Below are 139,145 nucleotides of genomic sequence, written 5' to 3' on the forward strand. Positions count from 1 at the left end.
TTCTAGTAGCCAGCCACTCACATCATGTCTCGTAGCAAGCAAGTAAGCAACTCCCCACGGGGTCAAACTAAATTCTCCTTTGCGTACTTTCACGGTGCTTCAATGGGGTCCGTAGCTGCTACTATCACCCACATTTATGATTTATATGTGTAACGTAACCTCTTTGACTCTTGTTCATCAGAAGACCCATTCATCTTCGTCACAGTGGTCATTTCTAGTGCCAAATTATGAATCCCCTAATCTATGGCGGTTCTCTTTTAATATAATTTCATTCATTTTACTGATATATTTTTTGCATCACAAAGAACACAAAGAGAATAGTACAAGACTTACCTGTTTTAATCAATCAAAAAATAAATTAATTAATCCGTAGGATTTACTTTTTATGGCTTGGATTCAATTGGGATCTATGGCATGGCACCTCATCGATCAAATTACTAATATATTTGTTTATCAATAGAACAAAAGAATACTTAAGATATTTTAGTAAATATAAGAACTGATTCAATTTAAAAGAATAAAGATAATTGTATGCATAACTATGTGAATAAAATTGATTTAACCTTAAAAAAGAGAAAGAAACATATCCATCACTCCACGCTAAAGAGACGTGGGATTGCTTCCGTGGTGGGTAAGCGTCCGCTATTAATTATCCTTCCTTTTAAGAAAGCAAAGCATCCCCTTATCAACTTTGTTTCTTTCTGAGGAAGTCTTTTGCTGGTCGGAGAATACCTCCTCCTCCTCCTCCTCCTCCTATAGTCCTATATATATATATATCTTAAACATTGTGTATATAATACCAACATTTATTCAAGAATCTCTCAAGCTTATTCTAATCACCACCACTGTTGACAAACTCTTTACTTTGGCTCCTACTGAGCAGCAGCTACTTCTCACATTGCTGGCCGTTCATGTCTTACTTGTATAATTTTGTATGCTGACGGGGACTTAAATGAAAATTAGCTTCAATGAACTTGAAAATGTCGAAAAAAGAAGAAGAGATAAATTAAAATGTTGACTTGCCAGCATTATTACTGTTGATATATATATATAGTAGAAGATAAGAGTGTTGTCACAACTCAAGGCAATAGTATAATGATAAAATAATTCCATATATAATATTTATCTAGTAGGAAAAATATCTGAGATATTAACGGGTCGGGTCCCATGATCCCATCCCTTCCATCTCATGGCCGTCCTCTCGTTTCGGAAGGCTGAAAGCCACGTGATGCGCCTCTGAGAACCTTCGTCCACACGTAGAGGAATGGATTTGAGACGTGTCGATGATGGAAGCTGCACGGTTTAGAACAGCAAGCATACGGTGGCTTCAACTTGTGCGTTGCCAAGTGGCCGTAGATCGACTGCATCACCATCCGAGAGTGCAGGAAATTCTTACCTCTACGTATGCCTGGCAGCCTGATTACCGTCAAAAACGGTTACAGGCAAATTCACATTTTCACACTTTTAAGAAGAAAAAGCTATATTTTCTAAGTGTTTTTTTCCTCGATTTACGCCTAATTTTTTTATTATTTTTAATTCGATCCAAGCATTTTAACCTTTTATTTTGGGATTTGATTTTTTAAAATAGATTTTTTTTATAAATAACACCCTATATTTTATTTATTTTGTGATTCATATCTGGTTTTCTAAGAATTTTATGTAACTCGACCTCTCATTTTCTCTAATAATTCTCGTTTAATACCTTGACGTTATTTTGACTAATTAACATCGACCAAGCTACTAAAATATCTTCCAAAATTCTCTCTCATTTTTTTTTATATGTCCACCATCTTTTTCACCTATCTCCTTCACCATCATCGTTGTTACTACCGTTGCCGTCATTACCACTATCTTTCCTCGTTTCCCCCCTAACTCCTCCTCCTCCTTCTCCTCCTTCTTCTTCTGAAAATAGAAAAAGAGGATGAAGAAGATATCGGTAATTTAGGTAATATCGGGGTGTTAAATAAGAATTACAGAGAAAAATGAGGGGTCGTATAACAAATCGTCAATGACAAATATGAATCACGAAATAAATAAAATATAGGGTGTGATTTGTAAAAGCCCTTTCTAAAATAACCTATTACAGTTTTATTGTGAAGAAAAAGGAGAGCGAGAAAAATATGGCATCCGATAGAAATCTTCCAAGTAATCCGATGCAAGAAATTCCTGCCTACGTTTCTACAGACAATCTCCTTCTCCTAGAGAGCGTCAAACGCTACAATCGAGATAGAGCGCTTCCGCCAATTCCTGTGATCGCCTCGTCCATCTTTTACTTTTTCTTTTCTTTTAAATAATTTATTTATTCAGTCATATCTCTCGAGCTCTCTATATACCTGTCGATATTTTTTCAAATCCCAACGACGAGAGAGAACGCTCGAAAGCTCTTCTTAATCACCCACTGCCTCACCTCCATTTCCTTGACCGATCTCCTCGCTTGCTCAATCTGGTATTCTCTTTCGAATATTTTCCAAATTTTTTTCAGTCTCAATTCGCGGTTTCCCTGCTCGATTCAGTGATGCAAATTGGGTACGATTTGTTTGCAGGTTGGTGTATGATTTAGGAACATGAGCAACACCGTGGGACATTGCTTGCCCCAGCGAGCTCTTTGCCGGCCTTGTGCTGTGGGGAATCCGAATAGTAGATCACACCAGGGGAGCTCTCCGAGTTTGCTGTGTGGGATTCCGACTGCGTCGAAGGCAGAGCACGGTTTCCTTGGGAGCAAGCTGAGTTCGTCGACGACGAAATCCTTGAATCAAAGGCGTAGAGCCGTTTCCATGGTTCCTTGTGCTGTTTTGGCGCCAGATCGTTCTTCCGAGGTGATACAATACGCCCCACACCTGTTTGATACTTTAACCGTGACGGTAGCTTGTAGCAGTATTTCTAAAATTAGAATCTTAATCTCGTTTCAAACGATCACATATAAAAGGTATCAGTTTTTACTTGAAAATTCTCTGAAGATCTTGAAATAAATCATGAACCAAGGGATGATAGGCGTTTTCATCATGTGATGGTTTGCGCACTCTTCTGGGTAGGCACTTCTTTGCCCCCCCGCCCCCCTACTTCTCGTGCTACTGTAACTGTTGGATGACAAATGCACGCCACAGGAGCTATCACGCGCTAGAACAAGATGATGGCTTTTTCAACGTTATAGATCAATGATGCAGGAACCAGCAATCGAACATAGTTTATGATGTTCATTGTGCCTATCAAATTCAATTGGTCAAAACTGTAAACGTGCAGTACAGGCATCCTTCTTGTGGATTATTTTGATGTTCTCTCAGTATTTTGTTTCTAGTGTACCTCTGTTGATTTGCCATGCCTTGATCAACACAGGGGCATAAGTGATTAGACTGTTTTTGCTTTTTGCCTCATTCATAGATTAGTATCGTGATGTTTGTTATAGAAGCACTTTAATTCTATTATACCAGAATACGAATGCCATGATGCAATTTAGGAATTCGTTTTTCTTATTTTAATATCCTTCTATATTAAATCCTCGAAAATTTTGACCTGTGGATTTGAACTCACATTCCAAGTTTCTTCTCAGTATAATTTCCTTTTGTCAGCTCTCCAATCCAGGACAGTAGTTGGTGTTTATATTCAAGTTTGAAATCATATCCTAGTATTCTTTTTTTTTTCTTCCTTTCCTTATGTACCTCTCTGTTTATTACCAGAAATCTGCCTCAGCATCTTCTTCCCTCTACATTAGCCTGTCCTTTTTGTCCTTTTTCATCCTTAAACCAGTTCTTTGGTTCTTCCTTGGGATATATTGATCCACTAGGTTTCAATTCTTGCACAGGCTTCAATAACCACCTGAGAGTCCATGCCCCTCAATCACTAGCAAAATGGCTATGTTATTCTTTTGCCACTATATATCTTATGCACTTAAGAATTTTATGATAATTTCGTTGTATAATCTAAGAGTTCTACTGTGTCTTGCATTTTTATCTAGCAGTTGACAAATTAACCACCCTTTTTCAAACCAAGGGAGCCCTGCTGTACTACCTGGATGAACTTTGACGGACAATGCACTGAGAAATGGTGCTCTGTAACCTGATCAAGATCATGATTAGAAAGCTCTTCTTTTCTTGATAGTGGTTGAGTGAGGACTTTCATGTAGGATTTGAAAGGTGCTCTGTAAATAAAACTGTAGAGCTATGCTACTTTGGTTGTTGAACTTTTTAATCATCTCTACTTATAAAATATTATGTACACCTAAAGGATTAAAAAGAAAAATGGATTTAGTTCTCACATGAAAAAGAAATTTGTGACATTTCACATAGAGAGTTTTGTTGATTTCTTCAAAATTACAATTAGATTTTCGCTTGATGCTAACATGTAATCAAAATATTCATGAGAAAGAATCAAGCACTATAAAAATGAATGAGCTGGTTTCCTGCAGCCATCTGCATCCATGCTGGTTTTATATCCAAAATGCTTAAGATGACTGTTTCCTAACTCTTCCTTTATGGTGCAGCTTATGGGAAAATTTGAGCTGGACTCAAGTTCTGTACTTCAGGTAGTGCACTTGTAAATGCAAAATAGTTTGATTCAATAGAGAAACAACCACTTTTACTAACCGAATTCTCATATCTATAACTGAACAGGTTGCCGTTACTGCCCCATCTCAGGGTTCTCCTGCGCAGATTGACCTTCTAGTTACCAATAGCAGTAGCTCTCTAGTTCTCCATTGGGGTGCCATTTGTCCAAGAAAAGAGTAAGGCTAGCTGCTAGTGCTGGAATTTTCTTTGTGGGTTTGTACACATGACCTTTGGCTTTGGTTCTTTTCTTCTGTCTTTTACTACTGTTCCTTCTTTACAGGGACTGGTTGCTTCCTTCAAGTAGACCAGATGGAACAAGAACATATAAAAACAAGGCTCTACAGACACCCTTTATAAAAGTAAGTTCTATCAAATGAAATACTCCAGTCTATGCTAAGAAAATTCATCTGCCATCTCCTGAAGAACTCTAGTCTGATTATTTTTCACTTCACATGTTAGTTTCTTTTTTCATCCTTTCATCTGAACAGAAACTATTTCATAACTATGCAGTCTGGTTCCAACTCTTTGCTGAAAATAGAGATTGATGATCCTGAGATACAAGCAGTTGAGTTTCTAATAGTTGACGAGGCACGAAATAAATGGTAAGCAGTGCTCAAAGTATCAGCTGCCTATTATTGTTTTATAGAGAGGACAAATATATTTATATATCTACATATGTGTGTGTGTGTGTGTGGTTGTAATCTGGTTTCCTTTTACTTTCAACAGGTTCAAAAATAATGGCAAGAATTTCCAAGTTCAGCTATCAGGAAGCAGCAAGGAGAATCAAAATGTTTCAGGAAATGCGAATTCTAATGCTACAGTACCAGAAGATCTTGTGCAGATCCAAGCATATCTTAGGTGGGAAAGAAACGGAAAACAAATGTATGCACCTGATCAGGAGAAGGCAAGATCTGCTCTCTGTTTGCTGACAATATGATAATATTAAACATAGTTTGCTGCCTATTTAATATAAGAAGCAACACCAAAAAGGCCCTGCATGGAAGCATCTGCATCATGAAGCTGTTTATAGATGTTCAATTCATTCGTATTGTTTTTTGGATTTGGCGAATTTGTCTAATGTGTTACATACACACACATCCGTAGCTCCAGTCACCAATATTAAACACTAAATACTAATGATATACTTTATATAGTGTTGGCATTTGATGCATGGAACCAGACACACATATAGAATATAAATAAGGCTAGGGCTTCACATCCATGGTGTGAGATTGGTTCATCCTCAATCCCTGATTGATAGCTCATCACCACCTTTCAGTAAGACCATATATAAATCCCTTATTTTATGCCTTGATCTTGAAAATGCAGCCTTGTAGTGATAGCTCCATCGTAATTGTGATCCAGTTTTGCTCCTGTGACATGATTTTGGCTCAAAACTGGATACATTGCAATGCACTGCAATGGGTAATCCTTGTTATTGTGGATATCTCTTTGGTATGGCTGTTTTTCAAGTCTTTTATCAGGTTATTTTAGATTAATTGCATGACCAGTAAGATTCAGTTTTCCTACCAAACTTTTGTTTTCAGTTTTCTCTTGCCTAAAAAACTGGCCAGCAACTTGACAATGGTTCTTAAGGGTTGATGTCAATCCTTCTAGCTTAAATTATTTTGGTGTTATCTAGACAAGAAAATTATAGGAAGGAAATGAGAGAGGGGATACGTGATAAATTTAGTAGTTTAAATATTTTATATATTTGTGTTAATTCACCAACTATTCTAAAACTTAAATTATTAGATAATGATAATTTTAATATTTTATATTCTAATATTGTCCCTCACTTCTAGGGTTTGAGATATTTTGATAGACTTAAAAAGTGGACTTGACTTAAGTATGAGCTGTTATATTTTACATAATAGAAAGATTTATAAGAATTTGAATTCAGGACCTCTTCTTCTTGTATTATGTTAATTCATTAACTACTCTAAAAACTTAAGCTGTAAGAGAATAATAATTTTTATATTTTATATTCTAATAATTTGATAGGCAAATAAAAGATTAATTTCTTAAGGTAATTTTGCATTCATGTTTGATTAACTGTCTTCCAAAGACTATGTTGGCCTCCAAGTCCTGAATCTAACTAGATAGTTAGCCAGATTATTTCTCCTTTACTTGTTATCTTGACATTTTTTTAAACACCTTTCAAATGAACCTTTTGCTTCCCATTTCTTATACATAGTTGCCTTTCTTGATAAAAAGTAACTATATTTTCATTCTTTGTAGCTATCAACCATATCGGCTATTCTACATCTCTTAATTTTCATTATGCTGGTGAATTCACCAGGAAGTTTTTAGAGTGCCTTATGTAAGAAGCAGATTTGGTTGATCTGGTCTAAGGCACACTTCGTAAATTGTGAACAAAGGCTTTTCTCTACATTTAACAGAATGAGTTTGGTTTTTCATAATTCCAGTTTAGATATTCAATATCATCTTTCACTGGAAATATTTAATAAGATGGCAAGCCATGACATCTTTCAGGAGGAGTATGAAGCTGCAAGGGCTGAATTGCTAGAGGAAATTAACAGGGGTGCTTCTGTGGAGCAGCTGCGAGCAAGGCTGACAAAAAAGCCTGAGGCTAAAGAGAGTAGAACTAAGAAGTCTGCTACTGTTGAAAGTGAAATTCCAGAGGACCTCGTGCAAGTGCAGGCATATGTACGATGGGAAAAAGCTGGAAAACCAAACTATCCTCCAGAAAAGCAACTTGTAATGCTCTATGCTCCTATATCTCACCAATTCTCAAGATATTTTGTTTATTTAACTAGTTATGCTGGAGCGAATGACTAATACATCCGTCTATCAACATAAAAAACGTCCACTCGACAAAATCTTGAAATCTCTTTGGTTTCATGTTGAACAGATAGAGTTTGAGGAAGCACGGAAAGAGCTGCAACTTGAGGTAGAGAAAGGAACTTCTATCGTGGACCTAAGGAAAAAAATCTTGAAAGGAAACATACAGAGTAAAGTCTCCAAACAGCTGAAGACTAAGAAGTATTTTTCTGTGGAAAGAATACAGCGCAAAGAAAGGGATATCATGCACCTCCTTAATAAACATGCTCCACAAACCGTAGAAGAGAAAGTGTATGTCTCACCAAAATCCCCGACAGTGCTTGAGCTCTTCTCAAAGGCTATAGAGGAGCAGGAAGGTTCTATCATTCTCAAAAAGGAACTCTTTAAACTAGATGACAAAGGGCTTCTGGTTAGGGATCTTAATTCCGAACATCATTCTTCAATACTTTGTTACTCATATTTCTTAATTATTGACATTGTATGCATACCAATTCTTTCCTGGTTTGAAGGTAACTGTCGTCAGTGCTTTTGGTAAGACAAAAGTTCATTTTGCCACAACTCATAATGGGCCACTTATTCTTCACTGGTCACTATCAGGAAAAGCTAGAGAATGGAAGGTAAAATTGTGGTTTAAATTTTACCTTTCATGTTTAGTACCTATTCTCTAGGCTACTCACAGAATCACGGCACTGTAACTTGTGCCAAATCCCCTTTTTGTTCACAAGGTAATTGTTGATCATTCAGGTACCTCCTCCAGATACAGTGCCTTCAGGTTCAACATTACTAGAAAAGGCATGTGAGACGCCATTTATTGAGGCTTCCTTAGCAGGCTTAGTTTATCAGGTATGGATACCTTTCTGAATCCATTTATTAACCAAAAATGATATCTGCATTTTACAGAGGACAGCTAATCAGTTCAAGATCTTTTAGTCGAGACTGTTATTGACATGTTGCAGAAAATTTTCTTAAATGCCATATTTCTAGTTTATTCCTGAGGTCTTTCCATAACAAATATTATTCTCAAATGCAGAGTATTGAGATAGAACTTGATGGAGGGAATTACAAGGGATTGCCCTTTGTTCTTCGCTCTAATGAAATATGGATCAATTTTAACGGCTCCGACTTTTTCATTGATTTCAGTAGTGAAACTAAAGAGAGTAGAAAGGTAGACATTTCTTTTGTCTTTTTGTGGGTTCATTAAGATACTATTTCACATGATTGATAATCTAGATCTTTTTCTGACAATGAATTTTCATTTTTTTTTCCAATAAAAGGATGCTGGGGATGGTAGGGGCACTGCAAAAGCTTTGCTGGATAAGATAGCAGAATTGGAGACTGAGGCTCAGAGATCTCTTATGCACAGGTCTAACAATTCACACTTGCCTTGGTTTAATTTAATTCTGTTATATAGTTTTCAACTGATGGTATGAATTTTTCGTTTCTTAAGCTACATAGGCTTTTTTATCATTATGTATTTTGATTTGTTGCAACTATACAAAATACTTATTAATAACAGATAAATTATAAATGTAAGGAACCTCATGCTAAAAGAATAATTCTAAACATAAAACTATCATGTAGGTTTTAATACATATATTTAAACGAAAAATAAAAAATTAACATGTTGAAGATCCAAAAATATTTCTAAATATTTTATTTTTTAAAAAAAAATATTATAAATACATATCAGTAGCACACAGAGGCGTGCCATGCTACCATCGGCATGGCATGGCATGTGCCACTAATACGACCATCATTGCTCATAACACAAGGATGGCGAAGCTTTCCAAAGGAACCTGACATGTCTGACAATGACCCAAAGCCGCCGACCAATGCACTTTGCCAACAAGCTGCAAATATGAAAATAGGGCTACACTATTCTCTACTCTATTAAATTGAAAGTAAATGCAGGAGATGGAAGAGGATTTATGAGTGAGTTGAGAGGTGGACTACGATTGCTCTAGTGACACCCTAACAGTTGAATCCAACAAATACTTTGGCAAGGTATGGAGGGAGGAGAAGAAAAGGAAGAAGAGGGTAATGATGGCGTGGTAAGGAGGAGTAGGGCTAGAGTTTATAAAGAGAAGAATTCTTAGGGTTAGGCCAATGGATGGTGGATCGGAGTTGTTACGAAAAGAAGAGAAGAATAGGAAGAAGGCATGTGCAACGCATTTGACCCTTCCTCTAATTTTCTTTTTCTGGATATTACACAGTTATACCTGTTCTTATTGATAAGACAGCAGTTAAATTGATTAGTTCTCCCACTTTCTTTTTCAGTGTTCGATGATGAAATTCTTTAGTATTATTAGGCATCATGAAACTGCTTAGTCTTCAAATGTTTATAAGTCAGGAACCTTGTGATACCAAAATTTTATTAGATAGAATAGATCAAAGTCTCATTTTTCACAGAATTTTGTCTTACAATTAGATATTTCTGTTCAGTTAAGCTTGAATATAATCCTTGTCAAAGTGATGTTGGTTCAAGAAGTTTCTCTTTACACTGTCCAAAATTTACATAAGAAGGTTCTAACTTGATTGCTATGGTTTTGTAATCATTATGCTTGGAAACAAAAATTATGGGTTAATGTGTGACTGAATCTTCTTAGGGAGAGTCAGTGTCAAGGGAGAACTACATATGCTACTCCAACATTTTTTTGCTCTGCATAATTACGTCCATCTTTCTAGTAATAATTGATTATTCTTTTGTTTTCAGATTCAACATTGTGGCAGATCTAGCTGAGGAGGCCAAAGATGCTGGTCAATTAGGTCTTGCTGGACTTCTTGTTTGGTTGAGATTCATGTCCACAAGACAACTTACATGGAACAAGAACTATAATGTCAAGCCACGGTAATTTCTTGCTCACATCTTGTTTAAAATTTAAAATTAATAAAGAAATTTACATTACTCTTCCTTAGAATGGCTAGATTAAATTCTCTCTGTGAAAAAAACTTGAAAACTTTAAACTTTGAACAAATGGTGCAGAAGGAAAAGACTAACATGTATGTGCAACTAAACCAAGTACTACAAATAGACCTGGCCTGAACGATCCCTAATTTATAGGTTTTTTAAAAACTTCTAAAGAGCATGAACTTGGTCCAAGAATTATGAAATTACGGATCAGAACCTCCTGATTTAAATGGCGGTGATTTCCATTCAACATAATCCAATAGCAAGCAACTGTGCGGCATGATATTTCTTCTCTCTATATCTTTTGGAGATAATCAGAAATTCGTTACTTCTGCTGATATAGTTTCTGAAAAAGCCTTTTTTGGTTGATCATATACTGTATTTTTTATATCTAAAACTACAATTTCACAATTGCAGTGAGATCAGTAAAGCTCAAGATAGGCTAACGGACCAGCTTCAGAATATGTACAAAACCTGTCCCCAGTACAGAGAGACTCTAAGGATGATCATGTCCACTGTTGGTCGTGGAGGTGAAGGCGATGTTGGTCAACGTATTCGTGATGAGATCTTAGTAATCCAGGTATGCATCATTAATCGATAGATCATCTATTTATGATGATATGATCTTATGCAGTTGATCTATGATGAGAAAAAGGAAAAGCTGGTCCATGACTTGGCTGTGCTAGATGCATCATCAGTAGTTTTTTGTTATGACAGAGAAACAATGAGTGCAAAGGTGGAATGATGGAAGAATGGCACCAGAAGCTACATAATAACACGAGCCCAGATGATGTAGTAATCTGTCAGGTACTTGATGTGTGGGCTCTTGAATGTTTAAACCCTTTTTTCTATCTATCAGATTCTCTGACCATGATTTCTATTTTCAGGCACTTATTGATTATATTAAAAGTGATTTTGATATTAATGTTTACTGGGATACATTGAAGACAAATGGGATAACAAAAGAACGTTTATTAAGTTATGATCGGGCCATCCATTCAGAACCAAAATTCAATCACAATCAGAAAGAGAGTCTGCTGCGTGATCTTGGACACTACATGAGGACTCTCAAGGTCAGTACTCAGTACGTTATGCCATTATCTTTCTTCAAATATACTTATAGAGAACACTACTTTCTTGTGGAAGAAAATTGCTGGTGTAAAGTAACTTATAGAGAACGACATAAATACTAGTCCTAAAATTATCTGGATAAAATTTGTCCTCTTATCATGCGTAAGCATTGTCAAATTTCTTGATGTATCTAACCTTTCTCAGGAAAGCTATTGCAATGTGAAGTGCTCTGTGTCATTTTAGACCTCCTTTTGTTATCGACGTGAAATTAAATTCTATTTGCTGGACGTGAACAAATTCATTAGAAAATAGGACATTAGCATATGATGTGAATTATTGTCAGAATATGATGACTTAGTTGCATATGAAACTTATAAACAAGTGAACATCGATAAGATTGGAAGTAATTTTTCTTTTAATTGGTGTCACATGTGTAGAACTGTAGATATTTTTACTAGATGCAAATTATTGAAAACCATGTAACTTGCAACTGTTTGTTCTATTGGCTTGCATTCGCTAGAATTATATCTGCTTCTTGATATGTAAATGCCTTTCTTTTCCTGTTTTATTTTGGAAAATATTTTTTCAGTCCTACTGAAATCCCGATAATGATCTACCTTCAGGCAGTCCACTCAGGTGCAGACCTAGAATCTTCTATTGCAACCTGTATGGGATACAGAGCTGAGGTACTTTCTCTTCAATTTGCATTTTACATAGTCTTATTGATGAATGCTAAATGAAACTTCTATCTACAGGGTCAAGGCTTCATGGTCGGTGTTCAGATAAATCCTGTGAAGGGTTTGCCATCTGGGTTTCATGTAATTAGCTTTAATATCATTTTCAGAAAATTAACTAACCAGTGGTTTCTTATACTGAGAGCTCTTTTGACACAAATATTTGATTGTTTGAATAGAACTTGCTGGAATTTGTACTGGAGCACGTGGAAGATAAAAAGGTGGAACCTCTTCTTGAGGTGGGTGCCTCATTACTCAGTTATTCTCCAACATCTATGGCATCTATTTTATTAATGTGGTGACTTTTTCTCAATTGCTTTTACTAGAAACTGAGTGCCATCATGAAGGATAATATATCTCTTAACCTCCCAATAGTATACATATTTTCAATCTTTAAGCAAGTGAAATAATGACTATTACAACTGTGACCTTGAAGGGCTTGCTGGAGGCACGAGCTGAACTTCGACCATTGTTACTTAACTCCCATGAACGCTTGAAGGATATTATCTTTCTGGATATTGCTCTTGATTCTACTGTCCGGACAGCAATAGAGAGAGGATATGAGGAACTGAACAGTGCTGAACCTGAGGTCTATACATCTATATATTTTAATTCCTTCCTGTTGGCATCTTAGTCCGTTATCATCTTTTTTTTTCTCTGTGTTTCTTTACTTGGGCTGGATTATAGACTCATTTTCTTGCATTTTATGCCAGAAAAAAATGTACTTCATCACTCTAGTTCTTGAAAATCTTGCACTCTCTATGGATGACAATGAGGATCTCATATACTGCTTAAAGGTACTATTTCATCTAGTTTTCATTTTACTCTTCATTTAGAAATTAATAGTAAAACTAGTCTCCGCTGTGAGCATTTACAGTCCGTTTGTGGCTGATTTATTCTTGACTCAAAGAATGAGTTGTTCTGGAACTGGTTCTCTGGTTTCTGAAATCTTTTTAAGAAATTATATCATCAGAAAATCTTTTAAATGTCATACTTCCAATGAAGCTCTAATTTTCCACAATTATTCATAGTAAAAGCATCTGGACAAAATTTTATATAGTTAAACTTGTATAACCTGATATTGAATGTATTATAAGTTCAAATCCTCCATCTTCAAGTGAAAGCATGATCAATATGAACAATCTAATTATGAGCTATGAATCAGCTGTTTTATGCACTACACTTTGTAGTACTTTAGATTGTCTCTACTTGCATGGATCACTCTATAACTTAGAGTGCAAAAAATGTGTATCTTAAATTAATAATGGCCGTGTTGGTCGGCACTCCCCATGTCGATAATGACATGGCCCCTGGCACAAGGTATGCCAGTGGCACATCTCTGTGCCAAGTTGTGCCGACCGATACGAGCATGAGGTTTAAAACACATTTTATTGATCTGAAATAAATCTACTAGAGTAGTAAATTTAAAATATTTTATAATTTCTTTTTTTATCATGTGACAAATATAATACGTCATGTGGAGCCCATTTTTTTTTAACAATTTTTGTTTTCAATCATATTATAGAGTTCAATTATTAATATTAGTTTTTATGAATATGTTCAATCATATTATGTGATTGAATAATATATCTATTTGACCATTCCTATATTTTTAAGAAAAGAATGTCATTTATAAAAATAATCTAAAGAGAAAAAACTCTATTGTAGGATTTAATACTATATTTAAATCAAGAATTAAAGATTAACATGCCGAAGACCCAAAAACATCTTAAATACCCTAAAAGATAAAATATTTTAAGGTTTGCCAATACATGCTAGTGGCACGCAGGGGCATGCTGGTTGGCATGCCTCATGCCTTCGACACAACAATCGTTGTCTTGAATATTAATCATGATGATCACTCTAATGAATTGTGAATTGTCAATTGCCATTAGATTTTTTGGTAATATGATAATATCATATCAATTAGGAGTTATGACATTTTTTGGCATCTGAATAGGGTTTGCTCATTCCTATCCTTCTGGTCTAGAAATGATTGACTCTATCTGGATGTTGTTTCTGAAGGGATGGAATCATGCACTAGAGATGTCCAAGAGAAAAGATGACCAGTGGGCATTATATGCAAAAGCATTTCTTGATCGAACACGACTTGCACTCGCAAGCAAGGGAGAACAGTACCATCATATTCTGCAACCTTCAGCTGAATACCTTGGCTCATTACTTGGAGTTGATCAATGGGCAGTACGTACTATCTTTTCATATTTGGCTCAGCTAGATAATTGCATTAATAAATTCTGTCCTGCAGGTAAACATATTTACAGAAGAAATTATTCGTAGTGGATCAGCTGCTTCTTTGTCTACACTTCTTAATCGACTTGATCCCACTCTCCGAAAAGTGGCACATCTGGGAAGGTTTGTCAATCCTTCCATTTTTTACTGCATCTAATGACACATGATCTACATGCCATATAGGTGATTGTAGAAAGACATCCTCAGATGGCATAATCCATGTTCTGACCTGGGTTTCATTCACTGAGCAGTTGGCAGGTTATAAGTCCTGTCGAAGTAGCTGGCTATGTCGTAGTTATCGATGAACTACTATCTGTCCAGAACATATCTTATGACCGACCAACTGTTCTGGTGGCAAAAAGTGTCAAGGGGGAGGAAGAAATACCAGATGGCACAGTTGCTGTGCTTACACCTGATATGCCGGATGTTTTATCTCATGTCTCTGTGAGAGCAAGAAACAGCAAGGTTATTTTTGGTTCACATCATTAAATGAAGTTACTGAATTTTGATGTTACTTCTAATGAATTTATCTTTTGGAATATATTTCAATGTCTTAATATGTTTTTTTTCCCTATGTAAGGTATGCTTCGCAACATGTTTTGACACTAACATTCTGTCTGAATTTCAAGCAAATGAAGGGAAGCTATTTCGCCTAAAACCCACTTCTGCAGATATTGTATATAGGTAAAATCTTATCTCCTAAACTTGTATATCCCATCAAGAACTAATCCTTTTCCTACTACCAAAAGGCATCTATACATCTTTACTATTATCACTTTCACTTTCCTAACATCATTCTGATTGAAGCAACTCTGGTTATATATTTATGGTTTATTTGATTATTCATGGTTTCCTGGTTTTCTCTCTTTAGGGTGATAGAGGAAAGCGAACTGTCAGGTTCGAGTTCTTTAAACATTACAGATGATCAATCTTCACCGGCTGTAAATTTAGTCAAGAAGCAGTTTATTGGCAGATATGCCATATCAGCTGAGGAATTCACCAGTGAAATGGTTTGTAACCTAACATGCATTTAGCATATTCATGGACCACGTTTGAGTTTTTCCAGTATTATTTTGGTTTACTATTTTTCTCAACTGTAATATAGAATGATAAGAGCTTGTTGCTCATTAGAAGGAACCAAAATTTTGTTCCCTTTGCAAATAAAGTTAATAATTCCTAATGTTTAGCTAGGTTGCATGTTACCTCTATGCCCCGCAGTAATGATTCCTCATTTTTCTGTACTAACAGGTTGGGGCTAAATCACGGAATATATCATTTCTGAAAGGAAAAGTGCCTCAATGGGTTGGGATTCCGACCTCAATTGCACTACCATTTGGCGTATTTGAGAAGGTTCTATCTGATGATGTAAACCAGGTGGGTCTCCTTTCTCATTTTCATGGTTGCTTTGTGTTATAGATATTGATATCTAAGAAAGAAAACTCATGGAGATTCTATCTCGCTCTATGCTTCTCTGGTTTCTATGCTTCAAGTAGACGCGGATTTGTTGCTTAAGAGTTGGAGTAAGTTACTCTGATCATGCACAGGAAAGTGTTTTGTGCGGTATTCGTAATATGACCACTTATGTGTGGAAAGGATGGGGCAGGCAGCTAACTAACATTCTCATTAAAATTTAGACATTCATATGGATTCTTTCATAAGTATCTATTTATGTTTATATGCATAGCATATACATGTTTAAAGTAAGCATACAAAAATATGAGTCTTTAGAATAGCCAAGCATAAGTGGGTGATTTTCATATCATAATATTCTTTTCTGATTAGCTATATGAGTTATGTATAGTAGGAGAAATCACTTTTCTTGTATGTGTAGAGGAAATGTCTGAAGACCGAAGCATCGCGAGGGTTTAATTTGGTGAACATGCCCAGATGCTGTGTCCTTAGCACGAAGCTTTCTAAGGACAAAGATTGCCAGGCCTTGACATGTTATGCATGCATAATATCTGCTAGTATGCATGTGTAAAATAACTAGTGTAGTATCACACATTTTAATAAGCAGCTCCATTGCCTATACAATCCTTGATCAACAGGGTAGGAGGTAGGTGCCTCTCTTATGTCGTCAGCTATCATAGCAGATAAGTAAGTGACCTGTTTATGACCTAAGCAGTGCAGCATGATATAATAGATAGGTCGTTTATTATGTGTAGTTCTTAACTTCCTGATCTATAATCACATACTTTCTGATCTATAATCTTGAACATTCTTATTTGTTCAAAATTCAAGCACCAAGATTGTGTCATTGCTGGGAACGTTTAAAGATATAAAAAATATCCTATAAGTTGTGTGTTTTCTGTGTAGTTCTGTTTTTTTTAGTTACATGCTCATAAGTTAGTAATTTGGAACTTTTTGATGCACTTAATTGAAATTATCTACTCCTGTTTAATGTTCTTTGGTGTGGTTGCCTTTTGAAACACTAAATTATTCAGTTTTTTGCATTATCCAGAGTTGGTTCGATATCTCTGAACGTTGTGTTGTGTGCATTGATGTGAATAATTAGAATGATCTAGTGATTAGTAGCTTCTCTTGTATGTCTATACTTAATTCTTTCAGTAGTATCTTATGGTAAGAAGTATGAATGAGTAATGATATCAGCTGGTTTTACTAGGCGATACTACTGTCAGCTTGATTTACATTTTAGCTTAGCTCATGTTAAAAGGTCCACAAATCTGAGATGACGCTGATCTTGTTGCTCTATGATGCTTTTCCTTTCTCTTTTAATTCTCAGGAAGTAGCTAGCAACCTACAGATGTTGAAGAAAAGGCTAACGCAGGGAGAATTTAGTGCTCTTGGTGAAATAAGAAAAACAGTTCTTCAATTAGCACCTCCAAGTCCGTTGGTAAGAATATCAAAATTCTAGCATAAAAGCTTACTATGATGCAGATTGAAAAAAATAAGCATAGATTATATGCACCTTGAAAAATTATTCTACAAGGTTGGCTCTCTGAGTTTCTGCTTGTTGGCCAGAAAGTTTTCATCCTTCTAAATCCAACAAAATTTTGTGATAACTGTTTTCTAGAATCCACCCTGAATGTTATGGAATGCTAGCAAAATATTATTCTATTTCTTGTAATTTGCTCTCAAATTCATTCTAATATTTGAAGTTTGAACATTTGAAGCAGGTATCCTAGGTTCTTTATATGGATAAGCTTCTCATAAAAAGGTAGTAAAATGTCATGAATTCTGCAGTCGTACTCTCTGAGTACATCTGTACTTTATAACTAAATGGGATGATCATTAGTGATGTTTGTTGTAACTTTCCAGGTGGCCAAAATTGTTTAGATTGCTCCCATAAGTTGAAAACTCAAGGCCGTCCAGATGATCGTTCTTTCCAAATTTTTTGATATTTATATATCAAATAATAGGTCTCAATGTCGTATATTCCTTTTGGGTACTTTAAACTTCAGAGTAATAGGTTTTGACTTAGTTATATTTTCTTACGATCAAGTAAGTCCTCTAAAATTTTGTCCTTGCCATCCTTTGAGGACTTTCAAGTCTCTTCAATCAAATCTAATCTTCTTTATCATCAAAACATGATGATTGTGATTGTAGCAGTTTCAAGTATAGTTGAAGGCTGGAGCTCTATAGAAATTCAAGGTCTTGCATACATAGATGATTTTTTTCATCATTATGTAGTGGCTGATTTTCAGACCAACTGGTCCAAAACCCTTTATATATTTCACCACATATGAAAGAAATATTAAATTTCAAATCATACTAATGTGAGAAATCTGTCAATTTCACCTTTGTATACTTCAATCTCTTTCTTGGATATCTGATGGAAATCTTCCTGCTCTTCTTTGTATAGCATACAAATACTGACAGAATACAAGCTCTGATCTCATTAAATTTATTTGTTATATGCTGTTGTGTTAAGTCAACCAACATTTGGAGACAAAGTGGAGCAAAAGGAAAACAATAAAAGAGTTAGGAAATCTACATTTTCCAACAAGGGGCACAATTGACCTCTGACAACTAACTTTGGAAATTGTTGTGAAGTTGTGAGATATCCAATAGACATTATTATTTTTTTAAGGATGATGACAGCTAATGTATATCTTAAGATGCCCTTAGTTGTGACCTTGTCATGTGCCAAATTTATCATGGCAGAATAGACCCTACTAGTGAGTTGACTGCTTTACTTTGCCTCGTCCATTCTGAAGTTGCACCGTAACTTTCCATCCTGTAGCTTCTTTTAGTTTATATAATTCATCATGTATTTCAGAGGTACAATTTATAAGATGATTAGTCTTTTCCGGTAACCTGATATATGAGGCACTCAATAAATGGTATTTCAGGTAGAAGAGTTGAAGGAAAAAATGCATGGTGCTGGAATGCCATGGCCTGGTGATGAAGGTGAATCTCGGTGGGAACAAGCATGGATGGCAATTAAAAAGGTGAGAAATCCAGTCTGTATTGTAAAAACAGTCCATGCTTTCTTTGAAAGGCTATGCCAAATTTCAATGAAAGGTAAGGACAAGTTGCACCATAGATTAGATGGAAGTTCTATTTCTTTCATTTATGGATGTAGGTATGTTTTCTTAAAGCTGGCTTTTCATTTACGGACTGATACTTCTCTTTAATTTGTATTGCCTTTCTTAACATCAGAAGCTAGCTGCACAGGTCTAGGCCACTTTGCCAGTCTTAGGGGACTTCCAGTTCTAATATTTGTATATGATTAATCTTTCCTCTCATTCATTTGATCTATGTCATAAATCTGATAGGTTAAATCAATATTTTAAAAAAAAATAACATCATCTCGGATCACTTTATCTTACAGTATTAGCATGAGAGAAAGCAAATGTTTTTTATAAAATCTTAAAGCCTCCTTCCATTTTATTCTTCATGTTAAGCAGATTCATCTTTTTTTGTAAGAATAACTTAGGATAAGCCTAGTTATAGACATTTTTAAAAGTAACTGAATAAGCCCAGTTAAATTTCATTATGGTCATGAAAGAAGATTAATGTTGTAAAGACAAAAGTACAGAAAAACAGGAGTTAAGTAGATACACATTATCTTCTTTATCATATCTCAGTCATCTATGATTTCAGTCTTCTGATCAACAGTCTCGTTGTGATGGAGACTTCAGGAGCCATTAGCACTTAGTTCTAATTGAGACATTTCCATGAAGGTATGGGCTTCAAAATGGAACGAGAGAGCATACTTCAGCACCCGTAAAGTAAAGTTGGATCATGACTATCTTTGCATGGCTGTCCTGGTCCAAGAAATTATAAATGCAGATTATGCATTTGTGATCCATACTACTAACCCATCAACTGGAGACGCATCAGAGATATATGCTGAGGTATGGTTTTGGAAATAGAAGCTACTCCTACACTGTTTCTTCACTATCAGATATTTATTCATTTCCATCTCACGTGCAGGTGGTGAAAGGACTGGGAGAGACACTAGTGGGAGCCTACCCAGGTCGTGCCTTAAGCTTCATCTGTAAGAAGAACGATCTAAACTCTCCAAAGGTAAGGCATCATCCTTTGCCAACAATTGCAAGCATGTCATGGAAGAACATCTTTCCATATGTAAGAAGTGAGCTCTTTCCATCCCTTTTACAGGTCTTGGGTTACCCAAGTAAACCAATTGGCTTGTTCATAAGAAGATCAATCATCTTCAGATCTGATTCTAATGGTGAAGATTTGGAAGGTTATGCTGGAGCTGGACTCTACGACAGGTCAGTGCTCCTTTTTAAGATGACCCAACCTTCAAGTGTAACTAATCATGCAATGTTCCAGAAAATATATAGTATTTAGGAAAATAACTATATGTGCTCAAATTGATGGTGTTTATGTTTCTAATCAAATTACAGCGTGCCCATGGATGAGGAAGAAAAGGTGGTTCTCGATTACACGTCTGATCGCCTGATCACCGATGGCAGTTTCCGCAACTCAATCCTCTCCAGCATTGCTCAGGCTGGGAGTGCCATTGAGGAGCTCTATGGCTCCCCGCAGGACATTGAAGGAGTGGTAAGGGATGGAAAGATTTTTGTCGTCCAAACGAGACCGCAGATGTGATTTATTCATTGTAGAACGTTTTGTAGCTGAGCAGCATTGCTTCACTCCAAAGGTACTGCTGCTCATGCTGAAATTTTCACTTTTCTCCCTCTTTTGCCTTCCACACTTGCTCTGTAAAAGTTCTGGATCCATAAAGGCGAACTATCAAGGATACTATGTATTATAGTCGCTTATACATAAATAAACCACTTATGTAAGGCCTACAATATAACTAAATATTATTTAAGGTACCTAAAGTTCAATAAGAAAAGGAAATTTTTTCTTCTGTTGTCAATGATTTATGCATTTATCTCCTTGTCATGCATGCAACCTTCCCTTGTGCAAATATCTTTTGTGCCTTTGTTCTATACCCTCTTACATCAACTGCATGACCATTTACTGGTCCGCCCACATCGATGTTGAAGACTCCAACAAGGAAAACAAATTCCATACTTTCCAAAATCTCTACAGGGATATTTTGTAGTTCATTTCACTGTAAACCTTATATTTTCACTGCTTCTAATCTAAAGTCCTATGTTCCATTAAATTATAGAAAACGCCCTAAGCGAGCTTTATACAAGGCTAATTCCAAAGTCCACCACAGTGGAAGATACATGGGAGCTGAGGCAAGTTAAAAAATTTAAGAAGACATTGTGTAAAGACAGTGGGTAATTTGTACAAACACAACACATGCACGTTTTTAGACGACCACCCCGCAGTTCTTTTTTTTTTTCTCTTGGTATTGTAAGCCATTTTTTTTCATAAAATATGTATTATTATGTCACTTTTTGCTTCTGAAAGACGCGAGCAATAATAAATATTTGCTCCCACTCTCACATATATTTACTTACGCAATACATAAAATAACTACGAACTATAAAGGAATAATTACTGTGAAATAGAAGAGTAATAATTGTATATGTATCATATAGTTATTGTAATTTTCTCTTTAGTCTGTGGAAAAAGAAGATGAACTTTTTAATTAATACGACCTCGAGCCAAGCCAGCCCGAGCTACTCTAGCTTAACCCCGTGACGACGGTAAAAAAGGCTAAGCCAACGGCGGGGAGTGCCTCGGCGACCCCCTATCGCCGACCGGCCACAGGAGGAGGGAGCAGCTTCAACTCAATAAAGTCTAATAAAAATCAGTGGCTGTAAGTAGAGGAAGGAAGAGGATGGAATGGAGGCCAATATGGATTTGGCGCTGGATATGGGAGAGATGGCACAGTACACAGTGGCAAGGCAAGGGTAGTAACTCTAGGAGAAAGTGGTGGGGGGTCTATCACAGCTCACGAGGGACTACGACGGAGGAGCTCGAAGCCCCAAGTACTCGCCAATGCCGCAGGCATGATATACCCTCAAGCTCTTCGACCATGAAGGTCGTCGGCCAGAAAATTGGCGACGGCAGGGGAGAGATTGAAAAGTTACATATCTCGCCCCAAAGAAAAAAAATCAACCAAAGCGGAGGAGCGAGGTCTCATCGGCAAAGGGAAGGATAGCAAACATCATTAGTTCCATTCAGGGCCACGATGAAAACAAAGAGAGATAATTAAGGGAGAGCTCGATAGAGAGGGAGGTGCTCCTCAAATTTATTATCAAATAAGGTCTAATTTACTATATAGTCTTAATCAATGATGGTTGTGCCACAGACACGGACCATGTCGGCGCACGGCACGTGCCGTGACACTTGCCAGCAGAGGATGAGAAGAAAAAAAACGAGATACTTACCTTCGTCGTCGCCGACCGCCACTCGCCACTCACCTGCCATTGCCGTTTGTCGATCGGCGACGGCGATGGTGATTGACAACGGATACCTCAACGGTGAGCGACGGAACTCTTAGGAGTGGTGCAGTGCGGCACCTCTCGTGCCATGTGCCGATACGCCGCCAGCACGGCCATCCATAGTCTTAATAAAAATACTGATCTAAAATACTGAACTGAGCAACATTTTATATATATAAATCTCTTTAACTTAATCTTTTAATAGTTAAAAAAATATTATCTGACCATAAAAACGTCCAACTGGTTAGCATTTAAAAAAAAGCTGAATTAGACCTTAATTTGTAATAAGTTTGATGGACAATTCATTTTGGTTATAAAAAAAAAAAAGGAGGGTCTAAATTGGTCGAAAACTCGTTCATGCTATTTAAGAGTGCCAAGTAAGAAATTCCTGAAACCCTCCCTGCAGAGGATGTAGTCCCAGGCTTTGGACCCCACCAGGAAATATCCTATAAAAAAATAACACTTTCTAAAGCAACGTGCAAATATCTTCTTTCATCCCATCCACAACGAAGAGTAGAAACTAGAAAGGCAATGAGCAACAACAATACGAAACCACTGAGAAAGAAAAGAACAGAAAAAATGATAGACTGCAGCACCTCCTCTTCTATCCATCTCTCACTCCTGAAACCTCCAAGAACTCATCCAAACCACTTGACCACCGCATGGAAGCCAGGACCAAAGTGAGCACCAATCGATCCACTACCTAGTAATCTGGATTTCCTCTTTGTAGTTTCTCTCTTATTCTCTGATCTTATTTTAACTGGTCTTTCTTTCCTTCCTTCCTTTCTCTGTTTACTAGATTGAGACAGATACCAAGTAGCATCATAAGATGCTGCAGTTCCAAAGCTGGGAAGGAAGCAGCAGGGCCTAAAGATTACTATCAAGTGCTTGGGGTGTCAATTGACTCCTCTACTCAGGAGATCAAGGAGGCTTATAGGAGATTACAGAAGCAACACCATCCTGATATTGCTGGCCATAGGGTCCACTCCTTTCTTTCACTCTATTCTTAATTTTGTTTAAGGAAATAAGGGAAATTTATAATAAACAATCACTCTAATGGTTGCCTTCACTATCATTCATACCATTCTATATGGATATTTATGATTCGAACTCCCCCCTGTATTTTGTTTTTAATGTCTCAAACAACTTTGGCGTTAGTTTTCTTACGGGATAGATCTTTTATTATTCTGACTCCCTGTATTTTTCTTGCCGGATAGATACTATCTAGATGAATTATATTAACTATAGGTGCAAAAATGGACTTAATATTCTTGAGTAAGCTTTTTCACATTAAGGTAAAAGTAAAAAATTTGCATCACTTATTGTGGGCCTGATGTTGTTTTAAACCAGATGAATCTTCTTTTGTTCTTATTTTACTGAGTAGAAGTAGGCATTTGTTTAATATATTTCTCACAAAGTACAAACATCAAATATGTGGCTCTACTGATTGAAATATGTGTATGTAAAGGAAAAAAAGAAAAAGAAAAAAGATTAAGTGTTGCACTTTTTTAATGGTGTTTCATATATCAAAGGGTCATGAATTCACTCTTCTGCTGAATGAGGCATACCGTGCTTTAACGAAAGAGGATAGGAGAAGAAATTATAATGGTGCAAATGCCAAGAGGAGAAGAGGATTTGAAAGCAATTATTCCGGGAATGGTTATAGCTCATGGAATGGACCAGTGAGATCCCAAGCTCTCTTTGTAGACGAGAATAAATGCATAGGTGAAGCATCAAACACCAAGCTATAACCATCCTCTCTCTTAGATGCTATTCAGCTTATCATTCCATCCTCATGGGATAGCATGGCAATCCTCGCAGGTTGCAGGGAGTGTGTGCACCACGCAGGGGAGACATTTGTGATGGATGAAGCTCTAGGATGTGCACGTATCAAGGTTCAATTCGGCGACTCCGAGAAGAAGATCGAGGTTAGAATAACACAAGCATAGGTCTTATATTTCCCTCCCTTATGTTCATTTGTTTTTCTTGCATAGTTGCATTATTGTCTTAATGGAAAAGAAAAAAAAATGGTGGCTCAATTAAGATTTTATGCCTTACATTTTCGACATGCTATCTCGAGTCTTATATTTCATGTTATCCACTTATTTTTGTTAAAACTTAAACTAACAACAACTAGAAGAGTGGAAACAAAGCAATCGTTATGAAAATTATTGCTTTGCAATAATCCTCAAAGATAAGAGTGATACATAACATCCATACTTGTTATGTTTTGCTGGGAACTAGTGCGAGATTGTTTAAGTTATGATGTATATACATAACATCTTACATTTTTGGATCAACTGGTTATGTGATAAGAGATTATTTTTATGGCAGGTGTCCATTGATTCATGCCCTGTGAACTGCATCCATTGGGTGGAGAGTGAAGAATTGCCGCTGCTCGAGTTTCTCATACGACCGCAGCCGAAGGAGGCTCATGGTGTGTTTGGAGGAGGATGGGAGAGGCCTAATGATGTATTTGCAGCTGCAAAATCCTTCAGCAAGCAATTGAAACAGCAGCAGGAACAACATGAGGACCCCATAAGTATACTTCTCTCTCTCTCGGTGACCATCATCAGTTCAGAATATAATTAAGAGTCTTAGTGCAGATCATATAGAGGCCTATTTAGCTAAGATTCACATCTTAATTTGTTGTTGGTGGTGTAGGTGAAGCAGATATGGAAGCAGAGACACCAGCTCAAGCTGAAGCACGACATCGTGCTGGATTGAGGCTGCAGTGGCAACGACTGTTCGAAATTTGGGACTGGTTGAGAGATTTAAATCAAAAGAGAGTAACTTGAGGGCATTCAAAGAATAGCAGTGATAACATATTTAACTAGACAAGAAGGATATATCACCTACACTCCCGTATCAAATAGTTTCTACTCTGTTAATCGTATCATATATCAAAGGAAAAAAGTAACCAGGCCATAATATCATGCTTTGTTATACATGAAAGGATGGAGCATTGTGTCAAGAAAAAAACAAAATCTTCACATTTCACTTGAAAATAATATCCTGTTCTCCTCAGGGAGTGAATCATAACTAATCACTTTTTCAAAGTCAAATATGAGATCTCGGAAGGAAAAAAAAAAGCATCAGATTCCTGCATTATTGAATCGTGTAATCTTTCAAAAATGACAACCTACCACAATTTAATGTTTCGTTTCATAGCAAATCAGTTGGCTGAACACCAAATTACCCAACTTTTGCAGTATGACTTCATAAAAATAGAACAAAAAATCAGAAATAAGTTGAACAGTACATAATTTCCAGTGGAATCCATCACGTACAATAAGACAGCTGATTAGTCCAGAATAATCATGTTCTACCTAATTATTTGAAGGTGGTGGAAAACCTCATTTTTATCGGTAGCAACAAAGCAAAACAGGTAAATCTGAACAAGAGCGACAGCTCTAGTTTTCCTTATATTCAAAAAAAAAAGAAGAAGAAAAAGAACCAATAGGGCCAGACTACACATTCAACACTTTGAGCTTCTTCTCTTTTGTGAATGCGTCCCACTCAATTTCTTTGCGGGCTGCTCCATCATAAACAACATGCTTTGGAAGCTTTTTCTTGTATGAAACCAAAGTTCCTCCATCTACCACAGCCTTACCGACAGCAGTGGCCTGGTACCCATCACCAAAATTTATGCCTGCTGAAGGGCTCATTTCACTAACTAGCCGTTTCATGTACCTGGAAAGAGAAATAATTGATTTCTTCAGCCAGGTGTAACAAAAATATTGTACGAGGGGAGAAAGAAACTAAAATTTTGAAATAAGAAATTTCTGCAATGTCTTTACAAGCATAGTCATTTCACATTGGAAGGGTAAAAGATAGCATATTTACTTTCAAAAAATGTAAGCAACTTATACCATTCTGGCAGCAGATAATGGAGCCAAACAATATTAACATAAAAAACTTCTGCATACCATTAGCACCTTAAAATGTAGTTACATAGTTTGTTTGAACTTTTAAGGGAAAAGAAGAAACAACTTATTTAGTTATAATTATGACTGCAAAATATAAATGAACGGTAAATAGTTCCTAATAACTTGCGAGATCTATGAACTCAATGAAGAAGAGAAGATTCATTCTCTGAATGGAGAAGCTTAAAATAAAAGCATGTCTGGTCTATTCAGAACCTCACATTAAAAGAACTAAAATAGATTCAAATAATTCCTTAGCTCATGCTAGAGAACAACTGAAGTGAATATCTCTATTGTGTATATTTCTAAACAATCAAGAGATTCAAAACAAGGAATAGAATGATGTACCAATTTCACTTAAGAAATGGCATAGCAAAAGAAAAGTCAGTAGCTATTGTGTTGATGATATATTTGATCTGGATAAAGAAAGAAAACACACATTACAAGGACAGGAAAAAAGATATTCAGATCATGGTTTGAATGAAGTCAGATGGAAACAATGAAACATCAGTATAAAGGGGACAGTAGCAATCAGCTTTAATCAACTCAAGGAATCTAGTAATTCCTGATTTCCTGAATAAGTTACGATATTAGCTGTGTGTACCTTCATAAACTATTTGTCTATTCAGCACTTACACAGTACAAAATTTACATTTCCTAGGTAATAATCAGGAATTATGAATGTAATTTGTAAACCAGATAGCTCTTTGGACCACAATAAGAGGTTCATCTTAAAAGCATAAAATAATAAAAGAGAAAGCAGATTTGGTTCAAGATGGCCCTGCTTCAGTAGAACTTATAGTCACTATAGTGAGACACAATCAAATTATCCACTAACAAAATCATAAGTTGACCCGACTCTCCAACACTACCTCATGAATAAATTATTCTAAAACTTTCTCATTAAAAGACATGCAGCAAGGAGTTAAGTGATAACACTGATGCCAAACAGAACAGACAATGCCCAATGGGATGACTAAAAGAGAAAATTTTTGCAGTATCAAGATTGTGTCTCAAACAGACTGACAGAAATGAGTGTTGATTGACCACCAAGAATGTGCATAAGGTGAAAACAATCAACCCATGAGTGATAGTATCTAAATGTTCCGAATTCCCTTTCCAAAGGGTTAACATATACTCAGGCAACACAATGCATTGGCATGTATTGACTAATATGCAATGCCAACTAGACATTGCAGCCACAAAAGACAACTTGGAACCTTCCTCCTCTAGGAGGTATTGCTTTGCATTGGTTTCATATGTAATTACTTAAGATATATGGATCAAACAAGTCTCATTCCCTGTCTGGCTGTGGTATATAACATGTTGCTTACTGAAATAATCTCAGAATTTTCCCCTGGGAAGAAATTCAGTCTGCAGCAGAGTCTTCTAAAAGATTAGTAAAAAAGATAGGAACCTTAAGAAGTTTGTTAAATTATCCTGTTCATACTTCTTGTCTCTGATATGTATTGTTCATGTTTGAGTTAAGAAAAGAAGCCAACAGGAAAGGAAAAAATAAAATAAATCAGATGAAGTACAAATATAAAACATTCTTTTGACTTCCTTGAGCCAATTTCATGCACATAAGTGTACTACTCGAGTCCATACACAGATACAAGTATACAACACAGGTGCCAACTGTGTAACTAAACAAAACAACAATTTTAAGTAATATTTATATACCTTCTTACTAGATCCAATATCAAGAACTATCAACTTTTAATCTTAAAGATAGAAAATTTTCTTTTGACTAGTAAAATATAAAGGTCAAGAAAGAATTAATGCTAGAAAATGGAAAAGTATAGAGAGAAGGATAATATATTCAACAGCCTTAAAATTGTAAGTTTCTAATAGAACTTAATTTTTCCTGCTAGAGACAGTAGAGATGGTTAACGCACAAGAATGTCATCTATCTCTCTATACAGTGCCTCTAATATAGACAGAGGAGAACATGAGAAAGCAAGATGGTTGGATGGACACAAGTATAAGGAAACTAAATGCAGAACAAATAAGTGCAATAATATATAGACAAGCCACTAGGGTTATGCCCCTTCATAATCGTGTCCATATGTATCTCTTCAACAGTGGCAAAAAGAATGGGTGTCATTCTGTCAAGAAAACAGATATTCAACAGCCTACCAATATCTAAAGCAAAGGCTGTAGAACGAATTGGACAAACAAAGAACTCGATTTGGGAAGATCAATTGGAAGCACTAAAAAGTTGAAGGGTAATAAACATGTTAGAAACAAGACATTTTCTCTTAAAACCCAGCTATATAAAAAAAAAACAAAAGAATCGTGATCCTAAAGATTAAGATCTTCAAATACATAAGCAGAAAAGGAAGCGGCAGTTTTACATTAACAGTTTGAAAGCCATATTCAGGGGGTGATAAATGGTCAAACTAACTCTTTTATTGGCCATCATAAGATCATAACTCAAACTAACTTATACCTTGTGCTCAAGATACAGAATACGACTACATAGACTGTCCAAAATGTGGTATCCGATATTCCATCGAACATATCATATCCATAGCTAATCAGGAATAATATAATTAGCTGACTGACTAAATACCTGAGTAATAGGATGGAACTCAATAAAATTGAGAAAAGAAGTGCAGACAGATGTAGAAATTGTTAAGAGGAGATATACAACAAGAAACTTGCATAATACTTTTAGATGACAAGAAGTCTTGATCTTCCTTGACAAGACAGTGCTCAACACAGATTTTTTTCCTCTTTTTTTTGGAGGGGTCATAAATCAATCTATAAACCTAAAGAACATACCTAAGGCCTTCAACTTTAGAAAATTGCCAAACTGATCATAAACGGACAACTGGATCTAGCAATAGAAAAGTTTACCTGAACCTTTAGTTTAAAATAATTGCCATTCTATTACAAATAAGATCAAGTGTCCTCTAGATTTGCCTCCGGAAAAAGATAGAGAAAATACCATGTCTTTGTGTAGCTTTCAGGAACAACTATATCCCCACCAAGGGCCTTCAATTCTTCAATTATTTCAGGAGTACCAGGTTTGTCTTCAATTATGCTAATAGTTTGAAGTTTCCTCTCCTTTGCCAATTCGACAACAAGCTTCCCAATATCACTATCTCCACAGTTCTGCACCAGCGTTTGACCTTTCAAAAAAACCATGTTATTTCAAATTTAATGCAGTTGCACATATCTGCAAGCTGCAAGAGTGTGTCTACCATAGTAATCCTTCACGCATATTAAAAGGAAAAGAATTGATCCTTCATGCACCATTCAGAGATTACTAGGAGGACATGAGTTTTAGCGTGCTAAATGGATCTCTTGATCCTAAGTAAAAGCTAGACAAAGAACGATCTAAAAGTCACAAAATTTATATTGGCAGTACAGATAGGAAGAAGAGACAAAGTAGTTGCACATAATGTGCATAAGAAGTCCTCCTCCCATATGTTGTCATGACCAAGTTGACTACATTGACCAGAGATCAATCATTCACGACCATAACTACTTCTCAAAGAAAAATAATTGGGTTTAGTCCCGAATCCCATCCCACAAATCACGTAGAGAAGAAACAATCGTCTCAAATGACTGGTTAAAATTCCCTTATTATCGAGATACCCAGATATGAGATAAGATGAGATGCTAATCAGATTTAAACCAGGATCTAAATGAATTGAATAAAGCAGTGATTTTTAAGGTGAAAAATGTGGGAAATGTAGGTAAAGATTGTCCAAGTTCCTCTCTACTCACTTTGCGACTAATCAAGATGTGAAGCGACACACGAGTAATAAAACTAGCTGCACAGATGTTGAATACGGCCCTTTCGCGAGGATTTCCAAAACTTTGAAGAGATTTGCGTAGAACGCACGAAAATAACACTTACACCAAGACCAACTAAGAGACCGGGACTCGAATCTTGCTCTTAAAGAGTCAAAGTAAGGGATCCGGGAATACCTTGCTTGAGGGAGAGAGAGTCGAGGAGGGAAGCGACGGATCTCCTCAAAGAAGAAGGATCGGAGGTGGAGAATGCCCTGATCCCATTCGACCAGAGATTAGGGTTGCGGTGGCAAAGTAGAAGACCTCTCCGCAGCGAATACATCTCGTATACCTCCTTACCTCTGTGGTTTCGAGCAATCGAGGTGGTAGGAGATTGATTTCTTTATTACTGCCACTGGCTAGAAGGAAAGAGGGAAGATGGAGAACAATTGGGCCGAGCCCACTAAGATGGGCCGAGCCGCCCAATGTAGGCCCAAATTGGTTGGGTTGGGCATTTCTAGAGAGGTTGATTCTTTTGAACAATATTACTAAATTAAAAATATATAAAAAATTATTGTTCTTCAGAACCCTAAGTCGGCTCTCATCACAGAAGCTCTTATCTGGAAAGTCCCGACTCTCGAAAGTTTACTCTAATGTTTGGCTCGAGTAAGACTCAATAATTCTGATTGACATTTTGAAAGATTGTCAACGGTCTCAGCGGTCTATTTTCCGCGCTATCAATATATCAAAAACCTAACTAATAATGCTGTTTGATTAGCTTGCAAAAAAGAAAAGAAGGTTTAGCTTCGATTCTGGTGAAGACTTTTGTACCGAGTTAACGGCTTAATATAATCTTTGTCTTTAAAGGAAAATATTATGGTAACACAGTGCCTATAAATTCCATGTTATTCGAAAAATATAATATCTATTTATTTAAGTTAAATTTATTTTTTGAGTGTATTAAAATGATTCAAGCATAAAATGATAGTGAGTCAAGTCTTGATGGGAGTTTAACTAAAGTGATAGCCATTAGCGTAGGCTTTAATTTTAAGTCAAAGTGAATATTAATTAAACCGGGGCTTCCGTTCCCACTCTCCCGTTGCAAGAAGCGCGAAAGGAGCAGAACAACAAAGGGGAACGGGCATTAGGGTTTGCTCTCGGATTTCCAATGGCTACTCCTCACCTCGACGACGTAGAGATCTCTGATCCGTTCTTTTTACCCCGCTTCCTCTCTTTCCTTCCTTATCTCCTTCTCCGATCTATGCCCAATGCTTCGGGCCTCTCCCCAATCCTGTTTTATAAGCCTTTTTGTATTTTTAATTTTTTTGGTGATCTTTTGGCCTACAGGAAGATGACTTTGGCGGCGATTATCCTGGAAGCCACGGCGGCGGTAAAAGCTCAGGTAGTATCAATTGGTCTGTTTGCTATACTTTTGATTGCTCCCATCTCTTTCTAGTGCTATTTTTCATCTCTTTCTCGATTAAAGTTGTTTTTTTTTTAATGGTTTTAGGTGAAAAAAGAGCCTTTGGAGATCTTGAAGAGGAAGAGGACGATGTCTTCGGTAGTAAGAAGGTAACTAAAGACCCTAATGTGTTTTCTTTTGCTCAATCAAATTGTGGGTTGTCAAAAGCCAACTTATGGTCTTTTTTAGAGGTTTGGAAAATTTGCAATAAGTTGAGATGTATCAGATACTTTCTTTTTTGAACGTTGATAAAATTAACTGATATTGGTTCGTTTGTTATATCGTGCCATCTGTTAATTGTGATATTGTCAGTATCATTTTCTGTTTCACGTCATGTGGCTTCTGAGTAGGAATTGGAGAATTTGTTTTCCTCTATGTGACATAAAATTAACACAGTGAGTGTTATGGATAATGACATTACAGAAACTTAACAGAACAATGACAAACGGAGAAACCAGTTAACCAAGTTACTGCAGGATAGAATTTAAGTGCCTGGTGGCAAAGCTTTGTCATGAACTGGCACAAATCATAAGGACCGGCACGACCTTGAATTATTGACTTATATCATGTGTCAGCACAGCCCTTGTTGATAGGCTGGCAGCACTTAAAACCTGGGTGTGATTGTTAAGACCTTGATGTTAGGGCATAACAGGCATGAAGTTTGAGAGTTTTAGTTTCTTAGTCGTATTGTTGTCTTCCTATTTCTGGAATTTCAGCTTTTGCTAGCATGTATCTGGTAGTTGTTGACAAATTTGATTAGTATGTTCATATCACATATTTCACATGTATTTTCTGATTTTTGTTATGAGATTGAAAATTTTGTTTGATTTTAGTAGTTTTTGAATGTTTTGAATGTCCACCTTGATCTTTGTCCATCTACTTAGGCTCTGAGCTTTTCAATTCTGTCCATGTATTTCAAACAGCCTTCTTAGAACTGATTAAGAAATAATAGTACCCATGCACATGTGTAATGAATTTAGGATGGCTAAAACCTACTATTATTGTCTTGTGGGATGTTAGCTTCTGAAGGGTCCAAAGATTGCAAGATGTACACAACCTTACACTATTGGTTGAGGAGGCATTTCCATGACTCAAAACTCGCTCCACTAAAACAAGCGGATAAGCCTGAAACATCGATCCAAGTGATCCTCCTATTAGCTTTTCATTGGAAGCTAGAAATGCACCTGCAATTACGTTGCATTTTTAAGCGGTTATAAAGCATTGAGAAAATTCTCAAGAGATAATGTCACTGAAGAAATTATAAAACATTTACAAAGCTTAATAGGCTATATTTGATGCTTGATGATGTTTATCAGATTATCAGTCACATCACAGTTGCTTTATCCATTTGTTAGCCTTTAGTTCAGTTGAAGCTTATTCCATCATTTTCTTTCTGTACTCATCTTTAACTTTTATGTTGAGTGAATCCATATAATTTGTTTTAATGAAGTTCATCCATATCTTCTGCTTACTTGAAGGAAAATATCTGATGTCCATGAATCTTATATTGGAACCCTTAATTTGAAATTTTAGGGGAAGACAAAAGCCGAAGAAAATGTACCTGGTGTTACCACAGGGATGATTTTGTCTTTACGTGAAAGGTCTGTAACATCTACTTTGAAGTTAGAATCTCATCATAATATTTTGGAATATATTGCTTAACTTATGACTTGATTTTTTTTTTCTGTTAGTCTGCAGAGCTGTAAAGAGAGCCTCACAACATGCCAGGTTTGTGATAGTTTTAAGGGAATTTGTTGCTTTGATCTTGTTTACCCTGTACTATCATGTATTACTTATAAATTTTCTAGTTTTATTAAAGCATAAGGTTTATGTGTTATCAGCCATTTTCTTCAACTAGGTTGTAGTCTAAAAATTTAAATCATTACATACAGCTATGCCTCACTAGTAGGTTGCTTGTTTGGAAATGGATATTTAGTTTTATACTTTTATAACTTTTTAAATGGATGCAAGAAAATCGGTTACGAGATGATTTTTCTCTGCTGCAATTAAAAGGCATATGTTCTGAACTGAACTTCAGTAATGTTTCAAGAATCGCTAATGATGATTTTGCTTAGTGAACCAGCATTAGGTCCCAATGTGCACAGCTTGACATGGTTATATACTTATATTTGGGACGATCATGAATTATGATCACCATAAGTCAAATGCATAAGAATTAGTTTCAAGCAGCCTAATACTAATTTGTATATGTGTCATCTCCTCTAGAGTAGGTCCAGGAGTTATGTGACATTTTATAGTTCAAAACAAGACTTATTTTATCTGAATTCCTTGTTTCTGGGTTACCAATAACAAAGTCAATAGCTTATGAGAGCTGCGATCTATGCAGCATAGATGTACTTGTCAGATTCTTTATGGTGATTTGCTTGATTTTCTGTTTCTACGAAATTGATCAGGGATATAGATGAATTATGAATCAGGAAAAATGGGTTAGTTGATAGTAGGAGAAGAAGTCAAAGAAGAAGAAAAAGCTTTAGAGTTGCAGTAGACTAGTAGCTTATTATCAGATTTAAGAAGTTTTAATAGGAAGTTTTAAGAGAGAGATAGAGTAATAAAGGAGCCACATTGACCTAGTTATCCCTAAAGTCTTCATGCCTAACTTTCCAACAAGTGCTTATCCAATGTTAGGAAATTGATTTCAAGAGGGCCCTAGGCTGGAAGAAATGATGAGAATTAGATCTTCATTTATTATAAGTTTTTGGATGTATTTTTTATCTAAAAATTAGATTTGTTTGTAGAGTGTCTTATTTATTTAAAACCCCTAAAAGTCGAGGGGATTTGGTTGTTGATTTCTTGTGAAATAAGTTATGGTAGGATTTGCTTTATCTTTAAGTAAAAGAGTCATAATTTAGTTATAGATTAGATTAGAAAAGATTTTGATAAGTTTAGGTTGTGATTTGACATAATCTCCTCATCTCCTTATATGGAGGTGATGATTCCTAAAATGAGAAGAAAATTATGAAAAATTGAAAAATATTATTCTTGTGGAGAATCCCCAGTTTATCTCCTTCCCCTTTCTCCTCCTCCCTCCTTTTGTGATGGACTCCACACTTTCTTTGTCTCCCACAATCTAGACGAGGTTTCTTCTTCTTCTTCTTCTAAAAGGAAGGAGGGTTAATATTCTTTTCACCACAAATGGGCTTGCCCATGGCTTGTCGACCGTGCCGTCGCCACCCTATGCAAGAAAGGGAGAGAAAAAGAAAAGGAGAATTGGAGGGAGCTTCCACCACTGCCATTCGTCTCATCATCCCATGTCACGGCCCTCCTCTCCCTCTCTTGTGTGCCTTAACCCAAGATTGAAGATGACTTGGTATGTGAAGGTTTTAAAAGTCTTCACATGTTGGATTGGGTTAAGAATAAAAGATCTGCAAAGCGAATCTAACTTAAAGTAGCAGATGAAAGGAGGACGACGGCTTCATAGTGACCTCTCTTTGCCGATACTTACCTCCTCTAACCGCTTCATAGTGACAAATCGATACTAAGAGGTAACAGAAGGGGTGTTGTGTGGGGCCCTCATGCTATGTGTCGGTACTTTGTCGGCACAACCTTCAAGTCCTAGAAAGAAACCTAGATTCCAAGGAAGTGTTATGCAAGCGGCTGAGTGCTAAATCACTAATACATGGGATAAACCATTGAATTTACCAAGGGAAAGAGGCAAAGCCTGTCCTTTCCTTGGTATGGCTTGCATATTTGCAGGATACTTCTTGGATTTTATGGAGGAATTGGGGGTTATAATGTCTATAATTGGTGGTGTGTCTTATTGAATTTGGGGCTCATACCACAATAAATATTGTTGTGATTAATAGTCAACAAATGCATTATCTTATATTTTCCAGCATCTTAAGGGTGTTCTAATGAGGGTTTCTCCAATGCCTAGTCAAGCAAGACTAGATGTATGCATTGTGCAACCTTACTCTTATTCCCTATTTGTTTAATTATTCTTGCATCATTTCATGTTTTAGTCATTGTGTGATGTAGGACAAACTCTTCGATTGCGGATTTGAGAAGAACAAGTAAGAAAAGTAACTAAACCTGAGGAATCCACTAACTAGGGTGTTAGAATCTATCAACAAACACTCATTATGTGAAAACTCTTAAAATATTCATTAACCAATAAAAAGAGGATTACAAGTCTTTATATAGGCAAAACAAAGCAAAAGATAAAAATAGCTTAACAAACAAAAAGATGAAAATAGCCTTATATGGCTAATCAAAATCTTCGTTAAACCAAGGAGCCGCGGGTGCTGCCCTTTATGCCTATAAGAGTAAACGTGATGAATAGTGGTGTCTCCATCATTGTGTTACCTCTTTTGCTTGTGAACAAATTATAAAATGCTTGCTTGTCTATATTATCACAAGATACGATGTAATTCCTCAGTCAAATCAACTCAAGCATAAAGTGTACATTTAATACACATAAATATATGCATATCTAGAAAAAATGTTGAACTATATTTTGTTTTTAAGGATTTATTTGAAGCATTATGTTTGTAACATGCCATGTTTGTACCCTTAACTTGTGCCCATTATTCATAGGTTGCAATTAGATTCCAGCTTATTATAATATTGGCACTATCATTCTTGAAAATTGAAATGATCATTTTGCATTTGTTGCAGGGAGAATTGGAAGCTGCTAGACTGGAAATCCAGAAGTGGCACTCAGCATTTCAGAATAGCCCATTTACACCTTCAGGGACCACTCCGGGTTAGCATTTAGCAAGTGTGATTAACATGCAGCTAAAATGTAGTATGTCTGGAGAATCTTTATTAGTTTTTTTTTTTTCCAATTTAGAACCCGGATTGGTGGTATCTTATCTCAAAAATCTGAAGTCAACTGAGGAGTCGCTGAAGGAGCAGGTTGGTTATACATTCATCAGCCTAGACAGATAGAATGGTAACTGCAGATTGTAATTTTAGATATTCATCTTATTTATTTCTTGGCAGCTGGAGAAAGCAAAGAAACGGGAAGCTGCATTCATTGTAACTTTTGCAAAACGAGAACAGGAAATTGCAGACCTGAAGGTACTCTATCTATTATAAGTTTATAACATCCAGTCCAGTAGCCTGAACTGGCTTTTATTATAACCTGGACATACCATTTTTATAAGTCCGATAAATTGGTGGTTTGGAAATGCAATACATGGTTATTGTTCAAGGTCTCATAAACTACATATATTGTCAGCGTATAACACATGGTCCTATCACAGTATCACCTATATTTCATAATTTTTCAATGTTGGACATTGCAAAACTAGCATGAAGCTTCATTAATATGCATGCTCTGAAGTAGCGAAAAGCCATTTTTCTTTCTTGAGTTCCATGTCTTAAAATGTTTACACATAACTGTGGCACCGGTACTGTTTCCAGGAAAATGCCATTTGTCCTTTGCACATGCACATGCTTGAATTATTATTGGCAAATTAATATGATTGGAACTTATCTTATATCTTAAGTACCTTATAATACTTATTGTCTCTTGCAAGTTGCAACAATGAAACAGTTAAGGCTTTGTAGGTTGTTGCTTACTTTCTTTGCAGTACCTGCCACTACGTAATTAGAGTATCCTATCAATCACTTTTAAATTATAATATCCCAGTTGTTTTATTATCTCTTGGTAGCTTTAGCTTCATAAGTTCCTTTTACATTCATATGGCATCTTTGACTGAGAATTATTAGTGAATTTCCAGTCTGCAGTTAGGGATTTGAAGACACAGTTGAGGCCACCATCGGTGCAGGTAAACATTGTGTTGTTTGACTTATCTGTCAGTTTTTACAATCTGTAACATGAATTGCATGGGCCTACTAACGATTATGTGGTCACTTATGATTTCTTTTTCTTGAATGGGAAATCTTCATCTATTACTTTTCTTCCTTTTGTGTGTTAAGTGGTTGCCATTTTTTGTCTATGATGATTAACATGAACATAATGACTTCCATAAATACAGGTGACATAAGTTTCTTCAGATTTTCTTCCAAGCTTTCTAGAAATTTGGTTTGTGGCTGTAGTAATTTTCTTTTCTTTTTTTTGGTGTTGTTGGTGGTTTTTGTTGATTGCTGCTTCAGTGGTAGTGTTGGTGGCTAGTGGTAGTTATGCTAGTATTTGTTGAGGCAGTGATGCTAGTGCTGGTGGTGATGCTGAAGGTGGTGTCAGCTGGTGCATGTGTAGGTGCTAGTAGCATCTCCTTTCGAGTACTATTTTTTTTTCCCTTGCCTATAGTGACATTATGATTTACAACTAGAAAAATATATTTAAGATGATTAACAATGTTTTAAACGCCAAGATTTAGTAGTAATATCTTTTTTTAGCTTACCTATATAAGGACAGTAGTTAATTCGGTGGAAAATATGTATAAGTGCGTTGGGTATCCAGGTTTGAGTACATTTTATGGACTTTCAATATATGTCGGGTCTTCCATTTCCTACGAATTTTCAGGTGCTTCATCGATCATGGATGTGAAGATAAATTATTAATCTAAAGGTACTAATGTTTGATTATATGCAAGGAATCCTTGTTCTCGTTCCTCTCTTTTGTTCATATGGCCTTCTATGCGTCCGTTGAACCATAATTCTTGCATATGATGTATAGCATGGGTGAAAAGTGATTTAACATGTTTAATGGAAACTTTGGGATAAATTTGTGTTCCTTCAGCCATTGCTAGAGAAGGATGAAACTGTTGAATCAGAATTATAGAAGGAAGGAATTGTATTTAGAATTTTTTTTTTCTCCAAGTTAGAACTTAGAAGCTTTGCTCAAGTCTGTGACATAGAATCAAATATGAAAGGAAGCTGGATGTCATGGTCTCCCTGATATTCAGTGGTTGGATGTGCTCAGTACAGTATTTATATCATGTTGTTTCTAAACCAATCAATAATAGGAAATTCTCATGTCCTCTCTCTTGGAGCTTTTGGTGAGCACTCTTTTGCAATATATCTAACATTATTGCTTAATCTGTGGTTTTTATTTTTCTGTATCTTTTTAGATTCTCTGTTGGTTATCTTCCTTATTTGTCTAATTTTGTGCTTTCCTGTGTTGGTTGGACACTTATGACCTTGAGCTGGATACTTATTTTAGTTATATAGCTTTCTTGATAGATAAATCCTAATGTATTCAATGTCGACTCTGGCAGACAAGGAGGTTATTGCTTGACCCAGCAATACATGAGGAATTTACACGTCTAAAGGTGACTCATGGTCTCCCACTTGCGATATGAAAATCTTTGTTTAAAGAATTTTACTTGTAAATACCTTCTAAAGATGTAATTTTCTCTGCATGTTTCCTTGACCTTGGTGCTCTTTTCCTTGTATTATGTTGGCTCAGTACTGTTTTCGCATATATGAAGAAATCTGAATAAAATTGAGAACTTACCATTAATCTGTGTACCTTATGTACCAGAATTTGGTTGAAGAGAAAGAAAAGAAAATAAAAGAACTGCTAGACAATGTTGCTGCTCTCAACTTCACCGCAGGTAGCAAGCTGGGCAAAATGCTGGTGGCCAAGTGTAGAACCTTGCAGGAGGAAAATGAGGAGATTGGAGCAATGGCTTCTGAAGGAAAAGTAAATCCTGCTCTCATATTGTACTTTCATAACATGTACCAGATATCATGCATTGAACTGTTTTAAGATGTCAGGATTTTAGAAAGCTAACACTAAGGTGGAGAGATATACAGTTCTCTTGTTTATTTTCCACCTGAGGATGAGTATTTTAATATCTCGAGGAGCATTCAAGGTCTACAAGAGTGTAAATATTTTCTTATAGATTAATGTAAAGTTTGTATTCTTAGCTCATATCTCACACATATGCATGCACACATGCTTACTCAAACATACAGAAACAAAAGAAAAAAGAAAAAAAGAAGATAGGTGTTGTCTTAACTCTCAACAGCTATCCGATGTTAACAAGAAGTTATTTCTTAGATTCATGAATTGGGAATGAAGATCGCATTACTGAAGGCCCAAAATGCAGAGCTCAGAAATCAATTTGATGGTGAGTAGTATGTTAATTTCATGCTTTTTTGTCTGCCTTGTATGTTTTGGATCTTCAAATCTTCAAGTAGGGGATGAAGTTAATAGTTGCATTGTTAGCTCTGTAAAGTCTCTCTGGTACCTTTCTTATGTTCACTATGACAGGCATTCTCTGATTAATGTGCTGAATACCAATCATGATTGATATGCTGAATACCAATCGTGCATCATCTGTTGATGCTCTTTCTTTTCAATATCTTGTATTCGATCTTTCCATTTCTAAACCTAATATGCCTTATTTAGCTTAATCACATGGTCAAATGTGAGATTTTTTAGATGCTTAATTTGTATGCTCATTATTTAGGAAAATAATTTTACATATAACAAATCAAAAAGAAGCCAGTAACATCTATAAATGTAGAAATTTGTGATTTCATTTGAGAATTGAGTATAGTATGTAGAATTTCCAGTTCGATAAAGTGACATTGAAGTACAAAATATGCTTTAGCAACAAGCTAATCTGCCATCAATAAGATAGATACTTAATATTCTACAATAAGAATTGGATCCTAGTAATCATAAATTAAGAAGGGCATGCTCTTCTGTGAGAGATCTTGGAAGATTCTCAACTGCTAACCACCTGGATCCCCTTGACCTGCTTATGTCTGCCTATTTATGTGCTTAACCATAGGTGACTTTCATATGTACCTTCTACTATGATCCAAGTTACCCAGATGTACAAATGGCTGGGGACTGTGAAGGCACATGGAAAAGTATTGGACATAATCTTGATTACTCAATATGGAAAATAATGAGAGTGGCCAGCATATGTGAATGACTAGATTTTTGTTTTAACAAAAGTTGGAAGAAAATTTAGTTATGAATATGATAACCTGACTTCTGTTTCCTACTTCATGCAAGATTGATGTTGATGTCTTTTATCTCATGCAGCACTGTATAAGCACATGGAGGGGCTAACTAACGATGTTGAGAGATCAAATGAGATGGTAAAGCATTTATTAACTTTTTTCCCCACGACTAGTGCTACAAAGTAACATTGATGCTTTAGTAGAAGGATTTTTATCCTGGTCACGTTGCATGTCATTTTCAACTAAATGCATACAGTTTGCCGTATTACTGTCACTAATTAACACTCTCTTGATGCCATTTTATTGTTAGAGCCAACCTGCAGATCTTTCTTTAACATCAAACTAGGAATTATATGTCCTATTTTATACTAATCTTTGTATCATTTAGTTCAATATATAATTTATTCTGTCAGGTTTCTTGAACTCACTTAATTGCAAGTTAGTTGCAAGTTTGTGTTATGCTTTATATCATGATAGTAATGTTATGAGTTCTTTTGTCTATTGAATTTGTCCTTCAATTACCTGATTTCTCCACCATGAACAAAAGGTCTCTGTCCAACGGTCCAGCTATCTTTTTGGATTTGTCAAGCCTTCTATGCCCTTAATTCCTAAGAAGGCTGCCATTTTGTATCAAGGATTTATGAGCTGACAAGGTTAACATTGTTGTGCTATGAGCTGCGGCATGGACTATGCAGCCTGGTATGGATTGTTGTGCTGGCAACAAGGGAAAGGTGGAGGGGTACCATTAGGGGGAAATGCTGCGGAAGGACCAGAGGTGGAGGGAGGGAGAAGAGAATAGGTACACCGAGGTCCAGATTGGGGGGTGGTGGAAGGAAGAAGTCCTGTAACAGGTTGGGTCGGGTCGGTTCGGAACCAATCCAAACTGGTCCTAATATAACTTAACAAAGTTTTCAGGCCAGCTCAGTTCAGGTTGGGCATTAATTGTCTGTTATTCTGTTATAGGTTTTACATATACGTAAAGAACTCCGGAACCCCCAATACATTCACCTGTCTGTTAATCTTTTTGACTAGTCTTATTTACACAGAAGTGTGAATGCTGCTTCCATTGGTCTATGTTATTAAACGAAGGTGAATAGCACTTTTTATAATTCGAATGCTCCATTATTGGGTTGACATTTAGTTTCCACTCCAGTGTCAATTGAACTCACTTTATCTTATGAACTATAACATTGTGGCTGATATTGATGGGAAGAACTATATTCATGACACTTACAGAAGAATATGTTGTTTGATTGATCATTCATATCATTTGTGGCTTTGATTAACAAACGTTGGCCTCCTTGACCACGTCCATTTCAGGTGTATATTCTACAAGATAAGCTAGAAGCGAAGGACAATGAACTGAGAAAGTTGAAGGAAATGCTTTCTAACAAAGAAATGGCTGAAGAAAGAGATGAATCTGCTTATGATGGGAAAGGAAGTAATGAAGAGGATCTTGTAAAATCAGAGGAATGAGTTTTTAAACTATTTTTTCCCGGTCGTAGAGTTCGAGAGAGTTTACTTAAAATAGTCATATCTATTGAGGGCATAATCAAGTTTGCTGAGAATTTTCTCGTGTTTATTTTGAGAATAATTTAAAATTCAGGGATGTTCTCATCTGCAGAACTAGCCTCAATGTTAAAGGGATATCTGCTAGCAAGTCAGCTTTCGTTTAGGCAAAATTATGGCTGAAAATGTAACATTCTCCTATGTTTCAATCAAGTTTTTCTCTTACATTGGACTACTGTCTTTTCATTTTCGTTTTAATCTGAATAAACTAATCTAACTTATATTGCATTCTCGTTGACAGAATATGCTTCCCTATAAGATGGATTCACAAAGTTAGATTGCTTTTTCACAGAGTGCCGAGTGGTTGTTAGGTGGTGTTAGGATGCGGTTTATTTAATAATCATGCTTGTTTTTTGAACTAAAATAAGTAAGCTTAAATTGGTTTAGGTTAATATGATATTTAGATATGAAGTAGAATAGTGGTTATGTGACATGAAGAAGCAATACATTTAGGAGATATTTTGGTAAATGATTAAAATACTATTTATAGTGGACGGATAGAGGATTGAAAAGAGAGTGCAGAAGAAGATTGTTCACCGGTCTGTCTCCCAACCTTTATCTGGTCTTGGGACAGCACTGGCACCTCTGTTTGCTGGTGGAGAGGAAGAGATTGAAATGATAATTAATTATAAGTGATGGCTTTTTAAGAGCTTAATTGGATTTTGTTGGTAAATATGAAATATTGGTTGGAAGAAAAAGATAAAAGAGAAGTAGGTAACTAAACTAGTTTTGAAATAAACAGTTGTTTAAATAGTAAACTAGAAATTATTTAGCACTGCCTGGCTTATTTTTAAATGTATGCCCTAATTCACAGCGACAATCTTTGTCCCGGGGTCCAAAAGTGTTCAATGGATTTAGATTTAATATAATCAGATTTGAGTCGGGTTGATCCGCCGCCTAATCCACTTATTAAACAAGTGTTTGTGTTTTTTACTTCTACCTATGTAAACTATATATAACCCGCTAATTCATTTAACTTAGACAACCCAATTATGACCCAAATAATTTATTTATCACCTAAATAGCTAGTTTATAACCTGTTTACAATATGAATAAACTTCTTTACAATCTAAATTATTTACATAATCTGATAATTACTAAACGGATGGTATTCTTACTGGCCTGAAATTAATTTGACCCAATCCAGCTCGAATGCATAGATTGCTCATTAATGAGGCACAGAAATAGTAAGATAAATGTTGCATTTGTTTTTGAACAAGCTGCGGAACCTACAAAGTCATGATACTGGGAGAAAATCTAAACATGAATAAGCAGAGCCTTTTAGAAATGTCCTCAAACCCCACAATGCTGGCTAAATATTGTATAGTTTGGTGCAGTAAACATCCCTGCTTTTGCATGTTGCAAAAGTTTGGAGGAAATGGGGATTGCCTCCGCATTAAGGACTTTTCAATGATGAAAATCCTTTCTCATTTCCTCACAGAAAGTTTGATACAATTCTATTTTTGACGACAAGCAAGTGTCATCTTCTTAAGCATAACAAAATGCTTAAATATTCTCGTCTTTTAGCGGGCTGATGACTTTAGGGTTGACACATCTTTAATCCTTCTCGACAATAAAAATTGCAGGACAATGAGCACGCTATAAGCTGGATACTGGCGTTCAGTTGGTTTCAGAATAGCTGATGCCATGCTTCTTGAAGAACTCCCGGAAACCATACACACTCTGATCATAGTTGAACTGCAGAGGAAAAGAAAGAATAGGAACATTACAAATATTAAATGAGGCACCCATTCTATGACAGATCAGTGATCATTTGTTACTTGGATATAAGCAGTGATTCCACAGAAACAGTAGACAACACATCAAAATGTATTCAGAAATTTTGAGATAATTGAATTGTTTTTATCTGGATGGTGGATCTAAAACCACTCATTCAATTCCATCACTTTGTCAGTGGAAACACACCGTGCTAAACAAGTCATTCTAAGTTTCAATAGTTTTAATCTTCCATTAATCATCTCGTAAATAATCAAAAGGGAAATTGAAAGGTGTAACATACCTTTCCCTCAATACATGGAGATTATCATATTCACACTAACAGCGCCAGATATTCAGTATAGGAGATCAGTGCATACTAGCAACCTGAGAAGGGAGGTATTTGACAAGGCAGTCAAGTGTTGAATGTCCTCTTTAACCACAATATTGGACTTCGAGCTAGCAACGGAAATAGTGAAATTAGTCCTGTAAGTCTTGTGATCAACAACCAACCCTTTATGCTCAACTATTCAAGATCTGCTTCACAGAACCTTTCCTCCAGTCACTTCTATTTGTGCATGGTACTCAATTAGATCAAGTGCTATTATATGCTTTTTATGTTCTCATGACAACTTTCTTGTCTTTTCTCTTATCTCAAAGTGTCATCCACCTGAATGAGCTCACTCCTGCAATACGGTGCACTCTATGATCTTAGTTTGGCATGCACAAACAAACCACTTCAAGCAAGAGTTGTATATCTTTTCTACCCGAGTGCTACCTGTAGCTTGTGTTGGATACAACTATTCTTTTCTACCTTATTGAGTTATCCTACTTAACCATCTCAATGTTCTTATTTCAGTGATAATCAACTTCTCTATATGTTGACTACTAGTCATCCAACATTCTGATCCATAAAGCATGCTTGGATTTAAAGAAGTCTTTTAAAAAATTCCTTCAAGTTTAAGGATCATGTGAAGATCATTCAATATGATGGAGGAATTTCTCTCATTTTACCTATTCTACTAATTTTTTTTGTTCAAGGTCTCCCCTTCTTCCATATTATAGACTTAGGTCACATACATACTCAAATTACTTTTTCCTTCAATATACTCAGTTTTACCCTTATTTTGTAATTTATAGGTTCCAAATCTCTTCTTCATACTTCTAATTTCGTATTCTACCTATCTTAGATTCATCAACTTAAATCATGTCATGAGCAAATAACATACATCATAGGCCCTAATATTGAATTGTTTTTATCTGGCTGCTTTATTACCAACTCAAAAAATTACATATTTAATGAAGAAATCCTGACATTGCAAGACATCCACTCATCGTAGACCGTCGTATATATCCTTGGTAATATTGACACCCTTATACACGCTCTTCTCTGAAATTCACCACATTTGTTCCTTAACCCTGTCTAACATTTCACTATATTAATAAATTCCATTAAAAATCTCTTTTCTTTACCCTATACTTCTCCATCAAGCATCTTTAATAAGTAGATAGCTTCCACAGTCAATCTGCATAGCATAACCAAATTGATTTTCAAGCACAGCTGCTTTGTGTCTTTACCTTTCTTGTATTATCTTCTCTCAAAATCTCATAGTATGGCCAACAAGCTTAGTTTCATTGTGTGCATCTACATGTACTTTTTATTCTATATGTTGTTAAGCATTCTAAAGTCTAAACAACTTGCCAGAAGGGAAGAGGCATGTATTTGCATGAGCCCAGCAGATTTGACCCTATTTACACCCTGAGGTCAACCAAATTAATCTCATATCTCCACAGCATCTCCATACCTCAATGGTAATAGGGAGATCATCGTGATCTCGAAATTCTCTAGAACATTTTCTTGTCTGTCCTGTATCTATTTTTGCTAACACACTTGTAGCTATATTAGCATTGATGACATATCTATTTATTTCGACAACCATGATAACAGTATGTACCAGGAGTTCTGCCGTTTAGACATAGATGGCGACTATGCCGTCTAATTGCAAATATCTGTATGTTATCTTATTTTAAGTATGAAACTGAAAGAAAGGACTACTAGACCTAACATGCACCATATGTTTGCTATTATTGATAGCTAATGCATTTTACTGATTTTTTTTTTTTTTTGACGAAGACATTTTGCCAATTTAAACCAGAACTTTGCATCTTAAAAAAGATAAATATATAATGAATGGAGTAACTAAAATAACAAACTTACTGGCAAAACTTTGACTGAGTACTTTGTTATGCTAGGGTCCACCATTTTTCCTTGCTTAGCCGCCTGCCCAAAAGTAAATAATTGAGGGGAGAAGGATTACAGCAGATTGGTATACTGTAGAAAATTATCCAGCCAAACAAATGTTATTTAAAATATTTGAATTAAACATAGTTAAAAGTTAGGATATATCATAAGGGAAACAGCTACATTACTAGTTAATAATTAACCATTAGAATATTCACCGGGAAAAAAACAAAGAAGACAGCACGGTCACTAAAACACAAATAATGTACACCCCAGGTATAATAGTAACTAAGAGCAAGCACAAAAAAGAGCAGGAAAGTAAACCCAAGCAAAACAGATGTAACGGAATAAAAGTAATGTAATAGCAGAGCACAGATGACAGAGAGCATGAGCATGACTCTCGTTTACAAATAAAGAACCTCAAAAAATCTAGGCAAAAGGAGCCACATGAACCCTAGTGATATTCTGTAATTCTAGTTGAGTTGACAGATCAAAAAGTAATATTGACAGTAGAAACCAAAGTAATATAGCCATTAAAATGATTGAGCTAAACTCAAGCAAAAGATTGAAAAAAATAACAAGAGAAAGAAAATAGAATTGAACAATGGTACAGGCATCTTTTGTTCATTGCATATGGCTCAGATCAGCTAACAAGTAAAAGTTAGAAACTGAATCTTCTATGTCCCAGAAATTTTAAAAGAATTTAGGAAATCCAAGACTCCAAGGTGCTTTTAACAATGTAAACTATCAGTTAGCACAGGTGTGATCTTGTAAGGCTTTTTACTCAACATCATGAGATCAATTTCCTGATGATCACAAGTTACTTGCATAAGTAATAGAGATTTCACAACCTGAGACTAGTCAATAATAATTACCAAATGCAACAGATAATAATCAGCAGCCTTCATCTGATAAATGTTCTTGATGGTCACACGAGTCACTCAAAATTCTAAATAGTGGTCATGAAGTCTCATAGGCAATCACTGCAGCTGCTTTACCCAGCACACAGTATAAGTGATGTGGACATCACTGACAGAATATGATGGCACGTGTACCAGCGTAGAAGACATCAACATTTGATAATCCCCCTGTAGTGATCTAATTTTTGTTGAGAGTTTATGCCATTTTATTTATATGTGACATTTATAGTTGTTTTTATATTTTTCATTTGTCTAGGGTGTGTTTTACTTATTCTCATTGTATTGAGGTTAATGAAATTGTTGATTTACTCTCTTTTGTGAAATTTGTGTGAAACTTTTGTTAAGGATGGAGATGTGAAATCCCATTCATATTCTCTCTTATTGTCTACTATTCCACCTCATTCTCTCCACTACATGGTTTTGCATAAGTGGCCTATATCGCCAGTTTGACGGATAGTACTTCCTCTGTTGTAGCAATCACATAAGCCAACCCAGTTGGCTCACACCAAGTTGGTGGACCAGCACAGCAAGCTGTATAGACAGGACAGCTAACCACCTATACAAGCTTGAGTGCCATAAATTACATAAAATTGACAAAACTAATAAAAACTAAATCAATTCAATTCTCTGGATACCTCCATCTAGATGACTGCTTAAAACTTCAAGGAAATACTTAACTGCTTAAGTGAGTTCTATCATTCTTCTTCAAATCTTAGAATTTGGCAGAGACATCTAACAACGAAGACAATGCTGTAAGGAGGGTTGTCAAGAAATACAATCTTTTGATTCCAAGTTTCAACATATTCCACTCCCTGGTCTAAATTAATTTATTCATTTAACATGTTAATCTTGATCAACTTAACAAGAAGCTGATAGTGATCATAAATGGTTCGAGAGGATTATCACAGATAGGTAGTAATGGCACTCCTATTCCAGCAAAGTAACTATCTGGGATCAGTAGCAAAGAAAAACAAAGTGATGCAAAGCACAAGAAGCCATACTTGTTCAGGACTGTGAAACATTTCAATGAATGGATATTCATTCCTTTGCCTTGTCATGCAAAATCCCGGATATTTTGGGCACTCAACCTGGAAAACATTATCATATAAAAAAAAACAGAAAATACCAGCTAGGAATTCAAGATTAATGATAAAATGATATGCAAAGAATAGATGAACGAAGATCGTACCAGTACTAACAGAAAAGAAAATGTTAGAGAATTTGTCATGAATGCGAACCAGTTTTACTTTGTTTTGATGATTTCATTAGGCCTAAAGATTCTTAGTTTTGAATCTCTCAACCAATTTGGTTGAAACAATTACATTTACTCATTTGACATGGTTTACTACTTTACTATGAGAAGCAGTTTGTAATATTCTATAATTTACTAAAGGCAGAGTAGATTTTTAACAGACAACAAAGAAAAAAATTTCAAGGAAAAGAAAAAAACTTATAGAAAGGCTAGTTTGATACACCAAATTCCAAAATAAATGAGTACTCCCTGGTTCCTTCTCCAGAGTTTGCTAAAAGTTGAGCTATTTCAAGCACATACTACAAATTAATTTGATGGATCTATACAATTTCAGGTCAGATTGATCAGATCTGACCTGGTTAAATAATAGTTTGTTCAATTCATATCTAAGTGGACTGCAGTGTAGACCAAGGATTAACTGATATTAGCCGGTTGTGTCTTGGACAAGTGATACATTGGAAAGTTTTAAGAATTCCAAGAAAACTAAATTTTGGCATTACAACTTCAGAAACTACAACACTGTTGCGATGTACAAGAACCCTAAAAAAGTGAAAATACAATAAAACATACCCAAAGAGCAATTGGCAATTATAAACCGATATAATTGAAGTCGAACCAAACATGTAGAGAAATTAGTATAACAACTGAACAAATATGCTAGGAATAGCAGAAGATTTATCAACATGACAGATATGTCGAAAACATTTGATGCTTTACAACATGCTTGTTATTGAACAATAGGTAAATTAGAGGCAAACTTTGTCATACTACTCATACACGAACAAATTTTATGTGTGGATAAAACTCGGCAGCAGCTTCCTCCAATACTTTCTCGAGATGCTTAGTATAAGGACACCTACAATGAGGAATTAAACACATACATCAGTCAACTGATGAATTTGCATGTATATTAGACAACTAATGGATTCTGGAACACATCCATATCATGGATCTGATCAGAGATCAGTGTTCGTATTCAATAGAAGACAGCCCAGCTCTCCACTATAATTAATGAAATCAAATCCAAGAATCCTTATGCTCAAATCATAAGCAACTCCTACAGTAAAAACTGAAAGGAATGTTGTGCAACTCTTAATTATAGATAGACAACTACAGGAGTACTTCTTTTTCCAGACTTTCCAAAAGTAATCAAAGAAACAACTAGATGAGGATAAATGGAGGTACTTGATAGTAAATGCAACAACCACAGGGCGACCTTCATGCAATAGCTGAACAAATTGACGCTCTGATGTAAAAGGAATAATCTGCGACGGTCCTAGATCCTTGGGATATCCTGTGTAGTACCTAAAATTCATCAAGGTGCAGCAGATTGAAGAAAGTCAACACATATACCTTTTAAATCACCAGGATAAGTATATAGACAACATTTCTAAACTGTAAGCAACAAAATACCCAAACTAGGTACCAACTTTACAATAACCGATGTACAAGCTTGTTCATAATGATTCATTACAGAACATCATATCAAGCAAGAAACTTACTTAAAAAACATGTCAGCTCTACCACATCTAATCTCACAATGAGCGAGTGACTTAGCAGACAGTAAGCAAATATTGGTTAAAAATGCAAAACTGACATGTCGATTAGTCGAATATGTAAGATAAGTTCAATTCCCGCTAAAAATCTGAGTAAGTTGCAAACTTCCAGAAGAGAAGAGATCAAGATGAGAGTTGACATAACAAGATATGATTGGATGTAGAGCAAATTATGGGCAGACAATGGGGGAAAAACAAACTGAACAAATTTCACAAGTGAAACTCACAGAAGGCACAAAAATTAGCGATCAACCAACTGTTGATTCTTCTCGACAGGTCGAACCCACATAAAAGCAACAAAAAAAAGTCTCCATTTGCCTTGGATGAGCCCTATTTCTTAGAGAGAGTCTAGAAAACTTGTGATCTAATGTCAAACATCCATGATAGGCTCCAAATTCCGAGTTATGACTCACGAGTGTTACATGCAAATGAAGCCTGCCCTAAAATATATCATGCATAACTCAAGAAGGCATTCGACAATAAAGTAGGGCTCGTAGAGATCAATACAATTATACTTCCATGATAAGCTATCAATAATTTCAAATGTCAGTTTGCTGCTAAATATAAATATTGATATATTACTTTCCAAAAAAAGAAGGGGATAATTCACTTAGCTGATTCTCAAAGGACCTTCTCTGGTTAGAAAATATAACACTATTATCAAATACACCAGCCTTTACAAGCCCTTAGTTTGCAAAATATTATAGAAACCATATTATTAAATAACTACGCTTCCCTATTCAGTAATCAGCATACCTTTCATCAAAAAAAAAAAAAAAGTAATCAGCATATTTGTCATTAATAACTATTTTTACCAAAACAATCCACTATTAGAATAACTGGAGAAAGAGGAAAGGTTGTCCGTGACAAGAATTACAGAGAACTAAAGGAAAGAAAAAGACAAGAAATTTCCAAGTGTTGCAGAAAAAATAAAAGAAAAAAGAGGAAGCTCCTATCATCTAACAAGTAAAATCACAAAGGAAAGGTCTTGAGAATTCACTCACTTGCTAGTTGCCCGAAGATGGTAAAGCATCCGGTCAAGAAATGACTGCTCCGCCATCTCCAATACTAAGAATTTCAGCTCAAAGAAATAAGAAGAGATCCGAGTGAAGAGCTGCACAATCATATGGACGCAAAAAGAAGTGATCAAGAAAGAAAAGAAAAATGTCCGCATGTGTTTTCTCACTGATTTCAAATTCAAACAAAATTTTCCAAGATCGCTGCAAAATATCTCGCAGCAAAATTACAAAGCATATCAATAACATCAAGAATACCTCTAGCGGGCTGTGAGGTTTGGGCGTGGCGGCCGGCTGAGACGTCAGAGAGAGAGAGAGATAGCGGGTGGGAACTTGGAACCGGCACGGCGCCGGAGCCGGCGGCACAGTTTGGGAGACGGAGAGGAGATAGGATGATTTAATTAGGCGGTGTGTGCATAGAGAGAGGGGAGGAGGTCTAGAAAAAAGAAAATGTCGAGATTTTTACATAATTGCCACTTAAAACTTTCGAAATATCATAATTACTATTACAATTATCACCAAAGTGCTATTTCAAAGATGGCATTCCCTTGGTCGCGTTTACTTTAATAATAAGTTATATTTCTCTTTTTTATTTCTAAAATAATTATTTTTATATTCACTTGTATTTTAAAATAATAATATTATAATTATCTTTTGATATGATACAAAATAAATAAATTAGAAAAAATGTACTTTTATTTTTTTTATAAAATTACTATAAATATATTATTTAAAATAAATTAGGTTGACATAATATATATTAAAGTAAATCAGTAATCGGGTTAGTGTAAGATATAAGATAAAATTTAACGTAAATTAATAATTTAATTATAGTGAGATATAAAATAAAAGTTTAATATATAGTATTTGTGTTCTAAAATAAATTAGTATAATATTTAGCTGTTATTTTAAATAAAATAAATTGTATTTTAAATAAGAATGGCCTTAAAAACATTATAATACTTATGGATTCTCACAAGAGAGTAAACTTTGTTGATTGTATATTAACTTTTAAGGTATTCGAGTCTTTTTTTGTATACACAGTAATATCAGTAATTGCATATAAGTTAATAGCACAAGGGAATCAAATATTAATGATGAAAGTTCCAGTGGGACACTTAAAAGTTTGGCACATTTAATTGCATTGGGCTAAATTCGCATGCTTGAAATAGGATTAGGGGTGAAAACGGGTCGGATTAACTTCGACCCGACCCGCTATCCGATCTGACTTGGATCGAATTCGGATAAAAAATTTCTATCCGACTCAGATTCGGATTCGGATACGGATAGAATTTTTGAAAAAAATTCGGATATGGGTCGGATAAATTTTTCGGATTCGGATACGGATATTGGATATCCGTTTACCCGCATATTTTTTTAAATGATTTAGTTTGCTTATTTAAATAGTAAGTATTAATATTATTACTAATAATACATTATATATTATTTATAGAGATTAATTTTTCTAATTTTATATATTTGACATACAAAAAAATTATTTGTTATAAAACTCTTAATAATTTTGTGTTAATTATATTTAAATAAAATATTATAATTATTTTAATTTTAATTAATATCCGTTTAAGATCCGATTCTTTATTTATCCGTATCCGTTTAGTTACGATATAGTTTTAAATTTTGCTATCCGTCCAATATCCGTATCCGAACTAAAAATACGAATCCAGATATGGGTCCGTATCCGATCCGTTTTCACTCCTAAATAGGATACAGTGATCAGAGAAAGTACATAATAATAAATACGTTCTAACGCACATCCCTTCTTAAAACTCTTTCTATGTAAATTACACAATTGGATCACTACTCACGGGATTGAAAAATCTACTAACTACTATTTTTATCCTCGATAGTCACGGGATTGAAAGGTTGGCAGGCGCAGTGAGCCAGTGAGCGTCGGTGCAAGAACCATTGGACATTACTCTTCAGATTGAAAAGAGTTTAGAACCAACTAGATTTTGGGTTGTTGTCTCTACTTACTATTTCGTCGCTTATTTCTATTGAATAAATGCAGGAGCTTAGCTGTGAACCATTCCATAACACTTTTGGCTGACAAAAAAGAGTTACTGAAGCTTACTTAAGCCTCTTGAGCTGCTTGTAGTTGTATATATATATATAGAGAGAGAGAGAGAGAATGAGAGAATAGAGAGGGAATAAGAAGTCTTCCCTTTTATTATCACAAAGATAAGTAAACACCAACCATGCATAGACAGGCATTACCTTTATTACCACCTACGACACCACATATACTACACCTAATATAAGCTCATCAACTCTTAAACACAAAAACAACAACAACAATAACAACACCTCTATACCTCTCATTTCTCAAACATATATATATATATAGAGAGAGAGAGAGATATGTATATAGAGATATTTATTATATATTTATGATCACTCACGTCCTCGCGGCCTCGTGCGCCTTGCTCTGTATGCCCTGCCCGACGTCCCTCGTCCGCTGCCCGACGTACCCGGCCCCCTCCGCCAGGCGCCGCTTGGCGTAATCCACCGGCTCCATCACCATTCCCGCCGCCCCTTTCCTCCCCCTGAAGTAGTTCACAATCCATGACAGCGCCGAGAGCGCGGTGAGCCCGAACGCGCCGGACGCCAGGAACCCGGTGACGGCGAGGCCGACGACGAAGGCGGCGGGGACGAGGACCGGGCTGAAGAGGATGAAGAGCGGCGTGGCGACGGCGAGGCCGACGACGGTGCCGGCGAGGGTGACGCCGGAGAGGGTGAGGAGGACGCCGGCGAGGGGGACGAGGGCGGCGAGGGCGGCTACGGTGGAGGCGCGTGGGCCCTTCTGTTGGAGCATGCCCTTCACGCCTTCCATGTGCTGCAGCGGCTGGGATTGCTGCTGGCGCTGGTGTTGCTGGTGCTGCTCCGCCATGGCTAAGTACTTCTTCTTCTTCTTCTTCGTTTGGTGGAATAAGTTTACGAGGAGAATAGTAGAAGGGGAGATGGGAGGTGGGAGTTATAAAGGGCGGGAAAATGAGGACGCGTGGTAGGTGAGGTGACACGTGGAGAAGGGGAGGGAGTTGGATGTCACATGCTTGGTGCCACCGCTCTGTTTTGGACTTAACTGGGATAAGTCGGCTTTTGTATCCGGGAAGAGACGCGGTTATCCGGAAAAGGGGACGCGAGTTATCCGAGGACTAGTCCTTCAGTACTGCAAAGTGTTGACGGTGGTGGTAGAGGTGGAGGTGTGGAGTACCAAAATTGGGGGCCCAAACCGAATCGTGGAGGCCCAAGAAATAATCTTAATTGTAACACATTAACTCTTTTATAGTTCTAATCTAATCTAAATTTTAAATTAAGAAAAAAGATTAAAATGTTAATTTTAATTTACAGTAATTAGTTCAAAATTAGTTTTCCTGAATCCTACTCATTTTAATATAATGAATATCATAATAAAAGAGAAAAGAGAAAATAAAAGAAATTATCAAAAACTTGACACATAAATTAAAACTAGAGAGTGTTAAAACATCCCAAATGAAAGTTAACAGGGTACTTTGAATTTAGGCCAGGTGTTAAAATATATATATATATATATATAATATCAAATTAGTGTACTAAAACGAGAATTTAGACTCTGGCAATTGATATGCACATTACTAGAGAGCAAAGCACAAGTAAAAATATTATTACACTCATACTTTATATCTTCTAGACTCCTCTCTTAGTCCTCTATGCCATAAATCAAAAGAGGGCATTTTTGTTATTTTGGACCCGTTTCAGCCGAAATGGGCTGGAAGTAGGGGTGAAAATGGATCGGATACGGCTCGGATAGTGCTCAATCCATATCCGGATCCATATTTTTTATCCGGATACGGATATTTGACGGATAGCAAAAATTAAAACCATATCCTAAGAAAACGGATACGGATAATTTTCGGATACGGATCGGATAGTTTTCGAATACGGATCGGATAGTTTCGGATACGGATCGAATAGTGTTCGGATAAATTTTCGGATCTTAAACAAATACGTATCAAATTTTAAACAAATTAATAAAGTATTGAGTGCAGGTTGTATAAAATAAACCATCCACATATGTCAACCGATTGCCATACAAGAAAAGACCAATTAAGGTTTTCTATTTGAGATAGCAGAGAAATATGCATAATTTGTGCTTATATTAATCTATCAGTAACTCTAGATTCTCCCAGCAATGATATTAACAATAGAAGATATTGCCCTTCATTGCATTGCCGGTGAGTGCTATTTGACTTCATTATGGTGCGAATTTAGGTAGGATTGTAGAGTACTGCAAGCATCCTGATATCCCTAATATTTTTGGGCATCTTCTTCCTTTTATCATGGCCAATATACTCCCAATCCTGCCAAAGGTTAAAAATGTCTATGAATGCATTAATATACCTGACCAATGGAGTGGAGGGAGGGTCGACGGTGGTGGAGGAGGGAGGACCCGTGGAGGGAGGGTCGGTGGCGGTGGAGGAGGAGGACCCGTGGAGGGAGGCCGATGGAGGAGAGCTGAGGTCGACGAGGGAGGGCCGGTGGAGGAGAGCCGAGTTTGATGAGGGAGGGCTGGAGGAGGGAGGCGGTGAAAACAGGTGAGAGCGATGTGGATTTTTGTCCTTAGATGGAGGCGGCGCCGCGGCTAGCAGTGAGGATGTGAGGGCGATGGAGATTTGGGGGAGATGGTGAGTAGATGGAGGCAGTGATGGCGGTGAGGGTGGTGGGCTAATTTTAGATGGAGGCGACGGGATCGAGGACCCGTGGAGTGAGGCCGGTGGAGGAGAGCCGAGGTCGACGAGGGAGGGCCGGTGGAGGAGAGCCAAGGTCGACGAGGAAGGGCCGGAGGAGGGAGGCGGTGGAAATGGGTGAGCCGGTGAGGCTGTGAGGGCTAGCAGTGAGGGCTAGCAGTGAGGGCGGCGCCGCGGGTAGCAGTGAGGTCGATGGAGATTTGGGGGAGTCGGGGAGATGGTGAGTAGATGAGAGATACAGGTAGGGTTTAGTAACTTTAGTTAAGTATTTATTAAGCGGGTAAACGGATATCCGTTATCCGAATCCGTATCCGATAAAATCAACTAAACCCGTATCCGTATCCGGATCCGGATTTTTTTTATCCATATCCGTATCCGGATCCGGATTTTTTTTATCCATATCAGGATTCGGATCCGGATATTTTTGGAAATAGCTATCCGTATCCGAATCCGGATCGGATAGGATTTTCCTATCCGTATCCGATCTGATCCGGATCGGATAGCGGGTCGGGTCGGACTTAATCCGACCCGTTTTCACCCCTAGCTGGAAGTCTGGAGACTTAGTATTAATGGGTCGGATCCCACCTAGACCCGATACCCAATAAGTTAAGTTTCTCTCCTCTCTCACGACAAAATCCACCCGTCTCTCTCTCTCTCCCGATGCTTCTCCCTCTCGATCCGACGACGGCAAGTAATTTTCCGGCGGGAGAGGCCTCCGGCGTTTAGTTCTCCGGTGAAGTGTAGAGTCTCTCTCTCTTTTCGTTAGGGCTTTTTTTTTTTCCTTTTCTTAATCTCTCTCTGCCTCTCTATCCCTTTCTCTTCCCTCCCTCTCCTCCCCTTCACTCCTCCTCTTCTCTCTCCATTTCTCCTCGCTGCTGTCGCAACCCTATCTTATCTGCTACTGTAGCCGAGAATGAGAGAGAGAGAGAGAGGGAGAGACTAGAGAGATATAGGGGGACGGGTGATTTTTCTTATTTTTTCTATCATTTTTTTTCTGAACTTTCTAGATTTTTCCTGCATATTACAACAATTGTTAAGATTATATATAATTTAAAAATAGTCCTATATACCAAAACAGCTGATACTGCTGATAAGACCGATCTCGACATCGATAATCGGAACCTTGGTGCTACCATGATTGCCAAATATAAGCAGCTTTAGTTTCCAATCGAAAGATATATCGAGAAAGATGATCCATCCGTAAGCGAATATGCAATTAATTTGACATGTTGATTAAAGTATTGACGTAGTTGATCCATGTAAAATTTCAACTTTTTTTTATGTTTGTTCCATTATTTTGGAACTATATAGGCGACAGCTAAACAAGCAACCTCTTTATCCATGTTGGTTAAATTTTCAGTCTTTTCCTTATTACCCTATTACTTTTGTTCCCTTCTGGACATAGTGGCGTCATATCTCAATTTGCTTAAGTAAATATTTTGTTTCTGATGTTGGGAAAATAGATCAATTTGGTATTTTTGATGTCTAGAGAAATAATAAACTTCTGAGAGAAGATAATAGAACCAAATCATCCTTGCTTTAAATTTTCATTTGTTTTCATGATGTCACTGAACTGTACCTTCAGTAGTCTCCATTAATTCAGACTTGAATATTGCATTTATTTAAATAGTAAGTGACAAAGATTTATGTTCTGTAATCTGTGTATCAAATCTCTTCTTGCAGGGTCATTGAGATGCTGCTCTCGGATTTGAACTTATATTAGATAGATAATGTCCTTATGGCTGGGCTTGAGGAGCTAAAAAAGAAATTGCAGCCCTTATTTGATGCGGAAAATGGGCTCATCAATGGAATGCCACTGGATCCATCTGATTCATACATGGTAAAACAATGTGAAAAATATTTAATGCCTTATTTGGAACTGAGAAGAAGATGGAGTAGCATTAAGCTAAATATTTTTGCGAACTTTTGATGAAAGAATAGTCACACCTACAATGTTGTTTCTGTTTTTTCTTCCTCAGTAGGTAAATTTTATAATATTTGACTATAAACATGGGGTCATTGATATGGAGAGATGGGTAGTGAGACTTTAGTTCATTAGAGAGGTCGCGCAGGGTAAAGAAACCCTTAGGAATTGTTAATGCTTTTGAATGAAACTTGAAATCTCAGTGACAAGTTCTTGAAGTGCTACCAATATTGTGTCAAAATTGGTAATAATCATTGAATTGATGAAGGAGAAATTGAATATGGCCCATGGAGCGTGATTGAATCTCAATAGGAGATCTAGAGTTTTTAATATGAGAAATTAACAGTTGACAAGAGAGGAAGATTGAGGAAATGGACAAGAATCATCATAAATAGGAGAAAGAAGGAAAAGCAGCAAAAAAAGGAGAAAGATTAGAGATTGAGGGGGTGAAGGTCTGATAGATTAGAAGATGAGGGCCAACTCTAGATTGTAATAAATTCTGTTTTCAGAAAATATGTTTACAGCATTATACATTTCCTCTCTGCTAGTCAATGAGATATATAGAACTGACTATACAACTTGGTTCCAAGTAATAGAACTTTGATCTTTTTTATACAAATAAATTTTTCTTAAAAACAGATTTTATTGCAGTAGGAATCAGATGTAAACAACCTCTCTTTATTAATGAATAAATTCTCTGAAAGATCAGCCTTTAGAGTAAATTGTGTTACCTGAGGACGAGGAGAGAATTAAGTTTTAGCTTGTAGAACCAAGGTAAAACAATACATGTAAAACCTTTGTTGAAAGCAGTAGTTCATCAAAGGGAAAAAGAAAGGAAAATGGAAGTGAAATGACTACTGGAACTGTGGGGAGGAAGGAGGGAAGATGCCCAATTGACTTGTGGGAGGTTAATGGATAAAGGGGAAAAGAGTAGTCTTAATCCACCCTACTGTGGGGAAGGAGAGAAGAGAAATGGAAATGTAAGGAAGAGGAGAAGAGAGACAAAAGGTTCTTATAAAGATGGCCAGTCTATGTAGTAAACAAATAAGGGAAAGATAGGGACACATGCTTATATCAGTCCTAGCACTCTTACCAACAGAAGAAACTGCAGTTGGAGCAAATATTAGATGTACCCATTCTTGGATGAGTAGATATTCAGCAGCGACATTCTAAAATTTGTTTCTTTTATATGGTTAGAACATTGTTTTTTTTTTTTTCCCTTTAATAATTTGGTACTTTTTCTTTTTCTGGGGACTCCCATATGAACTTCCTCTTGGCAATCAACAATTTATCGCCTGAATCAATAGGGTTCAACCATTAAATTTCATTTTATAAGTTTCTGTACTGCACCTAACTGTTTAGTACTGTTGGAAGTTGTAAAAACTGAAAAGTTGAAACACTTTTGGTTTTGGTTTGTGTGCTGTTTTTCCTTCAATTTGTGAAATGCTTTCTGGAATCGTATCACTGAAGCTTTTCCTTTTTGGATCTGAGATGGAAATATGATCAATAGAACATGATAAACTAACCATCTATGGATAAGATACAAGCTCCTCCTATGCATAGCTTTATTTTTTCCAGAGAGTTCAATTCTACTTCTTAAAAGTTTGAATGTAAGGCTGCCAGTTGATTGTATATAACTCACTAATTAGTTCAAAAATAAGCTAATAGAAATTAGTGATTTTTATATTTTACTTCTAACGCTTCCTCTCGCTTTTGGGCTGAGACATCTTCATGGGTCTAAGAAGTAAACTTATTTAAATAAGTGGATGTTTTATATCTTAAATGACAGATAGATCTTATAAGATTTAAACTCGCGACCTTTTCCCTAAAAACTTAAATTATTAAAGAATGGTGGTTTTTATATTTTATTCTAAAAGTTGCGAAAAGCTACTCGATCATCCCATTGAGCCTTTTCAAATCTCAATGTCTAGTTGACTTACTTAGTCAGCTGCTCCTGATCCATCGTTTGTTATACCTCATCCTTTGGATGCTTTGCTGTCCATGATTGTTTTGTAGCTTTTAATTACTCCTTATTGCCTTCTCTTTAATCAGGTGGAATCTTCTAGTGATACAATTTTTTCTTCTTCTAACTTCTGCTTTTATGAAGGTATCGGATGGTGGAACTTTGAACTTATTAAGCAGATCGTATGGGGTGTACAATATTAATGAGCTTGGCTTCCAAAAAAGCTCAACTGGGATAGCAGATGAGCCGGATAATAATGAAAAGACATATCGTTGTGCCTCTAATGATATGCATATTTTTGATGCCATAGGTTGTGGAGCAAGCAGTGTTGTTCAAAGAGCTATTTACATACCCATTCATCGAGTTTTGGCCCTAAAGAAGATAAATGTATTTGAGAAGGTTTAGATCCTCACTTCCTTTCTTCTTGTTAAGTGAGTCGGAAACAAAAAATGATATCTCATGTGCTTTGCAGAAAAGGAAAAGAAAAACTTAAGCTAGAATTTATTTGTGCCTCCATGTGAAAATGGAGATTGTCATAATATCATCATATGACTCTTTGCTACCCTTTGTGCCTCATAGTAGGGGACTCGAAACAAACATTTCTTAAATAAAATAGCTTATATATATTTCAATCATACAGGATACATTGGAATCGAGTGATTTTCTGCCTTCTCACTAATGTTTGGATGCTAATATTCACTGTCCATTAAATATTTTGTGGAACTTAGATGTTCCAAACTTCCAAATTTTCTTCCAAAGAATTTCTTCAGTCTTCCATATTTGTGGATGGTTACTAGCATTAAAGACTGCATCATCACATTTACACCTAGTTTTTTTTGACTCAAAAGGACAAAAGGCAGCAGCTTCTTAATGAGATAAGGACGTTATGTGAGGCATCTTGTTATCCTGGTTTAGTTGAATTCCACGGGGCATTTTATGCTCCTGACTCAGGACAAATAAGTATCGCTCTTGAATACATGGATGGAGGTTCCTTGGCAGATGTTCTTAGAGTGAAGAAGTTCATACCAGAGCCAATTCTTTCACATTTAGTCAAGAAATTGTTGGAAGTAAGTTTCTATCACTTTCTATTGTTGTCTACAGTTTGACTTCAGGTGGAAAAGCAATACTCGGTGAGTGATCATGACATTTAATTTTCAAGGGACTACGCTACTTGCATGGGGTAAGGCATCTAGTGCATAGAGATATAAAGCCAGCAAATTTGCTTGTAAATCTGAAGGGGGAGCCAAAGATCACTGACTTCGGCGTAAGCGCAGGTTTAGAGAATTCAATGGCTATGGTATGTCATTTATACAATTTAAACAAAAGTAAGCTTGTTTCATTTGCATAGGTCAGTATATTATTGCGAACTCATTTGCAACTTGTGCAACAGATTTTCTTAGACATAAAGATTAAGAAAGTATACAACTTTAATAAACCATATAAATCATTTGCCAGTGTGCTACTTTTGTTGGCACTGTCATTTACATGTCACCTGAGAGAATTCGAAATGAGAGCTACTCTTACCCTGCTGATATTTGGAGCCTTGGTTTAACCATTTTGGAATGTGGTACTGGGAGATTTCCATACACAGCAAATGAAGGGCCTGCCAATCTAATGCTGCAGGTGAGATGGTAATTTCTTTATTGTTTCTTCTACCATGCATGAGGTTTTGAACATCTGTGTTTTGATTCATGCAGAAAAAGTATAGCTAAAAACTAAAACCTTTTAATTTTTGGAGTGGCAAAAGGGGGATAAATTGTGTTTTTAATGGTCTGATCATCTATATCGTATATCTGGTACCAGTCGTAAACTATTACTCATAGGCCTTTTTGAGTAAGATTTACAATTGCATTTATATCATCCATGATACTTATTTTTGCTGCTCCTTTAGGACCTTTACTGATATACTTGCTTGTCTGAATAGCATAAGCAAAAGATGCTAATAAAATAAAAAAGATATACTGTACATGTACAAAAGTATTGTCATCCAGAGATCATATGGCAAGAAAAATCAACATATCGAAGGACCAGGAGTGCCGAGCCCACTATCTGCTAATTATAATGGCAACAACCCTCCATATTCTGGTAAACCTGAGCGATAGTTTGATTCTAGTTCAAGATGACAGCCACTATAAGCACTATTTTGAGGTGGTTAAAACGCATCACAGGAGGGTCACAAATCGAAACTACTGCTGCTATTGTAGCTACTATGACCATTTAGAACAATGGGCAGATATATTGTATTATTGAGGACTTTTCTTTAAGAAAGGCTATTAATGAATATTAGATTTAGAATCATATGAATTACCTATCAATGATTAGGCTATTGGAGACCCATTTCATGCTTGGTGATTACAAATTTAGAGATCTCGACTATATAATTGTGCTGAGATTATTGCAATGCGTACCTGTGCTCAGATTTGTAAATCCTTATCGTGAAGCCCTTACATGATTTCTTCTGAAGGAAGTGTTATTGCTTATGTGTGTTAACTCACCAATTACTTTAACCGCTTAAGTTGTTAGCCCTCATTCACTTCAGGAATAATTTTTTTATTTATTTTGGAATACAACTGCTTATTCCAGAATAACAGCTAAATATCATAATAATCTCATTTTAAAATATAAACACTATTCATAAAAAATTACCTCTTATATCACACACTAACTCACTTACTAAATTACCTTTGATATTTATTCCATCAACTTACTTTATATCAAATTAAAGAGTTTTCATGGTAATTTCATAAAAAATAAAACATATATTTTTTATATTTTTCTTCACTTTGTATCATATCAAAAGTAATTATTACACTTTTACTCTAGAATACAAATAAACATAAGAATACTTATTTTTAAAATAAAGTCTTTATTTTAGGAATAACAAAGAGGAATACTTATTCTAAAATTAATTTTATTTCTTAATTAAACGATGCCTTGGAGAATAGTGATTTTTATATTTTATAGGGTTAATTATATTTTGATCCCCTTAAATATCACTCTGTATCACATTCACCTCCTCAAAAAAAAAAAAAATGTAGACACCTACACCTTTTAAATTATCTAATTGTATTACCAAGCCCTCTTCGTTAATAAACTGTTAGAAATTTTGATAGAAATAATTTAAAATTTTCTACTAACTTAATAAATAAACAACAATACCCTTGATTTCCTTTTATATCCTTTTATCTTCTCTTTTAATGGTCTCTATAGCAATTTCTCCAAATATTACATTTTAGTGATAATTCCAATTATTACTGCTTTTTATATACAGTCTCTGAACTTTTTCTTCACCCCGCACACTCCCTGAACTAAAAATGTTTTTGGTTTAGGGGTCTATGTAATTACCTTTATTTTTGTTTAAGGTAATATATGGATATATTTTTTAGTTCACAAGGTGTATGTGACTAACAAAAAAGTTCAGGGAGTATATGTGAAAAGTATTCAGGGGGTCTAAATGAAATTATTCTTAAATTTTAAACCGGTATTCTCTAATTACTTCAAAATCTACTTATAACTAGAGAGAGAAAATAGTAAGGATACTTTTGTTCATCTAATTAGTTATCTATTTTTTAATATTTTTTAAACAGAATTTTTAATGGAGGGGTTTAGTGATACAATTAGATAATTTACGGAGTGTATGTATTCACTATTTTTCTTAAGGGGGTGAAAGTGATATAAAATGATAGTTGAGGCAGTCAAAATATAATTAACCTAATTCTAGATTCTAATATTTTTCCTTACTTTTGAGCTTGAGACATTATAAGTCCAAGAAGTTAACTTAACTTTAATAGCTAGAGACTTTTAGATTTTAATAGTATATGAGTTTAGCAGCATTTGAATTCAGGGCATTTGCTTTGATACCATGTTAATTCAACGATTATTTTAAAAGCTTAAGCTATCAGATAATAGTATTTTTATATTTCATGTTCTAACAAGTAACAAGGTGGAATGCACCCCAATGGCTGATAAAAGACAAAGGTTAACTTGGAAAAGAGTGGAAAAGAAATGACAATCCTGCTCCGATGGACATTAGTAAGATGGAGCTTAGAAAAAAGATTTCATGTAGTTGTTCACAATATATTAGGGTGTTGCTCTATTAATACCAAAACATTGTTATTTGCTATTGTAATTCTTATTTGTTACGGGGATTGGTTAACGTGTTGTTATTTGTTATAACTTATAAGCACTTGCTTGATTGGATGGTAGTATTGGTCGACCCCAATCATGATGTATACATGTAGTTCTTTAGTCATTTATTTATTTATTGGGAGTTGAGTTAAAATAATCCCATGTATTAGGGCTTTAATACTCTAATGATGCACAAGATGGTGCCATATTCAGGTAGGATTTGGATGGGGTGTTTTTCATGTAGACTCTTTCTTGAAGATCTGTGACATAACATGACCATAGAATTTTGGAATGTTTAGAAACCAGAAGTAAATCAATTAATGATATCTAGAGCTCCTACCTTAGCTTCAATAGTTCATAATTACAATTTAGTGGCTGATGAAGATTTTACTCAATTGAGGTTTAGGAAATTCTATCTCAGTTCTCCCTTGCTTTAGGATAAAGTGGTTCTAAACTGCAACTTAAAACAAATTATGTGAGAAGTTTGCTTGATTAGCTTGCGCATAATCAACCCAATCAAAATGGTATTGTTCTTAGATTGTTAAAGGGGCTCATGTTGTATGAGTATTTCTGGATTTAAATCCTAACAACACTAGTTTAATTTGGAGATAATTAAGTTCCGCTTCTCTCATTAAAAAAAAAAAATCAACCCAATCAGGTTAATTCTATCCATGTCCAGCTTGCTGCTCTTCTGTTTTTCTGATTATCTTTTGGAATATGTTGAATCATGAACTTAGTATGCTTAAGTCATCTGCATCACTTTCCCCTTGGAGTAATTTGCTAATGATGATTCTGTTGATAATGAATATAATGGTCTCAAGATTATCTCTGAGCAAAGCTTCAGAAAGGAAGACAGTATTCTCACAAAAAGTGAAAAAAGTTCAGCTCTACTTTCAGGATTGAATTATCTGCTCATTACTCTTAAGGACTATCATAGAAATAGTTGCAGTATTACTAGTGTATTGTGAGGTCATCCTTCCTCAGTATCATTTTACACATTTCCTTTTCGCTAAATTAACACCTTTTTGGTTCCTCTTATTTGTGCTAACAGATATTGTACGATGTATCACCAACACCTCCAAAAGACAAATTTTCGTTGGAATTCTGCTCATTTGTTGATGCTTGCTTGCAGAAAGATCCTGGTGCAAGGCCAACAGCTGACCAGGTAATAGAAATTGAAGTTGTTTACTTTGTATTGATTTGCAATAAGTTTCCATTTGCTGGGTGTTTTCTCTTCTTTTGTCTTAGAAATTTGAGTAGTCTTCTTGCTGAGCTAGTGCCTTTGGTTAAATGTAGAGTGAATTAAGCATTGTGGGTTAGGCACTTCTGTTGTCTGTACACTTGGTTGCAGTAATTACTGTAAAGTGAAAACTTCATGATGTTGTATCTTTGGTCAGATCCTGTGTATAATAGCACTAATTTTGTTCTATCTCATTAGGCCTATAATTGGTTTTGTCAAAAAAAAAAAAAAAAGTGATATTTCTAATGAAGCCTAAAATGTCTCTGGTTGGTTATGGCCTTATGGGTTTCCAGCTGGTGACAAGCTGGTCATGATGGGTGTTAAATTGATGTAATTTTGTAATTCAACTTTAAAATCTAAAACCCTGTTAGTCTTGTTAGTACTTAGTAGGTGTTTTGCTAGGGTTGGACTGTAAATAGAAAAAGAGGCAATGAGCTTAAATTTGGTGGGGCTGCTTACCCATCCTTAACTGATCCAGTTGCATACCTGAAAGCCAGCAAACTGTTGTTTTTCCCTCTGTTCATCTTTCTTTCTGGAATCTGCAATCTGTTTCTTGTCTGGTTTTAAGTTTTTAATGGACTTTTTTAGTAATTTCCTAGCTCCATGTTGCTCAGTTGGAAATCTACCAAAGCATAATCTAATATCAAAGTGGCACTTCTGCAAGATGCGATCTGTTACTCTAATGAAAGCAAAAGAAACAAATTTAATTTGCTCTTTCCAATTTAAATATGTTAGACTTTTTTTAATTAGGTTCTTAGGAGCTGTGGTATCGCATATAGATTTATCATAATTTATTTATCATAGTTTTGCAATTTTACATGATCATTGTACTTGATTTTCTTAATACTGTACATATTGCAGCTTTTGTCTCACCCATTCATCACAAAGTATGAGAATGACAATGTAGACTTGACAGCGTATGTTAACAGCATTGTTGATCTGACGAAGAGATTAAAGGATACAGCAGATGTAAGCCCCTTGAATGTTGTCATTGTTGATTTTCTTTCTTCGGTTAATAACATAGAACTAAATGTGTGGATGATAATGCCATGTTGAATACTATCAGAAGATTCTGGATCATGCACTGAAGATGCCAGGCCGGCTCATCTATTTGATGCTATGCCTGTCGATTTCTGTATATGGATAATAAGTATTTTGCATAGTATGTTATAAGTTATAACCAAAAGAAGAACTTTCAAGATTGTGTTACTAGTACCAATGGTTGATGCATGCATTTGTTTTGCTAAGCAGATGCTTACTGTACACTACTACTTGCTTTTTGATGGTTCTGACGGGCTTTGGCATCATATAAGGACATTTTATTCTGAAGGTTCTACTTTCAGGTACTGGTGCTTTAATTTTTATTTTATTTGAGTGAATGGAGATGTTATCTATGCAAAAGACTGGAATTGAATTTTTTAATTACAGTTAGGTATTCAAATTATGAAGAATCCTGTGTACTTATAGCAGAGTAACCATATTCTGCAAACCACCAGTAAAAGGATAAAAAAGAAGAAATGCATGCTTCTAAATTCTAATGTCAAGCTTGACTTGCAAAGAAGCATTTTCTTGAGATCCATCACTGTTGGATCAGCTATGTTAATCTAGTTATGATTCATGAATGGTGTAATTCCATTATTTTTTATTACCTGTTGCCCTAATGGTGACGATGAATATTGGAGATATGCAGTAGTTATATAATATTAAGACTTTCTTTTCAGTTCTAATTACGCCTCTGATAGATGAATTTCTTTTATTCTGAAACTTACATTCCTTCGTTCTTGTCTAGTTTAGAACCAGAGGTAAAATGGAAATCTAGCTATTTGTGTGTGTGTGTGTTGAAAATCACTATAAGTATATAACTGATTATCTGGATCAACGATTCCTGAACATGTGAAATTCTGCATTCTATTTTTCTTCTTTGTTAGGAGATGTAGAAATCATTTTAAACATGGGTTGTTTGAATTTTTTTATCTGGAGAAAGATGCAATCTAGAGCTCTTTCCAAGTATTATCTTTTAATATGATATTTGTTCTATTAGCTTCTCAGGGAAACTCTATGTTGGGCAGAATGATATATTTGCAAAATTATCAGATATAAGAAGAAAGTTAGCGGGTGATCGGTCTTCTGAGAAACTTGTACATGTTGTTGAAAAGCTTCAGTGTCGTCCCCATGGGCATGGTGGGGTTGCAATTCGCGCGTCAGGATCCTTTATTGTTGGGACTCACTTTCTTATATGTGGAGATGGGATGCAAGCTGAAGGCATGCCCAATTTTGAAGATCTTTCACTTGATATTGCTAGTAAGCGAATAGGTACTTTTCATGAGCAGTTCATCCTGGAACCAGGAACTGCCATTGGATGTTTCATCATAGCTAAGCAAGAATTGTACATACAACAACCTTGAGAACACCTCTTATTTAAGGTCAGTCATGCTTATAAGTGACAAGGATTTGGGCTTTTTAGATCTCGAATATGCTTGAGACCAAAATTGTCAGCATCTATATTATTGATGCTGTCATTATTGTTATTTTTATTATTATTATTGTTACTGGTTAAGTAGGTGCATCTCATCATTCATCTGAATAGAGATCAACAAATCAGCATTAGATTTTTACATTTTACATAGCAAAGGGAAAACATGATGACTGCTGCTTTATTTATCATGCAACTCTGATCCGCTTGAACTGTCTTTGCTCCCCATTTATGCTGTTAATATCGGTTTTATATACTCTGATCACAGCGATAACAATTGCCGAAGCAGATTGCAGAGCCCAGAGCTCTGTTTTCTTCTAATGTGTTATCCTGAAGGGAACTTCGCATCAGTAGTTATTACTTTTCGCCGCCGTTTCTGCACTGTGGTATATTGCAAGTTCAAATCTCTTTTGTTCCATGTATAAAACTCAAAAGGTTTATTCTATCTCGCTATGAAGCTTTCTGTTGTTGTGTGCTTTGGGGACAAATTCAATGAAAGAATACTTTCATTGTTCTCATGCACGAGAAAGAATTAGCTGTAGTGGGTTCTTGTACAGTGTATGACTCTTTTTTAGATTTAGTATTTTTTTAATATTAAATTTTAAAATTAGTAGCTCTTTCAAATTATTTATAAATTATTAGGTTTTTCTCCTGTCATTTGCCACCTCATTTAAAGCTCTCCTCCATCTCTCTCGTCTTTCTTTTTCTCCCACCTCTCATCCATTCAAAACCATCTCCTCTCTACCTCTCATCGAACTTTCTTCGTTTACCTACTTCAAAATCCTCTCTCTGTTCCTTTCCTTTTCCATTCCACCACTACCATTCTCCTCTCCATTGCATCGCCATTTCTTTTCTGCTCTCTTGCATCACCATTCTCCCTACGGTGACGATGGAGAGGAGAGGAGAGAAGAGAAGAGAGGAGAGGAAGAAGTGGGCGGGGTGGGGGTGGAGAGGAAAGGTGGCTTTGATTGAATGAGATGTTATAGAGAAAGCTGGATGTCAAGGTACCATGCTGACCATGAACCTGAACAACTTCAACATCATCGACGCCTCCAAAATTTGCCATGGACTTCCTAACATTCCGTCCCTCCGCTGCTCACCGATGATGTTGACATGCTGCTATGCCTTCTCTGCTGCAAAGGTTCTCACGACGGAGATGTCCTCCTCTCCAGAGCCCACCGCATATCCTTCAGTACTCGAAAACATTAAACCTTGCTATGATATCACGTTAAATTTACCAAAAATACTCTATATAAATATTTATTATTTGACTCCTATATTTTATTTTTAATATCTCAAGCATACCGTCGTTAATTTTTTTTAAGGATCAGTTACCATATAAATAAGTTAAGTTAACGATTAGACAGAGACGATATCTTATGAGTAAAGACTGAAGAGGTCAGATAGAGTGAGGAGAGAGAATTAACCAGAGTGAATCCTCATCTTTCATGGTGGCTGGTGAAGAGCGAGCGAGGGAGAGTCAGAGAGTGAAGAGGGAATTATTACGAGATGGTTTAAAAGGTCTGATAGCCGAGTAGGGTTTATTATTTACTAAGTGTAGTATGCAGGTAAATGGATAACCACTATCCATATTTGAAATAAATAACCCATAAGCATATGACATATCCATAACCATTTTTTTCATTCTACCCATATTCATATCTATATTCGGTCGAGTAAGATTCAGTTGGATAATAGGTTGAGTTGGAATTAATTTGACCCGTTTTTATTCCTAGATAGTGCTCTAATGGTTAAAAAAATTTGATGTTATACGAGTATTTCTATGCTTCAATTTCAATAACATCGGTTTAATTTAGATAACATTAAGTTTCCACCTAAAAAAAAAGGAGAAATGTTTAGGGTCCTCAAATTTAATATATTTTAAAATATTATTAATGATTAAGAGTTTTTATCAAATTTTTGACTAACTTCTTTATCCAAATGATCTCGCTATCAAACTAATTGTCTAGAAAGCTCTTTTTGGACACATCAACAGTGAACAAAAGGCTCAACAGAAAATACCAAATTCCTCAATCTTTTATTATAAGATGTAAAGCATTACAATTATATACAAACCAATAATTTTGTCATCGTCTTATCTATCTACGAGAATTACACGCAGATTTGAGAACATGTGAGGAAACTGAAGATAGAAGATTTGATTCATATTTATTTCATCTAAATCTAAATTTAGTAGTTTCTCAAGATTATCCTATAGTAATGTGATAAACCTCTCATATTTATCCAATTAACAAACAAATATATATCAAGGAATAACTTCCTTTTGTTATGAAGTTTGAACGGTGAGCTATTTGAATAAATAAGGTACCAACTTTGGTTAAAAAAGAATAAAAGAAAAACCCTCTTCTCTCTTCTATACATTTAACAACATCCATTCATGCTCGGGAGGTTGCAAACGATCTATTGACCAATTCTTTCTCTTATGACCAATAGACTGACCTCAAAAGAACAAAAAAACCTTCCTAATTCTTAGCACCATTAAATACAACAAGGCCGAAGGCAAAACTAACCAATCTTTGTATAAATCTTTCATCTCCCAACAACATCAGTTTGCTTAATTTCTTCTCAGCTTCTTCGGAAGAGGCTAATCTTTGCTGTCGCCATGAACTACTACTATAAGGTGCTTGTTGGTATCTTCTCCCTCATTTTAGCTCAGTATTCTTCAAATTCTTCGGTGGTTGGCCGGCAAACGTCGGGCCTCCGGGTGGGGTTTTATGACTCCACCTGCCCCAGTGCCGAAGATGTTGTGCGTCAAATAGTCACAATGCAATACAAGATGGATCCGACCATCGCCGCCGGCCTCCTCCGCCTCCATTTCCACGACTGTTTCGTCCACGTGAGTCATCCTCATCTCTATGCACTTACCTATGTTTGGATGAAAGAGTATGCTTGATTTTTAACTTATCTTCTTGTCTTTTAAGCTTACATGACACCAAGTTGCAAGAGTGTAAAATGACATAATTACTCTTATAAAAATATAAAATAGTATAATAGTAGTTGGTCATATTTGCAATTTGTTTATAGCAAAAAAGATTTATTAACACTAATTGAAATTATTTTCTCTCTCTTCTGACTTTTTTTTTTAATTCATTCAAACATGATGTTAATGTTATTAGTTTCTTGTTGAGCTATATGTTAGGGTTAGCATTATATTGCTGATACAATATATAATCGATAAGTAAGATGCCCTACATCTACATGGCAAGTTTGTAATTGAGCATATAGCTTAATTAATATTCATCATCTTTTTATATGTTATAGTTTTATCCTCACTTACTGTCATAAAAGCTTAGGCCTAGTTTCTACATGGAATATAGTTGAAAAATGAATTGCAATTTCTATTTGTTATTATAATTTTTATGATCACTTATAATTTTGAAGTAAGAGTGTAACAATTATTTTTAACTTGATACAGAGTAAATGAAAATTATAATAAATATCTTTTGATGTGATATAAAATAGATTGATATGATATATATCAAGAGTAAATTAACTAGATGAGTGTTTAGTATACTAGAGTCCAGAATAAAAAAGAATTATTCATTAAGTGAATGGGAACTTAAAAGCTTTTGAGGTAAACGTAAGAATAGAATAATATATTTCATGCATGCATTTCTTCCTTCTTAGGGTTGCGATGCATCAATCCTGCTCGACGTCACGCCAACCGGCGAGCCCGTGGAGAAGGCCTCGTTGGCGAACGGCCTCACCCTCCGCGGCGCAGACGTCATCGACCAGGCGAAGGCCGTCCTAGAGTCGCGGTGCCCCGCGACGGTCTCATGCGCCGATATCCTCACCTTCGCCGCCCGCGAGGCCGTCGTCCTCTCCGGCCTCCGCTCCTACCGGGTCCCCTCTGGCCGCCGCGACGGCACCGTCTCCCGCGCCGCCGACGTCATTTCGAACGTTCCCCTGCCCTACTCCACCGTGGAGCAGCTCACCGCTCTCTTCTCCGAGAAGAACCTCTCCCACAGCGAGATGGTCATCCTCTCCGGCGCCCACTCCATCGGCGGCGCCCACTGCCTCTCCTTCTCCAACCGGCTCTACAACTTCACACCGGAAGAACCCCAAGACACGCGGCTGGACTACACCTTGGCCTCGCAGCTGAAGAAAACCTGCGGCCCGCCACCACCCAATGACGACTCGGCCCTGGGCCCAAAAGTCGACTTCGACCAGAACTCATCGCTGACGCTCGACACGTCCTACTACATCGGGTTGCAGACCGGGAGGGGACTGCTCGCGTCGGATCAGGAGATGATGGACGATCGGAGGGCGAGCACTATAATCGGACGCATGGTGGACAATCCGGCGAGGTGGCAGCGGAAGTTCCGCAAGGCGATGGCCAAGCTCGGGACCACCGGCGTGCTCGTCGGCGACGAGGGGCAGGTTAGGACGACCTGTAGGTTTGTTAACTCGGAGGAGTTCAACACTGTGGTTAAACTCCCAGTCGGAGGGATTTTGTAAGCTGTTTAATTATTGGCAATTTTTTATTCGTCATCCTCTTTTTGGCGTTATTTCTGTTTTTTCTCTCTCTCACTTTTCTAAATCGATTTCTATTTTTTTTATTATAATTCTATAAATTAATTCTTAGGTTAACTTTAGCCTAATTATACATAACGAAATAAGATTTTCTAATGACTTTTTCTTAAACATAATTTTTAAAATGATAAATTCCTCTTTAGAGATTAAGAGCTCATATTAGGTTTTAGCTTTGTATTCTGTAGAAACTACTTCTTCCCTTATTATTCTAAGATCTTTTATTTCATAACAACTATAATAATTAAAAGTAAATTTTCGTACCGTGAGTTAATTTAATTTGAAAGCTAATTAGTCTTTGTAATAGAAACTAATAATAGGAGATTTAGTAGATAGCAAATATAAAAAGCTGGAGTCAATTTAGACCGGGCAAATAGCAGGAGTCATAACGGAAATAAAACAAAAGGAAAGGGGATGAATAAAATTTTTCCTTAATTTCTTTAAAATATTTTATTTAAGATTTAATTTTTGCTTGCATTAGCACTTGTTTTTGATATTAACATCCAATTCTTAATTTTCTTGAAACTTTATCATCTAGTTTTAAATAAATATATATACTAAAGACATCTTCCTTTCATTCATTATCAAACTAATTACTTATCACAAGCAATTAATACAGAGTAAAGTGGCTGCAGGCTAACTAAACATGCATGGCCAATTGCATGCCCTATTAATTAGGCAGGTAATACTAATTAATTAGCAACCACATTAGATTTTGTCTTGGGGAGGAGCAGGTACATCTTCGTAATGCATCGATCTCCCTGCTACTGGAGCTGGAGGTGAGGGTCCAGCCCTCAACCCTTCTGGTATCAATATCGTCCTACTACCAGGTGGGTCAACTTCCTTTCTACATCCATAGCTACTCTCTCGTATGCCACTCACCATCTTCCTCGGAATCACTGCAAATAAATAAATAAGAAGAGATTAAAAGGTTTTAAGCCATTAGATAATGAACTCATTAAGCTGCATGATAGTGTTAGAAATGAGTATATATACCACAGGAAATGGAGAGGGAGAGATGTAAAGAGGCCATTAAAACAAGTATGGCGAGTAATACTGCAGCTCCAAATTTAGCCCCAGACCGAGCCATTGCCGTGCTACGTCGTTACGTCTTCGATCGAGATAACCATTAGAGCCATTATCCTTTGCTGGTCTTTATCTATATATATATAAATACATAGCTAAACGGTAGTTGCAACACTGAGAATCAAAACAGCCAACAGCTTTCGGTTCACGTACGTGGCTCGTTGCGATTGATCGAAAGGGTTGGTAGCCACTCTTTGACTCTTTTGTTCAACATCACACCATATATTTTATAATTCATACTCGTATTTTAATAATAAGAGTATCAAATGAGAGAAAAAAATATATAAAATATAAGGTGTAATTTATAAAATACTCATTATAATATATTATAAGATCTAAGTTCGTTGCATTGAGACGTGAGAAGTCAACTAAATGAGGAGGGTGCAGTCAGCCCAGTGCGCGTGGACCGTAGTGGAGGCAGACCGAACTCCTTTTGACTGCTTGCACCTCTCGGTTGACTTTTAAAATTTAAAACCTCAAGTTACATATAAAATATTATCACTTGACTCACCTTAAATAAATTAAAAACCTTAAATAAAATAAAATAATAAAGATTAATACGTAAAAAGAAAATTTCTGCCATCATATTTTATAGGTCATTTATAACAACCAACCATATTTAATTATATTTATCCTTCTTTTTAATCAACTTTAAAAAGATAGTATCATCACTTATCCTGTGATAAATATATATTTTATCTATATCCAATTTAATTTTTCTTATGATAACCAAACGAATAATCCGATATGAACATTAAGCTTTAAATAAATTGAAAATTTTAATATAATCGAGTTCGGGTTAATTTTTCTTATTAATAAGACTCATATCTAAAATATTGATAAAAATTACACAGACTTTAATTTAAATATGATCATCTCTTTTAGTATTAATATGAAATAATACCTAAAATAATTTATTCCTTTAGTTGCTCCTTCTAACCGATTTCGAAAGTAATTAGTACAAAATCTCTTTTATCAACCGGTAGATTTATATTTTATATTAAATACCCACGTGAAAAGTTATAAGGATGTCACACCAATATATTTTTTAAATATAATATTTTGATGATGAATTTCCTTATTTAGAGATGTCAATGTTGGAAGTGGATAATTGTGTGATTCTTATATAAAGAGACAGCCACTAACTGATCCACTTATTTCTTTAGTGGCCCACTATCTCATATTCATTTAACCTGATAGATTTGAATCGGTTATAGCTTAATCTATTAGACATATTCATGTTTGGTGAAAAAAATTCCTATCTCATCCGACGAGGAAGGTGACATTTACACAGAGTTAGGGTGGATAGACATCCTACCTACCATGCCGACACATAAGTCTTTGATCCTGATAAAATATTTTATCTTACAGTCGTCAACACAAAGTTTATTTAAAATTATAACTATATATTTTAGCATATGAACTATCTACAAATACATCCAAACAAATGGGTCCTTAGATTCTATGCATATATGTAAGACCATAATTCAGCTTATCCAATATGTTTAATAATCAACATGCCATAATTCAGAAATTATAGACTAAAAACGAGTTAATGAGGTATAAATTTGTTACCTGTAGAAAAACTAACTGTGATATCATATCAAATAACCCAAAAGTTTAATATGTTGTAATGGGCAACTTATAATGTATTCCCCTATTGATACGTTTGCCTGATTTTAACTTATCTCGTGCATTTTAATTGTAATTAGTCTGAACCACTTGGGAGTATAAGATATTTAAAAGACAAAATGATAAGGGTAGATTATAAATTGTCTAAAATAATTATAAAAAAAATTGAACTCTTTCAATAACTAGATCTGAGCCTAAAGCATGCACTTTAGAAAATTGCAAACAAAAATTTACTACTCAAAATAAGATCAACTATATCACATCACAAGTTACAGATACACCAAAGAGCTAATGAATGCTACATTGATGGCTTCAGATTAAAAGTTGAGCAAATTAAATTAAGGGTGGAGGAGGAGGACGTGTTTCCTGAGTGCTCCGGTGCACCTCTCGATCTTCTCTTCCTCGGAAAGGAATCGGTGGTGGTTTTCCACCGCCCCGCTGGAATCGTTGGTGCCCCGCCGGCGCCGGATTACCGATCGGATTACGGTATCCGAGGCATCGCCGGGCCACCCATTTCTTCTCACCTGTTCCAGTATCCCATTGTTATAATTAAAAAGAGTTCATGAAAAACGTTTAGATTTTGCATGGAGAATTATTTAGAATGTACTACAGTCGACTTCTCTAGCATCTATCTTCTTCTTTAACATTCCTCAAAAGAAAAGAAAAGAAAAGAAAAAAAATTAAGTATGGAGAAAGGAGATTTAAAAAACATTGAGGGAATTAGTAAATATTACCTGAAGGAATGGAGGAGGAGGCTGCAAAAGAGCTCATTAAAAGAAGAATGGCGAGCACTGCAGCTCCAAACTTTGGCCCAAATCGAGCCATTCCTTTCCAATTAATTTCCAAAGTCCCCTAATCTTCTACATATATATATATATATATAGTCGATGACATATATTATATGTGTGGGATTCTTGAGAACACGCAAAGAGACAAACAAAGCCACGCGGTGGTGGGTGATTGACATATAAATTAGATAAAAAGTCAAAGATTACACACGTTTTTTGAATAGGAAAATAACTTCTTATGGCTAGTTTGACCCGATTATTTTATATCTTTGTTAACGATCGACTAACTGTTGCTACCTAGTCTAAATTATGACAGAGTTAAGTGCTTAACTTAAAGGTCTATGGAGTAAGTTAAAATCGGATCAAATCATAGAGAGGTAAGCTGCTAGAAAAATATAATGAGAGTGTTAGTTATGAGCTTATAGTCAAAGTGTTCCAAATTTAAGCTTGATGGTGGCAATTCTCAAAAAAGTATTTGGTGTATTATAATATTATTGTGTTGATGTTAATGTGACTGGTGGATGATTAAAGTAACGTATGTTCTCGAGTTTGAATTCAAAGAAAAATTTGCTAGTACCACTTCCACTTCCACTTGCATCTTTCCGGCTGAAGTTGATATTGGAAAATTGTATTAATTTGACTAGTTGAGTTGAATCTTTCGAAATGCCAGAGTGAAATGCAAGTCTTACATGAAATCAAGAAGAAAGGTTTATCCCCATGTACTTCGCATTTAATCGTTCAGACTTATTTTGATTCAAATAGATTATAGGCAGTACGTACTAAATTACAAATATTATCTGACAATACTACGTTAATTAACTTCATACAGAAGAGGACGAGCAGCTTCTCTCTTTTTCTTAGAGAAGAGGATGTGGTCATTTTGTCTCGCCTACTTAGGTAGAAGGTTAATTATAATTTCTTTCTAATTAAGAAGATATAGCCAGTATAAAGATCATAAAGAACTAAGGAAACCAAGGATGTGCATATCGTCGCTTGTGAAGTCGCTTTGCAGCTAAGAGGAGGGAGATTGTGAACATAGCTATGAGGAAATTCGTGGGAGAGTAGCCCATCAGATTAATGAGTGAATTGCTTTGTTAAATCATATGGAGGAAGAAGTAGAAATTTTAAGTATTTGGACTACTTATGGTTGGCTTATAATCAATTCTATGCAATAAGTCACACCGCCCGCCATTGTAGGTTTTAAAATTTTTCTCCCCTCATCGAAGAGGCTTCTTCGGCTCGATTTGGGGGATTAAACAACACGAAACAACTAAAGTAGCTCTTAATTCATATAAAACTTAATTCATTTATCTCTTTAGTGGCCCACTATCTCATGTTCATTGAATGAACCTGATAGGTTTGAATCGATGACAATTTAATATATTAGGAATATTTATATTGGTTTAAAAAATTCATATCTCATCCGATGAGGAAGGTGACATTTCCACAGAGTTAGTGTGGATCGACATCTTATCTATAGAGGTGTAAACGAGTCGAGCCTGAGTGAGCTCAGGCTCAGGCTCAACTAGAAATTAATTTTGAGCCTTATATTTAGGCTTAGACTCGACTCAACTCAACTCGAGCCGAGCCCAAACTGGACCAGACCGAGCTTAAGCCTGAAATGAGCCTATCATCAAGCCTCATTCAAGCCAAGCTGGATCGAGCCGGACCAAGCCAGATCAAGCCCAAGCCGAGCCGAAGAAGAAGGAGGAGAAGAAAGAGGAGGAGGAGGCGAGTTGGCGGGGCACCGCGACTGCTTGCTGCTACCGAAGGAGGAGGAGGCGGCACCGCGACGGCTTGCCGTTGCCAAAGGAGGAGGAGGTGGCAGCTGCGACATTGCTGCTGAAGAAGAAGAAGAAGAAGAAGGACGAGGAGGAGGAGAAGGAGGAGGAAGAGGAGGAGGCGAGGCACCGCTGCTAAAGAAGAAGAAGAAGAAGAAGAAGAAGAAGAAGAAGAAGAAGAAGAAGGACGAGAAGGAGGAGGAGGAGAAGGAAGAGGAAGAGGAGGTGCACCGCAGCGGAGGACGAGGTGACACCATTTTATACCGAGCTTATCAAGCCGATCTTAAGCAAGCCGGCTCCAGCTTAGGCTCAGCTCGATATTAATTTTGAGTTGGTTTTAGCGACTCAGCTCTGAGTCAGAGTCGAGCTTTAGCCAAGCTAAGCTCGAGCCGCTCGTCGAGCTTGACAGCCCTATCTATCTACCATATCAATACGTAAATCTCTAATCTAGATAAAGTATTTTATCTTACAGTTAAGACATAGTTTATTTAAAACTATAGCTATATATTTTCGCATATGAAGTATCGACAAATACATCCAAACAAATGGGTACTTAGATTCTATGCATATATGTAAGACCATAATTCAGCTGATTTTGCTCTGCCATATGTATTATCCAATAATGTTTAATAATCAACCTACCATAATATAGAAATTAGAGAACAAAAACGAGTTAATGAGGTATAAATTTGTTACCTCTAGAAAAACTAACTGTGATATCATATCAAATAACCCAAAAGTTTAATAGTGAGCAACTTATATACTGTATTCCCCTATAGATACTTTTGCCTGAATTTAACTTATCTCATGCATTTTAATTGTAATCAGTCTGAACCACTTGGGAGTATAAGATATTTAAAATACAAAATGATAAGGGTAGATTATAAATTGTCCAAAATAATTATAAAAAAAATTGAACTCTTTCAATAACTAGACCTGAGCCTAAAGCACGCACTTAAGAAAATTGCAAACAAAAGTTTACTACTCAAAATAAGATCAACTATATCACATCACAGGTTACAGATACAGCAGAGAGCTAATGAGTGCTATATCGATTAGTTCATAATATTCATTCAGATTAAAAGTTGAGCAAATTAAATTAAGGGTGGAGGAGGAGGACGTGTTTCCTGAGTGCTCCGGTGCACCTCTCGATCTTCTCTTCCTCGGAAAAGAATCGGTGGTGGTTCTCGACGGAAATTGTGGATTCCTTGCTGCCCCACCGGCGCCGGATTACCGCCCGGTTTACGGTCTCCGAGGCATCGCCGGGCCACCCATTTCTTCTCACCTGTTGCAGTATCCCATTGTTATAATTAAAAAGAGTTCATGAAAAACGTTTAGATTTTGCATGGAGAATTACTTAGAATGTACTACAGTCTACCTTTCTAGCATCTATCTTCTTCTTAACATTCCTCAAAAGAAGAGAAAAAATTAAGTATAGAGAAAGGAAATTTAAAAAACATCGAGGGAATTAGTAAAAATTACCTGAAGGAACGGAGGAGGAGGCCGCAAAAGAGCTCATCAAAAGAAGACTGGCGAGCACTGCAGCTCCAAACTGTGGCCCAAATCGAGCCATTGCTTTCCAATTAGTTTCCAAAGTCCCCTAATCTTCTATGTGTATATATATATATATATTTATATATAGTCGATGAGATAACGATGAGGTGTATATTATATGTGTGGGATTCTTATGTGTATGAACACGCAAAGAGACAAACAAAGCCACGCGGTGGTGGGTGATTGACATATAAATTAGATAAAAAGTCAAAGATTACACACGTTTTTTGAATAGGAAAATAACTTCTTATGGCTAGTTTGACCCGATTTTAGCTTAAGCAAACTATTCCTACCATTAGTGTCACTAATATTATCAAAGGAGTAATTAACTTATTTTTACATCTCTGTTAACGATTGACTAACTGTTGCTACTTAGTCTAAATTATGACAGAGTTAAGTGCTTAACTTAAAAGTTTATAAGATAAGTTAAAATCGGATTAAATCATAGAGAGGTAAGCTGCTAGGAAAATATAATAAGAGGTAAGTTTCAAATTTAAGCTCGATGGTGGCAATTCTCAAAAAAGTATTTGGTGTATTTATAATGTTATTGTGCTTATGTTAATGTGATTGGTAGATGATTAAAGTAATTGATAGCTTTCCGAGACTGATTCAACTAGTTTGGACAAGTAGTACGACTTCCACTTCCACTTCCACTTTCATCTTTCCAGCTCAATTTAATATTGGAAAATTGTATTATTTTGACTAGTTGAGTTGAATCTTTCGACATGCCAGAGTCAAATGCAAGTCTTACATGAAATCGAGAAGAAAGGAAGGAAAATAGTACTAAAACTTATCCCAATGTACTTCGCATTTAGTCATTCAGAGTTATTTTAATTCAAATAGATTGTAGGCAGTACATACTAGATTAGAAATATAATCTGATAATACTGTGTTAATTAACTTCATAAAAAAGAGGACGAGCTGCTTCTCTTTTTCTCAGAGAAGAGGACATTTGTTCTCACCTGCTTAGGTAGAAGGTTAATTGTTATTCCTTTCTAATTAAGAAGATATATAGTCAGTATAAAGATCATAAAGAATTTCTTAAGAAAACCAAGGGTGTGTGTATGGCCGCTTGTGAAGTACATTGCAGTTAGGAGGAGGGAGATTGTGAACATGGCTATGAGGAAATTTGTGGGAGAGTGGCCCAAGAGATTAACTAGTAGTGAATTGCTTTGTTAGATCATATGAAGGAAGAAGTAGAAGTTTTAAGTATTGGACTACTTATGATTGGTTTACAATTAATTCTATGCAATAAGTCACACCGTCGGCCGGCCATCGTAGGGTTTGAAATTTTTCTTCCCCTCATTAGAGTGGCTTCTCGTTGCTCTTTCTTCTTTTTCGTTTTATTGGAGTTTCTTTTTTCCTCTGTTTCCCTCCTCTTTCTTCCTTCTCTAGTTTCACTGTCCATCTCCTACCTTGTCGTCGTCTGCTTTGTGATCTTCCACATACTCACCGTCTATCTTGTTGCTGTCTTTTTTTCAAACTCCCCTACCTCGCAGATACTCGTCTCGTAATATCCCATCCTAGCATTGACCACTTACCACTATTTGTCTTGTGATCTCCCATTTTGTAGCCTTCTTCATGGTGCCTCATTTGCCACTATTCATCTCGCCTCCCTTTTCCCTTATGTCGAATATGATGTCATCATTATTTCCTCCTCGATGTTGGCTTTAACGTCGTCTTCACTCGTGTCTGGCTGTTGTCTCTGCCATGCTTGCCCCGACTTTGCCCCAAACTCCAGCTCCCTCACCTCGTCTCTTGATTTGGCTTGGCCAATATGTTTTCCTTCGTTTAGTTTGCACTTGTGTATGCACTTGTATGTGGACGAACTAGATTATGTTTGTGTGTGCTTTTGTACATTGATGAAAATGTGAACTAGATATATTTTGTTTTTTTTTTTTTGCTTCTATTACTTGGGTTCGCAGGTGTTTGTGTGGCGGGTCTTCTAGTGGTCTAAACGTAATCACTAATTTCATTTCTTGTGAATCTACATTCCCGCTATAATAGCTTCATTATAGCCTTCCAAGGTTCTTGCTATGATAATCTGTTGTGTTGCCATAGTTTGTCAAGCGAGAGGTTTACTCTTAGAGTTGGTTGTCATACCCACTCTATCTCTTATAATGTATGAGTACTTGTATTTGTTACTTTACCTCATTGTCATAGTATGGAAATTGTGTCCAAGGCTGCAACTCTATTTTCTTTTTCCTCTTGTTAATCAAGTTGTAATCATGGTTTGAAGCTAATGATATTATCTATCTACAAACTTTCTTTAAAAAAAAAGTAACCAATTGTATGGAAGTTGCAGTGTGAACACTAATACCTTCTTTTGACAAGAAGGAAAAGTAGTTCTTTCCGGGGATCAATCACTAATTCTTCTCTGTGGAATTATGAAGTCATATTTATACGGGTAGTGTGTAAATAATAATAAAGGCCAAACATAGGGAGCTTTTGATAAATTTCCCCACAGGGAATGAAAAGCGGATCGGCTTGTGCCCCTAATCGGGTCAAAGATTACCGGATCCGATTAAAATGGGCTCTTATTGGGCCTATTGACCACATTATATACGGGTTGGGCCGTAATTGGTAGTGTAATGCCAATTACCACTAATTAGATCAAACGAAAGGTGACAAGAAATTTTATTAAATTAATTATTAATATTATTAAAAAAACAGCAGCAGAAACAACATCATCAACCATACAAATCACACTTGTCGGAAAAGGACCAAATTAAACAACACGAAACAACCAAAGTAACTCTCAATCCACATAAAACTTAATCAACAGATCAATTAATTAAGCTTCCTGCAGTTCTTCCTAATCTCTCCGTGCTTCCCAGTGAGCGGCGTGATGTTCCCCATCTTGACCATGGACTTGGCAAAATGGTCAAAGAAGATCCCACTGTTCTCGGCGTACAACTTCACCAGCGCCATTGTCGCCTGGCTCTGGGTGAACAGCACCTCGTCGGAGCTCAGGAGACCCTTGGCAGCCATAATGTTCTTGTAGTAGTAGTTATCAAACTTGGCAGGGCTGACAAAGTCCAAGGTGAAGAGGTTGTTGTCGCCGCCCGACCGCGGGCAGCCCCCCCGCAGCCGCGCCGCGTACGACTCCTCCAGCGTGCTGTCGGCCAGCCCGTTACCCGTCTGGTTGTACAGCCTCTGCCGGAAGCTGGTGCACCGCGAGAACCCGATCGTGTGGCTACCTGCATTCATTCCATCGATCTTTAGCCAAGAATCTTAAAAAAAACTATACGATCGGTGTAGTGATACTAAGAAGGTGCATGGGCATGGGCATGGGCATGGGATGATTGATTATTACCGGAGAGGGCGACGAGATCGACAAGGTCGAGGCCTTTGAGCTTGAACTTGGTGATGATGGTGGGGAGAGTGTTATTGGGTGCTGGGATGTTGTTGTTGGAGCCGCTAATGCTTGCGCCCAGGGAATCCCTTCTCCCTAGTGGGACTTCCCAGTATGGCCCACCGGCCTGTTTGAAAACAAATTCAAAGTTTTGAATTTGAACGAACAAATTTTTCGGTTTAGAATTTAAAAAAGCTTGGTTCTTGGGTCTTGAGTCTAACCAGCACAGTGGAGTCTCTAGCAGCGAGGGCTAGAATGTCGGCGCAGGAAACCGTCTGAGGGCACGCCTTCTCCAACGCGGCCTTGATCTCGTCGACGACTTCGAAACCCCTCGCCGAGTTCTTATTAGGATTAGACCCCTTCTCGCTTACAATGCTCCCGGTGCTGTCCAACAAAATAGATGCATCACAGCCCTGCAAGACATTTAATTTCGACACTTAATTAGCTAACTGCATCTTTAATCTCCTGTAATCAAAATTAAGTAGTAAAATTATTAAAATGCCCTTGAGCATAGAAGGCCCTTCTTTTTTAGCATGAGCATGAGCATGAGCATGAGCATGCATGCATGCATGCATGCATGGCAGAAATGAATGACCTTCACAAAGCAGTCATGGAAGTGTAGCCTGAGCAAAGAAGCAGCCATTCTCGCCTCCTTTGCGACGGCCTTGGCGACGACCGCCCTGACGATCTCGCCGGCTCTCGGGCAGGAATGAGCATAGAATTGTGGGTAGAGAAAGCCATCGGCAGAGCATAGAGGAGCAAGAACTATAAGTGAGACAATTGCAAGCCAACTCATAGGAAGAGCCATACTTAGTAGAACAAGGAAAGCTAGAGAAGCACAAAGAGAGAGGTGTGAGAAGATAATTGTTTCTTCTCTATGGTGATTAGAAAGAGGAGGAGGTCATGGGCTACTTATAGATGGGAAGTAATGATGCCTTGATATGAGGGGTTTTTTAACCAAAAGGTAGAGAGTTGTTAGGCACTTTTATCTTGATTTATTCTGTAGAAAGACTTTACTCTCTTGCTTCATGAGCATGCAAAAAGATAGAGGAAGAGTGAGTGGTCAAACTGCCCCCTTGGACATATGTCTTTGATGATTACATGTTGTGGATTAGCTGTATCAGTTACTAGCTTAGGAATTAAACAATATCCAAGAAAAGATCTTCCTCACATTGGAGAATAGTCTCAAAATAATTTCTGTAACTTGGTCAGAAGTGATGGAATTTGAATTAGACTCAGCACCTGCAAATTAAATCACTAGAAGGTGAAGTTATACAGAGAAGACAAGCAGTTAGATAAGTTTAACATTGACCTCCAAACTTCATAAGAATAGACAATAAAAAAAACTGGGTTTGACGAACACCATTTTCTTTTTCTTTTTTATCTACAGTCTGAATACCAATTGTGAGAAGCCTGTAGAGACCCCACTCAAATCCTAGTATGGGAAGGGAATTGAGTGAAATGTTGAGATCTGAGAATAAGTCTCAGCTGTTGAATTTTGGATAAGGACTAGTACCTGGTGAAGCATTATTGGAGCTAACTGTAGGAGTAGGTGATCATGTTGGCTTCCTCCCAAGAGATGCAGCTTCTTGAAAACAAAGAGTGGACTGCTTCAACTGCAAAGGTGGGGAGACAAGAGAGTGCATGGAAAGGAGCGATACCTGCCCTTTGACTAATTGGCAATCTCTCATCCTCTTTTGCTATTGTTTTTCCTTAACTTTTGTCCTGCCCCAACTTCAAGCGAAAGCAATGGAACTTCTAAAAGTAACTGGAAAACTACTAGGGTTCAATGAGTAATTGGGATAAGGACACCTAGATTCATTTCATATATAAGTCTACTCATTCATTTATTTATTGGCATATCAAACCTCTTAACTATATAAAACCCTCTGAAAATACACCTTTAGTCAATTACCAACTTAATTTTTTCTGTTAATTTGACTGTCATGGGATCAATTGTAGATGCTATAGAAATCATTTTATCTTCATTTTAAACAAAAGAAAAAAATATATATTAATGATAAGATGATTATTTAACTTTTTTATTATCATAAGGAGATTAAGAGATATAAGTTCAAATGAGTAAAATAATTCATATAATTAATCATTACCATTTTAGATGTTTTGATATATATATATATATATATAAAGTCTCCCAGGATTTTATTTGTAATATTTAATTATTGTACTACACTAGATAATGGAACTAAACAACTCATTCTTTATAAAATAAAATTACTATCGCATGGTAAATTGGTAATCCATCAACATTTTGCATCCAATCACACATAATAGTTGGAAGGAATTATATTCCATGTGAGTAACATAGACAAATAGTCCTATGCATATTGCTAGGGAAAAACTTTGAGTGACATAGACTTCATAATATCATATCAGCAAAGCTTTTCATAAACAAATTTAGCTTCTGGAAGGACCAAAAAAAGTGATATTGTATCAAGTTGAGGTGACACATTGTTGGTGTCTAAACTAAGTCTTGAATGAATAATAATTATATAGACTGCTAAAAGAATAAAAATATTATTGACAACACTTGCAACCATAATTATTGGGTTCAGATTATAAAAATCCAACCATTTCAAAGTATGTTATTCGAGAAAATCTCATCTGCTTGTACGAAATTTTTCATTAATTAATTAAGATTTTTCATATACTGCCAAGAAAACCTGTTGAAAATTAATAATTTTATATTTCGCTTAATAATATCGTATCTAATGAAAAAATAATTGAGAGTAGACTTAATTGAGACTACCATGAGGTTCTCACTACTCTTTAAAAAAGAAAATTGAGAGTGTTAGTGTATATAAGCACATGTAAAAGGTCAAACTAAAGTATGAGATGTTACTATTATTTTGTTTTTAATTGAGGCAATAACTTGGATGTAAAGCATTCACAATGGGCCCATTTGGTCTTATAATTGTTTTATTGCTATTATGGCAACACACATTAGTCTTCCTGAAGGCCCCCCCCCCCCCCCCTTTGGCCTTTAATAATTTTTGTGCTACTTTCATACTTACTACCAGGGGCAAGTGTGTAAGTTCAACAAGTTGTAAACACCCCCTCTCCTTGTCTAATTTCATTTCAAGTGTTATACTTGCAAACTTTCTTTTGTTGATGCACATAGTGGGCAATAATGTAGGACCTTTTACATCCTCTTGAACATTGAGATCATTATGTACTTTTGTTTGTCCAACAAACAACATCCAGAGGGTTCATGGCCCCCTCTAGAATACTTGAGATCAATTTTGACTCGAAATAGAATTTATAGAACACGACCACGTAGCCGAACTACAATTAATGAGCCGAAACCCTAGCTCGTACGTAGCTTGGAAAGAATTATGAAAAAGTTAAAAATGTGAGACCAAATTTGAGTTGAAATTATATTTATCAAATATGACCACATAGCCAAACTACAATTGAGTCGAAAAACTAGCTTGTATGTAGCTTAAAAAGAATTAGAGTAATTTTAAAACTTGAGATTAATTTTGACTCTAGAATTAAATTTATTGAACACAAATATATATACAACTGAGCTACAATTGAGCCGAAACCCTAGCTTGTATGTGACTTGGAAAGAATTCGAGCAAGCTCTTGTTTGGCTCGTTTAGCTTAGCAAGCTAATTAAAGAAATAACAATTAAACCCTAATCAATCTCATTAAAAGTGTAACAGGAAGACTTTCCTTTGCTTATGAGATAATAAAGGATAATAATGTAGATATTGATGGTTTAACTCCAAGTATATTAAGATTTATAATTGACAAACAGACAAGAAATCATCAAAGAATATCGAGTTTTTCCTCGAATAGTAAGGCTCTCATTTTCTCCATAGGTGTGAGAGCTGAGAATTGAATAATGTAGGTCATTTATTACATCTTTTGAACATTGATCTTACAATATTTGGTGCTAACCATCATCATCTTGGCCCCCTCCTCTTTTGAGAAATTGGTACAATAGATTTCCAAGTAGCCCTTCCTAGAGTTAGAAGCTAGCTTTTCCCCTGGTTTCTATATATTTTCCATGTGAATGTTGCTTGTCCTTCTATGTGTTTGTTTTGTTGGATTTGGATGCCTACTCACTTGGTGTTGTCAAAGAGAAAGAGGCAAATAGGAAGGTGCATTTCAAGTCCAAATAGTTGTCCATTTGTGACCTTGTAACTAATATTTATTCTGATACATGACACTCACTAGCTTTTGTATTGCACCTACCCAACAACCAGAGCAAAGATTGGAGACAAATTTGACTTGTGTGATAAATTAGGTCAATAAAATAAGTAATAGAGACCTAAATTGATATAGTTAATGCTTAGCTACTACCTAACATATAGATTCTCAGAAGATATTATTGATAATATAATTCTTGAAATGTAATTTAAAAAAACAAACTACATCTATAAGGAGATCTTTTAAGTTTGAAAGTTTTAGATGTACATGAGAAGGTTACTTTGTATATCGCTATGACTAATATTGTATGTAATAGATAGAGTTTTCGAGAATTTTTGCGAGTAATTGAGATTATCATATTTAGATTAGGATTGTAAGATTCCCTACTAAGTGCCTAAAACTTGTATGCTTGCTAGATTGTCATGATATAATTTGAGCCACCACCTAAACAGCCTGCACTGCAATTAATAAACCACCTAATTAACAACAATTTAGCCGTACAATGATTCCTACTATTCTCCATCAAATCTTCTCCTGCCTTCCCTTGTCATCCCATGAATGAATAGATGAAATGTCTTAAAGAATGACGTTAGGAATTTTTATAGCAGTTGATATCTGCTACATGGAACCTTGATTCATGCACTACTTTTAATTAATTAATTAGGTGAGGTAGTTGTTAAGATAAAATATCTAACCCATGATTTGATTCAAACATAGTAAATATAAAGGACCAGAATTGACCCAAAGTAATTAACACAAACCTGCACCAAAAAGTTTGACGGCGAGAGTAGCCACAAAACTTCATCTTTAAATCTCAAACTTGCTTAGAAGTAGTGACATAGTTTTAAGTCAAATGCATCAGATGAACAAAATCCTTTCAGGCTAAAGTTTGATTGCTTAGCAAATAAATAAAGCTTCCAACTCTAAAGTTCAGAATATCTCATCCCTGTCAACTGTTGTTTGCTGTTAGAGGAGCAGGTAGAACAAACACCGGCCACACTTCTTCCCTTTATTTCATCTTTGAGGTGTAGTACTAGTACTCTCTTCTTCTCATCTAGGCAAGTACAATGAGTACATCTCTTATGAGCAAATTTATGTTTGTGAATTGTGACCTGAAGTAGAAAAGGCCCCTGTAAATAATATGGGACTGAAGTGCACAGTGTATTGAGGAGAATTTATTTTGTTAGGTTAATAGTTGACAGTAGTAAATCTCTGCTCTTATCTTACATGATTAGCAGCCTGATCAATTACTTTGAAACATTGAGAAAGAGAAACAAAAGTAAAAGGAGGCTCAAAGGTGAGGAGGAAGGCCAAAATTGATTAGGATATTGGACAAGTTTGCCTTCTAATCTTCTGGCTTAATAAGAAAGGAGGATAATTAAACTTTAATTCCACTTTAATATCTCAAATTAATTATGAGTATTCATGTCAAGTAGGAATGTGCACTATACTCAACAATGTCCTTATTTTAATAGTGGGGTTTATTATTTATTATTATTAATTTTACACTACTTTATGTGTTTATTATGATTTACAGTCTCTATTTTCATTATGTTTAATGTGAACAAAGTTTTGATATAAAACTTGGTTAATAAAGAAGTGAGATGCATATGAGAAACGAGTTTTTGGTGGTTGAATCATGAGCATGTTGGATTGGGTTTTATCATTAGCTGCTTGCTGCTCCTCTTTCCTGTGCTCCTCGTCGTCCTCATCATCTCTCTCTCTCTTCTCTCTCTCTATAGATTATAAAGAAGAAAAGCGACGAAACGTGTCTATCTATCGATCGCAGGAAGGTGAGAGTTGTTGACCAAAATGAGCCCTCTTTAATGGATCATTTATTATTCCGGTCTATTTATCAAACTTATTAAGATCTGTTGTCATAGCTAATACTGCTGAATTATTCGACAGAAAGATAAATCGTTAAACATAATAAAATATTTAACTTTAAAAATGTAATTGGGATAGGAATGTGAGATTTCTTTTTTCTTAGATGATGGAGACTAAAGATGATTTATCTTTTTAAATAAATTTTAATAGTTTTTGCTGGCTGACCAAAACGCTAAATAAATTAAATTGTTGGACGATTTTATCTTCATAGAAACGATAAATAAGATATTAGTAAAGGGGGTCTATTTTGGCAGCTAAAACTGCTGAGGGGTTTATATAAAAAGATGGTCAGCAGAACAGTCTTGCAGCTTTACTGTATATAAAAGTGTTGAATAAAAAGTTCTACTCTTGAATAACCGAGATAAAAGGATGAGATTATTTCCAGCAGAGATTAGAAATATAGAAAAAGTTCCAAGAGAATTTCCATAGATTCCTTAGTGGACCGTACTGGTAAGAGAATTTCCATAGGGAGTAGCAATTTGGTCAAACACTCGCAAGTTGGCCAGGTTCCAGTACAATAACTCGATCAAATGAAGCAAGAAAACCAACCATTCTAGGAAAAAATTAGTCTCACATTGAACAGATTACAGGTGATCAGGATGATTGTTGTACGCTGTACTTGCAAGCAGAAGCATAGCTTAAACTTTAATCCCGGAGAGTGAAAACCACAGTTTGTTTCACTGGGACAACCAAAAGTAGGCATAGATAAAGCTAAAATTTAGATATGGAAACAACATTCAAGTGGCTGAATTATTCATGAAACAATACCACAAAAGTCACCAGTATTTGATCCATTGCCATACTTTTGAGATATGTACGGAATGAAAAAAATTAAACTGATCCACATGCGCCGGCGTCTGAAAGGATGAAAAGAATGGAGAGAAGATGAGGATTTGAATCTCTCACCAGCTTAATATACTCTTAAAACAAGATAGACTTACCACTACTGAACAATAGATTATTCTCCCGAGCATTATGGTAGGTTGTTCTGGAAAAACAATAGCATGCCGAGTGCCCCAGTTCAGAAAATGAGACGGGTGTGGAAAAGATTGTCAGGCTGAGCTGTTCCATAACCCTTCCCTTCCACTTCACCAGTTTGATTTCACTACAGAAACACATGCTTGCTCGGGAAAAAATGTTGGTGTCTATGCACTTAATGGTAAAATATAACTAGTACCTATGTCATCAGAGCAGTATTGATACCCAATAAGAATGAGAAATTTATTTGGATTGCAGCTACGATGGAGAAACGCTTGTGTTGAATATAACTAAGGCAGCTTCTCACAGCCTTACTTCCATTAGAGAGACCTCGCTCAATCCCTCAGGTATTTTTTTTTCCAGAAACCTCTTCTTCCTGTATACTCAGATTCTGATGTAGATGACACTGAGAGTCGTGAACCCAAAGAAAAGTGACGCCTTAAGAAGGGGGGCCTGCTAAAGGTATGCTTCAGGCTACTGCTTGCTCCCATCCTCGGCACTCTCCCACCTTTTCGGTGTTCACCCAGAAAATCTTTATGAACATCAATGTCAGCAACTGCCTTTCTAGATATCTTGTTTCTAACCTTTGATTCAATTTTCCCGAACAGCTTTGCCGCCCCTTTCTCTCCATGAGTGCAGATAGGACAAGGTGGATCATAGCTATTATTTTCTGGCGTCATCTTTTCCAAACAATCGGCATGGTAAACATGACCACAAACCAGAACGGCAACTACAGAGAGCTCATTGGTAGACAGTATCTTTCTGGCGCTCCATGGAGATCTCTCCTTTAGTATCTTTGAGCATATCTTGCATATTTGCTGATCAGGGGACAGTGGAACTGACTGCTGAGTATTCAGTCTTGTTGCCTTGCTTTTGATGGAACTGAGGTTTTCACTATCAAATGAAGGGCTCTCACTGTGAGAGGAAGCCACAAGCTCAGAAAAAGTTTGCATGGACCAGCCATCAGAAGACCTACCATGGGATCCTCCTGTGGACAAGTCATTGCTGCAAGGAGATGGCACAAATGACTGCCTTATTTCATGGGAGCTGCTCTCATTCAGCGATTTCAGAGATGAAGCCCTCTGATCCAAGACCTGCCTAGAGAAGGAGCCTAGTGAATGCTGTTCTTTACTAGATGAAGCCAGGTCAGCTGGTAGAGAATAATTCCAAGAGGACGAAGGATCTTCAGTGAAGGATGAAGATGGAACTGTAGGAACAGACATTGGTACACCAGATGACCTACTAACGCCCTTTTCCTGTAGACAATTATAAATATGTCATCCTAATAAAGATCACTGAACAATGTGACTACGAGTTATTTCAAATTACCTCTGAGCATGAATTGCATTCCATGTATTGATCTGCAAGAGGAAAAAAAGAAATACACATGTATGTTAGACAAAGAGATAGAACTTTTCATGGAGTCTGGAAGATCACATCAGCAGACAACTAGAGAATAGGACTTGAATGCATACAAGTATATAACAAACAGATAGTCATGAACAACTGGAGTTTGCTATAGCAGAAACTTGGTTTGCTAAAGGCATACCATTAACTTGGTTCCAGGGTGAATAAAGAAGACAAGCAATACTTCTGGACCCAGCTACTAAACTGCCCAAGAAGAAACATAGATTTATGGACTACTCAAGGTTTGTGAATAGACTTCAATTGGTGGCCCGCTTAAAAAGCTGCTTCTGCACAGTTATGAACTTTTACCTCAAGCTAACCTCGAGTTGGATAAGCCCATATATACACCAAGCCTGAGCATTGTTGTATTTGGCTTAAGTGGGCTATTCTGTACAACTTATATGAGGACAGAGACATGAAAGCAAGAAAACATAACTTTATTTGCAGTGCAGCTATCTTATTTAGAGTGCCTCTATCAGTGCATTAAAGAAAAAGGCTAAGAAGTTACTCCTGCTATCTCATCCAGAGAAGATAGACAACAAAGGGACTGTTCATTAATGACTAGAAAGTTTCCTTCAATACTTCAGAAAATTGTTTCAATAAACACCAAGCTACAGAAATAATTACCATATCAACATAACTGGTTGAAGGATTAAATAGGAATGAAGCAGAAGGTTTCTAATGTAAATAGCAAGAAAATATGTTTGTATTAACAAGTGAGAAAGGCTTTTGTAGGATGAGAAATAACAAACCTACATACTAATCCATATAGCTATATATTTTCCAGATTCGGAGATTCCTACATCCTTACTCGGAAAACTTCTGACTTAATTCTTTGATCTTATTTTCCAATTATCCTTTCTTCTCACATTCTCACACTTATCATGATCAAGCTTGTCAATTGAAGATCACTACATTGTAAAATATATCAGTCTAAGGCATGGTGAGGTGGGATCAAGCCTTGTCCCACTAATGTGGTGTTGCCAATAGGACAGCTCAAAGATGAGATGGGTCCAAAAGAATTGACAGATTCTTATGACCAAATGTTGAAAGTTGAAACATTCTATATGTTGAGAGCAATCAAGCATAAATTGAGACAAAACATACACCCCTCAAAAGTTCCCAATCTCTCGGTCTGTCTCTTAGGGATCTAGACTAATTCTCCAAAATATTCTACTACATTTCTCAAAGCCAAGACTTCAATTACTAAGTAAAGCATTCAGGGGCCAAATATTTTGAGACTCAAACCCTATGCTTTCTTCCCGGTCTTCTTCCCTGTGTAAACCCCCTTCCTTCATCGCTATTCTCTCTTGCTTGCTCCCTTTGCAGCCCCGTCCACATCCTCTCCGGTTCGCCACTTTCGTCCACCTCAGCTTCCTTTTCATTGTCATAAGTCATAAGTAGTGTGCCTAGTGGGGCACTAGCTATGCTACATGGTAAAACTCATCTTAACAAGGTGCCAGCAACTGACGGATACTTGCTTAATATATTATCTCTAGCAAGAAAAGGTCACTACAAAAGACTACCAAGATATCCTTGTACAAAATTTGACAATAGATCTCAATACTTTCCAATATGAAAACAAAATTTAACTCACAAGAGCTATCCCAATTGTAAATCAAAACTTCTTTAATAATATTTCTTTATATGACTCTTTAGGAAGTTGCTATTTAGTTATTCACCACATTATCTCAATGACAGACTAGGTTGCTTGTGTTGATTATGAATTTGTAGATGGCAACTTAACAAAGTTGCTTGCTAACAAATATGCCTTGGATATCTAAGGTTCAATTGGATTGAATCAACTGGCTATCAAAGTTGAAAGAGATTACCTTTCCATTGGTTGTGTGCCATTCACATAAAATCACATGCAGATCAAGACACTCAAAATGAGTCAATAGATACATTTAATGCCAATAGTATATCCACAGCATAATTCTTTCACATGAGCAATAAGCTACGCGTTTCCAAGTAAGCTTCCTTGTCCAATACTCTAATCTAGACTGAAGACAATTGCATCGATTTCTGAATCAAGAATACCCATTCACTGAAACAAATCCCATCTAATCCATATTTGATTTACCTAACATAACAAATAATTTGACATACTTTTCTACTAATATCAAAAGTATCTGCAGATTGAGAAGGTACTTTATCCATCCAATCATCTATTATTCTGCTAATGACAATGTATATATGAAGCTACTAAATTCCTGAGCAGGTCTGCCTATTCATACGCATCCAAGTCCTTAAAACACTATGTTTTGCTTAGCACTGACAATTTAGCAATCTATTTATACATCTGTGAATTAAGAAAGTTATTTATGTCAGTAACTATCCATTATTTTGTCAACAGTATATCTGTGACACAAATAAGTTTTCTATGCAATATTATGTTCCTGACTCAAAAATTACAAAGGTTCCATAATGATTGATATAATATTTAAGATTAGCTGCTGATATGACATCAACCTTCTAAAATTGGCGCAAATTTACTTTCTGATGCAAATTGAACAATAGAGGAACATGCTACAAAAGCTCTACAAGCTAGTTGGCCGGTAGATCAGTTTACCTTCTTGTCTTTATATCATCGTATCAACAGAAAGACCATCATAATAACTATGATAGACAAGCTTCTGAGTAATAGCAATAACAATATGGTTACAGATATCTACATGAATTCAAACATCAGGAAATAGATCAAGAACCTTCAAAACTAAAATTGGGATAGTAATACGAAAGAAGTGAGAAACATAAATTTAAGAGTTGATGTTACCTAAAGTGGTTGTTGGCTTGTTGCACATACTAAATGTAGCTACTCATAAATTTATTCAAAACCAAACACACAAAACCTAATGAAATGTTTGTTGATCTTTTGCCTTCTAAGCCAAGAAGCCAATTTGCTTATTTTCAACTAAGAGGGCAGTTTTGGTCTTGGCAGTCTGCATTCAGCCTATCCTAGTAAGATAAACGATGGGCGCTAGCACATTCGTGAATGGAATGGACATCCATGACTGCAGCATCCAAAAGATAAGAAGACCTCGTTTTAGTGGAAGAGATGAGAGGATTGGGTACATTATCTCATCCGGTTCATTAATGTGCAAGCGCATTGTTCATTCCGCTGCCATTTACCACCTTTTTGTCTCTTCCATTAAATACGAGATTTGAGTTTGCAATCACAAGTGACCATTCATCTATTAATGAGATGAGTGCACCTTAATGTGACAGACCCGAATGCAAATTGCCAGGGACATCTGTTCAACTGATAGCTCTAGAGAATGTAAAATTTAAAATGAATGAAGCGTCAATTCTAGGTATTATTTCCTAATACATATCCTATTGTCTCAGCAGATTTATAAGCTATACAAGATACCATTTCCATAATCGTATAGGCTATGACAGAAGAATTTTCAAAAATATATCCTTTACCTGCTGCTTCAGACTTTCCCGAACTTTTAGTCTTAATACAAGATCTCTGCCTTTTTTCTGTCTGAAAAGCATCTGATAGAGTGCCCCCAACTAAAAGTTCATCAGTTTCAGTTGTTAGTCTGTTCTTAATTGCAGAATCAATGAAACCACTATTATTAAGAGACAAGTGAGCAGGACTGTTCATTATATCCTCTACATGAGTGCGGTTATCCCATCGAAAGCTCCACGAAGGCGAGTGCCTCACATTCCTATAAGTAGAAACTTCAAACTGAGTTCCACCAGGCAAAGGTTTTTCCTTTGTAGCCACACAGCAGTTGGCCCCCATGTTGTTCAGGAGGAAGACTGTCAAAAGCTCTTTGTCCTTAACAGCGTTTAGACTTTAGCGTTGGAGGAGGGAAGCTTTACAATGCCCATAACCAATTCGACAAAAATTAATTCTATGCAAACACTGAGCTGCTCCTGAACATCAAAACATGGTCATCACGGTTAGAAACAAAAATGGAGTACGGCTAATTAAGAGTTAAAAACTGATATAAGAAAATTGATAGCAAGGTAAGCATTTTGAAGTCATTTCTTATTAGGCGTTCAACTAAAAGGAAAGAAAAAGAAAGATGAGTCATTCTGAAATTGAAATCTTCATGACATCATCTTTAACTGGCTATTGAACAAAATAAAAGAACGATTTTTACATGTCTTAACAGACAAAAGGAAAGGTTAAAAACCTTACTCCTGTCAAATTTCAAGCAGTCATGGGCAACCTTTGAAGGGCCAAATAATTGCAAAATTTACAGTCATATCCACATAGTCTGGAGACGCCTGATCTCCATTAAAAGAAGAATTTATTCATGCATTTATTACAAAATAAATAAATAGTGACCGACCTCGTCAAATGCGTGTTTGAATCCACTACGGACTTGGAAGAAAATTCACTAGAATCCGAAGAAAAAAAACATAAAAGAAAGAAATATCTCCTCCAAATAGTAATTGAATAAGAATCCTATTTCCAGCCGTAGCTAACCACAACTTACCTCATTAACTACCACAATAAATATTCCATAAATAAAATTAAATACGCATACTCCCAACTTCTCACATCCGTTCTTCCACTCGCTCTTCAAAAATCACAAGAATAAAATTATAAAAAAAAAACTCGATCCAATTACTCAGTAACCTGATGCCAGATTCATCGCCTGATAAGTTAAAATTACCTTAAAATGATCAAGAAATCAGTAAAACAATCCGATCGACGTCGAGAGCCTCCAAATCGAACTACGATGCCGAAATATCTGAGATACTCACTTCCATCGGATCGCGAAGAGGGAGAGGAAACCTAGGGTTTCGAATCCGACCCTACTCGATCGATCTAAAATCCTATTGACATCCCACTGCGAAGAGAGAGAGAGAAAGAAAGAGAGAAGAGAGAGAGGTGAGAAGGGAAATGACGAGGTATAAATATAGAAGCTTCTTTCTCCGTTCGGACTATCTCCGTTACGTTCCGTCACGATTTCTCCGTTTCAAGATACTAATCGCTATAAATTAATAATCTGGGAATAAGATTCTCCCACGAATATTAACTAAAACAAACTTACCCTCTTCTCAAGTAAGAATAATGCCTGGTTTTGATATGACTGAAATTAAATCCTAATTATTCACTTATTTTTCTATCATATTTCCTTACATCAAATCTATTTGTGTTTATTACCGTTTACACCCTACGTTTTAAACTTACACTCCTATATTTTTTTAAAAATAAATTAAAAAAAAATATTAGCTGAGACTAACTCTAGTGTTATTCTAACTTAACGGCAGACATTAAACCACAAAAATACTCTTCTATTATCTTATTTTAGAATAAGAGATATACTAGGTATTTAAAAGATCATCGACCCTGGGCCCATATATTCTCTTCAATTATAAGTTGGATTAATTGACCAACACTAATAAAAGCATATCCCAAATGAATTCAACCACAAACCGCAACAGGTCAAAGCAAGCGCACATCAGCACATCAACTAGTCTAACTTAAGTTTGATCACTTGTACTCCAGTGGTGATACTTTGATTTAGAAAGTAATTCTTTCAAATAGTATTATTATGTTTATATGATTGATAGTTTCTTTTTCTCAATCTTAAAGCAGGAGGTCACTGTATGTTGGTGGATGTAGCATTTATTCTATAAAGAGAGGGAGTGGAAAACGGATCCCTTGTGGAGGACGCGGAGTGCGTAGTACGCATTCGTACAAAAGAGCCTCTAAAACGATGGCACGTGGCCTCCTTTTTCTCCTTTTCGGTAGAGCGGGTGGGGCCCTGGTTCTATGACTAACAGCAACAAGATTGGTATAGATTCGGAAACAGTGGCATAGCAGGCGGATCCGGTCCAACTCCAGTTGCAAGAAGATGCTTAAATTTGCAACCCCCACTAACCCAACTATGCCTCACTAATAGTTGAAGGGTCATAGTTTAGATCCCCCTTTAGATATTAGGATTGATATTTAAGAATTAAATTTACTATCATATGATTAATTTAATGACTCATAATCTATCACCACATATATATATATATACTCATACAAAAACACCCTATATTTTGCCTGTATTATTATATTCATGTATATGCTTTGTGTTATGATGCTAGTACTTTAAAAATATTCCATCTCTATTTTATCGATTACTATATAGATGAGTTAAATTAATTATAAATGCAAACTAGCTTTGGTACGCTTGAGTGAGTTCTTAAGGTCAGTGTAAAAATAAATAGAGGACTAAATTTTAAGGTCATATGAAGGGTATTTTAGATACTTATTTAAAATATTAAAAACAAAATATACGATCGAATGATACATACTCTAGGGTATTATACTAATATATGAGAGTGCTACTCTTCATTAGTTATCTAAAACAAAACAATGTGCAGTTTTGGGTAGTTTCAGATAATTCACTAACTAAATTATATGCTTCTTAGGGGGTATAATTAACTCATAGTTTAATTGTTAGATATTTTTTCATAGTAATAGTATAAAAGTCTATTTCCTATTTGCTTCACTCTTTCTTTATGACAAGTGTTGATACTTCTCACTATCCAATGCATCACAATGATCAAAATAAGTACACTACTTTACATGTCAAACTACTTGTATAATAATAAGTATTTCATTTAGAGTATAAAATGATGAAGTCCTTTTCTCCCTTAACAATGGGTGCCAATAAAGTCCTAAACATGACAAAGATAATCTACCAACCATATGAAATCATGAGGAACAATTAAAAAAAAAAAATAATATATATATATATATATATATATATATATATATATATATATATATATATCAATCATCAAATACTATTTTTCTTACTTTGGTTTGCAGATTTTGACCTAACAACCAAAACAAATTTTACTATCCTTTTGTTGGCCAACAGTTAAAGTTGATGCAAGAACCTCTCATAATTAAAGCTATTTGATTATGTTAGATTGGCTACTACACCTAGAATATAATTAACTAAGAACTCCATAGGCCAAACTATTACACATCTTGTTCTCTATCCAGTGGATAATATTGACAATAATCTTATACTTATCCCACCTATCATTTTCCAATCAATGGTGATGCATGCATGGAGTAATGAATCATGTTTGTGATTGCGAAAGATAGTCATAAAATATATGCAAATTGTGCATATAGGAGATGGTTGTATATGTGTCTTAAATCATGCTAGGATACATAGGTTGTTGGAGAATTTGACAAGTTTAGCTAACCTTATCTTCATTAAGAACTTATATAAGTACTTTATTAATTCACTGCTAATATCTTGAAAAGTAATCCATGGTGAGCATGGGGATCTAAACCCCTAAAGCAATGATACATTCTCCAATAGAATGTTCATTAGATTATATCCCTATTGTTGTTAAAAAGTAATGCTTAATTACTATAGTAGTTTATCCATCTTTTTATGCAGAAATAGGCATGGGATTATAAGTAATCCACACTGCTACAAAGTCAAATGCTATACATAATAATTTTATAAGCTATTGATCTTGAAATCCAAGTATAATGATTTGAATCCTCGTTCTTCTCAAATCCATCAGTTAATACTACAACCATAATATTTCATTAAGTCCAGATCTAAATAGAATTTTTATCCTTTGCTAGTGTATAGTTAGCAAAGATTACTATTTCCTAGTTATAACAACTATATCAACTCAATAGAATCCTTCACTCTTAGAGCATCTCCAAAGGAGAGCTCTATATTTAGAGCCCAAAGAGCCCATACACTCAAATACACCGGGCTTTGTATTTTATATATATATATATATATAATATTTTAAATTATTTAATAGGTCATTTAATGTTATCATTTTTCTAAATTGAGATCTTTAAAATAAATTTAATATTTAATAGTTTTAAAAATAATTTTAAATTACTATTTTTTAATTATGCATCCAAATTATATTACGCGAAATAAATATCGCAATAAGCATTACACATTATTATTAAAACTATCAAAATTACATTACACAAAATAAATAGAAATTAATATTTAATAATAGAAATAATAAGTATTAATAGTCTGGCAAGCCATCTCCATAACCATCAATTCTGTAGCCACCTCATCCTCTATTGTATCCACCTCCTCTATAATCTTTCGAGGAAGCTCTGACTTAAAAATAACTATTGCTTCTTCTAATGATTTTATGTCTTTTTATTTGAAAGAAAATACGTTTATCCGAATCTTCAATCTTATCTAAATCAATTAACAAGATTTCTCTATTCTTGCGATCACAATCAATATTTATTTGCGTAGGTTGTTGTTCTAATTACGTAGCTCATTTTTTGAAAAGATGTGGAGCAAAGCATTATGATTTTTGCGGGCACAATTTGCCATTATTAAATGACCATCAAAATTTTGGGATAAATAAGTATTACATGACATCATAACTATTTGTGTGATACTACATAATATGATAGGAGGATGAATGAAACGAGAAACCTAATATTGTTGTTTTTACTTAATTTATAATCGCTGAAGGGATAAAAGCCAATGATATGAACGATTTCAAATATTCATCAATGGATATAGGAAGATCCAAGATAAAAAAAAAGAGAGCTTATTTTGTGTTTTGAAATGCATTGATTGAAAACTTATGACAAAGACACGGAAATAAATAAATATAATTTTTAATATGATTTTTATTTGATATATGCTATGTTTAATGTATTTTAATATTTGGTATTTACATTGAAAATTAATTTGAGTTATTATTCAAATAATTTTATGACACTCTAACTTTGAATAATAAATAAAATAAATATTCATTATAGAATTTAAAATAATTTAAAAATAAATTAATATTTGACTCATTATAAAGATCTCGACAAGAATAATGCAACGACTAACTAATGAAATAGACATCACATAGGTTTTACATGGTTAAAGGAGTCAATGTATCATAAAGAAATAAACAAAAGATTCTACGGAGCCAAAATTCTTTGCCCTTAGCAATAGAATTAAATTAAGAATTGATGTTTTGATATGTTGTCATCTTAGGTTTGCAAAAAATAGATAGAGGAAATCGGCTTTATAAGCCCAAGAAAGCAACAACTCCTTAGAGCATCTCCAACTGAACTCCAAAACTACAAATTTGGAGCCCGGTGGAACTCCAACCGAGCTCCAAATGGGGCTCCAAATTTGGAGCCAGCTACAGTGGAGCTCCAAATTTGGAGCCCCATCTAAAAATTTGGAGCCCAGCTCTAATACTATTCAACTTTTAAAAATACTGATTTTGCCCTACAAAAGCTTCATTTAAAATTTTAAATTCCGTCCGTATCCTTTATTAAATAACCTAATTAATTAAACTGAATATATAATTAATTTTGCTAATCAATTTTTAACAAAAATAGTACCATTAGAATGCTCTCATCGAGATCTTTAAAATGAGTCTAATATTAAATTATTTAAGTTGTTTTAAATATTTTATTTTTATTTTATGTAATATAATTTTGATGTTTTTAATTAAAAAAATAGTAATTTAAAATTATGTGTGAAACTATTGAATATTAGTCTTATTATAAAGATATCGATGAGAGTTTTATAAACATATAATTTTTATTAAAAAAATAATAATATTAAGATGTCTTATTAAGTGATTTAGCATATATATATATATATAATATTATATTAATTAAATAATAAATATGGAGCCCGGTGCTTTGGAGCGCACCGGGCTCTTAGCTCTAGCCCTCCCTTAGAGATGCTCTTAGAGCAACTCCAACTAGGCATGGGCTCTAAATTTGGAGCCCCACCATGAAAACGGAGCCAGCTCCACTTGTCATTTCAACCTTTTGAAAATACCAAAATTACCCAATAAGTAGTACATTCAATAATTTTAATTTTATTTGTATCCTTTATTAAATAATTTAGATAGTTAAACTGAGTATATAATTAGTTTACTAATCGATTTTTAACAAAAATAATATCATTGGAAAGGTCTCATCGAGACCTTTAAAATGAGTCTAATATTAAACTATTTTTGAGTTAATTTAAATTTTTAATTTTTTATTATTTATAAAAATGAGTCTAATAAATTATGTGTCCTAAAATATAATTACTCAAAATTATTTTCCAATGTAATTTTGATATTTTTAGTTAATGACATATAATGCTTATTTTGATGTTTATTTCGTATAATGTAATTTCAATGCGTTTAATTAATAAATTAGTAATTTAAAATTACTTCTGAAATTATTGAATATTAGTCTTATTTTAAAGATCTTGATGAAAGTTTTCTAACCATATATTTTTTATTAAAAAACAATTACGCTAAGATGACCTATTAAGTAATTTAAAATAGCTAATATAATAATATATATTATATATTGTTTAAATAAATATGGAGCCCGGTGCCTTGGAGTGCGCTGGGTATTTTTAGCTCCCTATTTGGAGCCTTTGGAGCCATAGTTAGAGATGCTATTAGCCCATTAAACATGCATTAAACATGCAATGTAATTGTGTACATAAAAGGACCATTTCTTCTTCTTTTAGATGTATAGGATGATAGTTAATTACTCTCCTTTTTTCCATTGCATGATGGATGTAGCTAGTGACACGATAAGTGTTTGGAGCCACAGATGATGTGTGGTAGCTTATCTCGGCCCTTGTACTTGAGAAGAGTTTACACATATTAATGATACTCTAAATTCATTAAATCAAGTTGAATTAAAAGGCAACACAAACATGAGCAGCATTAAAGAAGTTAAGTCTTCCCACCTATGTAACTAAATGAGTCAAAAGAGTTAGATGCACACAAGTTATATGAATTATTCGGGTCATAAATGAGTTATTAAAGTCTTTAATAGATTATTTAGGTCGCAATCGAGTAATCAATTTAACTTAAATGGGTTGATTTATTTAAGGGTCTCAAGGTGATCCTACTCTTTTAACTTAAAAAGCTTTGATGCATATATCACTTCTCTTCTTTGTGAGATAAAAGAGAATACAATTATTCCTAACTTTTCTTATTGATGGTATGAAAATTTGTAAAAAAAAAAAAATTAAAATAGAAAATATTGGTTATTATGCGTATGCATCTTTTATATAAATTATGCGTATTTATTATAAAAATATGTGCATTTAGTATAAAAAATAAGAAAAATTTGCATATAACACTGTATATTTTTAATGAAATTAGGATTTACAATCTACATTTTTACTATTTGTAAATTGAGCTCTATAATTTAATGAATGTGTGCAGAAAATATCCTGAGTTAAATTTAAATTAGCACTGTGAAAATATTCCGTTAAGTAATTATTTTTAAAATAATTAAAATGTCTTTATTTCTAAAATAACTAAAATATCTTTAGTATAACTTGGTTAAGAATATCTTCGTAATTCGTTTAGTATAGTCAAATTAACCAAGATGTTTGCTTAAATTTAACTAACAAATATAACTGCAAAGTATTTTCTGCACATATTCACAAAATTATATGGCTCAATTTGCAAATAAGGTATAAACCACAATTTCATTGAAAAACAGAGTGTTATATGCAAATTTTCTAAAAAAATAATAAAAACATTCAATTTTAAGAGCCTAATCTTTTTATTACTAAAACCTAAGGGTATTTTTCTGCCTTGATGCCTTGATGGTATGAGTTATTATGCCAACATAGAGAATAATAAACTTTAAATTATAAACAAAACAAGACCATTATCAACACACTATAAGGAACAATTGCATCTCTTTTACTTCCTTGTGCACCACCACCAATATATATATATATATATATATAGTATGTATGTATGTTGTACATTTGTAGCCCATAGAAGAATAGTATTCAATTCAATTAGTTAGGTATAAGCTTAAATGGAGGCTTGGCAAGAGCTGGAGGAGGGTCAGAGCTTCCATAGTCATTTGTTTGGACTTTTAAAACTCTGGCATGGAAAACCACTTCTTCTTGCTCCAAAGACATTTTAGCTTCTCCCTGCAGTTGATTGGAAAAATATCTTAGTATGTAACACAAGAAGAAAATTATTCACTAATTACTTGAGTTGGGATTCCAAAATGGTGCTCAAACTTTTAATGATCTGAATCCATCTTAGCTAAACAAGCATTTCCCTCTTGGAGGACACCCTTGTCTTAGAAGGGAATCCTAGATTTCTTGAAAGTGAAATTTAAGCCAATTACCAATTTAAAGGGAGTAAAATGACTTACTGATGATGCTTATGCAACAAGAGAGAAAGAAAATTCTAAGAAATAGAAAAGGAGAAAGAAGATATAGAGAAGAATCTGAAACTAATGGTTTCCATTCTAGCTCCATACCTCTTTTTCTATTTGCACTGTGTATTTATTGCCAAATCTTTGTTGCCCTCCTACAAGCACAAAATTTAGTCACAAAAGGAAGTATAAACAACAGATTTGTGTTGATGAATTGAAGTTTATAATTGAACTGCTTCTAGAAAAGTTCTTCTATCTGATAAGAATGCAATAATCTGAGTACTGTCATGCATTGTTAATATTGAGTATCATAGATAAGAAAGTATACAACATGAAAGCTTATATATTGTTTCAATCAATGAACAAGATAATGTTCTAATTGAATTGTCAATCCTTTATTCATAGATCAAAATCTATGGCATGTAGAACTATTAAAGCTAACCTGCCAATGAAGTTGAGAGCAGTGATGCCAAGATGAGAGCAAATAGAATGGTGGATATCTTAGGCCCCATGGAAACTATGCAGACAAACTACCTTCTACCTCTTCAAGATCAGAGAGAGGAGATGAAGCCTTCTGCTGTTGGATTTGTTACAACTCAATGAAACCTCCAATGGATTGGCTGACCTTGTGATAGCTAAGAATCAGATAGTCAATTCTTTCGAAGTCGCGGAATGCAAATCTTAGTGGCTTCTCTTCTTAAATTTATAAGGAGAGGGTCAACACTTCTCCTGTGGAGGGTCTGGGTTGTGGTCATTAGGGTTGTTGGGTTTCTTAGTTTATACCATAAACAAAAGGAATTGACAAGTAGCTAGACTTCATTATACTAAACTCATTAATTACCATAGAAAATTAAGTCTCCTCTAATAACTGCCAGTTGTAGATCACATAATAAGGCTGGTCGGCACGCAATAAATCTTCGATTTTAGCTACTAATCATGCAAGCCTAGCTAGATAATTTTCTGGTAGGATTGGAGGTTGATATATACAACTGGGAAGTATGATGAAGACTCTGAATCTTAGCTAATTGTGAGTAGGATAATAATTTTACCTCATGCAGTGATCATCACACCTTTCAAATTCTTTTCCTCTGATGTTAAATGTAACTTGACAATATGAATGAGACATCAAGGAATATATATATCTGATAACCTTGCCTCTTAAGGCAAGATATGAAAAGTAGAACAAGTCCAACAAATTGGCAATCTCAGAGGGAACTATTTCCTTACCAATTTTTCATGAGCAATATTGAGTACTAACTCACAAATTCAGCTAGTTAAATTGCCGAAAATCTTTAGTTCAAACTCAACATATTCATTGATGCATCATAGAGAAAAGAGCAGTTCTTTCAGCATTCTTCAGAGGAAATACTAAGTACTAATTCAAAGATTCAACTAGTGTAGCATGTGCCTAACCAACAATGTGGGGTCTATTGTGTATTCAGTAGCAAGATCCATGTAGAATTGACATAAGAATTAGAATTATTTTATTTCAGTAGGACATATCTTATTATTTTGGAATGTATCATCTTCAAAGCTTGAGGTTTATAGATGCATTGTGGCAAGGAATCAAATACATTATGAGAGGAGAGCAGTGGAAGATTAGAAGATCCACTAAATATTGTAAAATATCAAGTACTCATGATTTCTTCATAAATAAGTAACTGCTGAACTAGGTTTTACTTAAAAGCAAAGTGGTTTCCTAAAGTATTTATAATGTGACCTGCAAATAATAATGATCATTTGCTAAGTATGTGAGCTTACAAGATACAAGGAAACATGGCCTTTGCCTAGCTTGTGAAAAAATCTCTTTGACATGCACATCAGCCAAAGAGAGATTGAGCCACAACTAGATCATCTTTGACTTCTTTAATTCCAATTTTTCTGCTCCTAATTTGAAGGCATTTTTCTTCATGCACAAGTATTGATCAATGATGCAGACATAATATTTCCACTGCTACAGTGTTCAACACTTTGCATATCTTGTTCAGTTGAAGTCAACTCATTCTGTTTGCTGATCCAAATAAAACAAACTTATAAATTGTGAATGGAATCTAACTGTTTAGGCACAATGCATTATTTATTATGTTGCTTCTCTGCATATTGCTTTCTTATCACAAAATTCTTCTTCCTAGAAGAATACTATTTGCAATTATTAAGAAAACCTATTTAATGTAAGATTACTTACATGCCTGATATGATCAATTCTAAGCGCTGAGAGAGCTCTTTTACCCTTATTTCAGAGGAAAGGATGAGTTAAAAATTGAGGATAAGATGATCATTTAATGTTTCTCATCAACACCGTTAAGGGATCAGAGATATTAAGTAACATTAGATACTTAACGGGGATCAAAGTGCGATAAAACATAACACATAACGCGGCAGTATACGGTATAAGTGAAAACTATGATAGTTTAGAGAGTCTAGGTGTAAGTAACAGTTAATTATATATAGGCGGAATGATGCTAGAGCATATTATACAAAATTTTCAATGCCAAAGAGTTGCAACTACATAGAAGGGAGGTTGAGACATAGCTTTCATATCCATGCCACCTCACTGAGTACCTAACTATGTTTGAAGAAAAATAGTCAAATAAGAGGATCAAACAGTGTATATGAGGAGACTTAACTCATGAATACCTTGTAAGGCATATTTGCCTTCCAATTTGATGCTTCCAAGAAACAAATTGTTTGGCTTTGAAGAGGCCTTATTTTCAAAGCTTTGAATTTCTTAGGTTGTTCTCCTCTGGTGTACAGTTTCTAGGCTGTAAACCTATGGCGTGTTTGATTCATAAAAGATTTAAAAAATAAATAAACTCAAAGTGTGTGGGGTTAGATAAAAAATTTAATGCTATTTAGTTAATATCTCGAGGTTATTAATTTACCAACTGCTTTAAAAGCTTAAGCAACTAAGGAACGATGATTTTTATATTTTGTATTCTAGCACAGACAATATAAAATATAGATCGGCCGTCAAATTTCTAGAATCATTTGCCTATTTTTACTTTAAGAGTATTTATCTTTCTAATCTCATCCATACTAACAATGAAACGAATCATAAGTTTAAATTACTAAACAAATGTGTATTTTTTTCCAATCATCCTTATAAGTTTTACCACAATTTAAATCTTAAATATTTATTTATTTATTCTTGGTTATGCATAGATGATATAAAACTTGCTCTATTTCACTAATTAATAATTATTGTATTCCTTCAAAAAAATTATTTTCGTCTATTAAATCTAACTAATCATAATTAAAACTAAACTTGAATTAAAAAAAAAAGGAAGAAGTTATATATAATTAAATAAGCTTTTCAATGAATGTAAAATAGTGTCCATCAAAATTCATATAAAAAGATGTGATCAAAATAGTAAATAAAAATTAATCATGTTACTAACAAATGAAATTACATAGAAGTTGTAGAGGAGTGAATAAAATAATATCAACCTAAGTTCGTATAAAAAAGATACTGAGTAAAACAGTAAATAAATAAATAATTCTATTTACGAAATGTGAATAGTATTACTAAAATATGTCTATTCGTTAGTCTAGCAGGGTAATTTTTTTATAAAGTGATAATATTTAAATAAATGTTAAAGCTCTGAAATAATTGAATTTAAAGATTCTTATTTGAGATGAAGTTGTAGAGGATTGAATAAATCTTCAAACATATTATCGATCAGAATTCTTATAAAAAAGATATAAACAAAAGAGTGAAATAAAATTAATTTTATTATTTATATTATTAAATTTAAAAATACATATTATATATGAAATTGTAAAGAAATAAATAAGCTTTTCAAAGCATATAAAATAATATTGATCGGAGTTTATATGAAAAAGATATGAGTAAAATATTGAATAAAAATTAATTATGTTACTTATGAAATTAGATAGTTATATATGAAATTATGTAGGTAATAACGTAAGTAAATTTTTAAGCCTCTAAAATGGTCAAGTTTGAAATATTTTACTAGAATTGAAGTTGTAGATGACTGAATAAATTTTCCAATGCATATTAAAAAATATTAAATAAAGTTCCTATAAAAAAGATAGGAGTAAAACAATGAATAAGTGAATAGTATTACCGATGTAAGTCTATTCACTTAAGTTGGTCTACCAATGTAATTTATTCGTAGCAACGTAATTTTAAAATTTTAAAAGTTAGAATATTTAAATAAATTTTAAGCTTTCGAAAGATCGAGTTTGAAGATATTCATTACAGAAGGAGTTATAAAAGATTAAATAAGCCAACGCATATATTTAAAAAATATAGATTAGAATTTTTATAAGAATAATATAAAATTAATTTTATTATTTAAAACTCATTAGAGATAAAGTTTTAGAGGATTACATAAGCTTTCTAATTTATATAAAATAATGTCTCTCGAAATTCATATTGGAAAGACATGCTAAAAGAAGTGAATGAGAGAGAGACCGAGAGAGATAGAGAGAGAGATTTAAAGAGAGAGAGGGAAGGCGATGGAGGAGGGGTAGCGACGGCGCCGGGGCCTGCCGCAGCAAGCTGGTCGTAGCCGGTTGGCTACGACAGCGGTAGTGGGCGCGTGGCGCCCCACCACGCAAGCTGCATGAGCCGCTTGCATAGGCACGAGGTCGGTCTCGTCATGCCCAAAAACTTTTAAAATTTTATTTATTTATTTATCTTTTATTTTTTCTTTCTTTTTATCTCTTATTTATTTATTTATTTTATACATTATTATTTATTTATTTATTTATTTTTCTAGGTTATTACATTATTATTATTATTATTATTTATTTATTTATTTTTCTGGGTTATTATATTATTATTTCTCTGTACTTTATTAAATAAAAAATAAATTTGTCAAAAATTAAAAAAAATGAGTCAAGAGCAAATGCAAAAAAAAAAGTGAAATATAAAAAATTTATAATACAAATAAAAATAGAGAGAAAATGCAACCTAAGGTTCAAAATGTCTCGAGCATTGCTCACACTTATTCCAAAAGAATTACAAGTTTTACTTATCATTTAAAATAATATTTTTAATTTTTTATATTTTTTTAAAGAAATTACTCTTACCAAAATCGATTTACATGGTAAACCTCAGCTAGCTCATGTCCTCTTCACAAATTTTTTATATATTTTTTCATAATATAAATCGCTTTTCATGAGAACAACTTTTTTATAAAAAGAAAAGTAATAAATCTATGAAGAATATCACTATTTCGCATAGCAAATATTATCTGGTAGAAATTAATAATTTTAAAATAAGTTTGACAAAGTAGCAAACGGTCAACAAAGAACTCCGTGCCGACCACCGTTCCCACTGGTATTTTCACGTGCTTTATCAAGTCTTTTCCAAGTCACATCAAAAAATTATCGTCCCCCCGAACTCTTGCAATAAACCCCTTGTATAGTACTAAATTATGAAAGACTCCTGATCTATTTTTATACATATATATTTTAAGCCAGGGAGCTATTTTCTACCTCTGCGTTTACGGCATCGATAGAAATAAGGTTACACAGTTCTGAGGTATGTGTCCTAATAGGTTATAACTACAATAGTCGAAGGACACTCTAGCCTTGCCCAGTCTTCAAAAATTTCTCTGTCGATATGTGGCATTCAAGCACCATGTTCCTAATGGGTTATACTCTACCATGTTCAAGCTTTTAATAGCCTCCAGGCAATCCGATTCGATGATCAGTCCGATCAGTCTGCTATCTTTGGTGATGAGTCATTTGGTTACTCATAATAAAAGCAAGATTAGAGTTATAGCTGGTAGCTAATTAGGTTGTTGATTGGTTTGCCAATTTTAAATAGTTTTTAATTCTGGGTGTACATAGATTGGATCATTTTCTATACCCAGGTGTTAATTTATTAAATTTTTTGTAAAGAAATGATAAAGAATAAATATGACTATAAACATAAATATCAATTGAAGTTCTCTGAGTGGAAAATTCTTATCCATATCTAATTATAAATACTTTGTTTGTCCCTCTAATGAATGATATATTGCTCAAATTTATAGAGAATATTGAGAAAAAGGTGGAGTTAGATTGGAAATATATAAATACAAAATTGTTTATTTTTATCCCTGCACACTAATTCCTACTGTATGATGAGTGGATCGTCTTTGCAATTTGATCCAGTGAAGAAATATATAACGTTCCAGGGGGTTATATGGAAAAGATAATCTGGCATTGTCCTAAAAGGAAAGGAAGTGGAAATCTATAGGTTATAAACCAAACCCACCCCCCCTCCTATAAGGATTCTTCTTCTCCCATCTACCGCCGCTCCAGCGATCGAGTCCTTTCTACTCCCAGTCGTTGAATCTTCGAAGGTAATCGAGGCTTTTTACACATGAAATTTATGGAGATCTCGTAAAATTCTAGTAATTCGATGTGAGATTTCGTTGTTTTGGTGCAAAATAAAGTGAAGATAAAATCTTGTTCGTTTCCTTCCAAAGTTATTATTTTCGTGATTCTAGATGTCACCTGTTCTAAATTCTTGCTGAATTATGGTATGGTGGTGGTTGGAAATGAGTTAGGGCTTGTAGATATCTCTTATTATTTGATGGGAATCAGTTAAACTGCAATCGTTTTGTTGTACACAAGATTTAAGATATTGATTGTTTCTCAGCTGCCTTCTCTTTCTTTTCTTTGGTTCTGGAGCTGATACTTGTTGGAATCGATTAAGAAAAATGGAATATTTAAGACATTCTTTCTATTATCGGTAGATCCACTGAGGCATTTGATTTTGTTGCTGTAATTTGTAACGGATGTAGCCTTATGCAGTAAAAGCTATAGTTGGTATAATGAATGGGTGACTGATATCTTAATTTGGTTGTGAGATTTTTATGTTATGTTTAGAGCTAAGATACATTCAAAAATGGACCTCTTTGTCTAAAGTTTTGTTATGCAAGGTATCCTGTTATGTTGTAGTAAGTTGGTAGGCAATCTTTTTTGTTTTATTTTGTCTTTGTATGGCATTTTGACTGTAAATAGTTTCACATATTGGTGGCCTGGAATTTCTTTTCAGCATTGTTGGCTCTCAAATTTAACTAAATGCAGTCGCACAAGTAATCTTACTTCTTATTTTCTGTAAAGTCCAACCATATTCTGATGTATGGGTCAATGAGGAGTATGTTAAATAGAACTATAATAGTTTCTCAAACATGTACTTACTGTTTCCCCTAATTTGACCTAAGTTTCTCAAATATTGTTACTTGAGCTCATTCTTATTTCTTTCTTTTCTCATGGAACATTTATATTGAGTTGCAGGAAATTGGTTGTCAAGTGAAGCAGCATATTACTATTATTAAAGAAGAAGTGACATTTGTAGGGTGTTATTCCACTGAAGCTTGTAGTACAAGTGGCACAGGAGCCCTTTAGGGCCTCTGTTCTGCTAGGGATGTTTGAGAATGAAGATACCAGGGTCACAGGCGAAGCATCTTCTGAGCATATGCTTTCTTGGTATTTTAGTAGAGAAGAGGTTGAAAATAACTCCCCTTCCAGGAAAGATGGCATTAATTTGAGAAAGGAGTCGGAACTTCGGATGTCATATTGCTTATTCCTCCGGGAAGTTGGCATTAGGCTTAAATTGTATGAGTTTTCCTTATCTTCGTTTGAATTCACTTCTTTTTATCTATATTTCACTTCAACATATAATGAGCTGGTTAGATTTACTTCCACTAGCGTGAACATTGTTCTTTTGTTCTTGACTTACTGGTAGATGCTGCTGCATCATGCAACAATTTTGATATTTCCCTAAATGTAACATATGATTGTTACCAGTTATCGGCACATATTCTAGTTTTTCTCCTTGTTTCCTGTTTTTAGTTAGATTTTATAGAGTGATTGGCATTGCTTATCTCCTATGAGTACATTTGATCATTTTTTTCCTTATTTCAGCTTTATAGTGAGTGATATGTAACCTTTTAAGAGGTGGAGCTCTTTTTGCACTGATCCATCTATGGGTGCAATTTTCATATAGAACTGCTGATCTACTTATACAAAACTAGAATATAGCTGAGATAAAGATAAGGACATTGGGATAGAAGAGTGAGGTTACTTGGAAAGATAGTATAAACTATAAATTGACTGTATCAGACACAAGTTTGGGTTGACACCTATAAGTCTTGTGAGGATATATTGAGAACTTGAGATGGTTTTGAACATTTGAAAAGGAGATGACATACTGTCCAGTAAGAGGAGTTATCTTTCTTGAAGTGAAAAGTGTCTTGAAAGGGAAGGGAAGGTTGAACCTAATGTGGGAGAAAGTAGTGAGAGAAAACATGGATTTTGTATAATAAAGAACCTTACATTAACTATAGCTGAAGTAAACTGGGATCCATATAGCCCAATGCCAGATAGTTGTGGCTAACAGCCATGTTGTCGTTTGTTTGTCGATTGTTCGTCAAATTTTCAAGTCCTGCTTGTATTTATTCCTTTTCCCTTCCATCTTTTACCTGTAGAAGTTGACATGTATGTGGCTGGCAACATACTTGCCTTATCTTCTGTAGCTAAGGTCATACCTTATTCCTCTTGATGAGCATGACACCTTTTTTGGTTTGTGCAAGAATGTTTATTTTTCTCTTTTTCTGTCTGATTTTAATTCTTCATATATATTTGCAGACCTCAGCTCACTATTGCAACAGCCATAATGTTTTGTCATCGCTTTTACCTCCATCAGTCTCACGTAAAAAATGAATGGCAGGTAAGGAGCATGCTTCATCTCTTTCTCTGATGTACATACAACAAAGAGAGATAGCCCTTGATTTCTCTCATGGAACTTTTGTTCTTCTTTCTTGGAATCACTAATCACATTATCATAATGTAAGACTTCTTCTGCTAATGACAATTTGAATATTCTTTCCACATGAGAGGCGCAATCTGTTAAAAAATTTAATGATCTTTCAAATTTAGCAAGAAATGGCTAAGGGTTTATCTTTTCCTTTTTCTTTATGTCAGATATTGGCCCTTTACCCTGACTATATACCAAGTTTTGGGTTAGTACAGGGTTATGTAGTCTTGAGATGTTTGGCAGATACCAGAATAGAGAAATTAAATGCTACTTTCATCCACCACGCAAGTTCGTAAGGCATTACTGCACGAAGGATTCAAGTCTCTGTACTGGGTCGTGAGATTTTTTGCAATTAGGGGAGTTTAACAAACTTGATGGCTCAAAATTTTTGATAATGCGCAGTTCAGTAAGTACTCAAACTATATTCGACCTTAGTGTACAATTACTTCTTTTCTTGTATGGTATGAGACTACTAATCCTGCCAGAGTCAAGCTGGTTCCTCTTGCTATGTCTTTTTGGCAACTTATAGGTGCAGCCTTCCAGATGATTGATAATCTTTTGCATGTTTTGCTGCCTTGCATTATTATCGGTTTAATGAATATCTTCTATTTTGTGTTGTCATTTATTTCTTAACATAATATGTTTACATATTTCATAGAGTTAATCGAAGTATGTTTTGATATTGCTTAAAAGAATTTGAGTAGTTATATAAGACTTATTTCAGTTTGGATGTATGTGAGTTTGACATTAACAGTTGGGCTTTTCTTTTGTTTTTTCAGACCATTGCAACAGCATGCATTTTTCTTGCTTCCAAGGTTGAAGATACACCTTGCGCATTGGACGACGTTGTTAGAGTCGCCTATGGGACAACGCACAGAAGGGATCCGGCTGCTGTACAGAGAATTCATCAAAAAGTACATAACCTTCTCATATCTTAGCATTTTCAGTGCAGAGGCATTATTGTTTCAATATTTACCTTTTTTATTCAATGAACAGGATATTTTCCAAAAACAGAAAGCATTAATTTTGATTGGAGAGAGATTACTTCTTTCAACTATTCGGTTTGATTTCAACATTCAGCATCCCTATAGACCTCTTCTTGATGCTTTAAAGAAACTTGGGATTACTAGGAAGGATGTTGGACAAGTAGCATGGAATTTTGTGAATGACTGGTGTGCTACCTATGCTTCCTCTGCAACTCTTTTCTCCCTTATGGTATAACAGTCTGTTTATAACTTTTGCATACTACTGTGCTACTTGTATATGTTAGGCTCCGAACAACAATGTGCCTGCAATATAAAGCCCACTACATTGCTGCGGGTTCCCTCTACGTCGCTGCTAAGCTCCATAATGTCAAGCTTCCATCAGAGCGGGGATATGTTTGGTGGCATGAGTTTGATGTCGATCCTCGGCGGTTAGAAAGTAAGTTATGTTTTGCAATTTGAACAAAGATCACCAGTGCAAATTTCATGCATCAATGAGATTTATGGATATTTTATTTTTTGCAGTTGTCATTCAGCATATGATAGAGCTTCTTGGTTCTAGAAGAAAGTCTCTCGTGGCTCATCCTCAAGAGAAGCCTATCCAAACTCCATTGGGGGCCAATCAACAAGTATATAACAGCCCAGACTCTGTTTTGTGTAGGACTGTCTCTTCCATGAGCAGCTCAACCCATGACTATAATGGTCAGGCCAACACACGTGAGCCTGCGAATTCCGATGATCACAATTCCTCTAGCAGTCTGAAATGTGGAGAGCGCTCGTGCTTGAATGGCCAGCCAAGAGAAAGTGGAAGCTCGTTCAATATTTCTGTAGATGGTGAAAGGTTTGAGAATTATGTGGACAAAGAAAAGACGGAACCTGATATTGCGGGTGGAGTCAATAAAATAGATATACTTAGAATCAAAGAGATGATAAAGAAGAGGAAAGGACACAGAGAATTTAATGGTCACCCGATGATTTCAGATGATTCAAGTGAAGATGTGTGGATTGAGAGAGAGTTAGAATCTGGGATTGCTCTTGGAGCTGAACCAGTTGACAAGAAACAAAGGCTCTTAACAGGCAGCCATTAGCTGAACTATTCTGTCTGTCTTTTTATCCTTTCTCAGATGATTAAAGGTATCTTCCATGGAGGAGGAGATAATAACTTACGCTGATTATCCCATAGAAGAGAGAAGACAATCCATTTCATCTTGTTTTTCTTTTTATCAACTATATACATCAAAATCAAGGCAGTGAGAGTTTCAGTTAGTGCAGTGTTGAGGATTGTATTCTTCCACGAACTATATTTATAATCATTATCGATGTTGCTTGGGATCAGAGGTTACATCTCTTTAACGTGCTTTATCGTATTTGCATACTGCTTTTCCATTTCTGATTTCTGATAGTGCCAATGTAGTTCCAAGAATTAAGTCTTTGATCCAGTCTGAAACTGTCTATTTTTATCTTATTAGATCATCGACTTATATTTAAAAACTACTGAGCAAAAGACAACTTTATAAACTTAGACACTTTTTTTAAAAAAATTTAAAAATTTTATATAAGTAATATTTAAAAATTGTTGATGACTGGATTAGCAGTTTTCAAACACACATTATATTTAAATTTGTGTTATAAAAACAGAGAGGCAAACCTAATTATAGGGGGTAATTATTATTATTGTTGTTATTGTTATTATTAAGCTATTAGTATTAAAAATTGATACTTTAGCTCTGGTATACTTGTCGAATAGAAATAGTTTTATTTTAAAATAAGCTTTCATAAGTATATTAATTCACTATTCTCTCTTCTTATTCCATACAATTTTAAAAATTAATTTTAATAATAATTTAAAATTATTATTTTACCTCTAAATTAGACAATACCTAATTTCTAATACAAATTCTTAATTATTACTCCTTATACTAATATTTAATTAAACAATAGAATAACTTATATTGTTTATTAATACACATTTATCTTCTTTCCCCTGTATCTCTTGGAAGAGCTGCGATATGCTCTTACATCTATTAATACATGGTTAACTTACTAAGTATGACGTATATAACTCATTAATAACGTTTACTTACTCTTTAAGCAATGAAAAAAAATAAGTGGATGTCAACAAGCGTGGATCCAAATGAACAAGGATTGAGTCAATTTGATCCGAGATCAGGACCCCACCCTCGAACCGAGCGAATGGTGTGGTGGACTGGTCCAAACCTAGTCGGCCGCAAGGATAACGACTCCTTAAAGTTCACCGCGATTAACTGCACCGACGACCTCCTCCTCTCCGCTCTCCTCTCCACCTCGTCGCAGCGAGGCAGGTGTAGATCGCCAAAGGAATCGCAAAACCGTCGTCGATCTCCTAAACCCGCCCCCCGACCGTAAGGCTAATACCGATCTCCGAGCCCTCCAAAGATGACTCTGATCCGTCCCGTCCGGGACTACATCGATCGGATGCTGCAGGACATCACCGGCATGAAGGTCCTCATCCTCGATTCCCACACGGTAACCGATCGCTCCCTGGAATCTGAAAACCTTAGATCTTGGTCTGTTAAATGGGATTTTGTGCTCAAACGTGTAATACTTGTTTAAGTAAGTGCAAACTGCTGAGTCTTGGATTGGGTAGTTATTGGGATGAGGAAGAATGGAGGAGATACCAGTCGATCCCTTTGATGGAATTTTCTTGAAAAGTGTTCGTAAAAAATGATGCTTGCTTCTGTAATTATATTACTGAATGAATTAAATTGATGACCAGAAATGAGTGTACCTGGAGTAATTGAATTACAATTGGATCCAATTCAGTGCAAATAACCAAAATCGAGTTCAATTAAGAAATGATGCCCATATTAACGGGCGTCATACTTGCTCTTTTTATTTTTCTGCATTTCCTTTTGGAGTTGTTTCTTATTCCAAGGTCATTTTTATAGAATCTTAAGATAAGTTGGAAATTTGAATACACAGGATGGAGTAATTTTACTAGAATTTGTAGTTTATTCTTTAGCATTGGTTGATGTCTGCTTGCACAGGATGTGCATATCCATCACAGTATAGCAATTAAAATATGCTCTCCTAATGCATTTTAATCCTGGGCAGCTGCACAAGTAAATTCATCTTGATGAATTTTCATGATGTCCATGCAGGTCAGTATCGTCAGTGTTGTATATAGTCAATCAGATTTACTTAGGAAAGAGGTATTTCTGGTCGAAACAGTGGATAACATGTCAAAAGAATCAATGGCACACCTCAAAGCTGTTTACTTCCTTCGTCCAACATCTGAGAATATCCAGAAGTTACGACGCCAATTGGCTACTCCAAGATTTGCAGAATACCACTTGTGTATGTTCTGCCATTCATCAATTTCTTTTATTGAATTTCACAATTATGTTTCTATTAATAATTAGTATTTTTCGTTCTTTAAGTTTTTTCCAACATATTGAAGATACCTCAAATTCAAGTACTGGCAGATTCAGATGATCAAGAGGTAGTCCAGCAAATTCAAGTAAGTTGCATTTACTCCCCTTCTATTGGAAGATGTTGCGGTCATTCTGTTTATAGTTTTAAACTTTGTTAACAGCCAAGTATAGTGAAATTGAAAGATGCCACTCCAATGTTGTGGTAAGTACATCATGCCCTTAGAAGTCCTGCATTAACGGAATCTTATGTACAAAGACACTCTTTCTAATGACTCCCTTTGCAACACTCGGTCAAGGAAAGAAATATAAGTAGAAATGAGTTCCTATGCAAATCCATATATGGTTCTTCACTTAAGGAGGGTCATTAGTCCATAAAATGTCGACATTTTTTTATAACCAAAGTAATTAAATAGCATCACCATGGACAATGTTTTTGCCAATATGAAAGATGGGAAGGGCAAGATGTGCATACTCATTTGGAGAGGCTATTTCATACTCGGGCCATGCCTCCGGACTCATGGGTTGACCCTTAATCACGAGAACTCTATCCTGCCTGCATAGAGAAAGTCTACTCTAGCGTAATAACTTTGGTTATAGCAATCACGCACTACCTAGATGACCTAAGAAATGTTGCTACAAATTGTGCATACTCATTTGGAGAGGCTATTTCATACTCAGGCCATGCCTCCGGACTCATGGGTTGACCCTTAATCACGAGAACTCTATCCTGCCTGCATAGAGAAAGTCTACTCTAGCGTAATAACTTTGGTTATAGCAATCACGCACTACCTAGATGACCTAAGAAATGTTGCTACAAATATTAGGAAAACCATCAGTATTAGGATATATATATTTCATAGCATGATAGCAATCCATTTTTTGCATTGTTAACTTGGGTACTTGTAGATTTTTATGGATGTCTTTTTGCATTGAATAATCACTCGGTTGGGCTTCAGTTTGGTAGCGGGCAACCTTATTTTATATCTCAATAAATTTCTAAACTGGTATATGTATTTTGTGGTCTATGACAATGTTTTGAAAGACGGTTGCGATGGCGAGCGGTCACCCCACCACCTAGTGCCTAAGGGAAAGACGGGCGACAAGACAGATAATAAAGCGGTCTAGCATTTTTAATAAAAAAGAAAAAAGAAAAATAAACATATATAATACAGATATATAATATACATTATACATTTACATGTAAGTTGTAATCAGTATAGTATATACAAAAAATTTAATAGTGCACTAAATCAATATTATATATAATTGTATATAAAATGTTAAATAGTTTACCACATTAAAACTATTAAAACATAGATGCTGATATATTCCCCAAAAAAATACAGTGGGAGATTTTTGTTGGTTAGATGCACTCCACTTCAATTCTATCACCACGTGCCTGACATGTGAGTTTTTTTTGGTGGAGATAATTGAAGATTGGTCAGCATATGTCCAGCACCAACTCGACCCCTTCCAACTCTATCACTTCCATTAAAACAACAGGAGAGCAAACATGATGGAAACATTGAACGGGATCCTTGCTCCGACTCGACCTCTTTCTTTCTTTATTTTAATTACATAAATTCTAAATATTACTTAAAAATGCAGAAAATTTCTAAAAATAAAAAATATATAATAAAATAAAGAAAGAAAAATTATGGTGCAGTAAAAATTGAAAAGAAGAAGAGATTAGAAAGATAGCGAGTGGAAGAAAACCAAACAAAAGAAAGAAAAATTATAATACAGTGAAGAAGAAGAAAAGAGAAGAAAATAAGAGAGAATGGAAGAAATAAAAAAGAACTAAAGAGAGAAATAAAGAAATAAAATTAGAAAATTATATATCAGATTTCGCCGGAGTTACATTTGTGTCTTTGAAGTTCACCATTGCTAAATCTCTATGTAAGAGAAACAATGATTATATGGTAAGGAGAGAAAAACAGAAATAAAGAGAAAGAGAGAGACAATGAGAAGAAAGAGTGGAAGAGAGAGACAGTTCGAATCAAGCCTAGATCGGAATCAGGTTTGTCCGATCCCGATCCTACTAACCATGAAATTTATGAGATTTCAATGTTTTACTTTTCCTGTGGGAACTTGAAGTACAAGTTGTGGTGTCAAAATGTGCATAGGGAAAGACTGGATGATAGAAGTTTATGATGTAAACTTGTAATTTAAATTTGGTATGTTCTTCATAATTTTAGATCTTGCAATAGGAATCATTTGTCTCCTAGGTTGTGATGTTTCTCCTTTTTTATGTGCATACTCATTTTTGACTCTGCAGGAATTCTACGCAGATTTTTGTGCTGTTGATCCTTACCATTTTACTCTGAATATGCACATGAATCACATATACATGCTGGCTGCAGTAGCAGACCCTCCAAGTTCACAAAGCTTTTGTGATCGAGCAGTTGATGGTATTGCTGCAGTTTTCCTATCCCTCAAACGCCGCCCTGTTATTCGATATCAACGTACATCAGAAATGGCAAAGAGAATAGCACAAGAGTCTGCGGTGGGTATATTTTTATTCATGTTCATAGTCATTCCTAATACCCTTTTCGTTGTCAATTATGTAGCAGAGCTTCAGTTGAGGTGGTGACAGCATCATACTTCATTTGTCTAAGATATCTATCAATCATTTTGAGGTTGAAATTGCTTTTGACGTACTTCTATTTTAACTTATGCAGAAGCTCATGTACGAGCAAGAAAGTGGTCTTTTTGATTTCAGGCGTACAGAGATCTCCCCTCTTTTACTAGTAATTGACAGGAGGGATGACCCAGTTACACCATTGCTGAATCAATGGACATATCAAGTATTTTCACTAGCAACTCTGTGAACTTATTTATATTTGTTATAGCTAATATTATTCTAATATTCTTCTTATCTCCTGCCGTCACAGGCAATGGTCCATGAACTTATTGGAATACAAGACAATAAAGTAGATCTGAGGGATATTGGCAAAGTTCCCAAAGATCAGCAGGTCACTGGAGATACATCTAAATTGTGTTGTCATGCCATTTGCTAATATAGAACACTTGAACATTCTATTGATCTTAGCAGCTACTCTTCTGGTACTGATGCAGGAGGTGGTTTTGTCATCAGAACAAGATGATTTCTTTAAAGCTAACATGTTTGAAAATTTTGGAGATCTTGGAATGAACATCAAGAGAATGGTGGATGAATTTCAACAGATTGCAAAGAGTAACCAGAACATTCAGACAATAGGTACATTCAAATTGAGCTTTTCAACATTGCGAAAAGAAAATCACATTTCTTTTTTTATATTTGTTATACCTAGTATAGCTACTATATTTGAACAATTTTATCCTAAAGGATATGGCATAGCTTCAATCAAGGGAAAAGGAGGATATGATTGAACACCATAAAATTTGACAAAGAAACCCCTCTGATTGTTGACTTTTCTGCTTTGCAGAGGATATGGCAAAGTTTGTTAATAACTATCCTGAGTACCGAAAGATGCACGGAAATGTATCAAAGCATGTGACTATGGTTACGGAAATGAGCAGAATTGTGGAGGAACGAAAGCTTATGTTAGTTTCTCAAACAGAGCAAGAGCTTGCATGTAATAGTGGACAAGTGGCAGCATTTGAGGTACTTTACATGTTCATTTGACATACTTTTAGTTTTAAACTTCTCTTAAGGATATATATTATGAGTCATATTATCTAGACTATTATCTTATCTTTTTACAAATTGTTGTTGCCTAATGAATGCATTGCATTTCTTATATGTTAGTTCTGCAGAATGAGATGTACAATTCAATTTTTGACCTGATTTGGTTATGGATACCTAGTTAGACTAGTTATGTTTCACTGTTCGAACAAAAACATGTCGAATTTCATTATTAAAACCATAGTTATCTCCAAATATATTTGAGTATTCTTAGAAGATGTTGTTGCTCTTCTGAATGGTTCTGCGCATAGTATGCCATTATTGCATCCATGTGATCTATATATTTATGGTAATTTTAGTGGAACTGAACTACAATTTAAAATTTCTTGTCACCATTATGCTAAAAGAAAAAAAAAAAATATGGTACTCTAGAATGCTCCTAATAGATCATGGATACACCAATGTCATGAATCTCGGATAGAATGAAAAATGCTACAGAATGGAACCTATTAAGGAGAGTCTGCCACTAAACAGTAGTTGAATCAATATCTGGAGGATATTGATTATTGGTTGGGTTTCTTCTTCCTTCTCTCTGTCCTAATTTTTCTTTCACTTTTCCTCTTCTTTTCCTATTGCATTTCATCTTCTGCTTCTGTAAGATTATATTATCTTTTCCTTCTTATACATCTCTTGATCCAGCAGGGACTATTCTGTAATCTTGTTTTACCTAATACTCTGAAATCTGAATCTTAATGGAATTTTAGGCCGATATTGCTTTTCCTTCTTATAGACTTACTCTCTTGAGGTTGCAACACACCACTTCGACTAACAGTCATTGCCAATGTTGCTTATGTCCTATCAGATAATATCTTACATGATATGGTTGCTATCTCTGCCACATCTACCAAAATGGCCACCATAAACATGCTCTGATTGTCATGGCCATTATTACCCTGTTATCATCATCTATAAAGCCAAAGAAAATTATCACCAAAGTTGTGTTAAGCTTCTGTTGTTAGAAGTAGATTACCATATTGATACTGAAGAACGTTACATTCTGTAACATAAGAAGTTAACTTATAACATATCACTTTGATGGTTTCTACAAATTTTTTAGGATCTTTGCTATGATCCTTGAGAGTGTAGAGCTATCATGTATCTTGGGAGATGGTTGATTCCAACACAAAACTTTTATCTAGATCTTTGTCATATCTTGTGATCATAGGTTGTTGAATCTTAATAGAGTAATATTTGCTTTTCTGCTATAAAAGAAATGGGTCTGATTAATGCAGAGAAGTTTGTTTCACATATTGCACACTTATGTTTTTTTTTCTTTTGTCCCTCTTTTATTTGCCATTCTCGGTTGTGGTTGTATGTAGCACCTATTGGCTTCCTGATTGATATTTATTCAATTATTTTGGCCTTATACACTTAATTGGACTTATTTTACTTACTATTCAATATGCACACAAGACACCATGCATCTTGTACTCACTGGAGTGTGATTAATTTGTTGTCCACAGGCTGTGACCAATCTTCTAAACAATGAAAGTGTCTCTGATGTTGACCGTTTAAGACTAGTGATGTTGTATGCTTTGCGCTACGAGAAGGAGAGCCCAGTTCAGTTGATGCAACTTTTCAACAAATTAGCTTCACGTTCTGCAAAGTATAAGTCAGGTGTAATGTATCTAAACTGACATCTTTTTCCTTTTTCAGAACTTGCATCTTTCATGCCATCTAGATATCAAATTGCACTTCTTTCTACTTTAATATGTTATGACCATAGAGATGTATCTACAGCCAACTGATCATGTCTTAGTTGCCCCTTAGTTATTAAAAATTGGGAGCATGGAGCTGCAGTTGTCTAACGTTCCTGTTTTTTCTCATAAAGTCTCAATGCAAAAGAACTAAAATGCTCGTATCTATGGTTCATTAGGGTTAACAATGTAAATTGAATTTGCTGTTATATATTCCTTCACACTCAATAGCCAGGAAAAGCTTTTAGGTATCTAGAAAGATGCAAAAAAGCAATGCGACAGTTCATATTGTAAACAATGCCACTTCCAGTTTCCGACTGCTTTTACTTATATAGAGAATATTTTGAAAAGTCTCATTTTACATGGTCAGCGAAGACACTGCAATGTCCATATGCAGTATGCAAGTTCATATGCAGGTGGTGACGTTGTCTATCAATAATATTACTTAAGTAGTATATGTATTGATATCAAATTGAATATTTTGTTATTAAAAAATGAATAAGTGGGTAAATGTAGTTAAATACTTAAATGATCTATAGTTAATTACTTTAGTGAAATTCCTATTGGCAAATCGGATGGCACATTTACCTTTTTTACCGTAGTAACCCAACAAACCAATAATTCTAATAAGTTGATAAAAGTAGTATATGGTTAATAAAATAGGAAGCTTAAAAAACCAAAAACAAACAAATGAAAACAGCAATTTTTATAAGCTTGAATTAGTTGTAGGACATTGTAGCACAATAAAGACCAGGCAATAGTTTCAAATTTTGAGTAAGCTAATGCCAGAAAGATGTAATTTCTTTATGAAATAATGAGCATCTAAACTAGATCTAGAAATGTTAATTTGCTTAAGTAACAAAAATGTAAATTTACTGTGTTTGCTTAGGACCTCTCTGCTATGCTATGTATCTTGCCCGCCTTGAAATATATCCAAGTTCATATTGGGTGCCATCTGCCAAATCAACTATTGCTCTGGTGATTTAAACTATGGCATGTTAATATCATGAATGGTGGTTAGAGTTTGGTATTGACTTACTTTTATAGGTTATTTTTGCTTCCTTTATGTTCTTTCAAGGATATTATTATTGTAGATAACATTTTTCCATAAACAAATAGTATCTTTTGCCTTCATAAGTTTCAAGCTTTCATGAAACATACTGCTTAATGGCATGAATCTTATAGATTTTAAAAGCCCACTTTAGTCTCAAAGGCACCTGCTTTGGTGCCTGGCTGCCTCAATCTACTGAGCATTATGAATTTACTAGTGGCTATATGCCCACCAAACTCATTTTGAAACACTGATTATTCATGCACTTTTTATTTGGCTTGCCTGTACCAAACCCTTGTATTGATGCAACTTATGTGGGGATGTCAAAGGACCAAAATTGCATATGTTACTACATATGTGGCTGCACATGCAGCTCTTTAAAACATTGATGTAGACATGTTTGAAGAGAAGTATGTTCTTATTTTTACACATCCTACCTACACATGCAAAGAGACTTATACATGTCCATGTTATATATTAACAACGAAGTGAAACCCACATGGCTATTCACCATTTCACATCAATGGATGAGACAGACTTTCAGTTATAGGAGTACCTAATGCATGCTTATGGGTAAGAACTACCAAAGTATGTAAAGCGCTTTTTTTTTACTCTACTATTCTCATCCCCAATCTCCTCTTCTGTTCCCTCAGTATTAATCTCATGCAACTTAGACTAAAGTTGAATTCATGCTCTGTAGGAATTGAGGTTCTTTTTGTTTTACAAGCACACTTTTTTGCTTTCTTACTTTCATCCCTCCCATGGTTATGCACATACATTTTGAAGCATCAAAGCTTAGGAATTCTGAGCTTTTTCGTTTGAACAGATGTTAGTATGTATTGCACCTTCCTGTTTTATGCTTAGGCTTCTAATAAGACTGATGTTTTTGTATACAGCTTGTCCAATTCCTCCTCAAGCAGGCTGGTGTTGATAAGAGAATAGGTGATCTTTATGGAAACAGAGATCTCTTAAACATTGCCCGTAATATGGCTCGTGGGCTGAAGGTTTGTAACAAGAGTCCTCGTTAAAGTTATATGAGATAATGAGACAATTGTATATGAAGTAATATGTTATTGATTGCAGGGCGTTGAGAACGTTTATACCCAGCACCAGCCTCTTCTCTTCCAAACCATGGAGGGGATTGTCAAGGGGCGACTAAGAGATGTTGACTATCCTTTTGTTGGCAATCACTTTCAACAGGGCAGGTATGTGAACATAATGTCTTTATTCCATTAATCGTTGGCAAGCCGGCTGACCAATCAGTTACAATAGTGAGAATCTGACTTCACATTTGGCCTCGTTTATTTGCCATTTCAAGTATTCAATACATTTTTTCAGATGTTAACAGAAATTTCTGATGAATTATTTATGCATTATACTCGTAAGAGTAGAATCTTGTAACTCCACTTGTAAAGATGAACTTTCATGTGATATAGTAAGGACAGCAGAAACTAGAACCACATTGTTCATCGTTTGTTCTTTCTATAAATATGTTCTGTCAAGCATATAGATAACCTTTTGAGCAATTCATGGTAAAAACAGGAAAGCCATAAATGAAATGTTAATACTTTATTAAGGACCAAAGAGAAGTGCTTCTGCTTCATACGTTCAGTGTGAAGTCATTTTGTTCTTCTGTGCTAAAATGATCCTTATGATTCCTTTATGGTCTTCAGTCTTCTCTTGTTACTTATGATTCATATCTGAATGCAGACCGCAGGATGTAGTGATTTTCATTGTTGGAGGGACAACTTATGAGGAGGCACGCAGTGTAGCTCTTTATAATGCTACAAACTCTGGAACTCGTTTCTTTCTTGGAGGTTCTGTAGTTCTCAATTCTAAGCGGTGAGCCTACTCCATAAATTATTTCATTCTAACACAGAAATATTACTTTAGTGCATTGTTTTGCTATAATAATATTTTGATTGTATTCAGTTTTTCTTTATATTGCATGAATTGTTTGAGCAAGCTTGTATTTACAGACTAGTTAGCTGAGGAATGATTGAATAAGAAGCTAATATCAAGCTGAGCAAAAGAATGTAGTGTAGGCACTTAAATGACTTTGCCTTATGCCCTTACAATCCTCCTATGAGGTATTGTTGTTGGAATTTTCCAATTGAATGAGCAAATGATATGACAATAAATGCCTTGGTCACTCAAGATAGCATCGCTAGTTAAGTTTCAACAGAGTTGAGAATTTTATCAGCTTTGTTTGGCTTCCTGTGCCATTTCAGGACACAGTAAACTCCCTATGCTATTTTTGGTTGTGTTCTGCTAGTGAAGATACGGCTATCTGCAGGATGGTGTAGACTATTACGTGAATTGGCATACCAATTAAATTTGAGAATCGTTGGACGCATGATTTTTTATTTTGCCATTAACTTGCTTTATCTCCTGTTTTATTAGTTGCAAACTGCATCACATAATATGTTTGTGATTGCAGATTTTTACATGACTTGGAGGAGGCACAAAAAATATCCCGATCAAGCAGTGCAGTGTAGAGCAGCATTGTTTCATATATTCATACATACTTCTGTACTTGAGCTTGTGAAAGCTACTATGGCGTTGCAAAAGAATGAGGAGCCATTTGAAGTTGGTGCACTAATCTGAGGCTTTTGATTGTATAACATTGTGCATAATTTTTTTTTTCCTCCCTTTTCTTTTCCTTTTCTTTATTGTATGAGGAACCGAAGGCATATTTGTTGTTAATTTTCACCAACAGAAGATCATACAACCCCTAAACTGTTCATTTTGGACTACTGATAGAAGTTAAATGAATTATTGATGGGAGTTTCCTGCCTTCTGGTATTTGTTCTGTCATATATTGATGATGTGAGATTACCTTCTCAAAGTACTAGCGATTCTTGCTAGTCCAAATATGAACAAAATTGCAATCATTTCCAGTACTGCTAATCTGGTGTGGCATTGAGGTTATTGCTAGTTTTTTTTTTCCAAAATAAATAAATTCTTGAGTGTCAATCTGTGGAAGGGACCAAAGCGACTGGGATTTAACTATTTCTCCAGAGAGTTAATTGGATGGAAACTATTTGCTCTTCAGTTTAAAACCCAATCAAAAGCTAGATTTGTCTTTTTGTCTAACATCTCCACTACTTTTGCAGGCGACTCTATGAAATGCACTGATTTCCTCCAGACAAGAAGTGCCTAGCCTTCTAAGCAAAAAACTCTGCTCCTACCAATCATTAAAAAAATATTAGGATCCAAATACTCACTCCAATTTTCAGCATGCCTGTCAGCTAACAACTGGGGCATCAACAGCCCATTCAAATATTAAAGACAAGCCACAAATGAGAGAGAATGTCACTTTATACAACAATACATCAAGCAATGGCATTATATAGTTATAAAAAATTGCTTACAACCACATCCAGGGAGGCCTCAAAATAAATGGGTGAGACAGGATAATACAATGGCAATGGCCATATAGTGGCACAGAACTTGCTTATTACAAGGTATGATGATTTGTTTAAACAATGCTAGGGATATCTGTCGTGAAAAGTATTGTCCTCAGTGTTATCGCACCTCCAAATTCTGCCGGTCTATCATTTTAGTTGACAAATCGTCCAACTGCAGAGCCTTACAGGAGTAAGTATATATTCAGTTGTTAGTCAGTATTATTTTGAACCACCTGACTGGGCACCTTGACTGCTGCCTGTCATAAAGGATTCACCACAGCCACACTGCCCTTTAGAATTAGGATTGATGAATACGAACTCTGACCTGCAGGATCATCATTGTTTTGAGAGAGATTAGATGGAAATACAGGTAGAAATGCCTAGTCATATTTCCCTTAATATTTTCACAGACATAATACATGCAACTATATGTTAAAATAAGCCTAGTTGACTTTTCAAGCATAAACATACTTTAGTGCATCATCAACAAAATCCATCTTGGTTCCAATTACATGCATGAGAGCCTTCGGATCAATTAGTATCTTCACACCCTTATCTTCCACCAGCTCGTCAAACTTACCCTTTTCATCTGCAACAGAACAAGAACTGTTGAACTCATGACAGGATGTGCAATAGTACAATACAATTAAAGCAATTAAAAAGCTAGAATAGGAGAAAAGAGAGGTCACCTTCAATCAAAACAACAAAAGTTCATCTCAAAATAGAAATATAATTTATTTCCTTGATCTTAACTTAAAACATATATCCATATAGACACTTAGTCGATGAGCAACAAATAGTCAATTCTTATAGCAGTAAATATATTCAAATGTTTTCCACCAATTGCATATCTAGTTGGAATGTGTTCCGTATATTTGGTAATCTGGTATCTTAAGGTAGTTTAAAAGTATTTTAAACTGATGTCAACTTCAGTGAAGTGCAGACCATTCTCAGAGAATCTGCAGCATTTTGTCTCAATATACAACTCACCCTATTGGACCATGTGCATCAATATTGATTATTCATACTGCTTAGAAAAGTAATTATTTTTACTAAATATAAAGTGCAGAAATTTTGAAAGCAGACAGTAGTTGCATCTTATTATTGTTTCAGGACCCTGCAGTGAATAATCTATGTACCCTACCAAAGAAAGTCTACAGATGAAATGAACTTAGACTTCTACGCACCTTAAGAAGTAGATATTAATTTACTGTGATAACTTATGCAGGCTTAATCAATATGTAACCAGTATCTCCTCAGCATTTTCACAGTATCATAAAAGCTTCCGCATACCGACTCATCTCTCATGAACCATAATAAGGCTACTATAGTTGCTTCATAAGTATCTTCAACTATCTATGCACCACAATAAGGCTACTCAAGTTCCTTCATAAGTATCTTCAACTACCTATGCAACTTGATGCACCAGGGCATGACAAGAACTAGGCCACCGAGCATGTTTCATTAGGGCAACTTGCCATTAATGCAGTTGTCCATGACTTGGAATACATTACATCGTTGCCCATCATGGTGCTGTCCAACACAAAAATTTTGAGAACAAGAAGATTTTTCGGCCAACATGCTCAGGACCCATGGGCCCAAAGGATGAAAAGAGCAATAAAAATATTTTCAATAAAGGATGCATTTGACTCATAGGAGGTTTGCGGCATGCAAGAAGGCAAGAACATTTATGTAGTAAGCCCCATGTACTGCAAGTCATCACGTGATGACCTACACAGGGCTTACGCCATTATAATAAGGATGGTTAAAGTTATCCAAAAGACACAAAGTGTAAAATGAAATATTCAACATATGTGATGCATTTGATTTGTTACTGGGAATTCGTGGTGTGCAAGAAAATTTTTACGTATCCATGACCAACCTTGGTTACCAATGTATCTATCACTGTTTCTATTACAATAAGTAAATGTAAGCATATATCAGCTAGCAAACAAGAGAAGGAAAATAGAGAACGCAAATAGCAGTATGTACTGTAAAAGCTAACAATACAAAAAGTGTGAACTAAACTTGCAACAGAACAAGCAAAAGCATGACTAGAGAAGTGCAGAGATTCTGTGCCATTCCTTTTTTATACCAATTGACATGCTAAATTTGATAGTACTAATTAGTCCTAACAACCAATGTCTTGAAGACACAATATCAAATGTCTATTCACAGACTGCACTAGAAGAACAAGCCAATATAGTAATTAACAAGACACAAACTCAACGACGTCCTTCTGTGATGACATAACTAAAAAAAGGAGAAAACCATCAACTGATCATCCAACTCAAATGCAGAAAAGGACATAGGATTGAAGCTTGGATTACTCTCAATTGACCCTGTAAAGACTTGACAAGAAAGAAAAAACTCTCAAGGCCAATCAGCAGTCAACATATCTAATATATAGCAATAATTCAAGCTCCAATAAATGGTTCAAAAGTTCATCTGAACCTCAAATTTAGACAAAGTGGAGACAAGTAACTGGATGAGAAACTTCTTCATTCATAAGACAGAAATATGCCAAAAGAGGAATGAAGCTGTACTTTCATATGATACATCAATTATATGAAGAACTCAAGCGAGAGACTCATGAACCAAAATACAAGACATAATAAAAAAAAAACTGAGTTAGTTCCCCAGTTCAGTATTTCACTTAAAGTTATGCATATTGCAAAAGGCAATGCATAATTAAATTCAAACGGGAAACAAGAACAACCAAAATAAACAAGAGAAGATGACATATCTTACCGGCATAATTCAGTGTGTAGGATAAACCATTGCAACCACGAGACTTAACACCAAGCCGAAGGTATGGCCGCTGACGAAGGCTGAGCAGATGGTGTATTCGAGAGGCAGCAGAATCTGTCAATGTTAGGGCCTGCTTACGCATAGCAGACCCTGCCTTCTCTGCCATTGCCTTCATTACAGAAGAAGCCATGTCTATCCCTTGTCCTTCTTGGTGGCAAGCAAAAGCTGAGCCACTAAACCCTTAACAGATGAAAAGTAAGGAAGAAGGATTAAGGGCAATACTACAAACTTAATATTAAATCTTAGGAAATAAATTCAGCACCTTTTTAACCATTGAATGTGCCATGGGATTTCCAGAGGCACAATCAATAGATAGAAAAACGTTAAATCTTTCTGCAAAAATCCAGCATGAAGTTTGTGATACAAAAAATGAAGAAGAAATTATATGTCAATAAACACCAATCGCAATAACAATCCTAAACAAGTATCTAAACAACTTTTACCTCCCAAAACTCAAAAAACAAATAAATTGAAATAAAAGCTCTTCCTTTCTGTCAAAATTATCAAGAGATGTAACCCTAGTTACAAGAGAATTCATTTTGTCAACAGAACCACCAAATATAGCCTTCGACAACCAATCACCAACAAGTATACTATTTTACACCTCCAAATGAAGGGAAATAGACTCGATTTTTGTCAAACAATCAGATACATATTTGAGATTCACGCCGAAATCAAATGGAACGAACGATCCCAGCGCTAAAAAAGATTCTTCCTTTCTTGCAAAATTGTAAAGAGAGTATAACCGTAGATTCACAAAAAAGAAAAAAAAAACTGTTGCTTGATTCGAGGACTCACCGGAAGCTAGGAAAGGAAATTAGGAAAATCACCAGGAAAATAACGTGAGATAATAGAAATTGGAGAACCGACTTTGGGACGAGAAATTGGGAAACGGCACCTTATTCGGACTCCTCTTATAGGCCATATGAATTTACCAAAAAGGGCACAAGGGTATTAACTATCGGATCAGGTTATTCCTGGATCCGACCCGACTAAAATAAAGTAAGGAATTTTTCATTTTACACCCTACCCTATACCTTGAAGTACAAGTGTTGATGCATCTCAATCACATGAATCTTGCATCATATACATCATATATGTTCAGAAAGCTAGGTTTAGTCGGCAAAATAAACCTCTCTTGGGTACTCTCTTCTCTGGAGGAGAGGCATTCTTTCTCTCTCGACTTCATTTTACGCCCTTCTCTTTCGCTCTCATCCTATTCTGAGCTTATTATGGATCTATCTTTTTTAATCGATTTTTTTAGTGCGCGCGACACTTCATCTTCTTCGCAAAATAAGATAAAGCTTGAAGTAAAAAAAGCGTAGATATAAGAAAATAGAAGGCGGCTTCAATAAGTTAGAAAAGATAATATTTTCTTGTCTTACACCTTTATATGGAGGTAAAAAAAAAAAAAAAAAACCTTAGCTACATGAGATTTTTAAATATCTTCTCTAAGATATTTAGAAGACTAGAGATTATATTAAAGCTCCTAAATATCTTTTCTAAATATTTTAAAAGGTTAGAAATAAAACCAAAAGTCATAAATATCTCATCTAACTGGATAAGGTCACAAGTGAGACTTTGGTTTTCCCTAAAGTCAATAAAAGTGGTTACCACTTATGTGTCTAACAATATAGCAATTGATAAATATTAATCTTGCTTATTTACTACATAATATCCGAGTCTAGGATGGGGCATCACACATTGTTGTCACCCCTTATTGCTAAGATGGTCTCTTTGGTCAACTTTTATTACTTTGTATATCCTATTCGTTTTTTCTTACTCCCACCTCGTTGTTGACCACCACAATCTAACACTACTAAACATATCTCCTTGTCCGCAGCTATTGCTCTTTGCCGCTCCATTCTCATCATCGCTGTCATTTCATATCCCTCCCCTCCAACGGTTATATATCGTAGGCAATTCTTAGTTATAGTAAAGCCACTTTTCTTTTGATTTCTTTTTTCTTTAATTTTATGTAGGGCCAAATTATTACACTGTTTCAATATCCATGACAATCGGGATGAAACTAGAGATATCTGCCCATTTGTGCTTGTGGGTAATTTGATTTTGATCTTGTTTGCGCTCTTGACTTGATGCTTAATTTTCATTATTATGCCGGTCCATTTGCCGAAGAGCTTTTATTGTATAAAAAGAAGGAAGAGTCAACCCATCTACTTATTTCTTAGATTGACTGAAAACATAAGGATGTAATAAATGGAGAGGCAGAGAGTACTAACTAAACCACTTATATAACTTTAATTTATATTATGATTCCAAGTTTCATTTGGCTTCACCTTTGACACCAAATTTCGATCCGGATCAATGAATGGTGGACCTTAGTTTTGGATTGAAACCATTGCAGCAAAATTTCCACAATCATGTTAAATCCTGCTATGTCATCAAGCATCTTAGTCATACACAATATTAATAAAGACTTCTTTTGAAGGACATTCTCCTCTTTAGCTCACCAATATCAAAACAAAAGGAATCAGAGGAGTAAATGTTCAATGAAAATTTTTGGACCAGTTTAGGAAATGCAGACATATATTACACTCAAAAGGTATTTGCTGACAAAGAGAAAACATCACCCAAACTCAACAAATTCACAGCCTTATTTTTATACACACCATGTCCTTTGCCGTCTGTTCACCAGCGAAATGGGTTCTGTAGACAGACAAGAGATTCATTCATGGCATTAGATTGAGACATAGATACAGTAGTAGCAAAAAAGAAGAGGGACAAAAGAGCTCATCATGAGTAAGACATGAACTACTATTTAGTCTGACTTGGTACTTTCTCTGAATCATCAAGCTAATGGTATGGCATTTGGTTTTATACACCAACTTGACATATAATCTGAAGGAGATATGGTACTTGATATTCTATCTATTGAGATGAGAATGACTCACAAATTTGCTCTTCTTCTTCTTCTTTTTCTTCTTGTCAATGTAAGCCAGAATTTCATCCTGCCGAGAAAGAGCATCCTCCAGAGCCTTCAAAGTTGAAGTAGAATTTAGAGGCTTAATTTCTAGTATTATCTTGAAAACAGTGGATAAAAATGAGCATACACATTAGAAGTTGAAGTGCACTGATGAAAAGTATTTGCTAAATGTACCACTTTAAACTACTGAGTATATTGTATCTTTATTATGAGCAAAATAGTTATCAGCTTAACATTTTAGCTTACTAATACAAGAGATTATAATAATAAGCAAATTATGTAGTGAAAAGCATCCTGAATTCTTAGTGTTACTTATGTGCCTTATGATCATGATCCTGAATTAAGAAACAATGCATGCTATCGCTACGTTAAATTCAACGGTTTCAGATAAGAACATAATTGGAAAGGGAATGACCTTCTTGGTTGCTGCAAGCTCCGCTTCCAAAGCACCGACACGGTCCACAGCAGCCTTCAGCATCTCCTCCTTGTCATCTGGCATCTCAGCAGGCTTTGTGCTGAGAACTACTGCCTTCTCTTCCAATTCAGCAAGGCGCTTCATGATTAAGGAATATTCAGCAGCTGAGACTGCTGCTGCAGGCAGCTGCAAGTGCTGCATTTGGCCTTTAACAACCTTAGATTCTGTACTGTACACAGCTCTTGCACAGTCAATTTGTGCATCAACAATCTTCTTTGGCGCAGAGCGGGTGACACGAAGCATAGTCGCAATACCCATGACAAGAGCCACAACACCACCAAACATGTTGTTGCTAATCCCATCAGACCTATTGTAGATATCTGGTACAACATAAGATCTTGTAAGGAGAAATTCTCTCCACAGTTTCTATATCAGTAACTTACAGAAATGGAGGAAAAACAAGTCACAAGTTGTTATATTGACCTTTGGATATGGCAAGTTTCTCATTGAGTACTTCTTTGTTCCAGCTACTGTCTACAGCTTTGTCGATCATAGGAATATCATAGGAATAGGAAGGAGGGAAATTCTCATTAACCTTCGAAACCTGATAAATTCAGCAAAAAGGAATGGAACCATTAGACTAGAAACATTTAGACTCAATGTGCTGAGCCATCTATTCTTCTGACAGATGAAGTGTAACTAGATATGGAGTAATAGGGCCAACTAGCTAAAGCCAGAGTTAGATTCTAATGACAGAAAAAAGCCAAGCTCGATTATAGCTGCTTAGAGGTTAATAGCAGTTAAGGTTCAAACAAAGTCCTAATAATTTGTACACCTACTTGGTAATCTTGAGATCCTAGTTCCTCACGCACAGGCGACAACTGCGGGTGCTCAATCATGCCACGTGAGATTTTTGAGACAGATCGCAAATCAGCTAGAGCTAAACTAGTCTCCTTGCAGAAAGATTCCTGCTTCTGCATGCGAAGAAAATGTATTTAGCCATCGATATCAGATAGATACACTTAGCAAATGGATGAATATATAAAGGTATTACATGACAATGGAGAGAAAACTAGATTGAGATTTATCTTGCCTTGGGATAGAATATCTCATCTTCAGAAATTGTTTTCTCCTCAGCACCAAAAGGAGTCATGTTTGGCTTTCCACATCTCCCAACTCCATTTTGAACCATCTGTGAATCAAAGTATTCAAGAAGTATCCAGTAAATGTCGTGCCATTTCCAACTTATATTTAAAACTCCTTGGCAAATAGATAAAATGAAGAGCAGTTTCAACCAGAAAAAAAAACTAAGGTGAGAGGAAAGGTAATAGAAAACCTTTAGAACTTCAGGGTCCTTCCATGGGCCTTTATCAGACCGAAGACAACCACCCTCACAATTGCAAGTACCACCAAGAAACTCTGGCAATTCACTGTAAGAAACAGAAAGAAAGATCAGAAATCTCTGTTGAATGAGCTGCACTTTTCAATTCAAATTAAAGATTTTTGTTAAATTGAGCAGATTCTCAAGTGAAATTTTGATCCATACAAAATCGTATGTAGGACTCAAAAAAATAGCAGTACTTCTTCCTGGTTTTAAGCCATACCTGGCATCGATAACTTCGAGCAATTTGCTCTGGTACTTATTGCTCAGAACCTGAAAAAAGAAAACATATAGTTTGTTATGCAGTTCTTTAGTCAAAAACAGTAGCCGGTACAGAATGGAGAGAGCATACATGAATCTTTGCGGTGGTCTTTGGATCAAGGAAAGACTTTACAGTGTTCCAAAGAAGTCTGAATCCCTGACCTGCATTTATGATGAACATGCGGCACAACGTCTGGAGTAGGAAAGAACAAACTTGAATGTTAACTGTCATCTATATCAATTTAGTGGCATAGATGTACAAAATTTTGGTTATTGGAATGACAGAGAGTACCTCAGGGTAGTTATCACCATCAATTTTCTGAAGCCTGCCGATTAAATCTCTTGCAGCCTTGTTGAAGTTTTTATACCCCTAGTATTTATTCCACATTGAAAATATTCTCCTCAGATCACTATCTTTCAAAATTAAACATATTCTGACAAAATTTAACAAGGGCTTCTTGTGAAAGCTCCTCTAGAGAATTTGGCTTTTATGGATTTTAAATTCTGATGCAAGTAATCTAGGTAATATTAAGTTCGTTGAAGCAATCATTCCTCACTTACCACTCCTTGGACATCAAGAATAGTTGTGCTCTGATCAATGTGTCTTTTGGCCGCAATTGAGCAAGCTGGGAACTTAACGGCGAAGTTTCTCTCAAACTCCTTCACATGATATTTAACATAACGATCCATGGTTGTAACTTGCATCATCTTGTTGGCATCAACTTGTCCTAGTCTTTCAATGTAGATTGGCCTGCCTTCCTTATCAACACCATGATGACCATGTGGATAGTACTCCAAGACTTCATCAATTTCTTTGAAATCAAAATCCTAAGTATTAAGAGATAAGCAAAGAGTCAGCAGTAGTACGGCACCGTTACATGTAGTGTCACATACTGAATTGCTAAAAGGTAAGTAATATAGAACAAATGGAGTCATGTTGAAGTTCAAGTGATACTACAATCTTCTAGGTTCCCGATTCTTTTCTGAAGATCCTTAACTACAAGTCAAATTTGTTTCTCTTCTGTATAATATGTGCTGTGGACCTTCTCGCTATAAGATTAACAAAACAAGAATATAAATAGAGAATTTTTCCTCATTCTCATGAACTTGCTTTATGTCAACCAATGTGATTTGGAAAAGTTTTATACTTACCGTGACGAAACAGTAAAAGATAAATTGATTGACAAAGCAAAACTATTCAAAACTAAAATTATTTCCATTGGAGCAGAGAATTAAGAAAGCAGCGATAATTGATTACCTCCAAAATTGTATCAGTGCCAAACTCCTTTCTCCATTGGAGCATATCAGTCCACATTTGCTTTGTCTTCTCCGTATCGAACTTTCTGGCCTTTAAGAACCTGTTTTCAGAGATGAGTTAACTTTCCATTCATCGACATATATTTGTTTGCCGCATAAATAGTTATATAATCAGCCATTGACTACTGCATTTTATTGACACATTCATTATTAAATTTTCCACACAAATAGCAGCTAGAGCATACTCAAAAACGGATACCGGGATATGACCTTAGCATCATGTGATAGTCATCATGTCTTGATGGTAGCAACTCCTCCAAAATAAGGATCTGACGGAAGGCGTCAACTGCCTGCATTTCCTCAGCATCGCGTACATCCTCAATGGAGACAGACATCACCTTACTGCTTCTCCTACCCCTTTTTGTCAAAGAATGCCTGAACTTTGAGGAGGCATTGATTGCCTTCTTCTTCAGAGATCCAAGTCTGGTCTTCCTTTCATCCTCTGAGTTCTCAACGTCGGATTTTCTGTCTCTCTTTTCTTCATTACAACCATCAAAGGCTGCAGTAATAAGAACAAGTAGATGTACCTTTAACTGCTTCTTTCTATCAAAATTCTAATAGTAATGGCGAATTTTTAGAGAAGCATGAATGACAAACTACTCAAAGATGAATGAATTCGTTCATTCTAATACAATACAATTGAATTCATATATATTCAAAAAGAAAAAAGTGCAGATTTTCTCTTCTACGCACCGGCTTTTGGGAATCGATCTAGAGGTGCCGAAATGACTTCCGTCATCGTGTTTCGCGCGTGCAAGCTGGACCTGGTTTAAGACAACAAAGGGGCGGAGCGTTGAGAACTCAGCAATGCTATACCAGGCAAAGCCAATTCAAACACCTGAAATCCCACCATTAGAGTAAACAATATAATCATCTAAACTCTAGAAATCATAATCAATTGTATGTCAGAAAAATTATACTAAGCTCATGTAATACCAAGTTCCATAAAATCTCAACAAAGAAAGATGATCCTCTTCTTCTTCTCTTCTACAAGTGCTAAAATACCCATATGAGATCTTGACCCCAGGTTAGCTTAAAAACCAAGCCCCATTCAGATCAAAGCAACGACACCAATCATTGCTAAAAAAAAAAAATGAAACAAACCCAATAAAACCAACAGACAAGATCGGTTCAAAGATGATCTTACAATGAACTGGAATGCAATCAGATGGCAGAAACAGAGAGAAGAACTAAAAGGAAAAGATTGTACCTCTGAGACGGGCCTGGGGTTTAGCAAGAGGAGAGGGAGGGGGTTGAAGGCTAGATTTAAACGACCACAGAATACGCTGAGGAGACGGCGAGGGAGACACGACAAGGGGAGGATGGAGAGAGAAAGAAAGCGACAGTTGGGTAAATTTCATTCCTTTTTTTTCCTCCCATTAATCTCATAATAATCTCTACGCGTTTGGGATGTGAGAGAAGGAGACGTTGCCGAAATGCATGCCACTCCATTCCTTCCAACCCCACAAGTTTCCATTACTATTAATTAAACGCAATAACTGCAAAACCTGATCAGAGAACGAGGGAGGGAAAGAACCAACCGCCACTAACGGCTACTACTTATCCTGGACAGCTATATATGGCTCTTTCCAATCTCCTCCTAAAATCTATACGATGTCTTAAGCGGTAGGTTTATAATTAACTATAACCAACTTAAAATAATTACTTAAAAGACAGCTCTATTTTAAACAATTTAGCTTGGTCGTTGAAATTTTAAGAATGTTTAGAATAGAGTTAGCCACTAATGACTACTTCCTTGAGTGATATATAAATAGTAATTAAGAATGCCAAACTTAAGATCATTAGTTTACTTGGTGATATTGATGGACATCTCCTTCATTTATAATGTCAACTCCATTAATTACCTGCCAGCTTTGTAGGGCAACATGGTGGACAAGTAGACATCTCTTGATTTTTTTTTAAAGATATATATATATTAATTGAAAAAGAAAGAAGATTTAAGAAATCAAAACTGCATAAACTAGTATAAGGGTGCGCCCCATGAACTCATACATCTAATCAAGATTAAATGTAGCAATTTTAAATATTTAATGTTGGTCAGGTTGTGCTTCTGGGAAATTTTGACTCGAGCTTGATTCTTTTGCATCATTGGAATCAAAAATTAATTGCAGGTGGATCATGCTTTCCTTCTAAGTTCACATACTGAGTGTGAATTTGTTGAGGTAGTAGTTAGAATTTAGATATGTTTTATTTGTTGAGAGAATTAAGGTATGGTGCCATGAAACATGAAATTTAAATCCAACTAAACATTGTGAATTAGACTATTATCCAATCGTTGTTTGTGGAGGTAGATTGTGAAATTGAGATTGGTATTTATTAATCATGTGTTTGATACGCGAAGTTATGAAGAGAATAAAAGTTAAAAAAAAAAGGATTTTAACATATTTCCTACTAAATTTTTTTAAAATATCACAACTATCGTTGTGTTCTTCAAAATGTTATAATTGCCGGTAGTTGTTCTTTCAAAAATATTATTAAATTAATTAAATCTAACTAATCAGAATTAAAAGCGAAACTTAGATAAAAAAAATAACTTTTTCCTCGTATAAATTTTTATTTATTTATTTATTTTAACTCTTGTATAAATTATTTAAAATAAATTAAAATTTATATCTTCTGTTATGCGAGATAAAATTTATTGATAAATATTTTATGCAACATTTTAAGAAGGGGAGTATTTTAGTTATTGATATGTGTTTATTAATTTTAATAATAATCTACTGTGAATATTCTATGAAAATCTAACCATAATGCCAATTTTGAAAGAGTGGGAGTTTTTAGTGGCAATGATAATTTTAAGGAATATAATGGCAATTATGATATTTGAAACTCTATTAAGATTTTAGATAGTTTGCTAGGATTTTCTTATTTTTCCTCTTTCTTGAATGATATATTCTCGTGCTGCTAACATACTCTCTCCACTCCCTTAGCCGGTTAAGGGCTTAAGGCTCCTCCTCATTGTGAGCTTCCTCCCTTTTCCTCTTATCTCTTTCCTTTTCTCCTCCTCCCTAATATCTTCTCCTTTTTCTTATCTTTCCATTCTCCTCTACTAACTTCAGACTCTACCGGCCCTTTTAGTCATTCGCTAGGACATAAAAAAGGCTTTAGGGGTGCTCTCCATATCTAAGATTCTTACTGTCCATACCAGCCTCCAACTAATACAGTAAAGGGAGATCAAACGGTGGTCGATCTCTTATCTATTTTTTTTCCTTAGCTTTGGTCGATGGATTGGGGTTGATTTTTTGGTTAATACGATTTAAAATTTTTTGTGACAATCGATCCCCATTGTTTCAGTAATGATTCGATGCTTTGACTTCCTCCCACCCCGTCGTTCTTTTGCAGTCGGAGCTTTATCTATTTTTTTATATTCCTCGATGTGCTACATGAGTGCTGTTTTATCTGGCATTACTTCCCTCAATCTCTCTAGTACATATGGGGTCTTGTGAGTTCGACGCATTAAGAGCTCGAGCTCTGAATGAGGCGAGCTGAGCTGAATTTTTGAGCTCAAAAGGTTAATCGAGCTAAGCTGTGACTCGAATAGGCTCAAAATATAGTATGTGAGACGATATTATATATATATATATATATACCATAATAAAAGTATAAATTGCATATATCATAGTTAGTTAAAGCAACTCTTATTAACCCAACTAGTTCAAATCCTCTCTTATACTATTTATTTTCTATCTTTTTTTCCACTGAGACTCTTAGATGTTAAATCCCATATCGAAAATTGGGTAATATAGATATCTCTTTATAAGTATCAAATCTCTCTAAACGCACTGAAATTGGTTGTTGGGTTGGCTTCATATAACACTTAGATTTTGGATTGAGCCGCCAACCCACATAGACCTATTAAGTCCACAAGTCGTCGAGCCGAGCTTAAGCCTCATCAAGCTGGAGCTAAACTGAATCGAGCTGAGCCCAGCTTGCTTGAGCTTGGCTTGTTTACACAACTACATATACACAAATGATAAGTTTGTATGCGATTAAGGTCGTGAGAAAGCTATTAGACATCAAACCCTTTTGTGCCTGTATTCTTGTTGGAGCTAGATGTTTTGGTGATTTTTGTGCCCACCAAACTTAATGTCATATTTTATTTATTGCAATGTGTACTTTACTCAAGTTATGGAGGCTTATTGAAAGGGTCATCATCCTATTTATCTTGTTTCTTGTTTATTGGGGCTTGATACCTCTTCCTTTGTTACCTTATTTGTTGTGGAGAAGTTTGTGACTTCTCTTAGTATTTCTCCTATATTAAGCTTTATAACACTTTTGATGTTATGAATAAGAACTTGCTTATGACTTCCTCTTTAAAAAAATATTGTTCAAAGAATAATTCTATATCCCATGGAAAACATCAAGGTTAAAGATTAATTTTGGCAAATATAAAGATCGTTAAAATTATCCTATACAAAAATTGTTAATTAGCGAGAGAATTCTCTACATTTCTAGACGTGCCTTAGCATATAGAACAATTACACTCAAGCTAGTTAGCTTTCTTATAAATATGATCCGCTAAAACATCACAATTTGATTAAGCAAATTAAAGTATAATTAAAAAGAAAGAATACAACATTTGATAATTATGGATTTGATGCAAACCGACTTGTGTGGATATATCTACACACACTTTTAGATTTGCATTAATACTTTGATTTCACACATTTGATATTGGAGGCACATAATCGATGTATCGACATATATCAGATAGTGTATCCGAATTAACTCGACATTCTAAATAGTTTAATGACCAATCGAATAAGAACATAAGATAGACAAAACTTTCGGCTACTAATT

At 35.4% G+C, this 139,145-nt stretch overlaps 15 protein-coding genes and 2 long non-coding RNA genes across 29 annotated transcripts; 7 read left to right on the forward strand and 10 right to left on the reverse strand.

The window, feature by feature from the left end:
* The first annotated feature begins 2,287 nt into the window (after positions 1–2,287).
* Positions 2,288–20,625, forward strand: LOC140765278 (alpha-glucan water dikinase, chloroplastic). Its single transcript, XM_073104272.1, has 34 exons — positions 2,288–2,446; positions 2,544–2,816; positions 4,478–4,519; positions 4,608–4,717; positions 4,822–4,900; positions 5,052–5,143; positions 5,268–5,445; positions 7,038–7,262; positions 7,417–7,755; positions 7,856–7,963; positions 8,091–8,189; positions 8,377–8,511; positions 8,621–8,709; positions 10,060–10,194; positions 10,672–10,834; positions 10,972–11,061; positions 11,142–11,327; positions 11,949–12,011; positions 12,081–12,143; positions 12,239–12,298; positions 12,496–12,648; positions 12,773–12,856; positions 14,085–14,261; positions 14,326–14,432; positions 14,561–14,774; positions 14,890–14,993; positions 15,181–15,319; positions 15,558–15,683; positions 17,053–17,163; positions 18,623–18,721; positions 19,457–19,630; positions 19,710–19,802; positions 19,896–20,011; positions 20,147–20,625. Exons 2-34 carry the CDS (start codon positions 2,565–2,567, stop codon positions 20,349–20,351), a joined length of 4,410 nt encoding a protein of 1,469 aa, XP_072960373.1. The 5' UTR covers positions 2,288–2,446; positions 2,544–2,564; the 3' UTR covers positions 20,352–20,625.
* Positions 20,626–22,607: 1,982 nt separating this feature from the next.
* LOC140765423 (chaperone protein dnaJ C76, chloroplastic-like) lies at positions 22,608–25,042 on the forward strand. Its single transcript, XM_073104505.1, has 6 exons — positions 22,608–22,791; positions 22,911–23,091; positions 23,644–23,836; positions 23,933–24,039; positions 24,446–24,653; positions 24,776–25,042. The coding sequence occupies exons 1-6, from the start codon at positions 22,643–22,645 to the stop codon at positions 24,907–24,909; spliced, it is 972 nt and encodes a 323-aa protein (XP_072960606.1). The 5' UTR covers positions 22,608–22,642; the 3' UTR covers positions 24,910–25,042.
* Positions 25,043–25,306: 264 nt separating this feature from the next.
* Positions 25,307–30,180, reverse strand: LOC140765424 (uncharacterized). Its single transcript, XM_073104506.1, has 3 exons — positions 29,980–30,180; positions 28,991–29,174; positions 25,307–25,804 (listed from the first exon to the last, which is right to left on the reverse strand). Exons 1-3 carry the CDS (start codon positions 30,122–30,124, stop codon positions 25,582–25,584), a joined length of 552 nt encoding a protein of 183 aa, XP_072960607.1. The 5' UTR covers positions 30,125–30,180; the 3' UTR covers positions 25,307–25,581.
* A 647-nt stretch (positions 30,181–30,827) lies between these two features.
* On the forward strand, positions 30,828–41,837 carry LOC140765454 (FKBP12-interacting protein of 37 kDa). Its single transcript, XM_073104560.1, has 14 exons — positions 30,828–30,973; positions 31,129–31,183; positions 31,292–31,353; positions 32,777–32,844; positions 32,935–32,971; positions 35,879–35,966; positions 36,054–36,118; positions 36,206–36,283; positions 36,949–36,996; positions 38,389–38,442; positions 38,655–38,816; positions 39,177–39,246; positions 40,176–40,231; positions 41,414–41,837. Exons 1-14 carry the CDS (start codon positions 30,950–30,952, stop codon positions 41,567–41,569), a joined length of 1,023 nt encoding a protein of 340 aa, XP_072960661.1. The 5' UTR covers positions 30,828–30,949; the 3' UTR covers positions 41,570–41,837.
* A 1,013-nt stretch (positions 41,838–42,850) lies between these two features.
* Positions 42,851–50,760, reverse strand: LOC140766096 (uncharacterized). Its single transcript, XM_073105516.1, has 7 exons — positions 50,623–50,760; positions 50,353–50,462; positions 48,978–49,097; positions 48,570–48,648; positions 47,542–47,628; positions 45,597–45,659; positions 42,851–43,360 (listed from the first exon to the last, which is right to left on the reverse strand). The coding sequence occupies exons 2-7, from the start codon at positions 50,406–50,408 to the stop codon at positions 43,283–43,285; spliced, it is 483 nt and encodes a 160-aa protein (XP_072961617.1). The 5' UTR covers positions 50,409–50,462; positions 50,623–50,760; the 3' UTR covers positions 42,851–43,282.
* A 1,765-nt stretch (positions 50,761–52,525) lies between these two features.
* On the reverse strand, positions 52,526–53,337 carry LOC140765617 (oleosin H2-like). Its single transcript, XM_073104787.1, has one exon. It carries the CDS (start codon positions 53,270–53,272, stop codon positions 52,781–52,783), a length of 492 nt encoding a protein of 163 aa, XP_072960888.1. The 5' UTR covers positions 53,273–53,337; the 3' UTR covers positions 52,526–52,780.
* A 2,377-nt stretch (positions 53,338–55,714) lies between these two features.
* On the forward strand, positions 55,715–66,921 carry LOC140764902 (mitogen-activated protein kinase kinase 3). 3 transcript variants are annotated; one of them, XM_073103739.1, is made up of 10 exons: positions 55,715–55,849; positions 56,793–56,949; positions 59,141–59,395; positions 59,845–60,063; positions 60,156–60,293; positions 60,452–60,619; positions 64,176–64,289; positions 65,226–65,333; positions 65,616–65,707; positions 66,406–66,921. In XM_073103739.1, exons 2-10 carry the CDS (start codon positions 56,848–56,850, stop codon positions 66,767–66,769), a joined length of 1,560 nt encoding a protein of 519 aa, XP_072959840.1. In that variant the 5' UTR covers positions 55,715–55,849; positions 56,793–56,847; the 3' UTR covers positions 66,770–66,921. The 3 variants fall into 3 exon arrangements, with proteins under 3 accessions (XP_072959840.1, XP_072959842.1, XP_072959841.1); XM_073103740.1 differs by having other exon boundaries at positions 55,717–55,842; XM_073103741.1 differs by lacking the exon at positions 59,141–59,395.
* A 2,491-nt stretch (positions 66,922–69,412) lies between these two features.
* LOC140764493 (peroxidase 5-like) lies at positions 69,413–71,316 on the forward strand. The gene is made up of 2 exons (XM_073103080.1): positions 69,413–69,694; positions 70,486–71,316. Exons 1-2 carry the CDS (start codon positions 69,461–69,463, stop codon positions 71,314–71,316), a joined length of 1,065 nt encoding a protein of 354 aa, XP_072959181.1. The 5' UTR covers positions 69,413–69,460.
* Positions 71,317–71,939: 623 nt separating this feature from the next.
* On the reverse strand, positions 71,940–73,266 carry LOC140765810 (uncharacterized). Its single transcript, XR_012105232.1, has 2 exons — positions 72,385–73,266; positions 71,940–72,287 (listed from the first exon to the last, which is right to left on the reverse strand). It is a non-coding gene; the product is annotated as an uncharacterized lncRNA (long non-coding RNA).
* A 991-nt stretch (positions 73,267–74,257) lies between these two features.
* Positions 74,258–78,290, reverse strand: LOC140766013 (uncharacterized). Its single transcript, XR_012105263.1, has 3 exons — positions 78,158–78,290; positions 74,841–77,960; positions 74,258–74,630 (listed from the first exon to the last, which is right to left on the reverse strand). It is a non-coding gene; the product is annotated as an uncharacterized lncRNA (long non-coding RNA).
* A 2,564-nt stretch (positions 78,291–80,854) lies between these two features.
* On the reverse strand, positions 80,855–82,477 carry LOC140766012 (peroxidase 72-like). Its single transcript, XM_073105388.1, has 4 exons — positions 82,180–82,477; positions 81,806–81,997; positions 81,546–81,711; positions 80,855–81,429 (listed from the first exon to the last, which is right to left on the reverse strand). The coding sequence occupies exons 1-4, from the start codon at positions 82,390–82,392 to the stop codon at positions 81,020–81,022; spliced, it is 981 nt and encodes a 326-aa protein (XP_072961489.1). The 5' UTR covers positions 82,393–82,477; the 3' UTR covers positions 80,855–81,019.
* A 5,879-nt stretch (positions 82,478–88,356) lies between these two features.
* On the reverse strand, positions 88,357–94,883 carry LOC140764585 (uncharacterized). 2 transcript variants are annotated; one of them, XR_012105065.1, is made up of 5 exons: positions 94,673–94,883; positions 93,465–93,923; positions 89,958–89,989; positions 88,592–89,884; positions 88,357–88,507 (listed from the first exon to the last, which is right to left on the reverse strand). XR_012105065.1 is itself a non-coding variant. In XM_073103225.1 (4 exons), exons 2-4 carry the CDS (start codon positions 93,787–93,789, stop codon positions 88,964–88,966), a joined length of 1,278 nt encoding a protein of 425 aa, XP_072959326.1. In that variant the 5' UTR covers positions 93,790–93,923; positions 94,673–94,883; the 3' UTR covers positions 88,357–88,963. The 2 variants fall into 2 exon arrangements, 1 of the variants encoding a protein (XP_072959326.1); XM_073103225.1 differs by having other exon boundaries at positions 88,357–89,884.
* A 6,713-nt stretch (positions 94,884–101,596) lies between these two features.
* LOC140765758 (protein CASPARIAN STRIP INTEGRITY FACTOR 1-like) lies at positions 101,597–103,061 on the reverse strand. Its single transcript, XM_073104981.1, has 3 exons — positions 102,614–103,061; positions 102,277–102,326; positions 101,597–101,938 (listed from the first exon to the last, which is right to left on the reverse strand). Exons 1-3 carry the CDS (start codon positions 102,681–102,683, stop codon positions 101,801–101,803), a joined length of 258 nt encoding a protein of 85 aa, XP_072961082.1. The 5' UTR covers positions 102,684–103,061; the 3' UTR covers positions 101,597–101,800.
* Positions 103,062–108,397: 5,336 nt separating this feature from the next.
* On the forward strand, positions 108,398–113,294 carry LOC140764975 (cyclin-T1-2-like). Of its 7 annotated transcripts, none has more exons than XM_073103865.1 (7): positions 108,398–108,491; positions 109,432–109,752; positions 110,785–110,866; positions 111,733–111,867; positions 111,950–112,125; positions 112,224–112,375; positions 112,462–113,294. In XM_073103865.1, the coding sequence occupies exons 2-7, from the start codon at positions 109,562–109,564 to the stop codon at positions 113,022–113,024; spliced, it is 1,299 nt and encodes a 432-aa protein (XP_072959966.1). In that variant the 5' UTR covers positions 108,398–108,491; positions 109,432–109,561; the 3' UTR covers positions 113,025–113,294. The 7 variants fall into 7 exon arrangements, with proteins under 7 accessions (XP_072959966.1, XP_072959971.1, XP_072959968.1 ...); XM_073103870.1 differs by lacking the exons at positions 108,398–108,491; positions 110,785–110,866 and adding exons at positions 110,867–110,985; positions 111,121–111,359 and having other exon boundaries at positions 109,635–109,752; XM_073103868.1 differs by lacking the exon at positions 108,398–108,491 and adding an exon at positions 111,121–111,359 and having other exon boundaries at positions 109,686–109,752; positions 110,785–110,985.
* Positions 113,295–114,160: 866 nt separating this feature from the next.
* Positions 114,161–124,583, forward strand: LOC140765186 (vacuolar protein sorting-associated protein 45 homolog). Its single transcript, XM_073104138.1, has 13 exons — positions 114,161–114,441; positions 115,077–115,272; positions 115,356–115,435; positions 117,628–117,855; positions 118,031–118,156; positions 118,244–118,324; positions 118,428–118,569; positions 118,778–118,956; positions 120,501–120,656; positions 122,682–122,789; positions 122,869–122,990; positions 123,496–123,627; positions 124,226–124,583. The coding sequence occupies exons 1-13, from the start codon at positions 114,352–114,354 to the stop codon at positions 124,281–124,283; spliced, it is 1,698 nt and encodes a 565-aa protein (XP_072960239.1). The 5' UTR covers positions 114,161–114,351; the 3' UTR covers positions 124,284–124,583.
* Positions 124,584–125,032: 449 nt separating this feature from the next.
* Positions 125,033–128,902, reverse strand: LOC140765191 (iron-sulfur assembly protein IscA-like 1, mitochondrial). 2 transcript variants are annotated; one of them, XM_073104143.1, is made up of 5 exons: positions 128,805–128,882; positions 128,269–128,339; positions 127,947–128,186; positions 125,667–125,784; positions 125,033–125,520 (listed from the first exon to the last, which is right to left on the reverse strand). In XM_073104143.1, exons 3-5 carry the CDS (start codon positions 128,134–128,136, stop codon positions 125,415–125,417), a joined length of 414 nt encoding a protein of 137 aa, XP_072960244.1. In that variant the 5' UTR covers positions 128,137–128,186; positions 128,269–128,339; positions 128,805–128,882; the 3' UTR covers positions 125,033–125,414. The 2 variants fall into 2 exon arrangements, with proteins under 2 accessions (XP_072960244.1, XP_072960243.1); XM_073104142.1 differs by lacking the exon at positions 128,269–128,339 and having other exon boundaries at positions 128,805–128,902.
* A 1,459-nt stretch (positions 128,903–130,361) lies between these two features.
* On the reverse strand, positions 130,362–135,619 carry LOC140766207 (phosphatidylinositol/phosphatidylcholine transfer protein SFH12-like). Of its 3 annotated transcripts, none has more exons than XM_073105678.1 (15): positions 135,535–135,619; positions 135,018–135,162; positions 134,535–134,823; positions 134,266–134,365; positions 133,569–133,835; positions 133,300–133,377; positions 133,099–133,200; positions 132,970–133,019; positions 132,702–132,795; positions 132,459–132,557; positions 132,205–132,333; positions 131,849–131,969; positions 131,366–131,745; positions 130,919–131,002; positions 130,362–130,673 (listed from the first exon to the last, which is right to left on the reverse strand). In XM_073105678.1, exons 2-15 carry the CDS (start codon positions 135,061–135,063, stop codon positions 130,656–130,658), a joined length of 1,857 nt encoding a protein of 618 aa, XP_072961779.1. In that variant the 5' UTR covers positions 135,064–135,162; positions 135,535–135,619; the 3' UTR covers positions 130,362–130,655. The 3 variants fall into 3 exon arrangements, with proteins under 3 accessions (XP_072961779.1, XP_072961777.1, XP_072961778.1); XM_073105676.1 differs by having other exon boundaries at positions 130,363–130,673; positions 132,205–132,339; positions 135,535–135,618; XM_073105677.1 differs by having other exon boundaries at positions 130,363–130,673; positions 132,205–132,339; positions 135,018–135,088; positions 135,535–135,595.
* Between the last annotated feature and the right edge of the window lie 3,526 nt (positions 135,620–139,145).

The sequence above is a fragment of the Typha angustifolia genome, chromosome 8 (assembly GCF_048772165.1).
Source record: "Typha angustifolia cultivar Huaian chromosome 8, ASM4877216v1, whole genome shotgun sequence".
NCBI lineage: Eukaryota > Viridiplantae > Streptophyta > Magnoliopsida > Poales > Typhaceae > Typha > Typha angustifolia.

Bases quoted from the DNA above. Each gene is read 5' to 3' on its own strand.
- LOC140766207 (XM_073105676.1), bottom strand. From the start codon at position 135,063: ATGACGGAAGTCATTTCGGCACCTCTAGATCGATTCCCAAAAGCCG. The intron at 133,836-134,265 runs GTAATCAATTAT...CTTAATACTTAG, and splicing joins GCACTGATACAATTTTGGAG to GATTTTGATTTCAAAGAAAT. The intron at 131,003-131,365 runs GTCATTCCCTTT...TCAACTTTGAAG, and splicing joins AGCTTGCAGCAACCAAGAAG to GCTCTGGAGGATGCTCTTTC.
- LOC140765191 (XM_073104142.1), bottom strand. From the start codon at position 128,136: ATGGCTTCTTCTGTAATGAAGGCAATGGCAGAGAAGGCAGGGTCTGCT. The intron at 125,785-127,946 runs GTAAGATATGTC...GTTCTGTTGCAG, and splicing joins CTACACACTGAATTATGCCG to ATGAAAAGGGTAAGTTTGAC. The intron at 125,521-125,666 runs GTATGTTTATGC...ATGATCCTGCAG, and splicing joins TTTGTTGATGATGCACTAAA to GTCAGAGTTCGTATTCATCA.
- LOC140765423 (XM_073104505.1), top strand. From the start codon at position 22,643: ATGAGCAACAACAATACGAAACCACTGAGAAAGAAAAGAACAGAAAAA. The intron at 24,040-24,445 runs GTTAGAATAACA...TTTTTATGGCAG, and splicing joins ACTCCGAGAAGAAGATCGAG to GTGTCCATTGATTCATGCCC. The intron at 24,654-24,775 runs GTATACTTCTCT...TTGGTGGTGTAG, and splicing joins ACAACATGAGGACCCCATAA to GTGAAGCAGATATGGAAGCA.
- LOC140765186 (XM_073104138.1), top strand. From the start codon at position 114,352: ATGACTCTGATCCGTCCCGTCCGGGACTACATCGATCGGATGCTGCAG. The intron at 115,273-115,355 runs GTATGTTCTGCC...TCGTTCTTTAAG, and splicing joins ATTTGCAGAATACCACTTGT to TTTTTTCCAACATATTGAAG. The intron at 120,657-122,681 runs GTAATGTATCTA...TTTTGTATACAG, and splicing joins CTGCAAAGTATAAGTCAGGT to CTTGTCCAATTCCTCCTCAA.
- LOC140764902 (XM_073103739.1), top strand. From the start codon at position 56,848: ATGGCTGGGCTTGAGGAGCTAAAAAAGAAATTGCAGCCCTTATTTGAT. The intron at 59,396-59,844 runs GTTTAGATCCTC...TTGACTCAAAAG, and splicing joins AGATAAATGTATTTGAGAAG to GACAAAAGGCAGCAGCTTCT. The intron at 65,708-66,405 runs GTACTGGTGCTT...TTGTTCTATTAG, and splicing joins TCTGAAGGTTCTACTTTCAG to CTTCTCAGGGAAACTCTATG.
- LOC140765617 (XM_073104787.1), bottom strand. From the start codon at position 53,272: ATGGCGGAGCAGCACCAGCAACACCAGCGCCAGCAGCAATCCCAGCCG.
- LOC140764585 (XM_073103225.1), bottom strand. From the start codon at position 93,789: ATGGGGGCCAACTGCTGTGTGGCTACAAAGGAAAAACCTTTGCCTGGT. The intron at 89,990-93,464 runs GTAAAGGATATA...TTCCTCTTGCAG, and splicing joins GGGAAAGTCTGAAGCAGCAG to ATCAATACATGGAATGCAAT. The intron at 89,885-89,957 runs GTAATTTGAAAT...AATTGTCTACAG, and splicing joins AATGCAATTCATGCTCAGAG to GAAAAGGGCGTTAGTAGGTC.
- LOC140764975 (XM_073103865.1), top strand. From the start codon at position 109,562: ATGTTTGAGAATGAAGATACCAGGGTCACAGGCGAAGCATCTTCTGAG. The intron at 112,126-112,223 runs GTGTGCTACCTA...TGTATATGTTAG, and splicing joins TGGAATTTTGTGAATGACTG to GCTCCGAACAACAATGTGCC. The intron at 112,376-112,461 runs GTAAGTTATGTT...TATTTTTTGCAG, and splicing joins CGATCCTCGGCGGTTAGAAA to TTGTCATTCAGCATATGATA.
- LOC140764493 (XM_073103080.1), top strand. From the start codon at position 69,461: ATGAACTACTACTATAAGGTGCTTGTTGGTATCTTCTCCCTCATTTTA. The intron at 69,695-70,485 runs GTGAGTCATCCT...CTTCCTTCTTAG, and splicing joins TCCACGACTGTTTCGTCCAC to GGTTGCGATGCATCAATCCT.
- LOC140765454 (XM_073104560.1), top strand. From the start codon at position 30,950: ATGGCTACTCCTCACCTCGACGAC. The intron at 31,354-32,776 runs GTAACTAAAGAC...TTGAAATTTTAG, and splicing joins ATGTCTTCGGTAGTAAGAAG to GGGAAGACAAAAGCCGAAGA. The intron at 38,443-38,654 runs GTGACTCATGGT...CTTATGTACCAG, and splicing joins AGGAATTTACACGTCTAAAG to AATTTGGTTGAAGAGAAAGA.
- LOC140765758 (XM_073104981.1), bottom strand. From the start codon at position 102,683: ATGGGGCCTAAGATATCCACCATTCTATTTGCTCTCATCTTGGCATCA. The intron at 102,327-102,613 runs GTTAGCTTTAAT...TTGTGCTTGTAG, and splicing joins GCTCTCAACTTCATTGGCAG to GAGGGCAACAAAGATTTGGC. The intron at 101,939-102,276 runs GTATGGAGCTAG...AATCAACTGCAG, and splicing joins CAGTGCAAATAGAAAAAGAG to GGAGAAGCTAAAATGTCTTT.
- LOC140766096 (XM_073105516.1), bottom strand. From the start codon at position 50,408: ATGGCGGAGCAGTCATTTCTTGACCGGATGCTTTACCATCTTCGGGCA. The intron at 48,649-48,977 runs GTACCTCCATTT...TCCTCATTGTAG, and splicing joins GTTGTTGCATTTACTATCAA to GTGTCCTTATACTAAGCATC. The intron at 47,629-48,569 runs GTATGAGTAGTA...AATGTTTTCCAG, and splicing joins CACACATAAAATTTGTTCGT to GTTGAGTGCCCAAAATATCC.
- LOC140765278 (XM_073104272.1), top strand. From the start codon at position 2,565: ATGAGCAACACCGTGGGACATTGCTTGCCCCAGCGAGCTCTTTGCCGG. The intron at 5,144-5,267 runs GTAAGCAGTGCT...TACTTTCAACAG, and splicing joins GACGAGGCACGAAATAAATG to GTTCAAAAATAATGGCAAGA. The intron at 7,964-8,090 runs GTAAAATTGTGG...TTGATCATTCAG, and splicing joins GAAAAGCTAGAGAATGGAAG to GTACCTCCTCCAGATACAGT.
- LOC140766012 (XM_073105388.1), bottom strand. From the start codon at position 82,392: ATGGCTCTTCCTATGAGTTGGCTTGCAATTGTCTCACTTATAGTTCTT. The intron at 81,712-81,805 runs GTTAGACTCAAG...GTTTTCAAACAG, and splicing joins CTAGAGACTCCACTGTGCTG to GCCGGTGGGCCATACTGGGA. The intron at 81,430-81,545 runs GTAATAATCAAT...GAATGAATGCAG, and splicing joins CGATCTCGTCGCCCTCTCCG to GTAGCCACACGATCGGGTTC.
- LOC140765424 (XM_073104506.1), bottom strand. From the start codon at position 30,124: ATGTATTCGCTGCGGAGAGGTCTTCTACTTTGCCACCGCAACCCTAAT. The intron at 29,175-29,979 runs GTATTCCCGGAT...TTTTTTTGAAAG, and splicing joins CTCTCTCTCCCTCAAGCAAG to GTCAAACGCTGGTGCAGAAC. The intron at 25,805-28,990 runs GTATTTTCTCTA...TTCTCTTTCCAG, and splicing joins GAAAGCTACACAAAGACATG to GTACATGAAACGGCTAGTTA.